The 141,234-nt window shown below is 45.1% G+C and overlaps 5 protein-coding genes, 1 long non-coding RNA gene and 4 pseudogenes across 10 annotated transcripts; 7 read left to right on the top strand and 3 right to left on the bottom strand.

Annotated features, from left to right (window-relative positions):
- Positions 1 to 3,159: 3,159 nt before the first annotated feature.
- On the bottom strand, positions 3,160 to 4,567 carry LOC147977120 (putative F-box protein At5g50220). The gene has a single exon (XM_087519894.1). The coding sequence runs from the start codon at positions 4,565 to 4,567 to the stop codon at positions 3,272 to 3,274; it is 1,296 nt and encodes a 431-aa protein (XP_087376020.1). The 3' UTR covers positions 3,160 to 3,271.
- Positions 4,568 to 77,424: 72,857 nt separating this feature from the next.
- LOC125553138 (Nucleic acid-binding proteins superfamily) lies at positions 77,425 to 81,035 on the top strand. Of its 2 annotated transcripts, XM_048716922.2 has the most exons (10): positions 77,429 to 77,747; positions 77,920 to 78,079; positions 78,230 to 78,291; positions 78,792 to 78,951; positions 79,035 to 79,155; positions 79,490 to 79,571; positions 79,667 to 79,770; positions 79,926 to 80,004; positions 80,100 to 80,150; positions 80,701 to 81,035. In XM_048716922.2, exons 1-10 carry the CDS (start codon positions 77,538 to 77,540, stop codon positions 80,782 to 80,784), a joined length of 1,113 nt encoding a protein of 370 aa, XP_048572879.2. In that variant the 5' UTR covers positions 77,429 to 77,537; the 3' UTR covers positions 80,785 to 81,035. The 2 variants fall into 2 exon arrangements, with proteins under 2 accessions (XP_087375290.1, XP_048572879.2); XM_087519164.1 differs by having other exon boundaries at positions 77,425 to 77,747; positions 79,926 to 80,150.
- Positions 81,036 to 81,837: 802 nt separating this feature from the next.
- On the top strand, positions 81,838 to 82,412 carry LOC147977119 (uncharacterized). Its single transcript, XM_087521070.1, has 2 exons — positions 81,838 to 82,054; positions 82,099 to 82,412. The coding sequence occupies exons 1-2, from the start codon at positions 81,838 to 81,840 to the stop codon at positions 82,410 to 82,412; spliced, it is 531 nt and encodes a 176-aa protein (XP_087377196.1).
- A 1,161-nt stretch (positions 82,413 to 83,573) lies between these two features.
- On the top strand, positions 83,574 to 85,147 carry LOC125553136 (uncharacterized). Its single transcript, XM_048716920.2, has one exon. It carries the CDS (start codon positions 83,889 to 83,891, stop codon positions 84,789 to 84,791), a length of 903 nt encoding a protein of 300 aa, XP_048572877.1. The 5' UTR covers positions 83,574 to 83,888; the 3' UTR covers positions 84,792 to 85,147.
- A 9,414-nt stretch (positions 85,148 to 94,561) lies between these two features.
- LOC147977118 (uncharacterized) lies at positions 94,562 to 95,213 on the top strand (annotated as a pseudogene).
- A 1,306-nt stretch (positions 95,214 to 96,519) lies between these two features.
- On the top strand, positions 96,520 to 101,717 carry LOC125553140 (uncharacterized). The gene is made up of 2 exons (XM_048716925.2): positions 96,520 to 96,811; positions 99,381 to 101,717. The coding sequence occupies exon 2, from the start codon at positions 99,409 to 99,411 to the stop codon at positions 101,596 to 101,598; it is 2,190 nt and encodes a 729-aa protein (XP_048572882.2). The 5' UTR covers positions 96,520 to 96,811; positions 99,381 to 99,408; the 3' UTR covers positions 101,599 to 101,717.
- An 11,487-nt stretch (positions 101,718 to 113,204) lies between these two features.
- Positions 113,205 to 116,765, bottom strand: LOC147977117 (uncharacterized; annotated as a pseudogene).
- Positions 116,766 to 121,927: 5,162 nt separating this feature from the next.
- On the bottom strand, positions 121,928 to 127,535 carry LOC125553141 (uncharacterized). Of its 4 annotated transcripts, none has more exons than XR_015602193.1 (9): positions 127,414 to 127,535; positions 126,027 to 126,844; positions 125,756 to 125,896; positions 125,613 to 125,674; positions 125,022 to 125,152; positions 124,197 to 124,270; positions 123,167 to 123,325; positions 122,978 to 123,064; positions 121,928 to 122,347 (listed from the first exon to the last, which is right to left on the bottom strand). It is a non-coding gene; the product is annotated as an uncharacterized LOC125553141 (long non-coding RNA). The 4 variants fall into 4 exon arrangements; XR_015602195.1 differs by having other exon boundaries at positions 125,808 to 125,896; XR_015602192.1 differs by having other exon boundaries at positions 125,756 to 126,844.
- A 4,008-nt stretch (positions 127,536 to 131,543) lies between these two features.
- LOC147977116 (uncharacterized) lies at positions 131,544 to 132,448 on the top strand (annotated as a pseudogene).
- Positions 132,449 to 133,460: 1,012 nt separating this feature from the next.
- On the top strand, positions 133,461 to 134,501 carry LOC147977115 (uncharacterized; annotated as a pseudogene).
- The last annotated feature ends 6,733 nt before the right edge of the window (positions 134,502 to 141,234 follow it).

Genomic DNA, 141,234 nt, shown 5'->3' with positions numbered 1-141,234 from the left:
TCACTTAGGAAAGTTTATCAAGCAAGTGTTGATTCACGTCCTAGTACGAGAGATATATTTTTTTCTGACAATTGCTCACAAGTCATGCATGGGAACATCGAGGATTAACACTGTGTTAGGGAAACTCCAACACACCGACGTATTTGGTCCACGCGTGATCGGAGCGGACGGAAACGCTGGCCCAACAGGCCGACGCAAACCCAAATCGCGTTTGACTCGTGTCCATGTGGACACATATTTCAGGCCCAAATTTATGCGTGATTTCTGTCCATACGGACACGAGATGGAAGCGCCGCGCGTCCATTTGGTGTCTGCTTCGGGCCTGCCTATGGGTCGCCCATATATCACATCTGCACAGGCAATCCCACTAGTTAGATCCAGAGTTTTCCAGCAGGTAGTCCTGGGTTTGAATCCCAACATCTCAACTTTTTGTGTCTTTTTTTTCTTAATTTCTGTAGGCGTAAGATAGAGTTGTATCGCCTAAGTAGCTTAACAAATGGGCTGTGCAGCTACTTTTTTCGGTCAGGTTCAAGTATTTTTTATAAAATATTCATATCTTTTAGAGGGTAACTTCAAATTTAATATATTATATATGAAAATTGCTCAGAAAAATGTGAAGATTCTAAATATGTTATTATTTTGTATGTTAATCATTTCTAAATATGATATTATTTTTGTATGTTGAAATATTATATATGATATTTATCTGTCCTTCACTTCACCAGAACTATCGATGTTGGATTGTAGATCAACGAATGTCGATGAAAAGTTAGTGTAATTTGTGATTAAAGTTGGTACCTGTTATTCTACCATCTGATGCGACAAGCCAATTTGATGTTTCTATGCTACTGTTCATGCAAGGATAACATCGAAAAGCTCACGACTTTATTTTCTTCGTATATAGAGAACTTACCTTATTCACATCATAAGATGTCTTTCTTTATGCACAAGACAGATTGTGGTCTTTATTTTTTGGTGAGCAGACATCCGCAATTTTTCCCACTGGCGATTTGTGGTGTGCAAATTGTTTTGGCTTCTAACACATATGGTCTTCCCTTTCTCTCTATAATCTAATACAGACAAAGAGGATTATCAATCAAGTTATATTAGTGAATCTTCAACAGACTTCCCATAATAATTATTGATCATGTAGAACCAGGTAGATAAGATGGGTTAGCGTATGTCTACTATGTGTAGCTTTGTCTAGGATAAAGTTGCTTAATTCTCAAACAAAGCTAAGTTACATAGCTCTTTTGGGTATAGCAAATACACATTGGTAGCAAAATCTTAGTTTGATATGCTTCTGTTACATGTCACACATTTAACAAATCTTATGCAAGGGAAGGAAAATACAAGTACGGTGCAGTGGGATTCTATAATTCAAATGACACGATCATAACAATGAATGAACTGAGTAGTTTTATTTCTGTGCATCCATACCTCAAAAATCAGGTAAGTGCCATACAGTGATAATAGCCAAGGAAGATGCTTTCTGAATTGCATCCTGATGGTTTTCAACATACCAGGACATCAAGCTAGCTATTGTATTGCAGTTCTATTTCAGGTCAGTTAGTAATCAGGATTCAGAATATCCATCAATGTATCAGCCGGGTATGTGGGACAGACGGGGTTGCAACCGGGAGTCTAGCGTCTGCACGGCACCGAGATGGACCCGTTGTAGACTGCATCCGCAGCGACACACTGGCCAGGCCGACATTGGGCAGCGACGGAGTCTGCAGAGTTTACCAATTAGATGGTTGTGGCGAGAACTGGATCATGTATCTTAAGCCATTACTTTACATGATGGAGATCGAAGTACCCATTGTTATATTTGTGGTTACAATTTGTTAGAAGTAATACGGATTTGCAACCATGAAAAACAGGTATTTATTCAGCGTAAGCAACACCTCCTAACATTCAAGCTTATACTGGGACCTCATATGGTGAGCCCGGTTGTTTGTTCGTAACTCACTGTGGCATACTTTATGTTAAATGATGCTTCTTCAATCAACAACATGGACGATCTTTTTCTGAATTTGATGGAGCACCATTTAGCCATCAATTTGATCTCTTAATCTAGCCTTTTTTCACTGTCGACATTCTTTAAATTACATGTCTTTCTTCTGGATCTGATTTACATGAACAGAGCAAGGTAAGCAGACCTACTTAAGTTCGTGTTCTTTGATTGCAGATGGAGGAGACCATGTTCGTGGGCTCATGATCATCCATGGTTGGCCTTGGTTTCCTCGTCAACCATCAATGGTTTGGTGTCCGGTCAGCCACCACGTTTTCGAGGCTAAACAAAAGTGCCTCTTTCTAGATGTTTAGAAATTGACAATTCAAAACATGATCCACCATTGTCTAGAAGCCCCCAAACCGGATCAAGGTCGCCAAATTGGAACTGAAAAAATGATGCTAAAGAAATAATGCGTTATTTGTATCCCTTCTTCAGCAGAAGAGCAGTACGAGGAAGAGATGCACGAACAAAGTGACTGATCTAAATGATTAAGTCTCCACATCATATTTAATTTGTTGTGTTTTTCTTCTCACTCTTTTGTTACTTTTTCTATACAACCTTCATGTCTGAAGAGAACTAACCATGTACTTCATTTTCTTTGTGTATTATTGTGCTACGGACGTAAGCATTTTTATTCTCCCGTTGCAATGAGCGGGCATTTTTGCTAGTATAATAAAAATGGCTATGTGCATCGTTGGATGCAGAGACCGGGGGTTTCAACTTCATTTTAAAAAAAAAGATAACAAAAACTAATCCTAAATCAGTAGAAGATCTTAAGGTAACTGCCACTCACAAGAAAATTTTACGAGACTAAAATTTGGTAAATTTCCAGTAGGAATATTGGCATCATTAATGAATCAATCTTAAAAAGAGTGCATGTAGTGAAGATGCAAGAGTGGCAAATTTTATGCACCCAATTGTATTCCCTGGAACTGAAAATTGGAACCAAATTAGTTATCAATTTCAAGTGGTTTTGTCTTCATCTGCTAAATAAAGAACAATATCTTCCAAAAATAGAGAATTAGGAATTCACACACTTATATTACATGAAAAGATCATAGAAAACAACAACCCACAAAGAAAACATACTAGAAAAAAAACCACCGTGTCTCTTGCCGTGCGGACGCTAACCCAGACACCGTTCAAATTACACAAGTTTCTTATTGCTGGATGCACGTATTAGATCTTGAATAATACAGTCACAAAGGATGGTGCCCTAGATCAGTGATGTTTGTCTAATGATTAAGTACACTACTAGCTCTCTAATGCAGGTCGCCTGATCCCTCCTCTTCCTGAATACAATATGCTCCACGTGTGCAAAGTAACATGGCTGCACTTTGCTACCTGCATTCCGTCTGTGAAAGCCCTGGTTCTTGGGTCGTAATACCGCAGCACCGTGTCCAGCGGGATGCTGCAGCCTGTTGGGGTCACCCGCATCCACATGACAATCGTTCCGTCGTCTAGCACCGCTAATGGCTTCCCGAAATACATGCCAGAAGTCGGCACCGGTGACGAGAGCTTAAGAGAGGGCATGACAATCCTGTGCCGCATACACCAGTGTGCCTGGTCAGGGTCGTCCACGAGAAACCATAGCTCCATGGAGGTTTGGCGGTTGTCATGGCACACGACGAGTTTGCCTTCAAGTGTGGCTAAGGCGACATTGTGCTTGCACTCCGGGCCTTGGAGCGCATCCGGCTGCCACACCTCGTCTCCAAGGTCAAACGCCATGATCCAGGCATGCTGCACGTCGGGTGTGTCGTTGGGCTTGACCAGGAAGTAGGCCACCCCCTCGACCACAGCGACCTCCCTGCTGTAAGTCCAGGGCGGTAGTGGCGCTAGCAAACTGTACCCTGGGCTCCCCGTCTCCCTCCAGCGCTGCTCCTCGCCATTATCGTTGAGGGTGAGGATCTTGCATATCTGCTGCCACGTATGCTTAGCTGCGTTCGCGATGGCGAGCACCTTGTACTCTCCCGTCAAGGCGGCGCACCCAAGCGTGCACAAAGTAGACATGTGGTTTGATGCCGGCGGGTCAGGCAAGAGTTTGACTGCGCCGGTGGCAGGGTCGATCAGGTGGAGCCGCCCGTCGTTGCCCACGACACAGACTGCTCGTTCGGGACTCACGTCGGGCGTCTCGTGCGGCGGCGGCGTGCTGTGGCGGCTTGTGACGACGTCAATGCTTACCTGCTTGAGGACGTGGCCAGAATCCATGTCCAGGACGCTGACGACGGCATCGCCAGGGCCGTCATGGCACAGGCCAACTGCGATGCGCGGGCCAGGTTGAGCAGTCGCGATGAAATCCAGGTGGCAGAGCAGGGAGTGCCATGCGGTGCAAACGGCGCGGAAGCGGCAGACCGACTTGGCAGGGAGGCGCAGTAGGATGTCGTGGAGCAGGTCGAGTGGCAGGACGCCGACGTCGTCCTCCGGCGCCGATAGCGAGAGCGCCCCCATCTTCTTCTGGTATGCGTCCACTGCCGTCTTGGTGGCCTTAGGAGCCTCTACGTCGGCCGGGGACTTGTTCTCCATCTCCGGGTTGGCGGCGCCGTCGGCCATCGGAAAGAGACCAAGAAGAATCGATAGCGTGTTCGGTGCCGATAGCGACCTCGAGTCAAAAGCAACGGATTCGCCGTTCGAGGGTTTGTGTTTGTGTTAAACGCGTTGAATATGTTCAGCGCCGTAGACGAGAAGGAGTCGACCACTAACGCGTTGAATATCTCCTCTCACTAACGAACATGGCCGGAATGTCTTAAAAAATATAGAAAAATCAGAGCATCAATGTCAAGTATAGGACTTGAACCCCTATTAGGCAGATGATACCACTGTCCAGCTAACCATCCACCCACAGATTCATTCGTAGAGAGAATTTTTTTCCCCGACAGTTGCTCACAAGCCATGCATGAGAAAATCAAGGATTAACACTGTTATACCCTATGTTCATGGTCCAATGATAGTTTGAACAATTACTAGTAGCTATGATTTCAAACTGCATCTCTTCTATTATGATGATGAATTGCTTGGCTCTTTATTTTGTACTCGCTTCCTCCGGGTTACCCGATTCCCTCGTATCTTGTGTTAAAGTTTCACCATTAATTTAAGTAGGTAAATGATCGTGTCAAGCAACCGGATGAGTTTTGGGCCCGTCACTCCCACGCACGCGTCCTAGGGTGGACCCTCGAACCGTTTTTTGTCTTTTCCCTTGTCTCCTTGTGATGATTCTCGCCCATTGTTCTTCAAGCGCATGATTAGCCTGGATAGTGTCGCCGCCACGCCGTCCAAACCTAACACACTAACCCCCTATGGAAAATCTCAGACAAATTTCTCAGGACGTTGTATGATAAGCCTAGATCTAATATCAGACTCTAGAACCACATAAATGTGTGTCACGCAGAAACCATCCCAAATAAATTTGATTTTTTAACCATACTACATGACAATGTTGTTGGTCTATTGTAATTTAGTAACTCCCCATCATGCATGCAATATGCTAGTCGTGTCTTTTTCTCAAAATCTCTGATTCACGGGTTGTCACGGTAATATAAAGCTTGTATTATTTTAATTTGTGTCTAGAGTTGTGTTGTGATATCTTCTCATGAGTCCTTGATCTTGGTCGTACACATTTGCGTGTATGATTAGTGTACGATTGAATCGAGGGCGTCACAAGTTGGTATCAGAGCCGACTGCATGTAGGAATCCCCCTTCCACACTCCTTGGCCGAAGTCGAGTCTAGACGTTGCAAAACTTTTTAGTAACATGGATGTGTGTCTTACGGGCACACGTCGCCATTGGGTGGTAGTAGGATCTTTTATTCCTCAACCTATACTCTGGGACTCTGACATCTCTTCTATTCGGGTTAAACGATTTTACTAACTCTGACTCTAGGTTCTCGATAATACTTTCTCCCGGAGAGCCCCTTATTACAGATGATCGTCTGCTGCACCAGAAGAATCCAAAGATACTCTCCGGTGTTCTCTTGAGACTTTATGGCGTCGCTTTTGCAATTCCCTTCCATCGATAAACCCCTGTGGATAACCACGTATACTCGCCTTTCATACGATGCTTCCCAGCTGATCTTGTTATTACGAGATACCTCGAAATGCTCTCTGTTGTTCCGAGAATCCTTTGAGCTTACTGCCTTGCTGTTCTCTGTCACCTGAATACCCCTACGGATAATTCTCGCACTTATCGAGTATCCGCTCATTCCGAGTTGTTCATGTGTTTCGCCAAAGACTTCAAAATATCATTTGATCTTTCGAAAATCCCGAGCAGCCTATTGCTCTTGAAATTCTCGCTTGCTTGAATTATGGTTAATCCCATAAGTTTCTTAATCTTATTGGCCTCCCTTGTCTTTATCATTTTAAGTCCGTTGATTCAATATGTTGAGGATGCCCGCATTCCTCAGTCGAATCCTAGGATTCATCCTGCCGGCTCAAACGTCATTTGGATATGAGCTGGTTCTTGACCAATCAATGCCTTGATCGTTTGTGCTTTAAAGTCTATTGAACTTATTCATTTTCGATCAGAACAATTGCTTCTGATCCCTTGATTTGGAAATCATAAAATTTCCTTACATTGAGCTTTGAGTTAGTTAGTTGATCATAAAATTTGTACCGATACTCACAATAGCTCTGTTGTGAATCGTCAGATCCATTATTGGATTTCATCCGACATCGTATTCAATAACCTTGTGAGCCTTTCCACCGTTATATAATACCTTTGGTAAATTGTATCCTCTGCCTTGTCAATCATGCTCTACTTTCGAGCTTGTGTTATTTACTCCTGAAGTTTGTGATATATGTTCCTAAGATACCCGATGGTTTGAACTAATGCCTTCCCTAATCTGTGCAAACCCGGAAGATTTCACAGGTCATACTTATCTGGTATTGCACCAGGTAAAACTTTCAACAACTAATGTCATTTTCAAAATACGAGAGGTGAATGAAAGGTTATGCATTGAAGAAGTGGGAGTCGACCTTGAACTTTGTGTTCATGCCCATGGACACGATGTAGATCTTATCATTAAAGTTTCTCTTAAATTAATTTTTTCCCTTAGTATAAGTTCTTATATCTAGGATCCGGCCTTTTGCAATCGTGGTTTCGACCATATGTTCTTCTTTGACCCCATTTCATGGGCAAGTTTAAGCACTTGTCTTCTGTGGATCAATACACCAGTCCAACCTTTACTTTGATCTTCCGTCGAGTATTACACCATGGTACCTCGATAATATCAAGTACTACATTCTCACTGATTCCAATTTTTCACGGGCTCTCAGTTATTAAACACTCAAAAACCGATAATTGAACCGAGTCCACACTACGGTTCAACAACTATTATAAATCTCTTTGCTTACGAGTTTGTACCCGATCACATCCTTCCTACCCTATTTGGCTATATCATTACTGTGATGATTTTAACTGTGCTACCTGGTCCTTACTCCCGGAGCACAACTTTCAACGATGAGCTAAGCTTACGTCGATCTTCCTCTTCATACGACTTTGCCTTAAACAACGAGTTGGTTTCGAGTTTGTGTCATACCCTTGGTTTCAATAACCTTTCGCTTCATCATTCCTTTGGCTTGATGTCATTGCCGACCAATTACATCTTCATGAAATCTCTCAACAATTGTGTCATGATCATCATCGGCATATGTCTTTTCGTTCTCTAAACCGTCTCTTCCAGGATGTCAATTGAGTTCATTATGAGAAATACCATCCTTGCCATCGATGATCTGTGTTATCATCGACCACTTTATTGACTTCCCTCCAACACAAACTTATTCGTGTTCTGTGTTATACCTTGAGTTCCTTGCTACCCAACATTTGTTCTTCTTTACCTTGGAGTATTACCATCTTTTGTATCCAGGATGTCATGCTTAGCACACCCGGCCTGAGGCCCTATGGTTATAGTTCTTCCTTTTAGCAATATTATCCATTCTTCCATGAGGAAATTTTAAGACTTATTCTATAAGTTGTTCCTGATGGATCCTGTTTGTTTCCAAAGTCTGATCTTCACCTGTTGACCATGTCAATGCTATCTCGAAGCATGTCTATGGTGCTCCGATTTTCAACAGGAACATTTGAAGCCCGGTGCTAAATGTTTCCTGCTCAATTATCGAAATACCGCTGTATGGGTAATGTCATGAAAATTCTCTCCCCTATCTAAAGAGTTTTCTACATTATATCCTGACATGGATATCATGCTCTGCTTGTCCTTGGGAAGGATATACCCTTGAAATATGTGTTTAAACAAATTTTCCTTTCCATTGTTCTGTTTAATCTGATAATCATATTTTCCTTTCCATTGTTTGGTTTAACCTTTCTTGAGGTCTATATAATCTAAGTAGTATTATTCTCCTGCTTATGTAAACACCTCGGTGTACAACTCTGTCAGCAAGACCCTGTTACCATTGTTGATGACATTTCGGTAACACCAATGGACAAGAACTTTGCCTATTGGTCTGCCTCGTTCAACGAGCAGGAATATGGTTCTCTTCGTCCCTCGCCCTTGGTACTGACGTTGTTGCCGACATAATCGACAGGCTACCCTCTGACATGCCTTGCTATCATGACTATGCAAGATGTCACTGCTCCTCCTACTTTTAACCCACATGGTGGGCCCATAACCCACAGTTCCACAGGATCGTAGCCTGACTCTCTTGTACCCCTGTTCCCAAGGTTGTTCCTCGCGCGTGGACTCGTATGTAATTCACGAGACACCTTCCGATAGATCATCAATTTTGGCATCAGACAGAATAATATTTCTGTTGCTTTGAACCGCTTTCACGGCCTGTTACAGGCATCAAACGATTGTCTATCCGCTTGAAACTTCTTATTGTACCATCTTACTTAGCTCTCGATGTGTTTCATTTGTTCAACTCGAGAGATAGTCATGTGTTCATTCATGGGATAACCCCAGATGATTACCCCTTATAGCATCCTATCATTATCGACCTGCCCCTTACCTATTCGTAAGTACGATGGATTTTCCCGAAGAAAGGATGCCAACTTCATCATGATGACCTGGAGAAGATCAAATTAATGGATCGACCTCCTCGAGAAGAGTAACCAAGACCAACAAGACCCGTTAGAAATTCGTAACCTAATCCCTTCCCCGCACTTCCCCTCTTAAATCTCGGGACGAGATTTCTTGTAGTGGAGGAGAATTGTGATGCCCGGATAATTAGACTACAGTAATTCCCTGCTAATGATGCCACGTCACCTCGGTTACTGTTGATAAACCCACGTTAGTTCGAAACCGGTTCGAATTCAAATTCAAAATCAAGAAAACAATAAAAGTTTTCAAACATTAAAACTAAAATGTTCATCATGTGGCATTAGTCCCTAACTAGTTTTGGTGGTCGAACCAATCTTTTACAAAGTGTTTAAATGCCCTAAACTAATTAAAACAGTGGCTAAAATAATAACTTAATTGCTTTTGAAAATATAAAAATATTAAACTAATTTATTTTGTGTCCAAACTAGGTTTGGCAGTGGCCTAATTTGTTGATGCTAATTTAGGTGCTAACTTCATATTTTAAAAGAAACTATTATAACAGAAAGTAAAATAAACAGAAAAGAGTAAATAAAATAAAAAAACTGTTTAACAGGAAAAATAAAACAAAAGAAACAGAAAAGGGAGAACCCCCCCTCTTCCCTGGGCCAGGTGGTCCAACTAGCCACACAGCCGGCCAGCCCAACAACAGGCCGGCCCAAACCCCACTCCTCTCCTTATCCCCTCACTCCCGCAGCCCTAGCCACCACCCACACCCCCACTCGCGCCCCCACTCCCCCTCTCCCCCGATCCAATCGGGACCGTGCTCGACACCTCCACCTCGCCCTCGTCCGCCGCCACGCCGTCCCGGAGCCGCCCCCGACGCCGTCGCTCGCTGCTTCCCCAACTCCCCCCCGCCGGACTCCCCGCCCCTGCCTCTCCATCGCCGGTCGTCCCCGTCCGCCTCGGCCACCACCACCACCGCGTCGGCCCACCTCCCCGACGCCGGCTGCTTCCCTGAACGGCGCCGCCCTCTGCCGCCGCCCATCGCCAGCGACCCTGCCGCCACCTCCCCGAGCCCGTTGCCATGCCCCTCCCGCAACTATGTGAGCCACTGCCTCCCTCTTCCTCCCTCTCCACCTCTATGCGCACGCGCCGCCGTCACCGTGCTCGCCCGCTGCATCCTGTGGCCGCCGTCGCGCCGCACTTGCGCGCCGCGCCACCCGCGACGTGCGCCTCGCCCCCCCAGCGCGCATCGCCGCCCTGGGCGCGTCCTGCCCCGCGTCGCCGCACCCCCGAGCTCCCCTGCCCGCATCGCCGCGGCTGCGTGCCGGAGCTCGCACTCCAGGTAGCACGCGCCCCCCTGCTCCCCGCACTGCCGCTCCCGTCGCCGCCCGCAGGCCCCCACGCGCTGCCCTTCGCTCCGGCCTGCCTCGCCTAGCGCGGCCCCTCTCCCGCCTACTCCCCGGCGCCCCACCGCCAGCGTCGACCTCGCCCCGCTCCAGGCAGCGCCCCCCATTCGCCGCTGCCCCGTAGCGCACTGCCAGGCGGGCTGGCGCTCGTCGCCCACGCCGGCCAAGCACCACCCCACCCCGGTGGCCTCGCCTCGCCTCCCTATCGGGTTCGGCCCTGCAACGCTGGCGCCCACACGGCCACAATGGCCTTGGGCCACTGACCGAACGGGCCCAGCCCCAAAACAAAAAAAGGTTAAAAAAACAAATAAATAAATAATTAACTTAATTAATTAACTTAATTAATTAACTTAGTTAATCTAGGTTAATTAAACTTAATTAACCCGCTAATCAACTGTTAGCGGTTAATTAAATGTACAGTCTATGACTAGTGGGACCCACATGTCAGTTTGACCCGGTCAACGGTCACGATTAAACGATGACGTCATGCTGACGTCATGATGACGTCAGCTGGCACTATTCTGAATATTGTTGAATTAAATAAATTAAATAAATCCTAAAAATGATTTAAATCTTTTAAAAATTAAATAAAATAAATCGTAGCTCGGATGGAAAAACTTTGTACATGAAAGTTGCTCAGAATGACGAGACGAATCTGAATACGCAACCCGTTCGTCTGCCACACGTCCCTAGCATAGCCACGCAACTTTCCCCCTCTGGTTCAACTGTCCGAAAACACGAAACACCGGGGATACTTTCCCGGATGTGTCCCCCCTTCGCCGGTATCACCTCTTACTGCGTTAGGTCACACCCGGCACATCTTATTGCCATGTTATGCTTTGTGGTGCTATATTTGCTTTATATTTACTGTTTCTTCCCCTCTTCTCTCCGGTAGACTCCAAGACCGATGCTGCCCTTGTGATCGACTACGTCGACGAAGACCCCCCTCCTTGCCAGAGCAACCAGGAAAGCAAACCCTCCTTGAGCATTCTGATATCGCCCATTTCTTTCCCTCTCATGCTTGCATTATAACTGCTACTGCTTTCTGTATGATCCTACTCTGATGCATAGCCTATTGTTGTTACCTGCTTTCATACCTTATCTGCTTATCCTAAACTGCTTAGTATAGGTTGGTTAGTGATACATCAGTGACCCCCACCTTGTCCCTGTTGCCCCTGCTTCATCATCGAAGACCAGGCCCCGACACCGCACATCACTTTCCTCTTAGTTGCTCGACACTACTGGGTTACTATCGAGTGCCGAGGGTGAGGCCTCTTCAGCACTTCTGTTGTTAACCTGTAGTGTAGCTATTCGGTCGTGGTCATCGAGGGTGATGTCCTCCTTAACGACTTTCGATACGGCTCTGTCGTGCAACCCCTCAAGTGTGAACCTCGAGGGTGGATCCTCTTACGTTCACCTTGATGATTACATCGAGTGGAATTCATCGGGGGTGATTCCTCGGGTTTTCCCCTTGATGTTTGGACACACGGATACTTGGACTTTACCCCTGTTACTTGGAAAGACGGGTCGAACCTGAGGGGTACCCGCGCGAGCTTAATTGCGAGTGATGTGGAGACGGGTTGACCTGGAAGGTGCCCGCAAGATGCTTACGAGGCGTGGCCGGGCATTCTTAGCCCTTGCCGCAAGTACTCGAGACGGGGCGACGGGGTCACATCGACCGTGAGTCTCTGCTCGTTACCGTGCGTTCATAATCCACTACGATTTGGATATTTGATCCGAGGGGCCTCTGGCCTGATAGCACTAACCATCACGTGGGCATAGTATGGCGTTCTGCGTCGTATACATAAGCCGAAGCTTAATAGACGTCAGCGACTGAGCGGCGCGCGCCGGGTTGGACTGGAAAGCACCTACCTTGTTGAAGGAGGTAGCTAGGTCTGCTCACCGGCCGCGTACACAACGTGCAGGAGTTCCCGGGGAGATGGCCCATGACCCCTGGGGGCATAGGTTTAGTCCGGCGTGCTGGCCTCTCTATTAAGCCTAGGTCGGTTGCGGCGTATTGTTTGGCCGAGGCCGGGCATGACCCAGGAAAGTGTGTCCGGCCGGAGTTAATCGAGCGTGGTGGGTAAGTTGGTGCACCCCTGCAGGGAAGAAAACATCTATCGATAGCCTGTCCTACGGTAACAGACACTTGGAGTTGTATCCCGATCGATACAACTAAAACTGGATACTTGTGATGAAAAATTGGTTGTGATGAGAATTGGATTGTGATGATAACTGGATAGTATGGCTCTGGGATTGCTTTCTCGCAGGGAGTCGAGAAAGGATCTCTGGCCGAGGTTGATAACACTTCTACTACTTTACTTTATGCTACTCTACTCCCTCCTGTTGCTGCAAGATGGTGGTTTCCAAAAGATGCTAGTCTTCGATAGGCTAGGGTTTCCCCTTCCCTTCTGGCATTCTGCAGTTTAGTCCACAGATACAACCCATTCCTTTGATACAGATGCATACTTAGTTTAGATCTGATGTAAGTCTTGCGAGTACTTTGGATGAGTACTCACGGTTGCTTTGCTACTTCTTTTTCCCCCATACCCGATTGTTGCGACCAGATGACGGATCCCAGGAGCCAGACGACACCACTGAAGACTACTGCTATCCGGAGGGTGCCTACTACTACGTGACGGCCGCTGACGACTTGGAGTAGTTAGGAGGCTCCCAGGCAGGAGGCCTTGCCTTTTCGATCGTTGCTACTTTTGTGCTAGCCTTCTTAAGGCAAACTTGTCTAACTTATGTCTGTACTCAGATATTGTTGCTTCCGCTGATTATTGTGTATTCGAGCTTGTGTATGCGAGCCCTCGAGGCCCCTGGCTTGTAATATAAAGCTTGTATTATTTTAATTTGTGTTTAGAATTGTGTTGTGATATCTTCCCGTGAGTCCTTGATCTTGGTCGTACACATTTGCGTGTATGATTAGTGTACGATTGAATCGAGGGCGTCACAGGATCTGGCCGGCGGCAACAAGGGCGCTCACTTCGCCTACCTCATCGCCTTAGCTTTGCGACCAAGCCTCTCATGCAAGAAAATAGTCAAACTTTTTACAAGTCACCACACTGCCAAGAAGACAATCAAGCAGATTAAGCAAACGAGGATCAGACCAGTCTTGATCAACGTGGATGTCCGTCGTTGTGCGCGCCGGTTGCTCCGTTATACTAAGCCTCTTAGCTTGAGTGCACGATAATGGTAGCTCACACGGCATTGAGTCAGGATTTTCCCATGAGTGGGAAGAAGAATATAATCATCAGCGAAGAGACAAAAACTTTATTACGATATGAGCCGGCCGACGTCACGACATGCTACAACGCAACTCGCAGAGCATCATCATGTAATCAACGTTGATTTTCACCGCACATCTATGACAATCGAAAAATGCTACACTCCCTCCGTTTCAGTTTACAAGTCCTGCGTGTATACCTAGGTTGTTAATTTTATCACCCTAATATAAACTATATAACGCAAAAATTATACTGTTTGAAAATAGAACATCTCAAGTTGTTACTTATCAATCAGGCTAGAAGATTTTACCCTAAAAAACATCTGGAAGGTTTTAATGTGGACATCTAGATTAGCTAAGGTCATCAGTTAGTCACATGCCAGATTTTACCCCATATGGGGTGCGGCTCCTTGGGGGGTTTAGCAGCTCGGCCAGAACTTGCTCGGCCCCTGTCTCCGCCCTTGCCTTCAACAGCTTGACGAAACGCGTGCTCTCGATCACGGCGCGCCAGCTCCGGCATACAAACTTGAGATGCATGAGGTCGCGTGGGGGCGGCGGACAGCACGCTAGAGCCACGCAAAGGGCATGTGTCGCCGCCGGCGAGAAGAGGATGTCCTCATACGGCCTGCCGGGGGACACAACGTTTTCCTCGTACAGCGTGGCTGAACACGTGTGGCGGCCGTAGGGCAGGCGCTCCGCGTTGCCGGTTGATGGCGTGTACGCGATGGGGCCGGCTGCCCACCACTTGATGCTCTTTTTCATAAATAGTATGCGGCGGCCGTCGTCCATGAAGGCGACCGGACTGGCTTTGTGAGAGAGTTTGTATCGAGCGACCTCCAGCGACGCCGTGTTTGGGTCTATGCGGCAGCGCAACTCCCATGCACCGGCCTCGTGGTCACGCAGCAACCACAAGTCGTATGGCCGGTGACCGCGGTGGATGCTGCCGACTATGGGGTTGAAGAGGCACAGGCGCCCCTCGAGCTCCGTCAGTCGGTACTCTCCGAGGTAGTCCACGCGGGGAGGCAGCGGGACGACCCCGAACGCCTCGTCGGCGAGGGAGAAGGTGATGATGAGCCCTCGGCGGGTCACCCTCCAGTGCGAGTCCATGTTCGGCTTCTGCTTCTGCGCCATCCAGTGCACGTGGCCCTGCGCGAACACGCTCGGCTCGTACTCGCTCAACCAGCCCTGCGGCTTTGTCGCCTCGGGCTGGCCGGTCGCCGCTGGTGCACGCCAGAACCCCTCGTCGTCCAGAACATAGACCTGTACGAGGACCCGGGCCTTGACTCCACGGTAGTATATGCGCACCACCTTGTGCTTACCGCTGCGCGCGTCGTAGCCGAGGCCAAAGCTCTCGTAGCGCCCCTGTGCCGGAAGAGTACGGCCCGCCCGCCAGTGGCACGGCGGGAGCCGCGCGATGTGGCCGGTGGAGGGGTTGTACACGCAGCGCGACCCCTCGACGTGACCGTCGTCTACGAGGACGAGCCCGCCGCAGTGCTGCGTGATGATGGTGGGGTAGCAAAGCGGCATGGCGATCCGCGGTAGCGGCACGACACCGTCGACGGGCCAGGCAGGCGACCACGCGTGCGCCGTGGTTGTCGTTGTGTTGGCCTTCCACGAGCTCTGAAAAAGAAAGAACCTGGGGCCACCGTGCCGGTTGGCAGCGCGGCGGTGGCGGTCAACGAAGTCGTTGGAGGAGAGCGCGGCCGCCCAGCCCCGTGAGAGGCCGCGGCAACCGAGGACTAAGCTGGCCGCCAGCCGTGTGAAGATGTCCTCGATGACGTCGTCGGGGAGGACTGGGCATTTTTTTTTTTGGAAAAGGGGTAATTCCCAGGCCTCTACATCAGAAAGATGCATACGGTCAAAAAGAACTGGGCATGAAGCCTCCATTGGTTGTTGCGGCGAGAGACCGTGAAACGGCGGCGGCACGCTCAGGGTTTATTCCTGCAATGGAGAAAAGAATTAGTGGCGGTCACGTAACCTTGGTTGGGCCGCCGACATGAACCTTCTGCGCTACTTCAATTTTTTCGGCCCAGATTTTGTATATACATTAACGTTTCGGCCTTATTTCAACTGAAGTTTATTTTTTTGCGAAATTATTTCAACTAAAGTTAACTGATAGACAGCATGGATTCTCAAACAGAAGAGAAAAAAGATAGAGACCAATCATGGATTCACAAATCATACAGACAAGAAAAAGATAGAGAGCAAGCATTACGTCAACCTGCAGCAGGCGCTATCATCGTGCCGTCAAAAAGTTAAGTCACAAAATTGCAGTACTCCACAACAATGATTACCATCGCCTGTGACAGTTGTTCTTCTACTCTCCTTGAGATCATTCTCAACATTCAATAGTATGAATGAAATATTGTCATTCTCTAGTTTGCATTCCTCATATAACTCCCCAAAGCTTCAACGATGCTTCCTTTAGCGCAAATGCGTAGGGGCACGCAGGTGTGGGAGGCACGCACCTGCAGGAACGCCTCCGGCCATCGATCTATGCCCTGATCTGAACACAAGTTCACACCTTAGTTGGTTCACAACTTATGGATTTTGTTATCACTGTGAATACGAGACAGTTTATGTGTTTATTCTGTATAGATATTTTCGTCGGGACCTGATATACATCGTTTTATCTGTTTATACGCCACATACCCTGTTCTATTACATACCTTGCTCGACGCCTTCGCTCTACTGTTCACCTTCTTCTTCTTACGTTCCTTCGCAGTTCCCTTACCGTTCCATGTTGTTCTTTCTCTACTCTTCTCGTGCTCTGGACTCACGAGATATGATTTATACCACGCAGGTACGCTCAACTTCTTAATTTGTACTGCCTTCGTGCTTTGCAAGTTCATGCCGTTGTTCATCAGTTCGTACTGCCATTGTGCTTTGATACTTCTCCAACATATCTATAGTTTTTGAGGTATTCATGCTATATTTATACAAGATCAACATGGTTTTGATGCACTTTTATATTATTTTTATGGACTAACATATTAATCTAGTACTTCTTAATTTGTACTGCCTTCGTGCTTTGCAAGTTCATGCCGTTGTTCATCAGTTCGTACTGCCATTGTGCTTTGATACTTCTCCAACATATCTATAGTTTTTGAGGTATTCATGCTATATTTATACAAGATCAACATGGTTTTGATGCACTTTTATATTATTTTTATGGACTAACATATTAATCTAGTGCCCGGTGCAATTCTTGTTTTTTTGTATGCTTTTCTTTCGTAAAAAAAACCATACCATACGAAGTCCAAACACGATAAAAATTTACGATGTTTTTTTTATGTAAAAGGAGAGACCCATGAAGCTTCGGGATGCAGCCGTAAGGTGCCTGGGGGCCACAAGCTCAAGGGGTGCCTCTTCCCCCTAGGACGCGTCATGCAAGCTTGTGAGCCACTCTAGCACTCCTTTGGCATGATTCCAATGCTGTAAAATCATATATATTCTAAAACACCTGAAAAGAAACCTAAAACTTTTACTCAGCAGCCACAAACCTCTATTCCGAAGCGATCTCATCTGGTGGCCTTTTCCGGCACCCTGCCGGAGGGGAAATCATCACGGAGGCCATCTTCATCATCCTTGCTACCTCCATGGTGATGCGTGAGTGGTTCATCCTTGGGGCGAAGGGTTTGTACCAGTAGTTGTGTGTCTAATCGCTTTCTTTCTCGCGTGCTCTTGATTTGACACGATCTTCATGTACCATGAGCCTTATTAATATAGTTGGATCACATGATGTTCACCTCCCTCTCTTATTTTCTTGGTGAATTGAGTATTGCTCTTTGAGGTTTCTTTATGTTGGATTGAATATATGCATGTATCACTCATGGATACTCGTGGTGCCATTGTGTTGGAAATATGCCCTAGAAGCAACAATATTGTATTATTATATTTCCATATTTATAATTAAGAGTTTATATTATATACTATAACTATATATGATCCTTAGAATATGCCATTCGGTGGAAAACTCATATGTACAAGTGGAATGATAAATAGTAAAATATGCTTCCTAGTCTCTCCTCTAAGACAAGCTGAAGTGTTGTTGGTGATCATATTTTCCGGATCTTAGGATATCGTTAGGTGTAACGATAGTCCTAAAACAACTTGGAGAATATGACGTTAGAAGAACAATCATATTGAATCAACCTAAACTTGTTTCTTATACTTTGAGATACAATCATCAGAAGTCCATTGTTATAACACGGAGAGTTAACGTATGATTTAATTCCTGAGACCATGGGAGTATCATAGTCATTTCTTACCGTACAATGAACTTTGTGGTTGCTCAAACGTCATTTGTAACACCGTGATTATAACGGCAACTTACATGTTCATCGGAAAGTTTGACAAGGGACTAGATAACTCAAGAGTGGGATTTGCTCCTCCGATGATGGGGAGATATTCTTACGGCCCTCTTGGTGTGACGACATCCATATTCATCTGGCCAGACACATGAGACTATGTCACTAGAATGTTGGAACATGTCAACGAGAAAGAAGAACAAAATACGTAACAAAAGGGGTTTTGTTCATGTCTATGTTTACCGAACCTACAGGGTAATAAACTTAAGGTAATCATGATCTGCTGAGTGTTAGTGGAGCAATAGTTATGAGAAAATATATATTAAATAGTTTCATTAATATTCGAAATACTTTCGAGAGGTACCGAAAGCATTTTGGGGTCACCGAAGGGTTTCGGGGTTTACTGGTAATAACGGCAAATAATATATAGGTGCAAAATGTTTCCGAACATGTTCAATTAATGATGGAAGGCTCTAAAAATAGTTTATTATCATGGTTTAGCAAAAATATTGATGTTGAAGTTTGTTATTCCTGAAGTATGCACGTATAGCCTCTAGTTAGTTTTGTGATGAAGTTGGACCATAATTTATCATTGATTGAAATCCTTTGTGTTGTTCAGATCGGGGGTGCGCGATGGTTAACTCCTCCCAACCTCCCCCTAGGGGCATGCGAGTAGTACTTTGCATCGAGGGCTAACAAACATTCACAATAAGTATATGAGTTCTTTATGACTAATGTGAGCTTTTGAACTATAAGAACTTCCACCTATCCATATTTTGCTAGCCTCTTCGGTGTCGTGCATTTCCCGTTCATACATCGAGACTTGGTGCAAACTTCGCTGGTGCATCCATATCCCGTGAAATGACTTGCTCTTTCACACATAAGCCTTATATATCCTTCCTCAAAACAACCACCATACCTACCTATTATGGCATTTCCATAGTCGTTCTGGGATATATTGGCATGCAACTTTCACCGTTACTATTCACATGACTTGAGTGTTCATTGTTGTTGGAAATATGCCCTAGAGTCAATAATATTGTATTATTATATTTTCATTATTCATAATTAAGAGTTTATATTCATGCTATAACTTCTATGATCCTGGAATATGCGATTCAGTGGAAAACTCATATGCACATGTGAAATGATAAATGGTAAACAATAGGCTCCGTTCTCGCCTTTAAGACTGGCTCAAGTGTTGTTGATGATCATGTTTTCCGGATCTTAGGATATCATTAAGTGTAATGATAGTCCTAAAACAACATTGAAGTTATGACATTAGAAGAATGATCATATTAGATTGACCCAAACTTGTCTGTTATACTTTGTGATTTTATTGTCTGAAATCATTTGTTATAACATGCAATGGTAGCATGTGTTTTAGTTCCTCAGACCATGAGAGTGTATCGGTCAGTTCGTACCATAAGGTGGACTTTGAGGTTGCTCAAACGTCATATGTAACAAGGTGATCATAACGACAACTTTCAGGCTCACCGGAATGTTTGACAAGTGACAGAATAGCTCGATAGTGGGATTTTCTCCTCCGACGATGGAGAGATATTCTTAGGGCCCTCTCGGTGTGACGGCATCCACCATCATCTGGTGATGACCCACAAGTACAGGGGATCAATCGTAGTCCTTTCGATAAGTACGAGTTTCGAACCCAACAAGGAGCAGAAGGAAAATGACAAGCGGTTTTCAGCAAGGTAATTTCTGCAAGCACTGAAATTGTCGGTAATAAGTAGTTTGATAGTAAGATAATTTGTAACGAGCAAGTAACGGTAACGGTAAATAAAGTGCAGCAAGGTAGCCCAATCCTCTTTGTAGCAAAGGACGGGCCAAAATGATCTCTTATAGTAAGTGAAGTGTTCTTCAGGGCACACAGGAATTTCATCTAGTCACTTTCATCATGTTGGTTAGATTCGCACTCGCTGCTACATCTTGAGCATGCGTTGGTTTTCCCTTGAAGAGAAAAGGGTGATGCAGCACAGTAGCGTAAGTATTTCCCTCAGTTTTTAAGAACCAAGGTATCAATCCAGTAGGAGGTAACACACAAGTCGCCTAGTACCTGCACAAACAAACAAGAACCTCGCAACCAACGCGATAAAGGGGTTGTCAATACCTTCACGGTCACTTACGAAAGTGAGATATGATAGAAATAATAAGATAAATATATTTGGTATTTTTATGATACTAGAAATGCGCACGTGCAAGGCACGTTAATATTTAGTAAACGCTTTATTTTGACTATACGCGTGAGGAGAATTTAGCACGAATTGCAACAAGGAAATACAATCAATCAAAGAGAAATTTTCATAGTTAAATTCCTTGAAATCCATAATAGTGGGTTTAGCAACATCTAAAGTTTTAATTTCTTCAATCCCACTTTTATCAAATTTAGCATCAAGATCAACAAATTCTGAATTCTTGGAACGCCTTCTAGGTAAAGGTGGATCATATTCAGTCCCATCATTATCAAGATTCATATTGCAAAACAAAGATTTAATAGGGGACACATCAATAACTTTTAGACCTTCATCTTTATTTTCATAGGAACTAGAAGAACGCGCTCTTATAAAGGCATCTTTCTTAGCACGCATCCTAGCGGTTCTTTCTTTGCACTCATCAATGGAAATTATCATGGCTTTGAGAGACTCATTGATATCATGCTTAGGTGGAATAGATCTAAGTTTCAAAGAATCAACATCAAGAGAAATTCTATCAACGTTCCTAGCCTAATCATCAATCTTACGCAATTTTTCTTCAATCATAGCATTAAAATTCTTTTGCAAAGTAATAAATTATTTAATATTAGGTTCAAAATCAGAGGGCATCTTATTATAATTTCCATAAGAATTGTTGTAGGAATTACCATAACTATTAGAGGGATTACTAGGACAGGGCATAGGATTAAAATTTCCTCTATACGCGTTGTTACCAAAATTGTTCCTACCAACAAAATTCACATCCATAGATTCATTATTATTCTCAATCAAAGTAGACAAGGGCATATCATTAGGATCAGAAGAAACACTCTTATTAGCAAATAATTTCATAAGTTCATCCATCTTTCCACTCAAAACATTAATTTCTTCTATCGCATGCACCTTTTTATTAGTAGATCTTTCAGTATGCCATTGAGAATAATTAACCATAATATTATATAGGAGTTTAGTAGCTTCTCCTGAAGTGATTTCCCTAAAAGTGCCTCCCGCGGCCGAATCTAAAAGATTTCTAGAAGAAAAATTCAATCCGGCATAAAAATTCTGAACAATCATCCACAGATTTAAACCATGAGTAGGGCAATTACGTATCATTAATTTCAATCTCTCCCAAGCTTGTGCAACATGTTCATGATCAAGTTGCTTAAAATTCATAATATCGTTTCTAACAGAGATGATCTTAGCGGGAGGAAAATACTTAGAGATAAAAGCATCTTTGCACTTATTCCATGAATCAATATTATTTTTAGGCAAAGACGAAAACCAAGCTTTAGCACGATCTCTAAGCGAAAAAGGAAATAGCTTCAATTTAATAATATCATTATCCACATCTTTCTTCTTTTGCATGTAACACAAATCAACGAAGCTATTTCGATGGGTAGCGGCATCTTCACTAGGAAGGCCGGAAAATGGATCTTTCATGACAAGATTTAGCAAAGCAGCATTAATTTCACAAGATTCAACATCGGTAAGAGGAGCAATCGGAGTGCTAATAAAATCATTGTTGTTGGTATTGGTGAAGTCACACAATTTAGTATTATCTTGAGCCATCGTGACAAGCAAGCATACTAACACACAAGCAAACAAAAAGCAAGCGGGCAAAAAGAGGCAAATTGTGAAAGAGATGGAGGATAGAGAGAAAGAGGGCAAATAAAATGGCAAGGGTGAAGTGGGGGAGAGGAAAACGAGAGGCAAATGGAAAATAATGTAATGTGGGAGATAAGGGTATGTGATGGGTACTTGGTATGTTGACTTTTGCATAGACCTCCCCGGCAACGGCGCCAGAAATCCTTCTTGCTACCTCTTGAGCACTACGTTGGTTTTCCCCGAAGAGGAAGGGATGATGCAGCAAAGTAGCGTAAGTATTTCCCTCAGTTTTTGAGAACCAAGGTATCAATCGAGTAGGAGGCTATGCGCGAGTCCCTCATACCTGCACAAAACAAATAAATCCTCGCAACCAACGCAAATAGGGGTTGTCAATCCCAATAAGGCCACTTACGAGAGTGAGATCTGATAGATATGATAAGATAATATTTTCGGTATTTCTGTGATAAAGATGAAAAGTAAAATAAAGGAAAAGTAAAAGCAAAAGGAAATAACTAAGTAGTAGGAGATTAATATGATAAAGATAAACCCGGGGCCATAGGTTTCACTAGTGGCTTCTCTCGAGAGCATAAGTATTCTACGTGGGTGAACAAATTACTATTGAGCAATTGACAGAATTGAGCATAGTTATGGGAATAATCATGTATATAGGCATCACGTCCGAAACAAGTAGACCGACTCCTGCCTGCATCTACTACTATTACTCCACTCATCGACCGCTATCCAGCATGCATCTAGAGTATTAAGTTAAAAACAGAGTAACGCCTTAAGCAAGATGACATGATGTAGAGGGATAGACTCATGCAATATGAAGAAAACCCCATCTTGTTATCCTCGATGGCAACAATACAATACGTGCCTTGCTGCCCCTACTATCACTGGGAAAGGACACCGCAAGATTGAACCCAAAGCTAAGCACTTCTCCCATTGCAAGAAAGATCAATCTAGTAGGCCAAACCAAACTGATAATTCGAAGAGACTTGCAAAGATAACCAATCATACATAAAAGAATTCAGAGAAGATTCAAATATTATTCATAGATAGACTTGATCATAAACCCACAATTCATCGGTCTCAACAAACACACCGCAAAAAGAAGATTACATCGAATAGATCTCCACAAGAGAGGGGGAGAACATTGTATTGAGATCCAAAAAGATAGAAGAAGCCATCTAGCTACTAACTATGGACCCGTAGGTCTGAGGTAAACTACTCACACTTCATCGGAGGGGCTATGGTGTTGATGTAGAAGCCCTCCGTGATCGATGCCCCCTCCGGCGAAGCTCCGGAACAGGCCCCTAGATGGGGTCTCGTGGATACAGAAAGTTGCGGTGGTGGAATTAGGGTTTTGGCGGTACGTAGGTATATATAGGAGGAAGGAGTACGTCGGTGGAGCAACATGGGGCCCACAAGGTTGGCGGGCGCGCCTGGGGGGGGGGTAGGCGCGCCCCCCTACCTCGTGGCCTCCTCTTTTCTTTCTTGACGTAGGGTCCAAGTCTCTCGAGTCTTGTTCGTTGAGAAAATCACGTTCCCGAAGGTTTCATTCCGTTTGGACTCCGTTTGATACTCCTTTTCTTCGAAACCATAAAACAGGCAAAAAACTGCAATTCTGGGTTGGGCCTCCGGTTAATAGGTTAGTCCCAAAAATAATATAAAAGTGGATAATAAAGCCCAATAATGTCCAAAACAGTAGATAATATAGCATGGAGCAATCAAAAATTATAGATACGTTGGAGACGTATCAAGCATCCCCAAGCTTAATTCCTACTCATCCTCGAGTAGGTAAATGATAAAAAAAGAATTTTTGATGCGGAGTGCTACTTGGAATAATTTTAATTTAATTCTTCTCAATTGTGGTAAGAATATTCAGATCCGAAAGATTCAAGACAAAAGTTCATATTGACATAAAATAATAATACTTCAAGCATACTAACTAAGCAATTACGTCTTCTCAAAATAACATGGCCAAAGAAAGTTCATCCCTACAAAATCATATGGTTTAGTCATTTTTCATTTTCGTCACACAAGAATGTTCTCATCATGCACAACCCCGATGACAAGCCAAGCAATTGTTTCATACTTTAGTAATCTCAAACCTATAAACTTTCACGCAATATATGAGCGTGAGCCATGGACATGGCACTACGGGTGGAATAGAATATAATGAGGGGGATTATGTGGAGAAGACAAAAAAGGAGAAAGTCTCACATCAACGAGGCTAATCAATGGGCTATGGAGATGCCCACCGATTGATGTTAATGCAATGAGTAGGGATTGCCATGCAACGGATGCACTAGAGCTATAAATGTATGAAAGCTCAATAAAAGAAACTAGTGGGTGTGCATCCAACTTGCTTGCTCATGAAGACCTAGGGCACTTGAGGAGGCCCATTGTTGGAATATACAAGCCAAGTTCTATAATGAAAAATTACCACTAGTATATGAAAGTGACAAAACAAGAGACTATCTAACATGAAGATTAAGGTGCTACTTTGAAGCACAAGTGTGGCAAAGGATAGTAACATTGTCCCTTCTCTCTTTTTCTCTCATTATTTTTTTGGACCTTCTCTTTTTTATGGCCTTTCTCTTTTTTATTTATTTTTTGGGCCTTCTCCTTTTTTCCTCACTTGGGACAATGCTCTAGAAAATGATGATCATCACACTTCTATTTATTTACAACTCAATGATCACAACTCGATACTAGAACAAAAGATGACTCTATATGAATGCCTCCGGCGGTGTACCGGGATATGCAATGGACCAAGAGTGACATGTATGAAAGAATTATGAACGGTGGATTTGCCACAAATACTATGTCAACTACATGATCATGCTAAGCAATATGACAATACTGAATGTGTCATGATGGAAAGTTGCATGGCAATATATCTCGGAATGGCTATGGAAATGCCATAATAGGTAGGTATGGTGGCTTTTTTGAGGAAGATATAAGGAGGTTTATGTGTGAAAGAGCGTATCATATCACAGGGTTTGGATGCACCGGCGAAGTTTGCGCCAACTCTCAATGTAAGAAAGGGAAATGCATGGTACCGAAGAGGCTAGCAAGGATGGAAGGATGAGAGTGCGTATAATCCATGGACTCAACATTAGTCATAAAGAACTCACATACTTATTGCAAAAATCTACAAGTCATCAAAAACCTCGGTACTACGCGCATGCTCCTAGGGGAATAGATTGGTAGGAAAAGACCATCGCTCGTCCCCGACCGCCACTCATAAGGAAGACAATCAAATAACGCCTCATGTTTCAAATTTGTTGCATAGCATTTACCATACGTGCATGCTACGGGACTTGCAAACTTTAACACAAGTATTTCTCAATTTCACAACTACTCAACTAGCACGACTTTGATATTATTACCTCCATATCTCAAAACAATCATGAAGCATCAAACTTCTCTTTGTATTCAAAACACTCCTAAGAAAATTTTACTAACTTTGAATACCTAGCATATTAGGATTTTAAGAAAATTACCATGCTATTAAGACTCTCAAAATAATCTAAGTGAAGCATGAGAGATCAATAGTTTCTATAAAACAAATCCACCACTATGCTCTAAAAGATATAAGTGAAGTACTAGAGCAAAAATTATATAACTCAAAAGATATAAGCGAAGCACATAGAGTATTATAACAAATTCCAAATCATGTATGGCTCTCTCAAAAGGTTTGTACAGCAAGGATGATTGTGGTAAACTAACAAGCAAATACTCAAATCATACAAGACGCTCCAAGCAAAACACATATCATGTGGCGAATAAAAATATAGCTCCAATTAAAGTTACCGATAGAAGTAGACGAAAGAGGGGATGCCTTCCGGGGCATCCCCAAGCTTTGGCTTTTAGGTGTCCTTCGATTATCTTGGGGGTGCCATGGGCATCCCCAAGCTTAGGCTCTTGCCACTCCTTGTTCCATAATGCATCAAATCTTTACCCAAAACGTGAAAACTTCACAACACAAAACTTAAAGTAGAAAATCTCGTGAGCTCCGTTAGCGAAGGAAAATAAAAGACCACTTCAAGGTACTGTAATGAACTCATTATTTATTTATATTGGTTTTATACCTACTGTATTCCAACTTCTATGGTTTATAAACTATTTTACTAGCCATAGATTCATCAAAATAAGCAAACAACACACACAAAACAGAATCTGTCAAAAACAAAACAGTCTGTAGTAATCTGTATCTAGCGCAAGATCTGAAACCCCAAAAATTCTAAAATAAATTTCTGGACGTGAGGAATTTATCTATTAATCATATTCAAAAAGAATTAGCTAAATAGAACTTTCCAAATAAAAATGACAGCAGTTCTCGTGAGCGCTAAAGTTTCTGTTTTTTACAGCAAGTGTAACAAGACTTTCCCCAAGTCTTCCCAACGGTTCTACTTGGAACAAACACTAATTAAACACAAAAAACACAACCAAAACAGAGGCTATATAAATTATTTATTACTAAACAGGAGCAAAAAGCAAGGAATAAAAATAAAATTGGGTTGCCTCCCAACAAGCGCTATCGTTTAACGCCCCTAGCTAGGTATAACAAGCAAGAATAGATCTAGGTATTGCCATCTTTGGTAGGCAATCCATAATTGGCTATCATAATAGATTCATAAGGTAATTTAATTTTCTTTCTAGGGAAGTGTTCCATGCCTTTCCTTAATGGAAATTGGAATCTAATATTTCGTTCCTTCATATCAATAATTGCACCAATCGTTCTAAGGAAAGGTCTACCAAGAATAATAGGACATGAATGATTGCAATCTATGTCAAGAACAATAAAATCTACGGGCACATAATTCCTATTTGCAACAATAAGAACATCATTAATTCTTCCCATAGGTTTCTTAATAGTGGAACCAGCAAGATGCAAGTTTAGAGAACAATCATCAAAATCACGGAAACCTAACAAATCACACAAAGTCTTTGGAATCGTGGAAACACTAGCACCCAAATCACATAAAGCATATCATTCATGATCTTTAATTTTAATTTTAATAGTTGGTTCCCACTCATCATAAATTTTTCTAGGGATAGAAACTTCCATTTCAAGTTTTGCTTCATAAGATTGCATCAAGGCATCACTGATATGTTTAGTAAACGCTTTATTTTGACTATAAGCGTGAGGAGAATTTAGCACGGATTGCAACAAGGAAATACAATCAATCAAAGAGAAATTTTCATAGTTCAATTCCTTGAAATCCATAAGAGTGGGTTTAGCAACATCTAAAGTTTTAATTTCTTCAATCCCACTTTTATCAAATTTAGCATCAAGATCAACAAATTCTGAATTCATGGAACGCCTTCTAGGTAAAGGTGGATCATATTCAGTCCCATCATTATCAAGATTCATATTGCAAAACAAATATTTAATAGGGGACACATCAATAACTTTTAGACCTTCATCTTTATTTTCATAGGAACTAGAAGAACACGCTCTTATAAAGGCATCTTTCTTAGCAAGCATCCTAGCGGTTCTTTCTTTGCACTCATCAATGGAAATTCTTATGGCTTTGAGAGAGTCATTGATATCATGCTTATGTCGAATAGATCTAAGTTTCAAAGAATCAACATCAAGAGAAATTCTATCAGCGTTCCTAGCCAAATCATCAATCTTAAGCAATTTTTCTTCAATCATAGCATGAAAATTCTTTTGCGAAGCACTAAATCGTTTCATATTAGATTCAAAATCAGAGGGCATCTTATTATAATTTCCATAAGAATTTTTGTAGGAATTACCATAATTATTAGAGGGATTACTAGGATAGGGCCTAGGGTTAAAATTTCCTCTATACGCGTTGTTACCAAAATTGTTCCTACCAACAAAATTCACATCCATCGATTCATTAGTATTATCAATAAAAGTAGACAAGGGCATATCACTAGGATCAGAAGAAACATTCTTATTAGCAAATAATTTCATAAGTTCATCCATCTTTCCACTCAAAACATTAATTTCTTCTATCGCATGCACCTTTTTATTAGTAGATCTTTCAGTATGCCATTGAGAATAATTAACCATAATATTATCTAGGAGTTTAGTAGCTTCTCCTGAAGTGATTTCCCTAAAAGTGCCTCCCGCGGCCGAATCTAAAAGATTTCTAGAAGAAAAATTCAATCCGGCATAAAAATTCTGAACAATCATCCACAGATTTAAACCATGAGTAGGGCAATTACGTATCATTAATTTCAATCTCTCCCAAGCTTGTGCAACATGTTCATGATCAACTTGCTTAAAATTCATAATATCGTTTCTAAGAGAGATGATCTTAGTGGGAGGAAAATACTTAGGGATAAAAGCATCTTTGCACTTATTCCATGAATCAATACTATTTTTAGGGAAAGACGAAAACCAAGCTTTAGCACGATCTCGAAGCGAAAAAGGAAATAGCTTCAATTTAACAATATCATTATCCACATCTTTCTTCTTTTGCATGTCACACAAATCAACGAAGCTATTTAGATAGGTATTGGCATCTTCACTAGCAAGGCCAGAAAACGGATATTTCATGACAAGATTTAGCAAAGCAGCATTAATTTCACAAGATTCAGCATCGGTAAGAGGAGCAATCGGGGTGCTAATAAAATCATTGTTGTTGGTATTGGTGAAGTCACACAATTTAGTATTATCTTGAGCCATCGTGACAAGCAAGCAAACTAACACACAAGCAAACAAAAAGCAAGCGGGCAAAAGAGGAAAATGGCGAAAGAGAGGGAGGATAGAAAGAGAGAGAGGGCAAATAAAACGGCAAGGGTGAAGTGGGGGAGAGGAAAACGAGAGGCAAATGGCAAATAATATAATGTGGGAGATAAGGGTATGTGATGGGTACTTGGTATGTTGACTTTTGCATAGACCTCCCCGGCAACGGCGCCAGAAATCCTTCTTGCTACCTCTTGAGCACTGCGTTGGTTTTCCCCGAAGAGGAAGGGATGATGCAGCAAAGTAGCGTAAGTATTTCCCTCAGTTTTTGAGAACCAAGGTATAAATCCAGTAGGAGGCTACGTGCGAGTCCCTCGTACCTGCACAAAACAAATAAATCCTCGCAACCAACGCAAATAGGGGTTGGCAATCCCTATAAGGCCACTTACGAGAGTGAGATCTGATAGATATGATAAGATAATATTTTTGGTATTTCTGTGATAAAGATGCAAAGTAAAATAAAGGCAAAGTAAAAGGAAAAGGAAATAACTAAGTAGTAGGAGATTAATATGATAAAGATAGACCCGGGGGCCATAGGTTTCACTAGTGGCTTCTCTTGAGAGCATAAGTATTCTATGGTGGGTGAACAAATTACTGTTGAGCAATTGACAGAATTGAGCATAGTTATGAGAATATCTAGGTATGATCATGTCTATAGGCATCACGTCCGAGACAAGTATACCGAATCCTGCCTGCATGTACTACTATTACTCCACTCGTCGACCGCTATCCAGCATTCATCTAGTGTATTAAGTTAAAAACAGAGTAACGCCTTAAGCAAGATGACATGATGTATAGGGATAGACTCATGCAATATAAACAAAACCCCATCTTGTTATCCTCGATGGCAACAATACAATACGTGCCTTGCTGCCCCTACTATCACTGGGAAAGGACACCGCAAGATTGAAGCCAAAGCTAAGCACTTCTCCAATTGCAAGAAAGATCAATCTAGTAGGCCAAACCAAACTGATAATTCGAAGAGACTCGCAAAGATAACCAATCATACATAAAAGAATTCAGAGAAGATTCAAATATTATTAATAGATAGACTTGATCATAAACCCACAATTCATCGATCTCAACAAACACACCACAAAAAGAAGATTACATCGAATAGATCTCCATAAGAGAGGGGGAGAACATTGTATTGAGATCCAAAAAGAGAGAAGAAGCCATCTAGCTACTAACTATGGACCCGTAGGTCTGAGGTAAACTACTCACACTTCATCGGAGGGGCTATGGTGTTGATGTAGAAGCCCTCCGTGATCGATGCCCCCTCCGGCGGAGCTCCGGAACAGGCCCAAGATGAGATCTCGTGGATACAGAAAGTTGCGGCAGTGGAATTAGGATTTTTGCTCCGTATCTGATCATTTGGGGGTACATAGGTATATATAGGAGGAAGGAGTACGTTGGTGGAGCAACAGGGGGCCCACGAGGGTGGAGGGCGCGTCTGGGGTGGTAGGCGCGCCTCCTACCTCGTGGCCTCCTCTTTTCTTTCTTGACGTAGGGTCCAAGTCTCCCGGGTCTTGTTCGTTGAGAAAATCACGTTCCCGAAGGTTTCATTCCGTTTGGACTCTGTTTGATATTCCTTTTCTCGAAACCCTAAAATAGGCAAAAAAAACAGCAATTCTGGGCTGGGCCTCCGGTTAATAGGTTAGTCCCAAAAATTATATAAAAGTGGATAATAAAGCTCAATAATGTCCAAAACACTAGATAATATAGCATGGAGCAATCAAAAATTATAGATACGTTGGAGACGTATCACCGTGCGTGAGTAATTCCATCGTAGGCTTGCCGGACGGTGATGGGTTGGATGAGATTTATCATGTAATCGAGTTAGTTTTGTTAGGGTTTGATCCCTAGTATCCATTATGTTCTGAGATTGATGTTGCTATGACTTTGCTATGCTTAATGCTTGTCACTAGGGCTCGAGTGCCATGATTTCAGATCTGAACCTATTATGTTTTCATCAATATATGAGAGTTCTTGATCCTATCTTGCAAGTCTATAGTCACCTACTATGTGTTATGATCCGGCAACCCCGAAGTGACAATAGTCGGGACCACTCCCGGTGATGACCGTAGTTTGAGGAGTTCATGTATTCACTATGTGTTAATGCTTTGGTCCGGTACTCTATTAAAAGGAGGCCTTAATATCCCTTAGTTTCCAATAGGACCCCGCTGCCACGGGAGGGTAGGACAAAAGATGTCATGCAAGTTCTTTTCCATAAGCACATATGACTATATTCGGAATACATGCCTACATTACATTGATGAACTGGAGCTAGTTCTGTGTCACCCTAGGTTATGACTGTTACATGATCGATCGCATCCGGCATAATTCTCCATCACCGATCCATTGCCTACGAGGTTTCCATATATTGTTCTTCGCTTATTTACTTTTCCGTTGCTAGTGTTATCACCACTATAAAACACCAAAAATATTACTTTTGCTACCGTTACCTTTTACCACCGTTACCACTACTATCATATTACTTTGCTACTAAATACCTTGCTGCAGATATTAAGTTACCAGGTGTGGTTTAATTGACAACTCAGCTGCTAATACTTGAGAATATTCTTTGGCTCCCCTTGTGTCGAATCAATAAATTTGGGTTGAATACTCTAACCTTGAAAACTGTTGCGATCCCCTACACTTGTGGGTTATCAAGACTATTTTCTGGCGCCGTTGCCGAGGAGCATAGCTCTATTATTTGAGTCACTTGGGATTTATATCTGCTTATCATTATGAAGAACTTGAAAGATCCAAGAACCAAGATTTATCCCTCAACTACGAGGGGAGGTAAGGAACTGCCATGTAGCTCTGCACTTGATTCACCTTCTGTTTTGACTAAACTTGTGACACCTACACCTGCTTCTGCTATTAATTCTGATATGCCGCATGTTATTGATGATGCCACTTCTGCTATGCATGATACTTATGATGAAACTACTTCTATGCTTGATACTACTGTGCCACTTGGTGAATTTCTTGATGAACAACTTCCTAGGGCTAGAGAGAATGAAATTATTGAAACTGATAATATTGATGAAAGTGATGATGAAGATTCACCCCCTAGATATGAATTGCCTGTTGTTCCTGAGGGTTATGTTATGGATGAAGAAACTGCTAGAGACTTTCTTGCTTGCAATGATAGGAGTGACCATAAGAAGCTTTCACCTATCTTTGTTACTGATAAGGATTATGATTTATCTGTTGATCCTGAGATAATTACATTAGTTGAATCTGATCCTTTCTATGGCTATGAATCTGAAACTGTTGTGGCACATCTTACTAAATTAAATGATATAGCCACCCTCTTCCCTAATGATGATAAAACTCGCTATTATTATATCCTTAAATTATTTGCGTTCTCATTAAAGGGTGATGCTAAGATATGGTTTAATTCTCTTGATCCTGGTTGTGTGCGTAGTCCACAGGATATGATTTATTACTTCTCTGCTAAATATTTCCCCGCTCATAAGAAACAAGTTGCTTTAAGGGAAATATATAATTTTGTGCAAATTGAAGAAGAGAGTCTCCCACAAGCTTGGGGGAAGCTTCTCCAATTACTTAATGCTTTGCCTGATCATCCTCTTAAGAAAAATGAGATACTTGATATCTTTTATAATGGACTAACCGATGCTTCCAGAGACCACCTGGATAGTTGTGCTGGTTGTGTTTTCCGGGGAAGAACCGTTGATGAAGCTAAAGTTCTACTGAATAATATGTTGACTAATGAAAATAATTGGACACTTCTTGATCCAATCCCTGATCCAATTCATGAACCAACTCCTGAGCCAACTCCTAAGAAAAGGGGTATTCTATTTCTCAGTCCTGAAGATATGCAAGAGGCAAAGAAATCTATGAAAGAAACAGGTATTAAAGTTGAAGATGTTAAGAATTTACCTCCTATTGAAGAAATACATGGTCTTAATTTACCACATGTTGAAGAAATACATGGTCTTGATAACCCGACACAGGTAGTAAAGGTAAATTCTCTCTATATATATGATAAAGCTGAAATTCCTCCTGCTCATTTTGCTAGCCAATGTTTTAATGAATTTGATAACTTTATGGTTAAGCAAGAAGATTTTAATGCTTATGTTGGTAGACAATTGAAACATAAGGCTTATATGATTGAACACTTGAGTGATTATATGGGTAATGTTAAAGGTGAACTAAAACTTATTAGTAAACATGCTTCTATGGTTACCACTCAAGTAGAACAAGTACTTCAAGCTCAGAATGATTTGCTCAATGAATTAAATAGTAAGGAAAATGATAATGCCATTAGAGTTATGACTAGAGGTGGTAAAATGACTCAGGAACCTTTGTATCATGAGGGCCATCCTAAGAGAATTGAGCAAGATTCTCAGAGAAATAATATTGATGCACCTAGTCCTTCTAAGAGGAAGAAAAAGAAAAATGATAGGACTTTGCATGCTTCTAGTGAACCTATTGTAGACACACCTGAGAATCCCAATGATATTTTTATTTCTGATGCTGAAACACAATCTGGTAATGAACATGAACCTAGTGATAATGTTAATAATGATGTTCATGTTGATGCTCAACCTAGCAATGATAATGATGTAGAGATTGAACCTGTTGTTGATCTTGATAACCCACAATCAAAGAATCAACGTTATGATAAGAGAGACTTTGTTGCTAGGAAGCACGGTAAAGAAAGAGAACCATGGGTTCAGAAACCCATGCCTTTTCCTCCTAAACCATCCAAGAAAAAGGATGATGAGGATTTTGAGCGCTTTACTGAAATGATTAGACCTATCTTTTTGCGTATGCGTTTGACTGATATGCTTAAAATGAATCATTATGCTAAGTACATGAAAGATATTGTTCCTAATAAGAGAAAGATGCCGGAAGCTGAAATTTCCACCATGCTTGCTAATTATACTTTTAAGGGTGGAATACCTAAGAAACTAGGAGATCTCAGAGTACCAACTATACCATGCTCCATTAAAAGAAACTATGTTAAAACTACTTTATGTGGTCTTGGAGCCAGTGTTAGTGTTATGTGATAACCCACAAGTATAGGGGATCACAACAGTTTTCGAGGGTAAAGTATGCAACCCAAATTTATTGATTCGACACAAGGGGAGCCAAAGAATACTCTCAAGTATTAGCAGCTGAGTTGTCAATTCAACCACACTTGGAAACTTAGTATCTGCAGCAAAGTATTTAGTAGCAAAGTAATATGATAGTTGTGGTAACGGTAACAAAAGGTAACAGTAGTAAAAGTGATGTTTTTGGTATTTTGTAGTGATGATAGAAATATCAACGGGAAAGTAAATAAGCGAAGAACAATGAATGGAAAGCTCGTAGGCAATGGATCATTGATGGAGAATTATGCCGGATGCGGTTCATCATGTAACAGTCATAACCTAGGGTGACACGGAACTAGCTCCAGTTCATCAATGTAATGTAGGCATGTATTCCGAATATAGTCATATGTGCTTATGGAAAAGAACTTGCATGGCATCTTTTGTCCTACCCTCCCGTGGCAGCGGGGTCCTATTGGAAACTAAGGGATATTAAGGCCTCCTTTTAATAGAGTATCGGAACAAAGCATTAACACATAGTGAATACATGAACACCTCAAACTACGGTCATCACTGGTAAGTATCCCGATTATTGTCACTTCGGGGTTAACGGATCATAACACATAATAGGTGACTATAGACTTGCAAGATAGGATCAAGAACATTCATATATTGATGAAAACATAATAGGTTCAGATCTGAAATCATGGCACTCGGGCCCTAGTGACAAGCATTAAGCATAGCAAAGTCATAGCAACATCAATCTCAGAACATAGTGGATACTAGGGATCAAACCCTAACAAAACTAACTCGATTACATGATAGATCCCATCCAACCCATCACCGTCCAGCAAGCCTACGATGGAATTACTCGTGCATGGTAGTGAGCATCATGAAATTGGTGATGGAGGATGGTTGATGATGACGATGGCGACGGATTCCCCTCTCCGGAGCCCCGAACGGACTCCAGATCAGCCCTCCCGAGAGGTTTTAGGTCCTGGCGGCGGCTCCGTATCGTAAAACGCGATGAATTCTTCTCGCTCATTTTTTTCTCCCCGAAACACAATATATAGAGTTGGAGTTGGAGTCGGAGAGGCACCAGGGGGCCCACAAGGTAGGGGCGCGCCCCCCACCCTCGTGGACGGGTGGTGGGCCCCCTGGCCTTCATCTTCTGCAGGTATTTTTTATATTTTCCAAAAATTTGCTCCGTGAAGTTTCAGGTCATTCCGAGAACGTTTGTTTCTGCACATAAATAACACCATGGTAATTCTGCTGAAAACAGCTTCAGTCCGGGTTAGTTCCATTCAACTCATGCAAGTTAGAGTCCAAAACAAGGGAAAAAGTGTTTGGAAAAGTAAATACGACGGAGACGTATCAACTCCCCCAAGCTTAAAACTTTGCTTGTCCTCAAGCAATTCAGTTGACAAACTGAAAGTGATAAAGAAAAACTTTTACAAACTCGGTTTGCTCTTGTTGTTGTAAATATGTAAAGCCAGCATTCAAGTTTTCAGCAAAGATTATAACTAACCACATTTGCAATAACGCTTAGGTCTCAATTTTATTCATATCAATGGCATAATCAACTAGCGAGCCATAATAATAAATCTCAGATGACAACACTTTCTCAAAACAATCATAATATGATATAACAAGGTGGTATCTCGCTAGCCCTTTCTGAGACTGCAAAACATAAATGCAGAGCACCTTTCAAGACCAAGGACTGACTAGACATTGTAATTCATGGTAAAAGAGATCCAGTCAAGTCATACTCAATGTAAACTAACAGTAATGAATGCAAATGACAGTGGTGCTCTCCAACTGGTGCTTTTTAATAAGAGGATGGCGACTCAACATAAAAGTAAATAGATAGCCCCTTCGCAGAGGGAAGCAGGGATTTGTAGAGGTGCCAGAGCTCGGTTTTGAAATAGAGGTGAATAATATTTTGAGCGGTATACTTTCATTGTCAACATAACAACCAAGAGATGGCAATATCTTCCATGCTACACACATTATAGGCGGTTCCCAAACAGAATGGTAAAGTTTATACTCCCCCTTCCACCAACAAGCATCAATCCATGGCTTGCTCGAAACAACGAGTGCCTCCAACTAACAAGAGTCCCAGGGGGAGTTTTGTTTGCAATTATTTTGATTTAGTTTGCATAAAGCATGGGACTGGGCATCCCGGTGCCCAGCCATTTATCTCGTGAGTGAGGAGCGGAGTCCACTCCTCTTGAGAATAACATGCCTAACATGGAAGAAACAGACAACCCCAGTTGATACATGAGCTATTCGAGCATACAAAATAGGATATTTATTTGGAGGTTTAGAGTTTGGCACATACAAATTTACTTGGAACGGCAGGTAGATACCATATATAGGTAGGTATAGTGGACTCTTGTGGAATAACTTTGGGTTTTAAGGGATTGGATGCACAAGCAGTATTCCCGCTTAGTACAGGTGAAGGCTAGCAAAAGACTGGGAAGCGACCAGCTAGAGAGCGACTACAGTCATGAACATGCATTAAAATTAATCAACACCGAATGCAAGCATGAGTAGGATATAATCCACCATGAACATAAATATCATGAAGGCTATGTTGATTTTGTTTCAACTACATGCGTGAACATGCGCCAAGTCAAGTCACTTAAATAATTCAGAGGAAGATACCACCCTATCATACCACATCATAACCATTTCAATAGCATGTTGGCACTCAACGTAAACCATTATAACTCATAGCTAATCAAGCATGGCACAAGAACTATGATCTCTAGTTGTCATTGCAAACATGTTTATTCATAATAAGCCAAATCAAGAACGATGAACTAATCATATTTACAAAAACAAAAGAGGTCAAGTTCATACCGGCCTTTCTCGTCTCTGTGAGTCCATCATATATCGTCATAATTGCCTTTCACTTGCATGACCGAACGATGTGAATAATAATAATAGTGCGTGTGCATTGGACTAAGCTGGAATCTGCAAGCAATCAATAAACAGGAGAAGACAAGGCAATATGGGCTCTTTTGTCAGATCAACAATAATGTATATAAGAGCCACTTCAACAAATTAATCATGGTCTTCTCCTATCGACCCCTAAAGAAAAGAAAAGAAATAAAACTATTTACGCGGGAGAGCTCCCAACAAGTAAAAGAAGAACAAGAAATATTTTTGGGTTTCCTTTTTAATTACTACTACAAGCATGGAAAATAAAACTAGCTAAAAGATACAACTATTTTTTTGTTTTTCTTAAGGTTTATTAAACACACAAGAAGAAAGCATAAAAAGGAAAATAAACTAGTATGGATGATACAATGGAAAAGTATGAGCACCGACATCTAGCAATGAGTGTGTGAACATAAATGTAATGTCGGTGAGAAATGCGTACTCCCCCAAGCTTAGGCTTTTGGCCTAAGTTGGTCTATGGCCACGGCTGGCCAGGCGGGTATCCATAATAATAGTTGGGGTCGTACTGAGAAGAAGAAGAAGAAGAGGACTCCGATTGCCACTGGATGGCGATCATCTCCGGATCCCACTGGTAATTAGACTGTCGTGAAGGATCAAATTGTGGTTCCAGCTCTGGCTCCATTGGTGGTGTAGGGTTCCAGTAGGCATGAATAGCCTTCAACGGAACAAGGTACTGGCCTGTAGATAAATCAAACAAAGAAGGAGCAGGCAGGGTAATAGTCTCAGGATGATGTTTATCAAATAACAATTTGTATTTAAGCTCTCCTTCCCTATTCTTAACAACAAAATCATGTGCCACCATACTTTTATTATCTAGATAAACACGAGGCAGCACCTTTTCTTCCTTTTCATAATGCCTAATAGGTATGTTAAAATGTGCAACTAGGCATGAAGCATAGATGCCTCCAAAGATGGGGCCCTTAGTACGGTTCAGACTTAACCGTTTAGCAATAATGCCGCCCATACTAACAGAGTTATCACCATATAAACCGTGGAGCAAAATAATATTATCAGGGATACTAAGGTTTCCATAGTTTCCGTGACCAATTAAACAACGACTAACAAATAATGAAAAATAGCGTAAAACAGGAAAATGTATGCTAGTGATTCGTGCATCGGAAACCTTCCTTGTTTCCCCTACAGTGATAGTATCAATAAACCCATCCACATCCTCGCGATGTGGTTCCTCTGTCTTGCCCACGAAATGGACTAAACAACCCAGACAAAAATCATAAAGTGACATCTCCTTATGCTCATCATATAAATGAAACTCCACCGTAGGTGGTGAGCTTCTAGAATGGAAATGAAAGTTTTGCACAAAGATATTTGTGAGTAAGAGATACTGATCGCATTGGTCGTGGAGGAAAGCGGTGAGGCCTGCATTCCTAGCCAATTCATGAAAATCTTCATAAATCCGGGCTGCTCTCAAGAAATCATCGGAAGGCCATTCACACGCCCGAACCTCCATGGTGCGAGGCAGATTATACTTAGGCTTCGGTGCCTTTTCCTTCGAGATTCGTCTCGATGAGCCCCTCAAAAATCTCTACACCATTTTCTGAAAAATTCTAAAATTTTTAGTAACTTCAAAATAAAAGTAAACCAAACTCAATAATATTGATAGCAACTACTCCTACAAGTGCCTAGGGCCTATATCATGCATCAAAACTACTTTTGACCATATAAATTTGGCATGCAAGCTCAAGAACAGGGTCACCTAAGCAGCAAAATTTTGCAATGAATAAAGCACTAGAACAAAAACTAATTGTACCAATGGAGGAGTCACATACCAAGGAACAATCTCCCCAAGCAGTTTTGTGAGAGGTGCTTTGAGCAAGGAGATCGAAAATGCCAGCAAAACAAGCTTGGACTCGGGTATGAACTGGATATTCGTGTTTGGGGGAGGAAGAAGGTGTGTGTGGGTGAAAGGATAAGTGGAGGAGGGCCAGCGTGGGCCCACGAGGCAGGGGGCGGGCCCTCCACCCTCGTGGGCAGATGGTTGACCCCCCCCCCCCCTATTGTGTTCTCAGTGCCAAATTGTTACGCCCTCGATGCGGCTATATCTCCCACGTGTCGAAGCACGACTTAGAGGCATAACCGCATTGAAAGCAATGTCGCAAGTGAGGTAATCTTCACACAACCCATGTAATACATAAGGGAAAAGATACATAGTTGGCTTACAATCGTCACTTCACACAAATACATGAATAAAGCATTACATCAACCCGATACAATCAAGGTCCGACTACGGAACCAAAATAAAAGAAGAACCCCAAATGCGACACAGATCCCCGATCGTCCTGACTGGGCTCCACTACTGATCAACTGGAAACGGAACAACACAAAGGACAAGGTTTTCAACGAGCTCCTCCTTGAGCTTGGTTGCGTCATCTGCACGGACTCATCGGCACCTACAAGCTGGTTTTGGAAGTATCTGTGAGCCACGGGGACTCAGCAATCTCGCACCCTCGCGATCAAGACTATTTAAGCTTATGGGTAAGGTAAAGGTATGAGGTGGAGCTGCAGCAAGCGACTAGCATATATGGTGGCTAAACATACGCAAATGAGAGCGAGAAGAGAAGGCAAAGCACGGTCGATAAAAGTATGATCAAGAAGTGATTCTATAACAACCTACGTCAAGCATAACTCCAACACCCTGTTCACTTCCCGGACTCTGCCGAGAAGAGACCATCACGGTTACACACGTGGTTGATGTATTTTAATTAAGGCCAACTTCAGGTTTTCTACAACCGGACATTAACAAATTCCCATCTTCCCATAACCGCAGGCACGGCTTTCGAAAGTTCATAACCCTGCAGGGTGTCCCAACTTAGCCCATCACAAACTCTCACGGTCAATGAAGGATATTCCTTCTAGCGGGAAGACCCGATCAGACTCGGAATCCCGGTTACAAGACCAGCAAAGCCGCCCGATGCGCCGACAAATCCCGATAGGAGCTGCACATATCTCGTTCTCAGGGCACACCGGATAGGTCAAGCTACGAGTAAAACCAACCCTCGAGTTGCCCCGAGGTGGCCCCGCAGGCTGCCCGTTTCGGACCAACACTCAGAGGAGCACTGGCCCGGGGGGGTTTAAAATAAAGATGACCCTCGGCCTCGTGAAAACCCAAGGGAAGGTTATAGGTTGTTAGTGAAAATGGTAAAACCAATGTTGGGCCTTGCTGGAGGAGTTTTATTCAAGGCGAACTGTCAAGGGGTTCCCATTATTACCCAACCGCGTAAGGAACGCAAAATCCGGGAACATAACACCGATATGATGGAAACTAGGGCGGCAAGAGTGGAACAAAGCACCAGGCATAAGGCCGAGCCTTCCACCCTTTACCAAGTATATAGATGCATTAATTAAATAAGATATATTGTGATATCCCAACAAGTAAACATGTTCCAACAAGGAACAACATCTCCATGTTCCAACAAGGAACAAACTTCAATCTTCACCTGCAATTAACAACGCTATAAGAGGGGCTGAGCAAAGTGGTAACATAGCCAAAGAACGGTTTGCTAGGACAAGGTGGGTTAGAGGCTTGGTTCAACAATATGGGAGGCATGATAAACAAGTGGTAGGTATCGCAGCATAGGCATAGCAAAAGAGCGAGCATCTAGCAAGCAAAGATAGAAGTGATTTCGAGGGTATGGTCATCTTGCCTGAAATCCTGCAAGGAAGAAGAACGAGTCCACGAAGAAGACAAATGGACGTAGTCGAACAGTTCCTCACATACGCGACGTTATCGGAACCAACCCGAAGAAGCAACACCGGAAAAGAGCAAACAACCTAGTAAACAACCACCACATAGACATGGCATGATGCGCAAACAAGTATGATGCATGTCCGGTTTAAAGAGGGCATGGCATGGCAAAGTGCACAAGCAATCCTACAAATTAAGTGGAGCTCAATATGCAACGAGTTGCATATTGACGAAACACCACGTTCAAGTTATTTAGTTCGATCTCGTTTATGTACCCACCAATACTAAATGTTGTTAAACATGGCAAGAGGGTGAAGCAAATGAAAACGACCAATCTAGTCAAGGTTAAATGAGGCCGGAAACAACAACAACAATTCCGGTAAAACCCCATATGCATATTTTAAGGTTTGGTACTGTTCTGCCCTAAACACAATTTTAGCGTTGTTAAACATGCAAAGTGATGCCACCATGTTAAACTAGACATTTTTCTACCCCATTTACATATAAAGATTATTAAATTCCGAGTTACGGTTATTTAGTTATGAATTAAAACATTTTGGCAAGTTATTTAAACAAACAGCATTTTAGACACTTAAACATGGATGAAAGTTGCATATTATTAAAATAGACAAAATTCTAAGCAACTTCCATATTAAGTTTGTTTTAATCCGATGCACGGTTGTTGAGTTTTAAAATGCATGGAGTTTGAGGGGTTTTCTGCAAAACTGGAAAATCCTGGATAAATACTAAATTCGCAGAGAGGGAAAAAAGACATGGGCTGAAACGGAACCGAGCTAGGCTGGGGAAGCTCCTCACATTGGGCCTCGGCCTGTTCGGAGAGGAGACATACTGGTGGAGAGACTGGGCCTCAACGCCTTGCTGGGCCGCGGTGAAGCACAAGGCGAGGCCGGCCCAGGTACTCGATCGGGACGCAGCAGCGGCTAGTCAACGCGCAGGGCGCGGGACGAGCGGCCTGCTCGTTGTAGAGGAAGCAGAGGCCACGGCATGGAGGAAGCAGAGCAGCTGTAGCTTGCAGGAGGCGATGCGAGATGGCGCTGGACGAATCCAGGCAGGAGGTTGTTCCAGACGACGGCGGCGGAGCTTGGCAGAGCCGTCCCTCCATGGCGGGCCAAGGCATGAAGCAGGGCGGCGGCTCCAGGGTCTTGGCGCACGGCGGAGCGGCTTGAACGGGAGGCGATCGCCGGATCCGGGCTAGGGAGAAGATGGAGCTCCATTCGGAGGTAGATCGCAGTAGATCGGGCGGAGACGAGGCAGGGTCCTGGAAGAAGCAGAGGGCGCAGGCAGCAGCGGGATCGTGCGGGCGAAGTAGTGGGCGGCGCCGAGCTCGTTCCCGAGCAGAGGTGCAGTACGGGCTTGAGCGCTGGGCATGGCTCTCGCACGAGCAACACAGGGGAAGAAGACGCGATGGCATCAGCGGCTGCGGGACTTGGTGATGAGTTCACTCCGGCAAGGGACATGGCGGGGCGACGACTCGTTCGTGGCGACGGAGCTTGGCGAGGCGGCGACCGGGGCGACGAACTGTAGGAGGTACTCGGGCGGCTCGGCGTCTCGGCGGGCGATGCGTGCAACGAGGAGGAGGGAGCTCGTGCTCCTGCATCCAGGAACGAGGCGCGGTCGGGGACTCCGGTGCGAAATCCATGGAGGCCCGCGCATCATGTTCTCCCTGTGAGAGAAAACAGAGAGGTGGAGGGAGTTACGGCATATAAGGAGGAAGGAGGGAACAGAAGGGGAAGGAGGAGATAGGAGGATGGCCTAGCGATGCAGCAGGTGGTCGACGGTGGCGCGACTCCGGTGCGGGGGAGGCCGGTGATGGCAGAGTAGAGGCGCACGGATCGAGCAAAGCGGAGGGCGAGGGGATCTGGAGGCGATAGGTGGCGAGCGATGGTAGGGGATGGGTGGATCCCGAGGGGGATTGAGACCGGGTGGCGGCGGCGACAGGGACAAAAGACCTAGTTTCTAGGGTTTGGTCTAGATTTAGACTAGGGAGTATATATATATAAGGAAAAGAGGGGAGCTTAGGGTAGATTTGGACCCTCCGATCAAAATCGGGCGGTTCAAGAAAAACTAGGTTAGGAAGCTCAATAAACAAAACGGAGACGTTTTGTAGATGTTTGGAGATGATCCGGATACAACGGTGACGACTGCCCGGGACGGGTCCGGGACAGTTTTCGGACGCGCACGTGAGGGGTTCGATGCACTGTGCAGAGAGGGTTAGGCTAGGTCTGGCGGATTGTGAAGAGCGGGTTGGTCTGAGAGAAGAGGGGAGAGATGCAGCCCAGCACGGTTTCCGGAGACCGAAAACGTCCGGCGTTAGACCGGCTACTATTGCCGCTATATTTATCCGTTGGGACGTCAAACGAACTCCGAATGCGATGAAACTTGGCAGGCGGCCTACCTACAACATGAAAACACCGCATACCAACTTTCATCCCATTCCGAGAACATTTTCCGGCCACTTATAAAATAATATTTCGGACATGCTGCGGGCGCGTGCAAGTGTGTCTGGGCTCAGAACGGACAACGGAGAGAACAAGGAGGCCGGAACGGATGCAAGTTTTGAAAACATGATGATGCAATGCACATGATGACATGACAAGATACAACATGCAAGCGAAATGACATGGCAACGCAGCGAATAACTGGAAGACACCTGGCACAACGGTCTCGGGGTGTCACACAAATATTCTCAAATATTCTAAAAAAATCATATTTAAATTTCAGGTCATTTGGAGAACTTTTATTATCGGGGTATTTTTATATTGCACGGATAATCAGATAACAGACAGAAAAATATTTATTTTTATTTTATTTAATATAAATAACAGAAAGTAAAAGTGGGGTACAGAAGGTTGTGCTTTCTAGTTTCATCCATCTCATGCTCATCAAAAGGAATCCACTAACAAGGTTGATCAAGTCTTGTTAAAGAACTCATTTCGAATAACATGGAACTGGCGAAATTTTGAATAACACTATGTTACCTCAACGGGGATATGCATGTCCCCAACAATAAGAATATTATATTTCTTCTTGACAGTAGGAAGAGGAAATTCAAAACCTCCAATAGTAATAGTTGAAAATTTTCCAATAGAATTGATACTATGGACTTGAGGTTGTTTCCTCGGAAAGTGTACTGTATGCTCATTACCATTAACATGAAAAGTGACATTGCCTTTGGTGCAATCAATAACAGCCCCTACAGTATTCAAAAGGGGTGTTCCAAGAATAATAGACACACTATCATCCTCGGGAATATCAAGAATAACAAAGTCCGTTAAAATAGTAACATTTGCAACCACAACAGGCACATCCCCACAAATACCGACAGGTATAGCAGTTGATTTATCAGCCATTTGCAAAGATATTTCAGTAGGTGTCGCAAGCTTACTCAAAACAGAAGGTGAATCAAGTGCAGAGCTAGATGGCAGTTCCTTACCTCCCCTCGTAGTTGATGGATAAATCTTGGTTCTTGGATCTTTCAAGTTCTTCATAATGATAAGACGATATAAATCCCATGTGACTCAAAGAATAGAGCTATGCTCCCCGACAACGGCGCCAGAAAATAGTCTTGATAACCCACAAGTATAGGGGATCGCAACAGCTTTTGAGTGTAAAGTATTCAACCCAAATTTATTGATTCAACACAAGGGGAGCCAAAGAATACTCTCAAGTATTAGCAGCTGAGTTGTCAATTCAACCACACCTGGAAACTTAGTACCTGCATCAAAGTATTTAGTAGCAAAGTAATATGATAGTAGTGGTAACGGTAACAAAAGGTAACAGTAGTAAAAGTGATGTTTTTGGTATTTTGTAGTGATGATAGCAATAGCAACGGGAAAGTAAATAAGCGAAGAACAATGTATGGAAAGCTCGTAGGCAATGGATCAGTGATGGAGAATTATGCCGGATGTGGTTCATCATGTAACAGTCATAACCTAGGGTGACACAGAACTAGCTCCAGTTCATTGATATAATGTAGGCATGTATTCCGAACATAGTCATACGTGCTTATGGAAAAGAACTCGCATGGCATCTTTTGTCCTATCCTCCCGTGGCAGCGGGGTCCTTACGAAAACTAAGGGATATTAAGGCCTCCTTTTAATAGAGTACCGGACAAAGCATTAACACATAGTGAATACATGAACTTATCAAACTACGGTCATCACCGGTAAGTATCCCGATTATTGTCACTTCGGGGTTAACGGATCATAACACATAATAGGTGACTATAGACTTGCAAGATAGGATCAAGAACACTCATATATTGATGAAAACATAATAGGTTCAGATCTGAAATCATGGCACTCGGGCCCTAGTGACAAGCATTAAGCATAGCAAAGTCATAGCAACATCAATCTCAAAACATAGTGGATACTAGGGATCAAACCCTAAAAAAACTAACTCGATTACATGATAGATCCCATCCAACCCATCATCATCCAGCAAGCCTATGATGGAATTACTCACGCACGGCGATGAGCATCATGAAATTGGTGATGGAGGATGGTTGATGATGACGATGGCGACAGATTCCCCTCTCCGGAGCCCCGAACGGACTCCAGATCAGCCCTCCCGAGAGGTTTTAGGGCTTGGCGGTGGCTCCGTATCGTAAAACGCAATGAATTCTTCTCTCTGATTTTTTTTCTCCCCGAAACACAATATATAGAGTTGGAGTTGGAGTCTGGGAGGCACCAGGGGGCCCACGAGGTAGGGTGGCACGCCCTAGGGTGGCAGGCGCGCCCCCACCCTCGTGGACAGGTGGTGGGCTCCCCGGCCTTCATCTTTTGCAGGTATTTTTTATATTTTCCAAAAAGTTGCTCCGTGAAGTTTCAGGTCATTCCGAGAATGTTTGTTTCTGCACATAAATAACACCATGGTAATTCTGCTGAAAACAGCGTCAGTCCGGGTTAGTTCCATTCAAATCATGCAAGTTAGAGTCCAAAACAAGGGCAAAAGTGTTTGGAAAAGTAGATACGATGGATACGTATCATTATGCCTCTCTCTTTATATTGTAGACTTGATTTGAATAAGTTGACACCTAGTGAAATATCTTTGCAAATGGCTGATAAATCAACTGCTATACCTGTCGGTATTTGTGGGGATGTGCCTGTTGTGGTTGCAAATGTTACTATTTTAATGGACTTTGTTATTCTTGATATTCCCGAGGATGATAGTATGTCTATTATTCTTGGAAGACCCCTTTTGAATACTGCAGGGGCTGTTATTGATTGCACCAAAGGCAATGTCACTTTTCATGTTAATGGTAATGAGCATACGGTACACTTTCCGAGGAAACAACCTCAAGTACATAGTATCAATTATATTGGAAAATTTTCAACTATTACTATTGGAGGTTTTGAATTTCCTCTTCCTACTGTCAAGAAGAAATATGATATTCTTATTGTTGGGGACATGCATATCCCCGTTGAGGTAACCTAGTGTTGTTCAAAAATTCTCCGGTTCCATGTTATTCGGAATGAGTTTGTTAACAAGACCTGATCAACCTTGTTAGTGGATTCCTTTTGATGAGCATGAGATGGATGAATTTAGAAAACACAATTGTCTATACCCTCTTTTGCCTTTCTGTTATTTATATTAAATAAAGCAAAAATAGTAATCTTTGTCTGTTTCCTGAATTATCCATGCAATAAAAAATAGCCTGAAAATAAAAGTTCTCCAAATGCCCTGAAATTTAAATATGATTTTTTCTGGAATATTTGAGAATATCTGGCACTGAGAACACATTAGGGGAGCAAGCACCTGGCCACAAGGGTCTAGGGCGCGCCCACCCCCCTGGGCGTGCCCCCTGCCTCGTGGGCCCATGGTGGCTCCCCTACACTTGTGGGTTATCAAGACTGGCCCACGGTGGCTCCCCTCCACTTATTCCAGCTACCACACACTCCTTCCTCCCAAAAACATCACTAGCCAGCTCAAACCCTAGCCCAAGCTCATCTTGCTGCCATTTTCGATCTCCTTGCGCAAAGCTCCATTCACAAAACTGCTTTGGGGGATTGTTCTTTGGTATGTGACTCCTCCAATGGTCCAATTAGTTTTTGTTCTTGTGCTTTATTCATTGCATGTTTTTGCTAATTAGGTGACCCTGTTCTTGAGCTTGCATGTCAAATTTATGTGGTCAAAAGTAGTTTTGATGCATGATATTGTCCCTAGGCACTTGTAGGAGTAGTTACTATCAATTTTGTTGAGTTTGGTTCACTTTTATTTTGAAGTTACTAAAAATTTCAGAAATTTTTCAGAGGAAGAAATATGTTTAGGAAAATGTACCAATGTGGTCCTTCAAGGAAGCAAGGACCCAGGCTCGCAATACGCGATGCTGACGATGAACCACCTAGGGAAGCTCAGGTGCGGGCTAGTGAATGGCCGTCAGAGGACTTTATGGATCGAGCAGGAATCAAGGAAGAATTTAGCGTGTATGTGCGTAATGCCGATCTTGAGAGCTTCGAGGCAGATAAGTGCCGCCAATACCACTATCTCACCGATTCCTTTGTGAGAAGGTTTGAATTTTCATCATCACACAATTCTCAAACTGTCCTATTTGATCTTTATGAAAATTCTTATACTATGGACTTAGAGGATTTTAATACTGCTTGCAAACTTCCACAATGGGGCAGCACTAGTGAGCCTCGCAAATCTGAGTTTAGAGATTTTCTTGCTAGTATAACTGTGGGGGAATCTAGAGATATAACACAAGCTACCATAGGGAGCATTCATTTTCCTGCTATACATTATTTTGCTCTCTTCATAGGTAGGTGCATAAATGGTAAGGATGAAGCATGTCACATGTGTGTCCCTGACCTCAGTGTTCTCAGGAGTGCTGTATTAGGAGATAAACATTATAATTTCGGAGCTATTGTTGCACGTAGGTTGCATAATAATAGATTTAATGGAGATTTCTTTGGTAGAATTTATGCAACCCGTCTAGCTAATTTTCTTGATATACCCATACATGGGTATGATATTGAGTTGCCTCCTGTGTATTTAGATTATGAGGCTATGGTTCATCATCAGTTTGTTGAGAGGAACGATCAGTTCCTCCAGTACCGACTAATATTTGACAGACGACGCACCTATCACGTCGCTCTCCCTGCTCCTACTTTCTGACTTTCAGGAAAAATGGAGATATGTCATAACCAGGGAAGAGGCGAACGAGTATGAGAGGAGGACTGAGACAGCTCGCCTCCACGCTGCAGCCCAAGATGCAATAGCCGTTGCATCTCGGTACGACCCCAACTACAACTTTGGATATCCGCTAGGCCAGCTGTGGCCATAGACCAACTTAGGCCAAAAGCCTAATCTTGGGGGAGTACGTATCTCTCACCGACATTACATTCACGTTCACACACTCATTGCTAGTTGTCGGTGCTCATTCTTTTTCATTGTATCGTCCATGCTAGTTTATTTGTCCTTTTATGCTTTCTTCTTGTGTGTTTGATAAACCTTAAGAAAAACAAAAAAAATAGTTGTAGCTTTCAGCTAGTTTATTTTCCATGCCTGTAGTAGTAATCAAAAAGAAAACCCAAAAAGATTTCTCGTTCTTCTTTTGCTTGTTGGGAGCTTTCCCGTGTAAATAGTGTTATTTCTTTTCTTGTTCTTTGGGGGTCGAGAGGAGAAGACCATATTGAAAATGTTGAGTGGCTCTTATATGCATTATTGTTGATGTAACAAAGAGCCCATATTACCCCGCCTTCTCTCTTGAATTGAATGCTTCCAGATTCCAGCTTAGTCCAATGCACGTGCACTATTATTATTTTCCACACTATTCGGTCGTGCGAGTGAAAGGCAATAATGATGATTATATGATGAACTTATTGAGATGAGAAAAGCTGGTATGAACTCGACCTCTCTTGTTTTTGTAAATATGATTAGTCCATCATTCCTGATTCAGCCTATTATGAATAAACATGTTTGCAATGACAATTAGAGATTATAGTTGCTTATGCCCGATACGTCTCCAACGTATCTATAATTTTTGATTGTTCATATCCTATTTTGGACATTATTGGGCTTTATTATACACTTTTATATTATTTTGGGGTCTCACCTATTAACCGGAGGCCCAGCCCAGAATTGTTGTTTTTTTCCTATTTCATTGTTTCGCAGAAAAAGAATATCAAACGGACTCCAAACGGAATGAAACCTTCGGGAACGTGATTTTCGGAACAAACGTGATCCAGAGGACTTGGAACCTACGTCAAGACATCAAACAGGAAGGCACGAGGTAGGGGGCGCGCCTCCCCCCCCCCCAGGCGCGCCCTCCATCCTTGTGGGGCCCATGTTGATCCACCGACGCACTTCTTCCTCCTATATATACCTACGTACCCCCAAACTACCAGATACGGAGCCAAAACCCTAATTCCACCGCCATAACTTTCTGTATCCATGAGATCCCATCTTGGGGCCTTTTCCAGAGCTCCGCCGGAGGGGGAGCTTCTACATCAACACCATAGCCTCTCCGGTGAAGTGTGAGTAGTTTACTTCAGACCTTCGGGTCCATAGTTATTAGCTAGATGGCTTCTTCTCTCTTTTTGGATCTCAATACAAAGTTCTCCCCCTCTCTTGTGGAGATCTATTCGATGTAATCTTCTTTTGCGGTGTGTTTGTTGAGACCGATGAATTGTGGGTTTATGATCAAGTTTATCTATGAACAATATTTGAATCTTCTCTGAATTCTTTTATGTATGATTGGTTATCTTTGCAAGTCTCTTCGAATTATCAGTTTGGTTTGGCCTAGTAGATAGATATTTCTTGCAATGGGAGAAGTGCTTAGCTTTGGGTTCAATCTTGAGATGTCCTTTCCCAGTGACAGTAGGGGAAGCAAGGCACGTATTGTATTGTTGCCATCGAGGATAACAAGATGGGGTTTATATCATATTGCATGAGTTTATCCCTCTACATCATGTCATCTTGCTTAAAGCGTTACTCTGTTCTCTTGAACTTAACACTCTAGATGCATGCTAGATAGCGGTCGATGTGTGGAGTAATAGTAGTAGATGCGGGTAGGAACCGGTCTACTTGTCTTGGACGTGATGCCTATATACATGCTCATACCTAGATATTCTCATAACTATGCTCAATTCTGTCAATTGCTCAACAATAATTTGTTCACCCACCGTAATACTTATGCTCTCGAGAGAAGCCACTAGTGGAACCTATGGCCCCCGGGTCTATTTTCCATCATATTAATCTTCCAATACTTAGTTATTTCCTTTGCCATTTATTTTACTTGCATCTTTATTTCTCTTTATCATAAAAATACCAAAAATATTATCTTATCATATCTATCAGATCTCACTTTCGTAAGTGACCGTGAAGGGATTGACAACCCCTTTATGGCGTTGGCTGCGAGGAGTTTATTTGTTTGTGTAGGTGCGAGGGACTCGTGCATGGCCTCCTACTGGATTGATACATTGGTTCTCAAAAACTGAGGGAAATACTTACGCTGCTTTGCTGCATCACCCTTTCCTCTTCAAGGGAAAACCAATGCAGTGCTCAAGAGGTAGCAAGAAGGATTCCTGACGCCGTTGCCGGGGAATCTACGCAAAGTCAACATACCAAGTACCCATCACAAACCCTTATCTCCCGCATTACATTATTTTCCATTTGCCTCGCGTTTTCCTCTCCCCCACTTCACCCTTGCCATTTTATTCGCCCTCTCTCTCTCTCCATCCTCCTCCTCCTTCTCTATTCGCCTCTTTTTGCCCGTCTCTTGTTTGCTTGTGTGTTGGATTGCTTGCTTGTCACGATGGCTCTATCTAGATTTGGTGATCTTCACCTTAAAAGGTTAGAAGAGATCGAAAGCAACGTCAGGAGTTTTATGGTCTTACAATTTGAGCATAATAATTTCTTTAGAAATGAGATTAAAGAACAAAAAAGCTTTATGGGTTATATGAATAAAGAGCTCGATGATATGTCTAAAGAATTTGATGGTTTGAAATCTCAGATTGCTCATCTTGAGAAGTTAATAGCTGAAGTTTTGGATAAGCAAGCCACCTTAGTTAATAAGATGGCCGCTAAGCCGGAAATTTTTTTAGAAGACAAAGATGAAGATCTAAAAGCTATTGATGTGTCCCCTATTAAATCTTTGTCTTGTAATATGAATCTTGATAATGATGGGACTGAATATGATCCACCTTTTCCTAGAAGGTGTTCCAAAAATTCGGAGTCTTTAGATCTTGATGCAAAAATTGTTAAATGTGGGATTGAAGAAGTCAAAACATTAAATATCGATGAACCCACTATTTTGGATTTCAAGGAATTTAATTATGATAATTGCTCTTTGATAGATTATATTTCCTTGTTGCAATCCGTGCTAAATTCTTCTCATGCTTATAGTCAAAATAAAGCCTTTGCCAAACATATCGTGGATGCTTTGATGCAAACTTATGAAGAAAAACTTGAGTTGGAAGTTTCTATCCCTAGAAAACTTTCTGATGAGTGGTAACCTACTATTAAAAATAAAATTAAAGATCATGAGTTCTATGCTTTGTGTGATTTGGGTGCTAGTGTTTCCACGATTCCTAAGACTTTGTGTGATTTGCTAGGTTTCCGTGATTTTGATGATTGCTCTTTAAACTTGCACCTTGCGGATTCCACTATCAAGAAACCTATGGGAAGACTTAATGATGTTCTTATTGTCGCAAATAGGAATTATGTGCCCGTATATTTTATTGTTCTTGACATAGATTGCAATCCTTCATGTCCTATTATTCTTGGTAGACCTTTCCTTAGAATGATTGGTGCAATTATTGATATGAAGGAAGGGAATATTAGATTCCAATTTCCGTTAAGGAAAGGCATGGAACACTTCCCTAGAAAGAAAATTAAATTACCATATGAATCTATTATGAGATCCACTTATGGATTGCCTACCAAAGATGGCAATACCTAGATCTATCTTCGCTTTTATGCCTAGCTAGGGGCGTTAAACGATAGCGCTTGTTGGGAGGCAACCCAATTTTATTTTTATTCCTTGATTTTTGCTCCTGTTTAGTAATAAATAATTTATCTAGCCTCTGTTTTGGTTGTGTTTTTTGTGTTTAATTAGTGTTTGTGCCAAGTAGAACCGTTGGGAAGACTTGGGGAAAGTCTTTTTAATCTTGCTGTAAAAAACAGAAACTTTAGCGCTCACGAGAATTGCTGTCATTTTTATTTGGAAAGTGCTATTTAGTTAATTCGTTTTGAAGATGATTAATAGATAAATTCATAACCTCCAGCAATTTATTTTATAATTTTTGGGGTTCCATATCTTGCATTAGCTACAGATTACTACGGACTGTTCTGTTTTTGACAGATTCTGTTTTTCGTGTGTTGTTTGCTTATTTTAATGAATCTATGGCTATGAAAATAGTTTATAAACCATAGAGAAGTTGGAATACAGTAGGTTTAACACCAATATAAATAAATAATGAGTTCATTACAGTACCTTGAAGTGGTGGTTTGTTTTCTTTCGCTAACGGAGCTCACGAGATTTTCTACTTTAAGTTTTGTGTTGTGAAGTTTTCAAGTTTTGGGTAAAGATTTGATGGATTATGGAACAAGGAGTGGCAAGAGCCTAAGCTTGGGGATTCCCATGGCACCCCCAAGATAATATAAGGACACCTAAAAGCCAAAGCTTGGGGATGCCCCGGAAGGCATCCCCTCTTTCGTCTACTTCCATCGGTAACTTTACTTGGAGCTATATTTTTATTTACCACATGATATGTGTTTTGCTTGGAGCGTCTTGTATTATTTGAGTCTTTATTTTTTAGTTTTCCACAATCATATCCTTGCTGTACACACCTTTTGAGAGAGACACACATGATTCAGAAATTGTTAGAATACTCTATGTGCTTCACTTATATCTTTTGATTTATATAGTTTTTGCTCTATAGTGCTTCACTTATATCTTTTAGAGCACGTTGGTGGATTTTTTTTATAGAAACCATTGTTCTCTCATGCTTCACTTAGATTATTTTGAGAGTCCTACAAAATAGTGTGGTAAATTGCTTTAATTATGTTAGGCATTCAAGATTAATAATAAAATTTTCTTATGAGTGTGTTGAATACTATGAGAAGTTTGATACTTGATAATTGTTTTGAGATATGGAGATGGTGATATTAGAGTCATGCTGGTTGAGTAGTTGTGAATTTGAGAAATACTTGTGTTACAGTTTGTGATTCCCGTAGCATGCATGTATGGTGAACCGTTATGTGATGAAGTCGGAGCATGATTCATTTATTGATTGTCTACCTTATGAGTGGTGGTCGGAGACGAGCGATGGTCTTTTCCTACCAATCTATCCCCCTAGGAGCATGCGCATAGTACTTTGTTTCGATAACTAATAGATTTTTGCAATAAGTATGTGAGTTCTTATGACTAATGTTGAGTCCATGGATTATACGCACTCTCACCCTTCCACCATTGCTAGCCTCTCTAGTACCGTGCAACTTTCGCCGGTACCATAAACCCACCATATATCTTCCTCAAAACAGCCACCATACCTACCTATTATGGCATTTCCATAGCCATTCCGAGATATATTGCCATGCAACTTTCCACCGTTCCGTTTATTATGACACGCTTCATCATTGTCATATTGCTTTGCATGATCATGTAGTTGACATCGTATTTGTGGCAAAGCCACCGTTCATAATTCTTTCATACATGTCACTCATGAGTCATTGCACATCCTGGTACACCGCCAGAGGCATTCATATAGAGTCATATTTTGTTCTAAGAATCGAGTTGTAATTCTTGAGTTGTAAGTAAATAAAAGTGTGATGATCATCATTATTAGAGCATTGTCCCAGTGAGGAAAGGATGATGGAGACTATGATTCCCCCACAAGTCGGGATGAGACTCCGGACAAAAATAAATAAATAAAAGAGGCCAAAGAAGCCCAAATAAAAAAAGGAGAAAAGAGGCCATAAAAAAGAGAAGGCCCAAATAAAAAATAAAAAAAATGAGAGAAAAAGCGAGAAGGGGCAATGCTACTATCCTTTTACCACACTTGTGCTTCAAAGTAGCACCATGATCTTCATGATAGAGAGTCTCCTATGTTGTCACTTTCATATACTAGTGGGAATCTTTCATTATAGAACTTGGCTTGTATATACCAATGATGGGCTTCCTCAAAATGCCCTAGGTCTTCGTGAGCAAGCGAGTTGGATGCACACCCACTAGTTTCTTTTGTTGAGCTTTCATACATTTATAGCTCTAGTGCATCCGTTGCATGGCAATCCCTACTCACTCACATTGATATCTATTGATGGGCATCTCCATAGCCCATTGATACGCCTAGTTGATGTGAGACTATCTTCTCCCTTTTTGTCTTCTCCACAACCACCATTCTATTCCACCTATAGTGCTATGTCCATGGCTCACGCTCATGTATTGCGTGAAGATTGAAAAAGTTTGAGAACATCAAAAGTATGAAACAATTGCTTGGCTTGTCATTGGGGTTGTGCATGATTTAAATACTTTGTGTGGTGAAGATGGAGCATAACCAGACTATATGATTTTGTAGGGATAGCTTTTTTGGCCATGTTATTTTGAGAAGACATGATTTCTTAGTTAGTATGCTTGAAGTATTATTATTTTTATGTCAATATTAAAGTTTTGTCTTGAATCTTATGGATCTGAATATTCTTGCCACAATAAAGAGAATTACTTAGAGAAATATGTTAGGTAGCATTCCACATCAAAAATTCTGTTTTTGTCATTTACCTACTCGAGGACGAGCAGGAATTAAGCTTGGGGATGCTGATACGTCTCCAACATATCTATAATTTTTGATTGTTCCATGATATTATATTATCAACTTTGGATGTTTATGGGCTTTATTATGCACTTTTATATTATTTTTGGGACTAACCTATTAACCTAGAGCCCAGTGCCAGTTTCTGTTTTTTTTGCCTATTTTAGGGTTTCGAAGAAAAGGAAAATCAAACGGAGTCCAATTGACCTGAAACTTCATGGAACTTATTTTTGGATGGAAAGCAACCCGGGAGACTTGGAGTCTACGTCAAGGAAGTTTCGAGGAGGCCACGAGGTAGGGGGCGCGCCCACCCCCCTGGGCGCGCCCTCCACCCTCGTGGGCCCCTCGTGGCTCCCCTGACGTACTTCTTCTACCTATATATCTCCATATACCCTAAAAACATCCGAAAGCACAATAGATCGGGAGTTCCGCCGCCAGAAGCCTCCGTAGCCACTGAAAGCTAATCTAGACCCGTTCCGGCACCCTACCGGAGGGGGAATCCCTCTTCGGTGGCCATCTTCATCATCCCGGTGCTCTCCATGACGAGGAGGGAGTAGTTCTCCCTCGGGGCTGAGGGTATGTACCAGTAGCTATGTGTTTGATCTCTCTCTCTCTCTCGTGTTCTTGAGGTGGTACGATCTTGATGTATCGCAAGCTTTGCTATTATAGTTGGATCTTATGATGTTTTCTTCCCCCTCTACTCTCTTGTAATGAATTGAGTTTTCCCTTTGAAGTTATCTTATCGGATTGAGTCTTTAAAGATTTGAGAACACTTGATGTATGTATTGCCGTGCGTATCTGTGGTGACAATGGGATACCACGTGATTCACTTGATGTATGTTTTGGTGATCAACTTGCGGGTTCCGCCCATGAACCTATGCATAGGGGTTGGTACACGTTTTCGTCGTGATTCTCCGGTAGAAACTTTGGGGCACTCTTTGAGGTTCTATGTGTTGGTTGAATAGATGAATCTGAGATTGTGTGATGCTTATCGTATAATCATACTCACGGATACTTGAGGTGACATTGGAGTATCTAGGTGACATTAGGGTTTTGGTTGATTTGTGTCTTAAGGTGTTATTCTAGTACAAACTCTAGGGCTGTTTGTGACACTTATAGGAATAGCCTAACGGATTGATTGGAAAGAATAACTTTGAGGTGGTTTCGTACCCTACCATAATCTCTTCGTTTGTTCTCCGCTATTAGTGACTTTGGAGTGACTCTTTGTTGCATGTTGAGGGATAGTTATGTGATCCAATTATGTTATTATTGTTGAGAGGACTTACACTAGTGAAAGTATGAACCCTAGGCCTTGTTTCAACGCATTGCAATACCGTTTACGCTCACTTTTATCATTAGTTACCTTGCTATTTTTATATTTTCAGATTACAAAAACTATTATCTACTATCCATATACCACTTGTATCACCATCTCTTCGCCGAACTAGTGCACCTATACAATTTACCATTGTATTGGGTGTGTTGGGGACACAAGAGACTCTTTGTTATTTGGTTGTAGGGTTGCTTAAGAGAGACCATCTTCATCCTACGCCTCCTATGGATTGATAAACCTTAGGTCATCCACTTGAGGGAAATTTGCTACTGTCCTACAAACCTCTGCACTTGGAGGCCCAACAACGTCTACAAGAAGAAGGTTGGGTAGTAAACATCAAGTATCACGAAGCAAAGGGAACACCGCATGATAACTAAAGGTTCACTCGAATATTATTCATGTAATCATAGGGACTTATATGGATGTCGATGGTTCCGCTATCGGCCATTGAACGAAGGTGTTTTCGTTCATGTCTATAATTTACCGAACATACGGGGTCACAAGATTAAGGTAATCACGATATGTTGAGTGTTAGCGTGACAAGAGTGATGAGAATATATTTGTGCAATTATTTTATTAATATCCGGAATAGTTCTGAGAGGTTCCGGAAGTGTTTCGGGGTCACCGGAAGGGTTTCGGCGAATATCAAGTAATACCGGGTATTACCGATTAATATATATATATGTGTGTGCACAATGTTTCGGGGGATGTTAAATTATATATATAATGCTCTAAAAATGTTTAGAACAAATATATATTTAATTTAATATCAATGGGCCTAATAAGGCCAAGAGGTGGAGAAGGAATTGGGCCACAAGGGCCCAATAGGGGAGGCGCCCCCTTTCCCCTATGGGGAGGCCGAATCCTAGTGGGGGAAGAACTCCTCCTAATGCCTTGGACAGCGCAAGGGGAGGGGAGTCCTTCCCCCCTTTGTGGCGTCACCTCCTCTCCTCTAAACCTATATATACTAGAGGATTTCCACCCTATGCAACACAAGTTTCGGGGTCTCCTCTAGTTGATCTAGTTCTAGTTCTAGTTGGTCATAGTTGACTAATTATAGCTAGCCCTAGACACCTCTAATACTCATAATTAGGAGCCCCATGTGGTTCTAATCTCCTCCCTCTAATTCTACGGCGACGATTAGCTCTGGACGGCGAAGCGCTGCCGGATCATGAAGAACATATGCTTGCAACCAAGTAGAGAGCTCGTGCATTCGGTCTTTTGTTCAAGGGATCGTTCGAGGGCGGTTCGCAGGATCGTCATCGACGTTCGAGGGACTCCAAGTATGATCTACACCAACTCGTCTACTTCCCCTGCACTTTGGAGTCGGTAACGATTGTTGATCCAAACCCGATATGCACCTTCATATTGTTCCTGAGTGTTCGTAGGGCAAATTTTTTTTGTTTTTCAACTACGTTTCCCAACAATTGTCATATTACTTTGCATGATCATATAGAGTTGATATGATATTTGTGGCAAAGCCATCATTCATCAATGTTATACATGTTACGCAAGATCATTGTACATCATAGTACACTACCAGAGGCATTCATATAGAGTTGTATTATTTTAGTTTATCGAGTTGTAAGTAAATAAAAGTGTGATGATCATCATTATAAGAGCATTGTCCCAGTGAGGAATGGTCAAGTGGGATGTGAGTTTGGGATGGTCAAGTGGAGATTATAAAAAATAATAATTCTTTGAGACAAATTTCTAGAAAAAAATAGTTGGAGACAAATTTGTAATTAAAATTTAACAATACCACATATGGATTGCAATCTATTGCAGACTAAAATGCCATACATCTGGGACATTAACTGATTTTTTTGCCTGGGAAACATATCTTCCTCCAAGATCTAAGGGCCATTTCCCGCACAAAAGTATACAATTGTATAACTAGTCTTATAATCAAATAAAGTTCATTTCTCCACAATCAAAACAATTTTGACTTTATGAACGTTTAGATATGGAAAACATATGAGTATCAAGTGGGCTTATAGATTCATGAAGCAAACAAAATTAAACTTAGTTACATACACGCCAATTTTCTATTACTAAGCCGTCCATATTATTATGGCTAGCCTGTTTTGATGGTTTAGTGCGAGTTGAATGACCTCACTTTTTATACTGAACCTTTTTACTTCATGATAACTCATCTTATTGTCAAATATATATTGTTTCGAGTGATGTAAATCATGCTATATACTATCAATAAAAATATTTTTAGGTGTAGAAAGAAAAACCAATAATGTAAACATGTTCTTAATATATTATGCATATATGTCATATCGCTCCATTATTTATCGTTAGAAAGATATTGTCCAACACTAATCTATATTTTATTTTGGTCACACAAAAACTCACATAGTTCAAAATGTGTAAGAATATGCATTGTTGCAATAGATTTCACTTTAAATCACAATAAACCCAAAATAGACACATTATATTTTTGTATGCATCCATTTTGCTAGGACCGTTAGATACCTGCATAACATAGTAGAGTGTTTTAGAGTGTATATATATCATAGATAAAAATGCCAGAGATTACAAGAGTACACAATTGTCGAGCTTAGGTGTGAATAAATAGATACTTCTAGATTATATTAATATTAATTGAACTAGCAACCTAGCTATTTCTTGTTTCTGTGTGGGAGGGTGCGGTTGTAGCATGCGACTGGCATTGGTGATTGTCGTACAAGTTGGGGGCGTTGACCCCACATCATTTTTGGAAAGGGGTGATGGGCTAAAGTTATTATACACTATATATGAAATAATCAACAAGATTATCAGTGACCCCATATGTTTTCTCGGTTGGCTTTGCCGCACGCGACTGGCACATGTAATTTTTGAATGAAAATAATGAATCGTGTAATGCACATGATTATCTAGAATTCAAATTTCTACCAATTATGATGTTCTTCCTTTTTCTGAAAAGGGGATTACCCCGGCCTCTGCATCACATAATGCACACACCCATATTATTAAACATAAATCAAGGTCCAGTCACCGAGTTCTATAAAAAAGAAAATAAAAGAAGACCATGACCACAACCGGTCAAACTCGAGATTACATAGCTCATTCACATAATCTACGAGTGGCTCCCCAACCAAACTGTTGAATAAACCATGCGCAACCGTTTCGAGCCAACTACACCGAGAGGTCATAAGTCCACACACGTCCACATGTTGCAGTGATGACGACATATGGATTGAAGTTGTAGATCTGTAAATAACCTGCAACAAATTAGGTGTAGATGATCTGTTAAAAACGCAGTCATTCCGACAATTCCATATTGCCCAAAGAATGACACAAACTCCCACATGGATTTGGCCCTTTCAACTTATAATGAATACCACCTAACTAGTTTCCAAACAAAGTTGGAATACTCATTGGTGGTGCTAAATAGTATGTAACATTAAATATGTGCCAGATCAAGATAGTAATGGACATGACAGAAATAAATGATGGATTGTCTCCTTCTAATAACAAAAACAACATTTTTATGTTCTAATGTATACTTTACATTTATTATATTAGAGAAACTAAGCAAAGTCCTAAACTCTATAGGTATTGCAGAGATATCGACCTCTCCATGTCCTCATTTCGCATGATACCAATCCTATGAAGACTAACCCAACCATTCACTAACTACTTGTAAAATTCACATGATGCACACAAATAATTGAATTCCATTTTAGTAAAATGACCCGACTTTATTAAATAAGCAAGCAAATTACACTGGATCGAACAAACTGATATAAAAATGAAACAACAAACAAATGTGATAAAACCAAAATTTACATCAAGGTTATTCAAAATTACCATCTCAAGCTTTGGCTTCTGCATCTTGACATTCCACCATGACTATGTTGAAGAAATTAATAGCATGGGACCAAACATGCATAAGCTTTACTAACCTGGCATTGGTAGGCCACATGAACCTCTCACCCTAATACATGAGAACCTAGTATCGTTGAACACATTCTGGCAGAAGAATTGCTCCTTTCAAGGCATTGTTGAACACGGTCTGGCAGGAGAACTGCCCCTTTCAAGGTAGGTTGTTGAACCGTTACTTTGACCCCATATTTTCAAGGTATAAGACCATGACACAAAGGATCAAAACTGGATAACAGTTGGCCAGCACACACTTGACACAAATCATGTCGGCACAATTGCTAATAATGACTGAAGCATTGGATGACAAATCATATGGTCAAGAATAGTTGACCACGAGAGAAAAATGCCACATGCTATGGGTTATGGGTCTTGTCGACCACAGTGGCCGCGTTGTGAAGATTTCATTCAAGCAACATCATTTCCATCGTTTGAGGCTTCATGGCCATATCTTCTTTTGTCTAATAATATATCCACTTGCAAGCTCCATGCAATGCGTTTTGGCATAGTCTGTATTAGACACTCTCCACTTTAACTTTATTCTTCTCTTACTGAGCTCAAACTAACACTGCAAGAAATATGTTAATCCATGATGGTTCCAGTCCGTCATCGAGCAGTGAAAAACCGTCAAGGATGATTAATCATGACGGATTTCAAATCCGTCATGTATATCGCGTCATAATTTAACACCACACCTTCCATGATGGTTCTTGACTATCACGGGTTTTCCCCCAAGCCTGCCCAGCCCAAACTAGACCCAAGCCTCTGTGACGGAACATACGTCATGGCATAACGCCACGTATGATTTTGGATCTGACCAATTGGAATGACATGTCTGCCTATGTGGGCACTATTTTCATCACGTAAACCGTCATGGATTTTGGCACAATATAATTTAGTCTAGCCCAGTATCACATTTCTTTCAACCGATTTTGACAAAGTACATTTTTGAGCATCAAACTTTACATAGATAATTCCAATTTTGGCCCAAAACAAAGTATTTACAGTGCCATACAATACACAGATCACATATTTTTTTAGGCAGCCACCCACCGATAAGTACATCATAGCAGATTACAAAATCATCCATTTGATAATTTACAACATGGATTAACAAAATACAGCACAAAGCATGGTTAGGAACTAGCACAATAGTGCACGTCATCAGAACATATATTTTGGTTCTTGCCCTCAGCCCTCCTGATAGGAACTATCATGTCATAGCAGATTGTGATGGGCAGCACCAAGTAGCCCACTCCCCTATCATACCTAGCATATTTACAACAACATTAGTTTTTTTATATGAATAGATAGTAGAAATAAGATAATTAGAAAAACGTAAAAAAAATGAATTATAAGTTGTCCTAAGTTCTGAAATCTTATAGTGCCTACAAATGATAATAACAAAGTATATATGCCAAAAAAATGGGCCGGCATAAGCTTCAAAAGTTCAAGTGTGAATAAGATTGTGATGGGCTGCAAATTCATATTAAAACGTGTTGACACACAACACTTCCTTGCGAAGTAAAATTCAAATGACATTCAAAATATCAACAAAGAACATTATATAGCCGCCTTGACAGACCTCCCACTGTTATAGTTTTATTAGATGAAAAATGAAAATATGTAATGTACTGGGCTATGAAACACAAAATTACTTTGATAAATAAAGAAATAGTATATAGGAAAGTGCAGCTTGAATTGGTCATGCTTCATTTATATTCAAGGACAGATAGAAATTAAAAGCTTGTTTATCAGAAACCTATATTGATTTAACTATTCGTATTACTTTTCTGCATAACGATTCTATATGCTCAGGGCTAGGGGTTGACAACTTCTACATTTATAACATGAAACAATAACCAAATGAACGAGTATATTTGTAAACAAGGCTTGAGCATGTGTAGCAAACTTTCATCATCTTGCGCAAGAACCACATATTTAATTTATTACATGGCTTAAGCAACTTGGAAAACATTTGATTAGATGCATGTACAAAGCATAGCCTCCTTAAAGTAGAAACGCCACTTAAAGAAAACTCACTAACGCATTTACACAAAAGGCTTATAAATCTCACACTACATTTTAATTATCTTCCTTCTTACCTGTAAACATTTTTAAACACATGGCTGGCAGGCAATATTTGACAACATATGTAAAGTTCGTCACATGACCATGCAGCGTGTGAATGAAAGCAAGCATCAAATGAAAATAAATCACATGGCCATCCAGTGTGTGTGAATGCAAGCAAGCATCAAATGAAAAGGCACGATTTTTCTGACTCTACTTCACAACTAATATGGTCCAACTTGTGGGATCAAAAGAGATCGATGAATTGAATGGATCTGCTCATGTTTATTTAAATTGGCTCATGATTGTCCTAGCTCATTAACAGAACAGAGAGAGAGAGAGAGAGACTTTCTGTGGCGTCGGGGTCGGCCCTCCTCTCCCCTCTTCCCTACCCTTACACAACCCAACGAGATGAGATGGAAACAAAGTTCCTGCAGACACAAAAAGAACATAGTTTTGCTTCAGACTGTTGCAGTAACAAAAAAATCAAACACTAGAGAAACTGATGATATTACCATAAAAATGTCAACATTATATCAGCTACTCTTTGGGCAGCACAAACTCTATTTGGAGTACACAACTTAGGGTATTGCAGCAGCAAGATAGGGTCGGGAACAAAACAGAATTTGTGCCGCCAGTCAAACGCGCCCGAGCACATCGAGCTAGGGGCCACCATCTAGGAGGCGGAGAAGGTGCACGGGGGCGCTGCGTGCGACAAAGAGGAGCCGACGGAGACGCGCCAGCAATGGACGCGACGCTGAAGCCAAAACCCTAGCCACGGGCTAGGGGTCGCGGGCAAGCACCGGAGAGCGGGAGCGGCGGTTCTAGCCGGACTGGCGGACGGAGGGGGTCAGAAAAGAGCTCGTCAGTGTGTTGCGCGGTGGCGGAGGTGGCCGAAATCGCCGGGCGCTATTCGCGGTTTGAGGGGCCTCACAAGAGAGAGATAGAGAGGTGGGTTGCAAGAGGGATGGATGGGTGGGGGATTTGGCAGATCTGGCAGCTCCCAGTCCTGCGAGGTGAGAGGATGAGAGGTGGAGGACCGGCGTCGGGCTGTTGGAGGAGGGAGGCGAAGGGCGGGTGGGTGGCGGCGATGTGAGACGATTATAAATGGGAGGGGGCTGCGGAGGGAGAGAGGGTGCTGAGGAGGAGGGTCTTAGGGTTAGGTTTGTATACGGGGAACAGTTAGTCGAACATTTGCGGGCTTGCGGGGCTGTACCAACCCATCCATGACAGATTCCGAAAATGTCATCGCAAATCCGTCATGGATTAATATGTTTCTTACCCAAAAAATAGGTTTCTTGTAGTGTAACATATTTTTGGATGAGTCTTGTATGTTCACACTACATCCAACAATGTGTGTACAAATATTTTTTAGAAATTGCGAAAACTTACTGTAAGGGCATATTTATCCATAAGGTGTTTTGGTGATTGATGACAATGCATTTGCGGACTAATCGTGTGCCTTGAGTATCCCAGACGTTTCATCGCTAGGCACAAGACGGTTGGGTGCCCCTCGAAGACTATTGAAGACGGTGTCTTTTCTATGTTTCTTTTTGGTGGATTTGAGTCGTAGGAAAGCCGTACTATTAAGAGGGGGTCCGCGTCGGAAAGGTTTGGGTGGAATCATCACGTACACGTTTCTTCCTTGTCCCCTCCTTTCCCTTGCACCTTGGAGCTTCCTCCGTCCTTGTTTCTGGCTGCTGTGGTGGCTCGCGGTAGTACTGCTCCTAGGTGAGCGGTAGTACCGTAGGCACCAGCGGTAGTACCGTGGTGCGGCGCGGTAGTACCGCAGGTGCCCACGGTTGTACCGCTCCCCTGGAGCTGCACTACCGTGGCCCACCAGGCTAGTACCGCTCCCCCGCGGTAGTAGGGGCGGATGTAATTTTTTACATCCGCGCCCACCACGGTAGTACCGCTTTCCTTCCGCGGTAGTACCGTGCTCGGCTGTCAGGCGGTAGTACCGCCCCTCTACGGTAGTACTGTGTCAGGTTTTTGCTTCTTCCGTTTTTCAACGGAAGTAGGCACGGATGTTTCCTTATCCACACTCTTCCCAGGCTAAGGGGTTCCTGCCTTGCGGTAGTACCGCAAGGGGGAGCGGTAGTACCGCGCCCGCGGAAGTACCGCCCTCAGCACTTGTGCTACAGGTCCTCCCTAGCTATTGCTGGTGCAGCGGTAGTACCGCAGGCCTGCACGGTTGTACCGCGTGACCTTGCGGTAGTACCGCTTGGCACCAAGCGGAAGTACCGCGTGGCCCCACGGTAGTACCGCTGGCCTGGCGCGGTAGTGCCGCTGGCTGCGGGCTGGTAGGTGGATAACGGTTGGATCTTTGTCCCTCACTATAAAAGGGGTCCCCTTCTTCCCCGTTGACTTATCTCTTCCAACCCTAAGCTCCATTGTTGCTCTAAGCTCCATTTTTGCCTGATCTCACTCCCCAGCCAATCAAACTTGTTGATTTGCTCGGGAGTGGTTGAGAAGGCCTCGATCCACACTTCCACCAAGAGAAATTTGATTCCCCCCACTAATCCCTTCCGGATCTTGTTACTCTTGAGTGTTTGAGCATTCTAGACGGTTGAGGTCACCGCGGAGCCATAGTCCATTGTGGTGAAGCTTCATGGTGTCGTTGGGAGCCTCCAATTGAGTTGTGGAGATTGCCCCAACCTTGTTTGTAAAGGTTCGGTCGCCGCCTCCAAGGGCACCAATAGTGGAATCACGGCATCTCACATTGTGTGAGGGCGTGAGGAGAATACGGTGGCCCTAGTGGCTTCTTGGGGAGCATTGTGCCTCCACACCGCTCCAACGGAGACGTACTTCCCCTCAAAGGGAAGGAACTTCGGTAACACATCCTCGTCTCCACCATCTCCACTCTTGGTTATCTCATGCCTTTACTTGTGCAAGCTTATTTGTTTTATATCTCTTGCTTGCGTGTGTTCCTATCTTTGTTGCATCATATAGGTTGCTCACCTAGTTGCATATCTAGACAACCTACTTTGATGCAAAGTTTAAATTGTTAAAGAAAATCTAAAATTGTTAGTTGCCTATTCACCCCCCCCCCTCTAGTCAACCATGTCAATCCTTTCAATTGGTATCAGAGCCTCGTCTCTTTATTAAGGACTTTACCGTCCGAAGAGTATGGTTGATACCGTAGACGGTGTGGAGGAACACTCCGGTGTGAATCCGATCTCGTCTAAGGGCGATGGGGGAACCTCGGTCTCTCGTGAGGAGTTCAATGTGGCCTTGGAGACATTGAAAACCTCCATGACGACCGAGGTTGAAAGCATGTTTACTAAATTCCTTGAAGGGCTTAAACTATCCACCGCACCGTTGAAAGTGGGTAATCCCACCGACAAGGTGACGGATGCTACCTCCGATAAGGGGGGAAGCTAGTAGTGAAAAGGCTCCTTCTTCTAGTGGTAAAAATGGCACCGGCATCTTTGCTCATGTGGAACCACCACTTGTTTATGGTGGACCGGTTCCTTCCACTCATTTGAATCATGCCGGTCCTCCCCCTAAGATTGTGAAAATGAGGACTTTGATTCTTGGGTTTACTGCTTTAAATGTCATTTAAATCATGTGAACACTAATCTTTGGAGAATCATTGAAGAAGGTTTCTATCCACATGATCCAAGCAACTTCACTCCTCAAGAAGCCGCGGATATTCAATTCAATGAGAATGCTCTCTTCATCATTCAAGATGCAATCCCACCCGAAGACCTACCTCATCTTCGGCCCTTCGCCTTGGACAAAGACGCATGGCTTTGTGTTGTCTCTCTCTACCGGGGAAGCGCAAGCATTCAACGCTCCAACTATGAAGTGGTGTAAGATGAGGCCGATGAGTTTGCAATGAAAGAAGATGAAGAACCTCGTGAGCTTTATCGGAGAGTAACCAAACTCGCGGTCTAACTCCGAGATCACGGGAGCAAGGACACGGATGACAATTGGATCAAGCGCAAATTCCTCAAGGCAATGATGCCCTACCACAAGGCCATGTCCTCCTTCATTCGTCAAAGACCAGACTTCCACACTTTGACCTCAAGCGAAGTATTGGATGAGTTTGTGGCCATGAACATTTTGGACAAGACCACCGACAATGCGGTGCTTCGTTCTCAAAGGGCAAAGAAGCCCAACCTTGCATTGAAGGCCAATCTCTCCGTTGAAGAAGAAGAAGAGGAAGAAGAGGATAGCAACCCCGAAGATACAAAGTATGCATATCATGAACACATGGCACTCGCTTCAAGGCAATTTTGGAGCAAGAAAAACTCAAGGCCAAACTTTAACAAAAACAACTCAAGTGGCACGAAGAGCAAGCAACGTGTAAGGACTTGCTACAATTGTGGCAATGTGAGTCATTTTGTTGTGGAGTGCCCGTATGAGAAGAGGGAAGACAATGGTGGCAAGCTCATCCGAAAGGACAAGGCCAAGTCGTTCCCCAACAAGAGCAACTTCACCAAGAATACTCCTCCCAAGGCATTGGTGGTACAAGAAGAGTACAATGAGGATGATGACGATGATGAAGATGGTGAGTTGGCTGCCATGGCCTCAGTTGCCATTGCGACGACTCCACGGGTGTCTCTCTTCGACTCACCCAATGAGAGCATCACCGCCAACTGCCTCATGGCTAAAGCCACCAACAAGGTAACCCCCAACATCAAAACTACCATCATTAATCATCCTTCTTCAACGGATAGCATTGATGAACATGAGGGAGCTAATGTGGAGGCAAATGAGTTTGAGGCCTTTATGGGCAAACTTAAGGGTAAATCCAAGAAGCACTTTGTTGCTCTCTTGGAACAACTTGGTGAAGCCAATGACATGATGGAGGCTCACGAAGATACCATCACTAAGATGGAAGGGCATAGTCGTGACTATGCCGATGAGATTTCGGATCTTTCGAATGCTCTTGAGGAAGAGCATGGTCTTCGTTTGGCTCTTGAGGAGTCACACAACGTTGATCATGCTAAATTAAAGAAAGATTATGATCATGTTCTCATTGTTTCTCATGTGCTAAACTCCGAGAAGGCCGAACTTGAGGTTGATCTTGCTAGACTGAAAGAGGAGTTTGATCTACTTGACAAGGCTCACAAGGTCTTGAAGGGTGCTCATGCTAGCCTCAAAGAGTCTCATGATCAACTTCAAGTAAATCTAACCAAGGAAAAAGCCACTTTTCCTCGTATGATGTTAATTGATAATGCAAATGCTACTAACCCGTGTTGTGAGCATGTGCATCTTGTTGAGGAGAACGCTAAGCTAAAAGTGCAACTTGAGAGAGGTCTTGCGACTTGCATACAAGGCAAGAAGAACCTCAACGACCTCTTGATCAACCAAAAGGGAGTTGTGGCCAAGGAAGGGGTTGGGTACGTGCCCGAGCAGTCCAAGAACAAGAAGAAGAATGACAAGACCAAACGACCTCCTCCTCTCATGTAAACCTTTGTGAAGGAGGGAAAGAGTGCTTCCAAGGAGAAGAAGAACAATGCGAAGGGTGGCGCTGTCAAAAAGGGCAACACCACTCCTCTCATTAAAGCCAGCGACTTTAATCCTTCTTATATGTTATGTCGTGCTAGTGATGGTCATGTCTATGCCAAATTCATTGGTTCTCCTCATGAATACATTGAATGGTCTATTTGGGTTCCAAAGACCCTTGTTACTAACATCAAAGGACCCACTACAAAATGGGTACCTAAAACCAAGTATTAATCTCTTGTAGGTGTTTGCTTCCGGTGGGGGATCATGGTTGCTTGATAGCAGAGCTACAAATCATATGACCGGAAGCAAGGACTTGGTGGTGGACGTGCACAAGATTCCATCTCTGCCGACCAATGTTGAGTGGGGTGACGCCTCATCTTCTAAGGTATTGGGACTTGGCAAGGTGGTCATCTCTCATGATCTCACGATCGAGAAGGTCATGCTTGTTGAGTCCCTTGCATACAATTTACTTTCCGTTCGTCAACTTGCAATCATGGGCTTTGCCACTTTCTTTGATATCGATAACGTGGCCCTCTTGTGGAGCAAGACTCTTAAAGTAGCCTTTGTTGGGCATGTCGAGAACGCTCTATATGTGATTAACTTTTCGGAGCGACCCACTAAGACCGCGACATGCCTAATGGCTAAAGTTGATGTGGGATGGCTTTCGCATCGCCGTCTAGCCCTGTAAATATGAGATCTTTGCAAAGTATTCTCAAGGGGGACCATGTCCGTGGACTAACGAATGTTAGTTTTGGTAAAGATCGTGCTTGCAGTGCTTGTATCGAAGGAAAGCTACATGAGAAGGCTCACCCTCCCACGACTATCATTTACTCAAAGAGGCCTTTGGAGCTCCTTCACTTGGATCTCTTTGGGCCTCCATCCTTCGATAGTATTGGGGGTAGGAAGTATTGCTTGGTGATTGTGGATGACTACTCAAGATACACTTGGGTGTATTTCTTCATGAGGGAGAGCGAGACCCAACAAACCGTCATTGACTTTGCAAATGAAGCACAACGTCAACACAATGCAAAGATCTTGACAATAAGAAGTGACAACGGCACCGAGTTCAAGAACTACACCTTGGATGAGTTTCTTAGTGATGAGGGGATCAAGCATCAATATTCTGCACCTTACACCCCTCAACAAAACGGTGTTGTGGAGAGGAAGAACCGGACGTTGATGGATGCGGCAAGGACCATGATGGCGGAGTTCAAGTCTCCATACAACTTTTGGGCTGAAGCCATCAACACCGCGTGTCATGCATCCAATCGGCTCTACCTTCGCAAGGGCTTGAACAAGACTCCATATGAGATACTCACCGGTAACAAGCCCAACCTCAAGTACTTTCGGGTGTTCAGGTGTAAGTGTTTCATTCTCAAGAAAGGCGTTCGGTTGTCTAAATTTGAGGCTAGAGCTTATGAGGGCATATTTGTTGGTTATGCTACAAACTCTCATGCTTACCGTGTCCTCAATAAATCCACAGGACTTATTGAGGAGACGTGTAACGTGGAGTTTGATGAGAATAACGGCTCCCAAGTGGAGCAAAGTGGCACTTGTGATGTAGGTGATGAAATTCCTCCTCAAGCCATAAGAAGAATGGGTGTTGGCTTTATCCTACCCATTGAGGAACACCTTGTGGCCGAAGGAGAAAGACAATGCTCCACTCAAGTGGAGCCATCACCAACCCAAGGCCCACACGCTTCCGAAGAACAACATGAAGGCCCTCATCCTCAAGAACAAGACCAAGGGCAAGATCATGCTCAATACGGTGTTGACACATCAAGTGATGCCCAAGGTCAAGTTCTCTCCTCCGAGCAAGTTCAAGAACAAGAACAAGCTCAAGACGACGCTCAAGATGATCAAGTGACCACTCCTCATCTCACCCCCGAGGAGGAATTGGAGCGTCGTGCCGCCAAGGTTGCTTCCGAGCTCTCCACCAAGGATCATCTCATGACGAATGTGCTTGGAAGCTTAAGAAAGGGGGTAAGCACTCGTATACAATTAGCAAACTATTGTGAGCATCACGCGTTTGTCTCTTGTGTCGAACCCCACAAGGTCTATGAGGCGCTCGAAGATCCGGATTGGCTCAATGCCATGCATGAAGAACTCAACAACTTTGAGCGCAACAAAGTGTGGAGATTGGTGCCAAGACCGACGGGGAACCACAATGTCATTGGAACCAAGTGGATATTTAAGAACAAGCAAGATGCCCATGGGATTATCATTCGCAACAAGGCTCGTTTGGTAGCACAAGGCTACTCCCAACTCGAGGGTATCGACTACGGTGAAACCTTTGCTCTCGTTGCTCGTCTTGAATCTATTCGCATGTTGATTGCATATGCTTCTCATCATAACTTTAAGTTACAACAAATGGATGTGAAGAGTGCTTTTCTTAATGGTCCCATTAATGAATTGTTTTATGTCAAGCAACCCCCCGGGTTCGAGGATCCCTACTTTCCCGATCATGTGTATCAACTCGATAAGGCACTCTATGGCCTTAAACAAGCCCCACGTGCGTGGTATGACCACCTTACCAAGTTGTTACAAGACCGTGATTTTGAAATTGGGCTAATAGACCCCACTCTTTTTACTAAGAAGGTTAAAGGGGAGTTGTTTGTGTGCCAATTATATGTTGATGATATTATCTTTGGTTCCCCTCACAAAGCTTTCAATGAGGAATTTGCCGCTCTCATGACCTCAAAGTTCGAGATGTCTTCCATGGGAGAGTTGAAGTTCTTTCTAGGGTTCGAAGTGAAGCAAAGAAGAGAAGGAACCTTCATCAACCAAGCCAAATACACTCAAGACATGCTCAAGAGATTCAAGCTAAGTGATGTCAAGCCGGCTTCCACTCCAATGCCCACCAAGTGCCAACTTGACATAGATCCCAATGGTAAAGCGGTGGATCAAAAGGTATATCATTCCATGATAGGCTCCTTGCTTTACCTTTGTGCATATAGACCGGATATCATGTTGAGTGTGGGAATTTGTGCACGGTTTCAAGCCGCACCTAAGGAAAGTCACTATGTGGCGGTCAAACGAATCTTTCGATATTTGGCTCATACCCTAAACTTTGGCTTATGGTACCCAAGAGGAGCAAACTTCAAGCTTGTAGGGTATTCGGATTCTGATTGGGCGGGAGACAAAGTGGATAGGAAGTCCACTTCCGGAGGGTGCCAATTCCTTGGTTGCTCTTTGGTAAGTTGGTCTTCCAAAAAGCAAAGTTGTGTGACTCTCTCGTCCACCGAGGCAGAGTATGTGGCGGCCGGTAGTTGTTGTGCACAACTCTTATGGATGAGGCAAACTTTAAAGGATTACGGTGTCATTTGTGACAAAGTGCCTCTTTGATGTGACAATGAAAGTGCCATCAAGATCTCTCTCAACCCGGTGCAACACTTCAAGACGAAGCATATTGAGATACGGTATCACTTCATCCGGGATCACATTAGACGAGGAGAGATCGAGCTCAACTATGTCAACACTCATGATAACCTTGTAGATATTTTCACGAAGCCCTTGGATGAAGCAAGATTTCGCGAGTTAAGGCATGAGCTAAATATCATTGATTCGAACAATGTTGCTTGAACCCTTGCACACCCCACCATACTCAACCTGTTGTCTTGTTTAGATGTAGGCATAGACATAGGGGGGTGTTGTTCTCTCAATGAACTCTCCTTCCCCCCATTATGCATAAATTGATCAAGTCTTTCACATTAGCCATTTTTTATGGTACTTGTGCCTCAAAGACGAGTTTTGGTCATGGGCCCAAGGATAATTCTTCGCGGTGCCATACCAATTGACTCAAACATAGGTGGCTCCGGCCACCGCCCTCTCTTTGGAGAGGTGGTGTCTCGTGGTTGTTTCATGTTGTCTTTTGCCTTTCTGCCTTCGTGTGTCGCGTGGTCTTGTGGTGTCGTGTTGCCTCGAAGTTTTCATGCAAAGACCTGCTTGAAACTTGCAACTTTTGAGCCCACGATACTACCGCGGCTTGCCGCGGTACTACCACGTTGAGAGGGCATGATACTACCGCTCAGGAGAGCGGTACTACCACTCAGGTGCGGTACTTCCGCCGAGTGGTACTACCGCGATGACGCACGGTACTACCGCGCCGTCGAGTGGACATGGGGGTTATGACTCGGGCAGGGGAGTTCCAACTCCCCATACCCATTCATTTGTCTCTCTCCCCACGTCTCTCTCTCTCTCTCTCGCTCAAGAACGGCGCCGGAGGTCCTCGTCGGATCTCTATCTTCGGCCACTCTCCTCAGATTTCGACCGGTGGGATCGTTCCCCACCACTTCCTCTTGCCATGGAACAAGGTTTTTCCCCAAATCCCTCTCTTTCTTGGTTGTTCTCTCGCTTCTAGGTTTTTGGGGAGATGCATGTTGTTCTTGAGATTTTAGGCCAAATCTATGCAAGAGTAGGATGTAGGAGAATCGTGTTGCGTAGGAATTATACTTGATATATTTTCCTGTGATAGATTTGTCCAACCGTAATACCGCCGTGGTTTTGTAGGCTTTCTCAGATTTGAACCTGTTCAGATCTGACGCGGTGCGGTACTACTGCGCCTCACGTGCGGTACTACCGCTCGTGCGGTACTACCGCCCATCAGGTGCGGTACTACCGCGCTAGCTCGTGCGGTACTACCGCCCATCAGGTGCGGTACTACCGCGCTAGCTGTGGCACTAAGATCCTACTACCGCTCCCAGACCCGGTACTACCGTGACCTTACACGGTACTACCGCGACTAGGAGCGGTAGTATAATCTTAGTACCGCAGCACTTGGCTGTTCTACCGTAGGGGTCAAATCTCTCTCATGGCAATTATCTTGTGTGCTTCCTACATGTTTCTTTTGCTGTGTTGTGGTCTTTGCATTGATCATTCTTGCTTGTCGTGTGTGTTTTTCCTTTTGTGTCTCAGGTGGTGGCTCTCGCCACTCCAATCCCAGTCGTGACACTGGCTCCAAGCGTCTGCGCAATCCCCAAGATGAAGCACCAGAGGGCTCCAATGCCCCCAAGCGCAATGTCAAGACCACTGCCAGCAAGCAAAAGGAACCTGCTAAGGGTATGGATGAGATTTCCCTCAGTGAGTATGTCGAACGCCGGAAGATCAACCCCTATGTGAATCCTCGTGCTGTCCTCAGAGGCTCTGAGTTGTTTTGGACCAAGCAGCAGGCTCTTATCTATCTGGATGTGATTAAGAACAAGCAGAATACCTTTGCGGATGTCAAGTGGATAGACATGAGTCACATGAGGAAGGACAAGTTTCGTGACTATTTTGGAGAGGCTCTGGACTTGGTGGAGCAGTTTGCTATTGAGCCTGTGATCTCCTTTCACCTTGACTATGACCCTGAGCTTGTTTGTCATTTCTTTGCATCAGTCTACTTTCACCCCGGGGATGAGCGGAGGATGACCTGGATGACCAACGGCCGTCAGCTGTCTGCTACATGGAAGGAGTTCATCGATATGCTTCACATTCCTGATGACGGGCTTCACACACCCATTGGTGTTCGCCCCCACGCCAACTCTGAGTCTGCTAACAAGAACTTGCTTCAGCCATTCCTTGTTGAGAAGGTGCTCCCCAATGGCAAGTCGACTTGGGTACTGAACTCCTTTCTGGACATCATGTATCGCATCTTCCGCAACACTCTGTTCCCACGCATTGGCGACAAGGACAAGGTTCATTCCTATCTAGTGGATATGTTGCTCCTGTGTGCGGAGGCACGTTCATCTCAGACTCAGCCACTTGATGTCTCACACATCATGTGGTGTGAGCTTCGGTTTGTGGTGTTCACCCGCAAGGTACCTATCTATGGACCGTACCTATTTCTGCTGCTCTCCACAACTTGGGAGAAAATGTACCCTGGTGATGAGTTTCTTGCTCCAGGCCGGATTCGGCATGAGTCCATCAATCTCCGCGCCAAGCCCAACTGGGCCAACACTACTACCAGTGCTGAGGCTTCTACTGCTAGGAGGGCTGGTGGTGAGGAGGAGGCTGGTGCAGAGAATGTTGCTGAGGACCATGCTGCTAGGTCTACCACACCTTCCTCTGAGCCGTCGTGGGCCAAGAAGTTAAAGAAGAAGATGAAGACTCTCTTCTGCATGCAGGCAAAGGGACAGTACAGGACTCACGTGGCAGACAAGGAGAGTCGCCGCCATGACAAGAAGGTTATGAGGCTCTTTGGAGAGGATGTCTCTGGCGGTTCTGAGGTTGTCATCATGCCAGAGGCTGCCTGGATGGCGAAGCAGGGGTACAAGTGGACCAGTTCAGAGGAGGACATCGAGGAGTCCATCCCCGCCGTTGAGTCAGACGAGGAGCATGAGGAGCAGTGGGATGACTTCTCTGCCCGAGCCACCCTGTGTGTTTAGGTGTCCTCTCTGCCTTTTTGGTGTCTCGATGCCAAAGGGGGAGAGAGTGTAGGGATTTGCGTTGTGTCGTGCTTGGTGTGTTTGCTTTGTCGTTTGAACCTCGTTTGTCTTTGTGTGGTTTGTGCCTTCGAAACTTTTCCTACATATGGTGTAAGTCATATGCACTCTAGTCTATTTTAGTTAACTTGTTTGTACTATCTTGTCTAGTGTTAGCCTTTCTATTGCAAGATATGTCTTGTCTCTATAATATAGAGGGAGCTTTGATCCTAGTATGTGTGTCGTGCAGTCCAAAGAAACCATCTAGTTGGCACACATGTAGGGGAGCCCGTCTATATTCTAGAGAGGAGGGGTTTGCGTTTGCTTAATATTATTTCCATTGTGCAAATCCCGTGTTATCATCAATCCACCAAAAAGGAGGAGATTGTAAGGGCATATTTTTTTCCTAAGGTGCTTTGGTGATTGATGACAATGCGTTTGCGGACTAATCGTGTGCCTTGAGTATCCCAGACGTTTCATCGCTAGGCACAAGATGGTTGGGTGCCCCTCGAAGACTGTTGAAGATGGCGTCTTTTCTACGTTTCTTTTTGGTGGATTTGAGTCGTAGGAAAGCCGTACTATTAAGAAGGGGTCCACGTCAGAAAGGTTTGGGTGGAATCATCACGTACACGTTTCTTCCTTGTCCCCTCCTTTCCCTTGCACCTTGGAGCTTCCTCCGTCCTTGTTTCTGGCTATTGTGGTGGCTCGCGGTAGTACTGCTCCCATGTGAGCGGTAGTACCGTAGGAACAAGCGGTAGTACTGTGCTGCGGCGCGCTAGTACCACAGGTGCCCACGGTAGTACCGCTCCCCTGGAACTGCACTACCGTGGCCCACCAGGCTAGTGCCGCTCCCCCCGGTAGTAGGGGAGGATGTAATTTTTTACATCCGCGCCCACCACGGTAGTACCGCTTTCCTTTCACGGTACTACCGTGCTCGACTGTCAGGCGGTAGTACCGCCCCTCTGCGGTAGTACTATGTCGGGTTTTTGCTTCTTCCGTTTTTCAGCGGACCAGCGGTAGTACCGTGCTGCGGCGCGGTAGTACCGCAGGTGCCCACGGTAGTATCGCTCCCCTGGAGCTGCACTGGCGTGGCCCACCGGGCTAGTACCGCTCCCCCGTGGTAGTAGGGGAGGATGTAACTTTTTACATCCGCGCCCACCACGGTAGTACCGCTTTCCTTCCGCGGTAGTACCGTGCTCGGCTGTCAAGCGGTAGTACCGCCCCTCTGCGGTAGTACTGTGTCAGGTTTTTGCTTCTTCCGTTTTTCAGCGGAAGTAGGCATGGATGTTTCTTTATCCACACTCTTCCCAGGCTAAGGGGTTCCTGCCTTGCGGTAGTACCGCCCTCGGCACTTGTGCTACAGGTCCTCCTTAGCTGTTGCTAGTGCAGCGGTAGTACCGCAGGCCTGCACGGTTGTACCGCGTGACCTTGCGGTAGTACCGCTTGGCAGCAAGCGGAAGTACCGCGTGGACCCACGGTAGTACCGCTGGCCTGGCGCGGTAGTACCGCTGGCCGCGGGCTGGTAGGTGGATAACGGTTGGATCTTTGTCCCTCACTATAAAAGGGGTCCCCTTCTTCCCCGTTGACTTATCTCTTCCAACCCTAAGCTCCATTGTTGCTCTAAGCTCCATTTTTGCCCGATCTCACTCCCTAGCCAATCAAACTTGTTGATTTGCTCGGGAGTGGTTGAGAAGGCCTCGATCCACACTTCCACCAAGAGAAATTTGATTCCCCCCACTAATCCCTTGCGGATCTTGTTACTCTTGGGTGTTTGAGCATTCTAGACGGTTGAGGTCACCGCGGAGCCATAGTCCATTGTGATGAAGCTTCATGGTGTCGTTGGGAGCCTCCAATTGAGTTGTGGAGATTGCCCCAACCTTATTTGTAAAGATTCGGTCGCCGCCTCCAAGGACACCAATAGTGGAATCACGGCATCTCGCATTGTGTGAGGGCGTAAGGAGAATACGGTGGCCCTAGTGGCTTCTTGGGGAGCATTGTGCCTCCACACCGCTCCAACGGAGACGTACTTCCCCTCAAAGGGAAGGAACTTCGATAACACATCCTCGTCTCCACCGTCTCCACTCTTGGTTATCTTGTGCCTTTACTTGTGCAAGCTTATTTGTGTTATATCTCTTGCTTGCATGTGTTCCTATCCTTGTTGCATCATATAGGTTGCTCACCTAGTTGCATATCTAGACAACCTACTTTGATGCAAAGTTTAAATTGTTAAAGAAAAGCTAAAAATTATTAGTTGCCTATTCACCCCCCCCCCTCTAGTCAACCATATCGATTCTTTCACTTACGCTTGTGCGTTCTGATTATTTCGAATAACTGGATGCACGTGCACCCATTTGCATAAAAATCCACTATCATCAAACATGCCATTATATTTTATATCCATCTCTTAAAAAAATCGAAGGAGGCATGATTGATTCAGTCCCTAGCCGATGACATGATTCTTTTACTTCATCTTCCCGCTCTTCTCCCCATCCAAACCTTCAATTTTCCTCTCCAAAATGTATAACATTCCACGCCTCATCGCTCCACAAACCACATACGCCTTCACACTTGTACTCTCTTCTTTCTCGCGCTTCTTCTTTTCTCTCATCCCATGCATGGAGAAGTGCATCGCTAGACGCAGTGGCAGCTGCACACACGGCATCGACGGTGCGCGTTCTTTCACGATTCGCATCGGCACGGCGTGCTACTTAGAGTATAGCGGGACGTTGGATTTTGGTTTGCATGGTATACGCGTATTCAAAGCACCAATCTGACAGCACTGTCTGACATAAGGCTGCTACACGCTCCAGACGCCCCATGCACCCTGATCAATCACGCTCACACGTCGTAGGACAACATTGACCGGTTCCACTAGCTGTTTCAACTACACACAAGCACACAAGCGGCCCATTTGTCTAATCCACCGTGATTGAGCCATGATGCCTCAAAGTTCGTCTTCTGCTCGCCGTCTCCGGACAGCTCTACCACGGCTGCCATTGATCTTCTGCCCAAGGTGCCCCGGGACCAGGAGAAGGTGGTTTCTGTCCGGGACAGACCGGAACCCAGACATCCGGTTTTACAAATACCCGAACCAGGCAGTATGTTGCACTGAACAAGTATCCGATTCTACAAATGTCCAAGCTAGGCAAAAGGTTTTAGTAAAAAAAATGAGAATGGTGTGCACTTTTTTTTGAGAAAACAAGAATGGTGTGCACTCAATAGGCAGTGAATAGCTTGTTGTATCTTTGGGCAAGAGAATGAATATAATACCATTCTGAAATTAGCTTTTCAATCAATAAATCTGTCCACATATAGTCATACATCAGTCACCGATGAGCTCCGAGACATGCACTGGCGCCTGGATGCACGGTAAAAAGCCTCACGACAATGTGCCAGAACGGCAATTTTCACATGCGAGCGTGGACACCATATTCGTAAGTACAGCGCCTAAGCTAGGTACACACAACCATTTTAGTACTAAAACCAGAGTCGGGCCCGCGATGTAATAGAAGTCATGCCCTGCAGGCCTTTCCCTGCATGCTCTGAGCGGACCGGCCCCTGCGTACGTCAAAACCGTACCAGGCGACCCCACCGAAAGCGACGTCTGCTGCGTATTTGCGTGTATCGATCAAATGTATGCCCGCTTTGCTTACTTTCACGTTTTCTTTTGCACACATCACCTCGCGCGTCGCGGCCGTCGATGCGCTGCGTGCATCTGCCGCTGCGTGCAGGAAGGCCGCTCTCCCCATGCATGTCGTCTTTTTTATTGAACACATTACACACGCTTTGAATTATGATCAGGGAGACAGAGAACAATCCTACCTGGATAACCAGGAATGACTTTATTTTCAAGGAGACTAAACTCTTTGCACTTGTATGATGCCACGTTTTCAGCCATTAAAACCCTATTTTATCAAAATAATAAGCATGTGGCCGTATGCATCGTCCAGATGCAGAGGCCGGGGTCATCCTCCTTTTTTAAAAAAAATATATCGCAATCGACTGAGATTTAACCAAGTCTTAGTCAAGTGGCATAACATACAAAGAAGAAAATAAAAAGGAAAATTTTGCACGGGTCTCAATGTAAGATCTTACAATTATAGCATCAATGAGACTTAATTCTCAAAGTTGAATATAAAAGAAAATCAGTAAAGAAAATGCAGGGGAGGATTTGGACACGCGCGCGAGCGGCCACCACGGGACGGGGATGGACTGCTCGCTCCCACCCAATCAAACGCGCCGATCAAATCCATCCGTCCATCCGAACCGAACGCAAACGGATCCCCACTCCTGGCGTCCCGCGCTCCCCGTCCACGGCCACTCGTTCCTCACCACCACCACCAGCCACCGCCCACCGCTCACCGCCGGCGTACGAAATGCTGTCCGCGTCCCTGAAGCCGCCGCCCTCCCTCGCGGCGATCTCCCCGTCCTCCCGCGCCCCCGCGCCGCCCGCCGCCTCATTCCCTTCCCTTCTTCCCAGCCGCGGCCGGGTCCGCCTCTCGGCGGCCGCGTCCGAGGGCGCCACCGTCAGCCAGGAGGACGCCGCGTCCGTCTCCGCCGCGTTCGAGGAGGCGCGCCTGGCCCAGGTACGCACGCACAGCCTCGCCTCAGCTGTTTCCTTGCTGCCTACTGCCAGCCCACGCTTCCCCGGTGGCCGTTCTTGGCAGTTGCTGTGGTGCGCGGGAGCTGTTCGATGCAATGCCGGCTGGGGGTATCATTCATCACAGGACACTATTGAGACTGCCGTGATGCTTGCAGTTCGCGGCGGACTGGAAGGCTGTGCGCGCAGACAAGGAACAGGGGAAGATCCTCACGCTGCCGGTGCTGCGCTCAAACACCGGCGGGCTCATCCTGAAATACAACTCCATGCAGGGCTTCGTGCCCAATCCTCTCCTCAGCCCCGCCCATTGGTGTAAAGGTACCCTTTCCTCCTCCTTCCAGTTGATTATCTACTCAATCTGCCCGCCCCACTACTTTGAGCCGACCGTAGTTACAAATGGAAACAATTCAAGAGTGGATTGCAGCTGCTGTGACTTAATTTATGGTCCATGTCTGTTTTGGTTTGCAGATCCCAAAAGGCCCATTCAAGATGTTACAAAGGACCTAGTAGGTTCCTCTGTTTCTGTCAAGGTAACTGATTTTTTTGTTCCTTTCTCCATGCTTTTTTTTAATCGTATCCTTCCGGCATGCTAGCAACTGTATTTACTAATTAAGTGGATGGTAGACTCACTTTTTTGACTATGTGTGTTCTACATAGTAGGGCAAATGGCATGCTGGTTTAAGTTTGTAGCAATTAGAATATGCTCCATAAAGTTGACCTTATACCGTGACATGAACTATTGCCATGTTTTGGTTTTACTTACTGCATTTGGCAGTAGAGATAGACTACAGCAATAGTAAACTGGGTTTATAGCTCCAAGAAACTGTCCTTCAATTTTCTTCAATTCTAGTAAACTTCGTTCTGATAGTAGCCTGGCCCTATCAATTACAGCCTATTTCCCATGATCAGACACATATTTGGTAGTTACACCGACAGTTTTGGTTGTGCCTTAAAATATTATATACTTCGGTATTTCTACCAAATGAGCACCAGATTTCAGGGTTCCACTTGCTGTTGCTAATTGCTATAGGTAGTTGAAGCAAATGAGGCAGAAAAGAAGCTTGTATTCTCTGAGAAGGATGCCAGTTGGTCAATGTACTCTTCTCAAGTAAAGATTGGCGGTACCTATGATGGAATTGTTGGTTCTGTCTTCCACTATGGTGCATTTGTTCACCTGCGATTTCCTGATGGTACTATTTGGCAGTAGCCTTGGTCACTTCTGTTCTAAATATTTTATTTCACATAGAGATTGACGGCAACTATGCTCAAACAGGAAAGTATCATCTCACTGGTCTCGTACATATCTCTGAGGTCTCTTGGGATCTTGTCCAAGATGTCCAAGATTTTCTAACTGAAGGCGATATCGTCAAGGTCATAGTGGTGAATGTTGATGCGTAAGTATCCTAGTGGTGTGTTTTTTTCTCAGTAAAATCGCCTGCATCCTAGTGCAATCTAGTTGGTTTGTGGTAATAAACCTAATATATTGGATAATGGCATTCATGGATGCTAGAATTGATAAAAAAAATGCACATCAGGAATATGATCTTAATGCCGTGCAACTATAATGCACAGTGTTTTAGGGGTAGATGAACAGAATTAAATGAATCTGTTTCAGGCATGCTTTCCTTTTGTTTCTTACAAGTGAGATCAAAAAACAATGGGCGTCTTATCTTGAATCAGAAAATCATGTTAAATGATCTGACATACTTGCATTCCCTACACAAACAGGGAGAAGTCAAGGATTGGTTTATCAATCAGGCAATTGGAGGAAGATCCTCTGCTGGAGACATTGGACAAAATTATTCCTTTGGTCAGTTGCTGAATACACAGTGTCTCAGGATGTTTTACTACTCAACTTCGTTCATTTAGGAGTGGACTCATGCAGTTAACAATCATGTTTTGTAGGAACCCGACCTATCACCTGATTCTGAGACCGCATCATCTCCTCCAGAAATTGAACTTCTTCCAGGACTTGACGGTATATGTAATGAACTTCTACAAGAGGATGGGTATGTGTTCTGTTTGAATGTGTTATCCAGTTGTTTATTGTTGGTGTACCACTTTAAGAGCAGTGTCCTTTTCTTCTTGACTAGAACCATGGTATACATGTATGTATAGGTTCTGCCGTGATCTTGTGTGTTAATATATTGTATTTTCTTCACAGTATAACAGATGTGCGGTTCGGGCGGCAGGCTTTGGAGAAACGTGTGGTTTCACAAGATCTAGAGCTCTGGCTTTCTAGCGTATGTATCGTCCTAAAGCACACTAATTTTATTACTCATCGAAGTTGCCACGTGACGAGTATGGTGATGTATTGGGTCTCTCGTTCGTTATGCAGGTGCCAGCTAAGGACAACCAGTACAAGCTTCTTGCTCGAGCTGGGAGACAGGTTGGCTTTCTTATTTGATACATAGTATGTATTATTATTTTCTTTCGGTAGGCAGTTCCATTGTACTACTGGACTGCAAGTATGTGGATAGGTTTTCGGTCCCTGGTCAACAGAACAAATACTACATTCCATAGAACAACATAATCTATGTTTCGAGAAGAGCCATTGATCACAACTTATCTATTGATATGTCATGCGAGTCGTAAACACTGCCATCTGTTGAGAGCGAGCAGCAGAAGGGAAGGGCTCTTTTTATGCAGCTGTACATGTGTGAAGCCATGGAATGAGAAGCCAGTGTTTACAGCCGTGCCAAAAACATGCCACACAGCTGCATAACCAACCTGTTTATACATTGCTTGATATGCCTGCAATGCGCAAGCTGCCAAAACAAGTGCACCTCACGACGAGCCATATATCACTGCCAAAACCCTGGAGTTTGAGAAACTATATATTGTCCATATATCACACGCATAAGCACCTTGTCTTGTCGCTTTCAAACTGTAGGCCAAATCTTCATAGATGATCTTTCTTCAACTCGGCATATATGCAGGTCCAGGAAGTGTACCTGACGACGAGCCTAGACCAGGAGGGCGTGAAGAAGGCGGTGCAAAGAGTGCTAGGACGCGTTCCCTGAGCTTTCCTGCCTGAAGGTTCCCAGCCAGTTCCCTAACTAAGCGACCACACTATACACACTGAAGCCTAAACGACAGTTCGTCGACACGCATGGTGCTGAAACTCCATTCCTCCCAGGTGGAGACCGAGAGTTGTACATTTTTGCAGCACTGCAATGAGTAGGTAGGCGCGGCAATCACCTGGCTGAACCAACTGAACCCTCTGGGAGTTCCCGTGTATATGTAAATAAATATAAATACGTACGTTTGCTAATGGCCCGGAGCAGAAACTGTGTCTCCCTCTCGTGGTTTCGATGTTGTTGTGTAGGACTACCATACCAGCGGTGGCATATGGCTCACTTTGTGTTTGCCGAAATAGCAACTAGGAGCGTTTGGTTGGTCGCCACACCATGACATGAGTCTCGATAAGCAATGCAAAACAGTCAAATTGGATGGCAAGTTCATCATTTATTTCCCTTTTTTTTTGCATCTTGGACAAAGATAGTCTACAATCAATCTGGGTCAGCAACGTGCACCACAGCCCAGCAAATGATTAAGCGAGATGCTAATTAGTTTACGGAGTTTGGAGTACCGATTAATTAAAGCGGGCCGGCTACGGCTAGGCTAGTGAAAAAGTGACATGAGATGATGCAGACGTACGGATAGCGGAGTGGATTGGATTGGACCGGGACGATCGATACCATCTAGGTTCGTTCAGTCGACGTTGTACGACGCCCATCAAACAAGGCGCACCGCGGCGCTCCCGCGTGCGCCCACCATCCCGCCAAATTTAAAAGGGCAACACTACGTGTGGGCCCGCGGATCTGCCTTGTGAGCTATTGGATTCAATGTAAGAGCATCTCCAACAGCCGCGCCAAAAGACGCGCGCGAGACATTTTCGCGCGCTTCAGCGGTGGCGGGAAACTAGCGCGCGTGGGAAACGATTGCGCGTGGGGGAAAAGGCGGCAGCTCGCGCGCTACATTTGGCGCGCCGCGTCTGGCGCGCCTATAAATTGCAGCGCCCTCTCCGCTCTCTCCATCGCCCTCTGTCGTCGACACGCCATCACCGCGCTACCATGCCGCCTCGCCGCCGGGGAGGTACGGGCTACCGCGGCGTCCGCGTGCGTCCGTCCGGCACCTACTCCGTCGAGATTCGGTCGGGCGACGGCATGCGGCTCCGTCTCGGAACCTTCGACACCGCCCAGGAAGGCGCCCGCGCGTATGACGCTGCGGCGTGGCACCTCCTGCGGTCCCGTCAGGACATGAACTTCGCCGATGTGGCGATGCGGGAGCGTGCACAGGAGTTGGCGCCTTTCCTGCGGCTTCTCACCGACGAGGATCGTCGCAAGCACCGGAGCGGGAGCATTGTCTCAGGCTGGCCGAGATGGACGAGCAAGCCATGGCGCTGTGGAGCCATCACTTCCCGGAAGACACCAACGAGGAACAGTTCTTCGTCCAGAGGAGGGTGAAGAGGAGGAAGGAGCGAGCCAACTATCGCGAGGACAAGCGAACGCGGAAGGAGATCGCTAAATACAACCAAGCGATAGGAGATGCGTCCTCCTGGAACTCCGGCGACGAGCGGTTCCTTGACGCCTACGCTCCGACGTCGGAGGAGGATATCACCGAGACAGAGTCTGAGTCGGACGAGTAGTTTAGTAATAGAAGAACTATCTACGAAACCAAATATGTATCGAATCGTAGTAGGAAAAAAACTGAAATATAGTGCGCCTGCTGAAGCGGCGTGGGCGCGCTTTAATTTGCAGCGGCCGCTGGAGCCAGCGCCCCGCCACGCGCAAAAGCTGGCTAAGCCGGCGCTGTATCGTGACTTTTAGCGTGCGGCGCGTTGCGCGGCTGTTGGAGATGCTCTAAGATGGCCGTTAGATTCAACTGTCTGCTTTGCAACAATGATGATGTTGCGTTTGAACGTTTGCAATAGATTTCATGTTGCAGAACTTATGCGATGAAGGTATTATTGCAATTTTTTTTACAAGAGAGCTATTGTTGCAGAATTTTTTTGTCTTGTAAACGTCGTGTTTCTTCTAAGGAAGGCCGTTAAATTCTCGGTGAAATTCATTCTGGTGATTGCGCGCATCATGTCGGCTCATGGTCCTTGGTGGCAAAAGCTTTCCAGCATGGTTTCTATTGGCTTACAACTCACGCAGACATCATTCGCAAGTGTGATGGTTGCCAAAAATTTGCACGACAAGCTCATGTGCCGGCTCAGGAATCACGGATAATCCCAATCACTTGGCCGTTTGCCTTTATATAGGTGTTTACAGAAGAATGTTTTGCAACATTAGTGATGTTGCAGAATCTTTCTTGCAGCAGGGAGGATGTTGCAAGAAAAAAATCACCACCGGTGAGGGAGGAGCAGCACCACCCATCCCACAGCCGGCGAGCACCAGATCACCGACCAGGTCGCTCACCACATCCTCCTCTCCAGCGAGGTGGGTGTACCGTGCTTGGCCGATAGTTGTGGTGGAGGCGAGCGGCAACACCGACCAATGCGCCGACCCCGGCTGCAACCTCGTCGCCTTATCCTCCTCTGCGGGGAGGTGAGTGGTTGCCGGTGCCAAAGCGTCGGGCGACGCACATCTCTCATTCAGCGTTGCAGGGATTTGGATGTCGCTACCTTGTCTTCATCTTTCCCGGTCCGTAAGAGACCCGTTGTTGCGGTGATAAGAATGCAACAACGGGTCAGTTGCAAATCTAATAGTAGTGGCCCGTGGGGCACGTGGCGTGCAGGGAAGATGGCGGAGGCGGGAGCTGCAATCCGCCGGGTGATTATAAGCCTTTTCCAATTTTAAAATACCTTACAACTCCCACTCGACTCCAGCCAATCGTTGGCCGCCGTGCGTGTGCGCGTGCGTGCACCACCCGCCGACGTGCAGGCGTGCAGCCTGCACCCATCGGTCGACGCTTCCGATGGCCAGCGAACAAGAAGAGCGCATAGCGTTGATGATCGCGAGGAGCGCCGCATCGACAAGAGCAAGCCGACAACAACACCAAGGAGCCATGGCAAGACCCTCCCTGCCTCTGCTATATCTACCCACGCACGCCGCGCCGAGCAAAGCTCCCCACCTGATCGATCCATCCGTCTCTCCTCTCCCCCACGTACCCAGCAACCATGGCTCGTCATGGCGGCGGCGGCGGTAGCGGCAGCTGCACGTCGAAGGCGTCTCTGGCCAGGTACATCCCGCGGGCCCTGCGGGGCCGGAAGAAGCAGCAGCCGTACCTCATGGGGGGCCGGCGGCGGGCGCCCGACGGCTACGCGGCGTCGGTGGAGCTCAGCGCGAGCGCCGGCTCCACGTGGCCCGCCGACTCGGTGGTGCGGGTGGTGCTCTGGAGCGGCATCGTGGAGGTGTACGCGGGCGTGGTGCTCGCCTGCGCCGTCGTCGGCAACCACCCGCCGGGCCTCTGCCTCGCGCACCCGGACGTCTTCCGCAACCCGCACGGCGCCACCGTGCGGCCCCTCGAGCCGCTCTTCCCCGGCCAGAAGGTGCTGCTGCTGCCCGAGACCACCGTGCGCCGGCTCCAGCGCGACATCCCCGAGGGCTCCGTCGGGGCCAACCCCGACCACGACGACCGCGAGGACGAGGACGCGGCGGCGTCGTCCACGGACGACGCGGACACGGACGCTGACATGTCCTCGTCGTCGTGGTCGGGGGAGGAGCGGGAGGCGACGCCGGAGGGGTGCTGCGCGAGGGACTTCTTCGTGAACCGGGAATTCTGGGCCGAGTGGCAGTTCAAGAGGATGGTGGACCGCGGGCTCGCCGTCAAAAAGGAGGGCGCCGCCAGGCCGGCGAAGAAGGACAAGAAGAGGCGGAGGAAGACGAAGCAGACGGACGGCACGCCGGACGCGGCGGCGGGCACGGGGTGCCGTAACTCCGGCAGGATAAGCCAGGCGCAGAAGTGGACGAGGCCGTGGGAGCCGAGCCTGCCGTCCGTGGACGAGGACGAGGAGGACGCGACGCCGCCGTCGACCCCTTCATCGGAGGCGGCGGCGAGGACCGACCACGAGACGGCATGAGCTCATCGACGCGATCTTGTCCATGGTCGAACGTGCACATAGTGGCTTTCCGGGCAGCTTAATCTGCATGCACGGCGTGGATCCTGGTATATAACCATGGATTTGTGTCCATATATACCAGGAGAGGTTTAGAATGGTTATTGTGAATTATTACAATTACTCGTGGTTGTAGATGCATATAAAACTGTAAACTGGTAACATGTCGTGGAATTTGTAAATCGCCGGTTTGCTTTGGTGGTTGTCTTCTTGTATAATTTTTCAAATTTATCTTTTTTTTAGACAAACAGGCAGGAGCTCCCTGGCTCCATTATACTAAATGAAACCATCAGATGTCAATACAAGCAACAAAGCTGTTCAGAAAGCAACTAAACGAAGTTCTCCAAGTACTTATTACATCTTCCACCCACAAAGAGATACTAGCTATTTCATAGCATTTCTCTCTCTTTTTTGGGGGGCCACATCATATTTCTCATTAAGTGACTAGTCGAAGCAATTTGTGTTTTTTGTTATTGATTAGTCCTAGAGTTGTGGCTTTTTGTTAAAATCCCCTAAAGTTAAACCTTTTTGTGGTACTCAACAATGATGTTTAATGCCAATTTATGAAAAATTAGCCAGGGAAGCTATACTGATACAGGGAGACTATAATCAAAAAGTTATACTAAAGTTGGTGTCACTTATTTTGGGCGGAGAGAGTATAATGGCTGAAGCTTAGTTTTAGTGAGTTGTCCCTTTTTAATTAACATTTCTTACATCAAACAAGTTTCCAGGAAACTACCATGACAAGCAGCTGAACATTACGCTGACCAAGATTTAGAACCAGAAATCCGGTGACTTTACCACTAGTGTCCGTAACATCGGGCTTTTATCATCACATGGCACATGTGGTAAGCAATCAAAACATGAGACTATCATCGAATGGCCCAAAGAAATTAATACATTTAACACTTTTTTATTTCTATCTATGTATACTTTCTGCCCGAGGCAGAGCATCAACGTGATTTGAGAAAGGGTTAAATAAGAATTAAACAAAGTTGATGGGGCTAATTTAGTATATTATATTAAATTTGGCATAAATTGTTGGGTTCAACCCTCTCTTCGAGCAAGGGCGCCCCTAGCACAGACTGCGCATAAGGTTCTTGATGGGCCCATGTTGTTAGAATAAATTCGAGGCACTTTGTTGATTATCCGAGGACCAAGCAATCACATAAGCATGACACCGAGATTTGTTAACAAGGTTCATTATCATGACTACATCCCCGGGGCATGACTACGGACAATCCTTCCCATGACACCGCTACTATACCGCACTCCGGCCGCCCGGGCGCCGGCACACGCCGCCGGCTCCCCCGCGTGCCCGTGCTATTATGTTGGCATAGGTTACATCGTGTGTCTACCCCCGCTATATATGAAAGGCCTAGAATACAAGTGTCCTACTTGAACACGACTCTGTATCCTGTCTACACACCGTACGACTCCAAGTCCAATTGTAACCTAACTTGTACAATAATATTCGACACAATTCTAAAAAACTCCACCTTGGCGAATATTCTCCACCACCTTGAATTCGTTCGTGCGTCGAACCTCCATGTACATTGGACTTGAGATACGCCATGAGCCCCACTGCTACTCCCAGACTCCCATGTGACTCCATCTGCAACTGTAGTCCATTCTCGTCTTCTTTACAGTCAACACTTGAGAAAAATTAAGTTCCTCATTACTCTACCTTGTGCTTCCAACTTCCGGAGTATCCGTTCAACGACATCACACACCGATCACTGTCTGCGTGAAAAAAATGAACAACTCACATATTGGACGCCACATATAAGAGTTACGTGAACTCAACGTCACCACTTTTTATGTACTCCTTGTCTTAAACTTGAAGGAATTTCACCGTCGCCCTGTGTCACCCTGAGTCAAATTCGCAGTTGTCTCACCCTTCTTCCGGATAGTCTCTGACATGTCCCACCGCTATAGCACTGCGCCTCCTTCTGCCTTGTCATCCGCACTTTGCCATGTGCACTGAACACCACAAAATATACGGCCATGTACTCTCTCAGCTTTTGACAATTTTAGACTTCCCGCCACTTTCTCAGATTCTCCATGGTCAACTCCTGTCCATCTTCTGACACCGATAGATCCAGTCACCAACTTGAATCCAATACTTGTCAACACCGCTTCAGCATCCCCTGCATAATTTGTCTGACCACACGTCTGACCGCTAGTGCCTTGGCCTGTCGATGTGTCCCGTGCTTACCGCACGCCTCGCCGCTATCACCGCGTCGAGCCTCTGCTGTCCTGGTCGCGTCTCCCGGGTAGCTAGCCCACACTGCCTCAACCCCCACTGCAGAGAACCACCGATCTTCACCGACCGATACCGAGTATCACGTCTCCATCAGACCACTGGTACCTAGTCCGACCCACGTGTCTCTCGCCTTCCCGCTGAAATAGGATACGACTCTCCGGATCCTTATGCCGTAGCCCCTCCATCAGCACAGAGTGAAGTCTTTCGCTAGACTCCAGCTCCACCTTCAACATGACTCCATGTAGCTGCGCTATGCTACCCCGCGCCCTGTCGACTTCAAGCTATCATGTGTACACAATCTTGAATTAACCCTGCGCCATAGTCTGTCGAAGCCGCACAAGCCCTCGAGTCTGCACCACGTGTTTCCACGCCCCAGAAGTTGGCCACCATCAGCATCACGCTCCTATGTCGTCGTCGCTGAAATCACCACCGTCTTCTACTTTGACCGACATCCCCATCGATCCGTCAGACAGTCCAGTCCGACCCAGCTGAATTATCCGACTGCACCATGCTCCACCCTGCATCGTGTCCGCCTCGCACATCTGTGCATTGCCTTGACGCCCTGTGTATGCATGATCCCCGCACGAAGCGCTCCAGGCTTCCAAATCATCTCCCGCGAATTGTCATACATCATATAATTTCCATCTTAGTTGTATGGGCTTCTGCAACACCGTCAAACATCACTGCTATGCCGACCGAGCTACTCCACTCCTACCGTAAAATCCAATCACGAGACAATATCCTTTGGTCCATACGTGGTGGTGCTTCTCTTGGCACAAACTACAATGCTTGAGGTTGATTTGTTTTCTCAGCCAACGTCATGGCTACCAGATGAAAGATATCCATATGATTAGTTTCCTTCGCTGATTGATTTCCTCCTGCCTTACGCACGTGCATTATTTTTCACAAACCTCAATCTGCCTCTACGTATTCAGCAGTAGTCTTGCACGCACTAATGCACGGCTGGGCAACGCCCGCTTTGCCCGCACAACTTGCACGCTCCATGGGTTGCTCCCGTGCCGGCGCCCTTGCACGCCCCGCGTGGGCGTCCACCTGGACCTGGGCTTGACCCCGCCACGCACCCAACAGGGCCCACGGCTGGCTTGTCAGATCCCCTGATGCTGGCCTATCTGCCCCTTGCCACCTTGCGGTGCCCGGTCTCCTGCTGCTCCATGTCAACGCGTACGGCGCTGTTTCCCGATCTCGCTGAGAAGCACCATCCGATCCAATCTGCCGAAATTGCCTCTCTCAATGGATCTACCGAAAACCTCTGGACGCTTCTCCGGATCGCTATATGAGCAGGCGTCTCGCTGCAACGTCGAATTTTCCTGTCGCCGTCTGCGACCAACTCGACAGATTCCACGAATTTTTCCGCTCCTTCCTCTAAATCAATGAATATCCGCGGCCTCTTCGTAACCTTGCTCATGATACCACTTGTTAGAATAAATCCGAGGCACTCCGTTGATCATTCGAGAACCAAGCAATCACATAAGCACGACACCGAGATTTGTTAAGAGGTTCATCATCATGGCTACATCCCCGGGGCATGACTACGGGCGCTCCTCCCCATGACACCGCTACTATACCGCACTCCGGCCGCCCGGGCGCCGGCACACGCCGCCGGCTCCCCCGCGTGCCCATGCTATTATGTTGGCATAGGTTACATCGTGTGTCTACCCCCGCTATATATGAGAGGTCTAGGATACAAGTGTCCTCCTTGGACACACTCCGTATCCTGTCTACACACCATACGACTCCAAGTCCAACTGTAACCTAACTTGTACAATAATATTCGACACAATTCTAACACATGTGTTGACTGCACATGGGGCGGCCTTTATCATAGGCCTATGTCAAAATCATGACATAGGTTGCATGACAGTGTATAATGGTAACGAACCACTCTCATGTTGTGTCATGGAGTGTTGATAGTCTAGGTACTTCTAGACACTCGATGTAATATTTTTGAAGTGCTCTGTACAACTTATAAGGAATGGAACATTCACTGTGTGAATAGCGAAGCAGGCGGAAGCTCCCCGTTCACTTTGTCTCACTCCTCTATGCTCTTTCCTCCTCCCGTCGATACTCTTCCCTTCCCGGGAAGAACTCCGGCCACCGGCGCAAAATCGGGTATTGTGTTAGTGTCAAATATTATGTGTTTATGCAAAGAAAAAGGGGGTGGGAGCCTCACTAACCTCCACCACTCAGCTATAGGGTTCCATGGCCGTCACCGCCCTGCCCCCAGACGGACACTTGCTCCGCCCCTGTAGTCCTCAACTCTTCGCCTCTCTTGCTCCGTTCGCCGCCCTGTAGACCTCCGAAGGTGTATCTCTCTTATACTGACGACAATGGTTGCATGTGTGCAAGGCAACCGCGAGCATCTCCTCTCTCATGTGTTTCTGCTTTCCTTCATCTTCTCTCTCTCTCTATATATATATATCTCTCTCTCTCCCCCTGCCTGTGGCCCATCTCTTCTCTTCTCTCTCTGCGCTTTTTACTGATTGTTACTTTATACTTTATTTATGCTCCAGCAGCATATCCGCAACGTACCCAGAGGCGGAGCTAGTGTTATGCCGTTCGGTTCAAGCTATACTTCATTTTTTTTGTCACCGCGTATATGTACATGGGTATTGATTAGCTATGAACACAATAATAAAATCTCATCTGAACCCATTAAATCACAATGCATACGTGAATAGCCCAATCAAAGCTCACACGTACATGCCCATCATGGCTTGCCGATAAGGTTGGTCGTAATGTAAGTATCATAGCTAGTATCATGCATGCCAAATAGGCAATTTTGATGATGTGGCATAGAATTAAATGAAGAAAGAGATGATTGAGTATCATACAATGATACCGTATCATAATAAATGCAATGCTACTATGTGTCATGCATGACAATAAATAAAGTCATCTATGATACTAGTAGATGATACTATGCATTAGGGAGGTAGTATCACACACTAGTACCATATGCATGATACTAATTTATGATACTACCCATTACAAGCAGCCTAACACAAGACTCTCGACACACGATCACTCCCCCGATTCTCCCGTCTTCGACCCTCTCTTTGCCACAAGACACCAGTTGCATACGGACAACGACAGCTCGGGAACGGCAACCGACACATCACACATCTCCTCCCTCTTATTTCTATCGGTTATTCTTTCTTTGAGAGTTTGAGTGCTATATTATTATTGGTGGTATAAATTATAATTTACACATAATTAGTTTATACCAAATCCTCACAATAAGTCAATGAGTAAACCCATTGATTTTCTCGTTCTGCCCCCCAGCTCAGGGCGTAGTTAATGTACATGTTTTGGGCGTAGATGACACCAACAACTTGTCTCGACCAAGGGGAGTTACACAAGTAATCAACTTCCTTATCCTAAGAAAAAGTCACCTTTTAACCCATATTCAGTGCAAATAGTGAAGGTTAGCCTAGGTGATAACCCCCAAGTAAAATGAAGCAATCCTATACACAACACATCTTCGGTGCGAGATTCATATTATCGTACTCATGATATTTTTTTTTGAGCAACCGGCAGGAGCACTGCCTTTTCACTAAAGAGGAAATATGTACATGTTGGCATGTTTTAAGAGGGACATGCGAGAAACCACTAGGTAGACCAAAACCACATATGAACTACTCTTGGATTTCAATAACTCTAGGCCTAAATCAAAATCTCGTCACGCAATCTCCTCGAAGGTGAGATGGGCCTTGATTGATCTAGATCATCTCAAGCACATCAAAGGCACACCAATAACAAAAGCAATCAAAACCCTAGTACTAGTCTACAAAGCCTTCTATTTAGAGAAACTTCGATTTAGATAAGCCGCCTTCTGATCCAACTGGTCAAAAGGGAATTTCAGAGTGCACCAATAATCTCAAAAAACAAGATGAGATTCAAATAAAACCAGAAAAGTAAACTTTGGAATGTGAGGGGCTTTACAAGTTTTGCTTAATGTACTTGTTAAAAGCTTGTGAAATTTACATGTTAATTTTGTTTAATCTTTCCAGGAAGAACCAAGCTCCCTATAAAGCTACAAAGTTATTATTTACTACTTTATTTGGAATATGCAAACAAGTGGAGTGAGGATCGCATTCACTTGGTATGTATCTTTGTTAGTTTGTTTTAATGTAACAGTTAAACGTGATTTGATATTTTGGTTGTTTATACTATCTTTGAATGTTATATATAGTCACTGGTGAAGCTAGATAGAAACTTTAGTGGAGCCAAATAGTAAAATATGCAGATATGTGGGAGCAAATAATTAAAAATTCCATCAAAGCCCTCCAAAATTTCTGAACTTTGCATTATTTTGAAGGTTGGGGGCAATGCCCTCCCCGGCGCCCGTACACATAGATTTGCTACTATTGATCAGAGATTGTACAATGGCTAGTTCATACTCAAACCATGAGTGCACCCATTGGAAAAAAATCTGACTCCGCCCCTAAACATGCCCTCTGTTCCGCTCCTACCCGGGTAGCTCCCTGTGGGAGCAGGCTACCCCGGGAAGATAGCCGCGATGCGATCTTGTTCATGGTCGAACGTGCACATAATGATTTCTCGGGCAGCTTAAGCTGCATGCATGGTGTTGATCCTGGTATATATAAACATGGATTTGTGTCCATATGCCAGGAGGTTTAGAATGGTTATTGTGAATTACTCGTGCCTGTAGATGCATAAAATTGTAAACCGGTAACATGTCGAGGAATTTATAAATCACCAGTTTGCTTTGGTGATTGTCTTATACAATTTTTCAAATTTATCACTCAAAACTAGTGTATTTGTATAAAGATTAAATTTCATAGGCTAGTGCATCACAATTTTTAGTTGGCATTTATACTTTTTGTCAAAAAGGAGGAATACTGCCGACCTCTGCATCTCCTGATGCACACAACCATCTTATTAAAAATCCAGGTCTAGAACAAAGTCTCAAAGTCTTAAGCAGTAGTAGGAAGCTTAAAAGTAAATAAATTTGCCACAACCGCTGAAAATATGGTAAGATGACTAAACGCCTATCATATTATTGAACCGTCATCCAAATCGGTTGTAAGTATCCCATGCAACTGTCTTTCATAGGTTGCACCCAGTAGTCATATGCTTCCTGTGTGGTCCGCATGGCTGAGATATGAACTCGTAAAGATAGACGCCATGGTTCTCAGGTCTTGTCCGGCCATCATCTACAACCCCGGCACTTTACACCGGACGCTAGGACGTTTCCTTGGCCGTTACGTGCGATTCCTGGCCGAGTCGAGTAAATTGGCTAGCGGCCATGCCAAAGGACCCCGCGGGCGCCACTGCTTTTTCCTCTCAACATTTTCATTCTTTTTTAACCCGTGTAGTGCCTGTTAGCATTGCTAGCGTTTGGAAGGAGGGACTCTAATACAGATGTTAAGCAAAAAAATCTTTTATTTATTTTCTTTTAAGCGCCTATGGAAGTGCTGGGTGTAAGAAAAACTGTGATGCGGAAACTTTATTCCAGGATCATGTATGCACTGGTTGATTCAACCTTTTGATATCTTTAATTTACATACCTTGATGTCTCCATAATATATGTCAAACCATCAAAATTGTCAGTGAAATGGCTCCATAAATAATGCATAATCACCAATGCATTAGTCGTAAACTATCCACGGACCATACAGTAGTAGAGAGTGTTTTCTCTCCCCTCTTCCTTCATCTTTTAGTATCCCCTCAGATGATCAGAGAACGGTCTGTTATGTACCACGTACACGCTATCTATTATTTGCACTTTCATGTGTATGTGTACATCAACACTCTCGTAATATATTTCTTTACCCTCTAACGTGCATATGTGCTGCTACTTAATCCTAGTGCCAAATGACGTTCGAAGGTACTGCTATTTACTAATTTACAGGACACGAAGAGATGCTTACCGAGGACACTGATTGTTGTATCCAACACGAATGTTTGTTCTCAATCGTCGTGTCCTCTAAGACTACCACGTATCCAACCGCCTAACTATTGCCTAATCAGATGCCTTCTAGACTACCTATAGTAAGAAGTAACTTAAACTAGTAACATGCATATGTGTGATGTCATGTAACATTTTGTTTATTAAAGATCAAGCTTGGCGTGTAGTGGAACCACTCATCAAGAAATATCTTGAAACTCATTTTTAAAAAAAATCCGAGAACCATGTTTATCTTGATACTTATACTAAAATAGTCGTATGCATCCCTAGTTGGTGCATAGGCCGAGAAGTGAAAAATCTCTCTCATTTAAAAGTGGTTGCATGCATCACCCAAATGTAGAGGCCGAGGTCATCCTCCTTTTTTAAAATAATGCAACTCTTCATTTATTACGTTATAGACTCATCTTATCTTGGTATGTGTGATGTTACTCATATTGTGAGTAAGTAGCTATGTTACTTAATTTATCTCTCTATTTATTAATTAACTGCCACAACATCTTTCTTTGCTTAGGTATCATATATGTTACTACTCTCTATGCTACTCCCACTATGGATGGTCTTACAAGGGATGCAATTGTTCGAAGCAGCCCTTTGCCTCACACGTGATTGCATGGAACCGGCTAATTACCTACGGCCAATTAGCAGTACTATAATTATTTTCCGTAAACGTACACAGCCTCGAGGCATCCAATGGACGTGTGTTTTCCATAGGCCATGACTTCACGACGTGATGCGTATCTTCTAGTAAGAGCAACAGTAACCTTTCACTAACACATCCATGCATTCACCACGTACGTGCTGCTAACTGAACCAAGAGGCTGGCTATTAGCATGTGATAGTTAGCAATGTATATGCATTGCACTCTGATATACCTTTATACATACACATCTACCACATATTTAATTATTTATGAAGGGAGAGAAGAGTGTATTTAAGCCCACAATTCTATTTCCTTTATGTCTAGTAATCATCACACTAGACAACATAATATTAGAATTATTTCTCTAAATTACATGGGTCACACTGAATATTCAAAATATTCTTACACGGGGGCGTTGGAGATGTCCTCATGGTCAAAATCTCCGCCTGATAGCTGAACCGTGAACCCAAATTTCACTATGATTCAATCTGGGAAGGGGTGGTTTGTTTTGGACCATTTCGTGCTGTTCCTCCTTCGGTTTCACTTTGGGTTAGAGCATCTCCAATAAACGATCCGTATGTAAAAATAACTAATTTTTGAATATTTGAGAGCAAAAAGCGTTACTCCAACAGACGGTCCATATAAAAAAAAATTAGACCACCGTCTCTTGAAGTTGTAAAATTTAAAACTTCGTGATGCAAATTTACATCACGAGATACAACTGATGTAAAACTGCGGCCGGCCGCCAAATGACCAACCGCCACTTCATTCCCCTTCCACCTCGCGACAGCCCACCCGCGACCCGCCCCGCCGCAGCTCCCCGCTCGGCCGCGGCCCCGCCGTAGATCCAGCCCCCGCCGCCGATTCCACCCCGCATGGGCCGTCGCCAGCCGCCGCGCCGCCCCATCGCGTCCGCCTCCGCTCCGGCCGCCTTCGCCCCGCCCCGACCCCGTCCGCCTCCTCTTCGGCCGCCTCCGCCTCCTGTCCGTCCTTCGCTTGGCCCCGCTCCGTCCGCCTCCACCCGGCCCCGCTCCATCTGCCTCCGCCTCTGGTCCATCCACCGCCCCGTCCCGTCCGCCTCCGTCCCGCTCCACACGCCGTCGCCCTGCTTCGTCCGCCTCCGCCCCGCGCCGCACGCCGCCGCCCCGCTCCCCGCTCGGCCGCCGCCCGCTCCCCGATGGCGCCGAAGAAGACGCTGAAGGGCAAGTCCGGTTTCTTCAGCATGAGGGCGAAGCCCTTCTGGAACTTCGGAGTGCAGTTCTCCGACGCCGGGCGCGTTGGTGGCTCAGCACGTATCCCACCGCTGGTGAGGCCGCGCGTGCCCACGATGTGGCGGTGTGGCGTGCCGGACGGCCGAAGACGGACCTCAACTTCCCGGAAGTCGAGTCCCAGGCGGTGGCGGAGTGGCCCGTGCCACAGGGCATCTGTATGGAGGAGATGCCGGTGAAGAAGGCGAAGAAGAGACCAGCGGTTGTTGTCGCTCCCGGCGAGAGCGACGAGGCGACGATGACTCGGTTTGCACGATAGCATCCGCAGTACGTCCAGGCCGAGCTGGAGCACTACTGGAAGCGCGACGTCGAGGCGAAAAAGAAGGGGGTGAAGAAGGAGGACGAGGCCAGCCCCTCGACTGTGATCCCTATCGAGTCGTCGGATGAGGACTGGGGTGACTCCGAGGAGGGGGACGAGGGGTGCGATGACCCGACCAAGGACGAGTTCTGGGAGTAGTTCCGCAGCTCCAACGACGAGTAGTTTCATCTAGTAGTTCGAATAAGTAGTAGTTGAATTTGTGTATGAAACTATGCTGAATTTCATGTTTGAACTATGTTGAGATGAAGTAGTAGTTGGTCATTTTAATCTTGGTTTTGAACCATCTGTTGAAGTTGCTCTTTTATTTACATCTCCGTTTTGGACCATCTGTTGGAGTTGAGCATTTTTCGGAGATGTAGAAAGCACTTTTTGGTGCTCCAAATTTGGACCATCACCGGTTTGGACCACCAAAATAACATCATCTATTGGAGATGCTCTTAGGTTGTAACGGACAGAAGAATTAAATGGTCTGGAGCGGTGTGGGTTGAGCTAAGAGATGGGCTTTTTTTCCTGAAGTGAAAGAGATGGGCTGGTGTGGGTAGAAAGCAGAAAGAACGAAATGGATTGAACCCATTTGTCATCCACGGGTTCAACCCATGACTCTAGCCACACCACTCTCAGAGGCTCCAACTCTAGCGTGTTCAACATGATTTGAAAGGGGGTTAAATGAGTGTTAAACAGAGATTTTTGTGTGGAAAGAACCTCAAATTATAACATAACAGAAGGCATTGTAGGTTGCAGTCGTCTTCATATCGTTCCAGCTGCTCCGGGGGAAACCATAGATCTAGGATTCCCGGAATGGACGATGACGGGGCCTTCGGGGCCATTCCCCCTCTTGAGGGCATCGTCTTGGAGCAGGGATAATGGGTTGGAGCAGGTATATACTCATCCCAATGAACATAGGAATAATGTGAGCACGAGGACTTGAACTCTGTTAGGTTAGGAATACCACTATTCACGTAACCATTCAACCAGAGACTGATTCGCTACTGATATTTGATTTGACTAGCTTTGATCTGATGCCAGGGTCGGATTTTGTCCAAGAAGGAAACTGGCCGTTCGCCCATCGTCTCGCTCGGGGCGTGCGGTTTAGTAAGGCAACTCGCAGAATGTTTAAAGGGTGCGTCCTCTCCGGCAGTGTCGGTGGCAAGTAGAAAAGCAAAGGGATTGATTCCTGCCGGACGCAAGACGCAACGAGCATTGTTTCTTTTCCTGCCGTAGCCATCGTCCTTTGCATCACCCGAAAAAGCAAAGGAAAATGGGTTGGATTGGATTCCTCAAGGACGACTCTTTGCATCCAGTACTATACTACTATACTGTGTAGTGCGATCCAACCACCCGGCAATTGCCATCTCCCCGAGCTCGTCCGAATCTTTCTTCGAACACAACGTAGTACCAGGGCAAGCTCAGCTCATTCGGTAGCGGACGCATTTCCATCGATTTGGTAATCAGTCTAATCCTCCCCCTGCTACTTCCAAGGCTTGAGCGATTTTCTTAGCATCGGCGGCCGGTCTCAACTCACGCCAAGCCTTGAAAAGGTGTGTTTGCTTCCTACTCCCTCCGTTGCTTATTATAGTGGTGTTCTAACCTTCTTCTAGCTAAAACGAATGTGTATAGACGTGTTTCTGTGTGTTTGTTCACTCATTTTAGTCTATATGTAGTCCCCGTTAAAATATCCAAAACATCTTTATAATAATGAATGAAGAGAGTATCTTGCTTACTGGCGTACTACCGCTTTTCTTTCTATAAGAAAAAGGTGTTTTTTGAAGGATTGATCTTGCTGAGCAAATCAACACCCCCATTCAATATGTATTCTTGGTCAAATAGTATCTTAAATTCTTAATTACAACACCGTCAGTTCACTTCCACATTCAATACTCTCTCTATTGCTGTTTATAAAACCAACCTACACGTGCTGCCTCCCTTTCGGTTTAGAGGGCTTATTATGTCAAAAAAAAATTCATTTTGTAAGTCCCATTTTCATTGCTCTTCATCACCTGTTCTGATTTAGAGGCACATCAAATTGTTCAATGTAATAATTACAAGAAAATTCATCAATGCATGTAAAAGTTCTAGGGTCATTTAGTGGTCACACATTCATCCATGGCAATTAATATATTGGTAAACACAATTTGAGGATACCAACTGCATTAATTAATTACTTTTGCAAGCTATGAAATTGATTCCACCACGCATCATTTGTCTCGGTTGGGGAGATTTTGGAATTGGGCTCTCTAAACCGAAAGGGAGGGAGTACTTATATTGTAAAATTGAATTAACGAAATATGCATGGGTTATAACCACAAGAAAAATAGGGTGTGCTACGTTTTCGCTGGCTGATCTATTTAAAAGATCGGCCGGCTCATGAGCTCTCGGATCTGACGCATCAAGCACCCGAGGTGCCCTCTACCATTGCAACACAGTTCTTGTTACATTTTTTTATTGCAACATAGGTCTTGTTGTAGAAACTTTTTCCAACTGAGGTCTTGTTGCAGATTTTTTTTGTCTTCACCTTTTTTGCAACATAACTGTTGTTAGGGAGATACTTCTGCAACATTGGTGATGTTGCCCTTCGCAAAAAAACATTGGTGATGTTGCAGAAAGAATTGTAATGGAGACTCCGCTAGAAAAAAAAGTGAGTTAGGGGCTCACGTCACGTGGACATGTGTCGTACGAGCGAGGTGGCAAACGAGAGGCAACAAATCAGTCGGCTGAAGAGAATCGTCCATTGAAAGAAGTTTCTATTGACATATATTATATGACATTTAACTTGCCTTTTATTGTTTGAATTGGTAATCTAGAAATATGTACGGGCCTTATAAAAATGTACCGGCCTTATTCTGATGGTGTATATTGCTCTAGCACTACGCACTAGCAGTAACTATTGTATTGAGTTTTGAGAGTTTGGTGTAGTGGCAGTACTTTATTTCAGTACTAGTATTGGCCACGCCCTGCTTTATAAATTAATAAAGCAAACAGAAGTCGCAAGCATACGAGGTATTACAGACCGGGATAAATTTTAAAGCATACGAGTTATTAGGCTGTTCATAGTGGGAGTAACTTAGACTAGTGTCATGCATATGACACTAGTCTTTGTTACTACCTTCATAGTGCAAAGTAATATACAAGTAGTATCATAGATGATTGCATTTATTACATTATAGACTCATTTTGCTTTGGTTTGCGTTATGTTACAATAACATATTATGTTACTCCAAACACATCTCTCCTCATTAACTAGATGCCACATAAGCAAACTTGTCTTGGAATGCGCTATGTTACTTGCTAAGTTACTCCCACTATGACCAGCCTTGTAATTTATACTAGTGTCATGCATATGACACTAGTCTAAGTTACTACCTCCATAATGCAAATTAACATAATAGTAGTGTCATAGATGACTACATTTATTACCTTATAGACTCATACTTTTTCGGAAAGCGCTATGTTACAGTAACATATTATGTTACTCTAAACACCTCTCTCCTCATTAACTATGTGCCACATGAGCAAAAAATTCTTGAAGTGCGTTATCTTACTACCTAAGTTACTCCCACTATGACTAGCCTTACAGTTCGGGATAATTTAAAGTTGCAGCGCAAAAGTGGATACAAGTTGCAGCTCAAGCTAATCCCCCTCTACTCTCTACTTTGACCAGAATTTATCCTGTGGCTGATGGTGCGTGCGGTGTAAAGTTTTAAACTACATAATGTCATGTATAATGGTTGATAAGATAGTCTTATTTCAAATCTTGCATGTAATTTAGAGATGACAAAAAAATATGTCTACAATGGGTCATCTCTTAGCCTTATCTCCAATAACTAGCTATTCCTAAAAATGTGCTGAGACATATTGTGCTAAGAGATCATCTCTCGCCTTCTCTTAAATAAGAGAAGACAAGCCTTTTCTTATGATTTTTCTCTCCTTCACCTCATCATTTATCCTACGTGTCATTTCTAAATAGAACCATTGCACATGCCCTAAGCGGCCTGTCTAATGTAAGTTGTCCTATTTACTCGTCATGCATGCACATTTCTTGCATGTTATGGGTGTCGAAAACACATTGTCTAGTTGCTAATGACACTTCTTTTTATCTTGTTCTTATAGCTGCACAAAGTTAACTTCCGGTGGAGCAATGGCCAGAGGGCCGATTTACATCTGGAATGAGTGGGCAACACAAATCCTCGTCCTGCTTAGCTTTGCACTGCAGATCTTCCTCTTTGTCTTCGCTAGGACCCGTCGATGTGGATCTTCCCCCTTGCTGAGGTTCCTCCTTTGGCTGGTGTACCTCATGGCCGATTCGACTGCTATCTACACACTCGGGCATCTTTCCATCAATGGCATATTGCACGAGCACGAGCTGGTGGTGTTCTGGGCGCCATTCCTGGTCGTGCATCTTGGTAGCCAAGACACCATCACCGCCTACGCCCTCGAGGACAACCAGCTTTGGCCGCGCCACCTACTAAATCTTGGCGTCCAAGCCTTTGGGGTTGCTTATATCCTATACAAGCATATTGGACATATCTCCACCTCATTGGGATTGGCTACTTGCTTGATGTTTGTCATTGGTCTCATCAAGTATGGGGAGAGAATATGGGCTCTAAAGTGCGCCACCATGGACGACATCCGAAGCTCTATCAAGAAGTGTGGGCTTCTCCCTACTTACTACGGTGATCTTCCGCCGCCCTCGGGAGCGAGCGCAGAAGAGCGGGACGAAGAAGAGCTTTTGTTGTTTGCCCAAGCCATGCTCCCTCTTTGCAAGGGTGGGATTATTAATTTTCCTGTGGTTTTAATTTCTCATCCACATAATTCTCCTTCCAACTTGAGCTGGTGCTGGAACTGGAACTGGAAGGCCACCTTTAAGGTGGTGGAGATGGAGCTCTCCCTCATGTATGACATCCTCTACACCAAGGCTGCAATCATCCACAGCTGGTATGGCTACTGCATCCGTGTCTTCTTGCCGTTTGGGACCGTTGCGGCATTTCTATTGTTTCAAGTAAGTGGTGATAAAGACGGTTGCAGCAGAATCGATGTTGCTATCACTTACATCTTGTTGGTAGGTGCCTTCCTCCTAGACATGTCGTCAATGTTGAGTGCTTTGGTGTCGACCTGGACATGTGGTTTCTTTTGGACTAGAAATTGGAGGAGGCTTGGTTGTGTCATCATGTCTCTCCGTCGGTATGTCAAGGCTGCTACAGGAAATAGAGGGTGGTCAGGCTCCATTGGGCAGTTTAACTTGATGCATTTCTGCTCTCGTGACAAGAGCAAGCTAAGCATTAGAGTGTCCAAGATGGTGAGACTCGAGGATCTATGGAACAAAAGGCATTATTCTAAGACCCTAGTGATCTCAGAGGATGTCGAGGAGTTGGTGTTCAAGCATGTATGGCAACTAGTGAAGAAGATTCAGCATCCAAGAGCAGAAGATGAGACTCAGTGCAAGATTGGTGTGGAGGAGCCCAAGGCAATGATGCCAACGATTTCCGAACGGCTGGGCTTTCGCCCTGAATTATACGATGACACTGCCAGGAGGCGTAAGAAATTTGATGATGCTCTCAGCTTGAGCGATGAACTCCAAGAGGTGGTCCTTACATGGCACGTCTTTACAAATGTTTTCATCTTGTGCAGCGTTGCCCCTAAGGATGCATCATTATTTGCATATCTAAAGGCGGTCAAGGCGTTGTCAGATTATATGGTGTTCCTCATCGTTGTGCGCCCTGATACCATACCTGGTATCGAGCTACGAAGCCTGTATGAAGCAACCCGAGATGCTCTCGAGGAAATATGGCGTACCAATACTTATGCAATAAAAGAGAAGAATCTTGCCAGCATCCTGCAAAACAGTAAACATGAGGATCTTGGGAAGGCGAGCGTCATTATCTCGCACGGAACTTTATACGCCAAGCTACTGATGGATTTGGTAGATACAAGCAATCACGACAACTCCGGTGTCATATCGTCGTATGAAGATATTGACCATGTCGCCATGGGTAAACTGAAGCACCTAATGCCAGACCTGGAATCCTCATGCAGAGTTGGTGTTGTGTTTGATATGGCCAAAGCGTTGGCGCTTATCCTGGATACATGGGTGCGTCTACTCGTCTTGGCTTCCGTACGATCCAGCGGCGATGCCCATGCGAGACAGATCAACCGTGGAGGCGAGCTCACGACCGTGGTCTGGCTCATGGAGGAACACGCCAGCGTGTTTTTCAACCCACCCACCGCGGCCGGCTACGAGCGATATCGGTCTGAAGGTCGGTTCCAATGGTACCGATGCAGTGATATATGCCGTCTCAAGGCCGGTTCCAATGGTGACACGGAACAGTAATGTAATTAATGTATATATAGAGATATTGTATTTTAGCAGCAAATTCTGTGTACCTACCAGTGGCTACTGCATAGTGTGTTATCGTTTAACAGTACGAGCGGCGATGTAATACTAACAGAAGGAAGTTGCAACTGTTGGTATTGATCTAAAGGCCCAATGGGCCAAAACGAAAAAGAAATAAAACAGAAGATAACTTAACGTGAGGGAGAGGGGTATGAACCAACGATCGTTCCCCTTGACCCCAACTCACGCGCCCTGATCGGGGGCACCCTAACCAACTATGGTTTTGGTCCCCTGTCGCCAGCGCACATATAAACAGATGGGGGAGCAGCCGGCACCAACGTCAGACTAGTTCTCGTACGGTTTACTCTTGCTCCCCACATCCCTAAACCCTAACCGATCTGGGGGAGCGCTGCACGACGGGAAGATCATCTCCAAGCTCTGCCCCTGTCCCAGGGCAGTGCCGGTGGCACCCCGAGGGACGCCGCTACCTGCAGCGAGCATCTTCACCGAGGCTGCATCAAGCCTGCATCGAGCAGGCACGGGACTTCAGCAGGCACGGGACTTCGCACCGTCGACACCAATGGCTGCTTCCATTGGTGGTAAGAACTCAACCCCTCTCTGATCTGTGCCATTGGTGATCTAATGCCTGGCTTATGATCTGTTAAGTAGATCCTACGGGATTATAAATCTATCAATGGTATCTTGAGCATGGTTAAGCCTAGATTAGATCCCTAAGATGATCTGCTTAAGTTTGATGATCCTGATTACGTACTGATGATTAAGGTTTAAGTCTAATGGTTCATGAATAAAGTTCAGATTGCCCTCTGTTCAAGTCGATGTTTGATCTCTAGGGTTATGTGTTTCGGTCAAAGTCTAATTGGCTATGGGTTAGTGCTAATTATACAATGATTATGATAAATGATGTTCTGCTAGTTTGTTTTGCCACGTTTCTGCATCTAGATTGTTAATTAGCACTGTTTAGTTCCTGAGAAAGATCAATTGGCAAGATTAAAGAAGCTACTTTTGCCAATTCAGTCGAACCCAACTCTAGAAATCCCCTAACCGAAACCCTAGAAAAGTTAAATCCCAAATCAGAGCCCAAAATGAATGAAGTTCAACACAAGAAGAGGTTTTGGGGCTCACCAAGATGATGCCGGCCTTCGGGGTCCGCACGGCCGCCGCCGTGCGCGCACGCCATGGCCGGGACGCCGCCGCCCCTCAGGACGGCGAGCGGAATGAAGCAGCAGCCGCCGCTGCTGCGCTCACGCACGCGCGCGTCGCCTGGCCTCCATGCCTTGCACGCCGCCGTCGCCGTCGAACGCCTGCGCCGGCAGCAGCCGGCGAAATGACCTCCCTTCCGCCGCACAAGTCGCCGTGCGCGCGACGCTGGAGCTATGCTCGCCGGAGGAGCGCGCAGAACTCGGTCCGTCGCACGCTGCTCTGGCGAGGGCAGCCACCGCGCCGCCATGGCTGGCGAGCCTCGAGCCGCCGCGCGGTCGCCGCTCGTCTGGAGTGAGCGAGGAAATCGGGAGGAGATGGGGAAATGAGGGCTAGGGTTTGACCCTCGCTCGTTTTGCTCCGTGCGGGATGATCGCGGCCATCGGCCCGATCGGACGGCCGAGAGCGACGGGTGGCTCAGGGCAGGCCTTCAGGCATTATACGGGCCGTTTTTGCGGCTGGGCTTCGGCCCGAGTTGTCTTAGCCCACAGAAAAGGTGTTTACTGGGCTAGGATTTAAAGAGCTGCCGTGGGTTTTGGGCTAAAATTGAAGTTTCTGTGCGTTTTCTATTTATTCAGTGTATTTCCGTATTATGATTATTCTCAAAATGTTCTTGCACTGTTATAAATAGAAAATTGCCAGAAAAATGATTTTGAAATTATGGTTTAGTTTTCTGAATGAAATGGAACCAACGAGAAATTTTATTTAGAAAACTTTTATAAATTAATGTTTGTGTCATTTTATGGCACATTTATGTTCATCCCATGGTAATATCAATAAATGGAGAATTATTAATGTTGGAAAATTGATATTACACATGAGATTAATGTGATCATTTTTGTAATACAGACCAACGTTGTTTTACATTTTTGAATCACTCCGTTAATTCCTTATTATTTTCTGCCCAACCGTGATATAATTTGGAGTTAATTTTTTTTGCATGAAAATTGATCAAACCAACATACGTTAATTTTTTGTGCAATTTTAATTATGATGTTCTTTTCCTTTACTTACGATACTTTGAAATCATGACAGCTTCCGGTTCTCGTGGCCTCGAGATCGAGCCACTTACTGGGAATAACTTCCAATCATGGAAGGACTCGTTGCTTTTGCACCTCGGATCGCATGAGGTTGACCTCGCACTGAGGGAAAGTAAACCAGTGGAACCTGCAAAGGGTGCCACTGGGTATGCTGAGCTTAAGAAAGACTATGATGCTAAAGTTGAGAAGTGGGAGAGGTCAAACAGAATGGCACTCCTAATTATGAACTTCTCCATCTCGACCGAGATCAAAGGGGCTATTCCTGCCAATGAAAGTGCCGCCGAATATTTGAAATCGGTGGAAGAACAATTTAAGGGCTCAGAGAAAGTGTATGCAGATGAGCTTTTGCACAAGCTGCTTGCAAAATATGACGGGCATGGAAATGTGAGGGAGCACATCTTAAGCATGAGCAATGCCGCGGCAAAGCTTAAAACCATGAAGTGTGACTTGAACGAAGAGCTTCTTGTGCTCCTAGTTTTTAGGTCACTACCCTCACAATTCAATCCATTCAAGATAAACTATAACTCTCTTGAAACCAAATGGAAACTATCTGAACTCATTGCACATTGCGTTCAAGAGGAAGAGAGAATGAAGAGTGAGCAGAAAGATCAAGCTCTCCATGTTAACTCTGCAAAGAGGAAGCACATGAGAACCATGCTCATAACAATAATGTGCCCAACAAAAAGCAGTATTCCAAAAAGAATCCTCCAAAGCCTAAGCAATGCAACGAGGCAAGTTGTTCACGTCCCGCACCTTCAGCGGCCACTTCAGTTAATCTTACAAATGCTGCTGGAGAAAGACTTTGCAATTTTTGCAAGCAGCCAAATCATTTCAAGGCGGACTGTCCAGGTTTTCTCAAGTGGCTGAACAAAAAGGGTAAGGATGAGATCACTCTTGTAGATGAATCTCTATATGTTGATTTTTCTGAATCTACATGGTGGATTGACTCAGGTGCGACTGTTCATGTCGCGAATTCTTTGCAGGGATTCCATATAAGCCACACCCCAAGGGGTACAAGAAGACTTAATGTCACGAATGGGAAGGAGGCTGAAGTTGAAGCCGTGGGCTCCCTCACCTTGAAGTTGCACACTGGTTTCCTACTTCAGCTCAAGGACGTTCTTTATGTGCCTACTTTGAGTAGGAATTTGATTTCAGTTTCATGTTTAGACGATTTTGGATTTCATTGTACCTTCGGGGAGAAACAATGTTTTTTAAAGTATTGTAATAAGGATGTTGGTCTCGCCGTCCGACGAGGCAAACTTTATATGTTAAATCTTTCCGGTTATCCTATGTGTGTGAATCTCTGCGAGATGAATATGAATGAATGCAATCATAAAAAGAATGGGAGAAGTATCAATCCTTCTTCGAAATTGTGGCATCGTCGCTTGGGCCACATTTCGAGGGGGAGAATGGAACGATTGATTAAAGAAGAAATACTTCATCCGCTAGATTTCTCTGATGCAGGCAATTGTATTGACTGTATTAAGGGAAAATATGTGAAAACAATTAAGAAAGGAGCAGTAAGAGCCACATCGGTCCTTGAACTTATTCATACTGACATATGCGGACCTTTTAACGTAAAGTCTATGGATGGTTTTGATTCCTTCATTACCTTCACAGACGATTTCTCTCGCTATGGCTACATTTACCCCATACGTGATCGATCCGAAGCTTTGGACAAATTTAAGATTTATAAAGCCGAGGTTGAAAATCAACTCAACCTAAAGATCAAAGTAGTACGGTCTGATCGCGGGGGAGAATATTATGGTAGGCATGCTCCTTATGGGCAAATTCTAGGACCGTTCGCAAAATATCTTGCTGAAAATGGAATAATTGCCCAATACTCAATGCCTGGTGAACCTCAGCAAAATGGCGTAGCTGAGCGTCACAATCGCACTCTTATGGATATGGTACGTAGCATGCTTAGTCATGCGAACTTACCAGTAAGCCTTTGGATAGAGGCATTGAAAACAGCTGCACACATCCTAAATCTTGCTCCAACTAAGTCAGCACCGAGCACACCTTACGAGATGTGGGCGGGAAAGAAACCGAGCTTGAATTACTTACGAGTGTGGGGCTGCCCGGCTGAAGCTAAAGTATTCAATCCACATATTAAGAAATTGGACCCAAAGACAGTCAGTTGTTTTTTCATTGGGTATCCTCATAGAGGAAAAGGATATCGCTTTTATTGCCCAGGTCATGCCACCAAGTTTGTGGAAACTAGGCAAGCGGTGTTTTTTGAGGATAATGAAGTCACTGAGGTTAGGGCGATTGATCTTGAGGAGAAGCGGGTGTACGTGCCATTCCCGACTATCCAACAGAACTTTATCCCTATGCCTAATATGCACGAGACACCTACTGGTGATCCTGAACCTGAAGTGGATCCTCAATCCGACGAGGAGCCTCAGCATAATGAAGATCCTCAGCATGATGAGGATCCTCAGCCAAATGATGATCCTCAACCCAATGTTAATCCTCAGCCTTCTCGGGCAAGAGAAAATGCACATACTAATGAGCCTATGAGAAGATCACAACGGGAAAAGAAAAAGGCCATCTCTAGTGATTATGTCACTTTCATGTGTGAGGATGAAAATGACATAGGGAAGGCACAAGATCCGACCTCATATAAAGAAGCCACTAAAAGTGAAGACTCGTCCAAATGGTTGGTAGCCATGGAAGACGAATTGAAATCTATGAGCTCGAATGATGTTTGGGACTTAGTAGAAGTTCCTGATGGAGCCAAAAGGGTAGGCTGCAAGTGGGTCTACAAAACCAAATATGATTCCAATTGGAACGTCGAAAGGTTCAAAGCGAGACTTGTAGCAAAAGGTTTTACACAGAGAGAAGGAATCGATTATAAGGAGACCTTCTCGCCTGTGTCATCCAAAGATTCTTTCAGAATTGTCATGGCACTTGTAGCTCATTATGATTTGGAGCTGCATCAAATGGATGTCAAGACAGCATTTTTGAATGGTGACTTAAAAGAAGAAGTTTACATGACTCAACCTGAAGGTTTTGTCGTGGAAGGAAAAGAACACATGGCATGTCGTTTAAAGAAATCCATATATGGCTTGAGACAAGCTTCAAGGCAGTGGTACCTAAAGTTCGACGAGATTATTAGAACTTTTGGTTTTAAAGAGAATGAAGTGGACAACTGCATATATGTTAAATTTAAAGGCAGTAGGTTCACAATTTTAGTCCTATATGTGGATGATATTCTATTGGCTTGCAGTGATAAAGATATGCTGCATGAGACCAAGAGATTTCTGTCCTCAAAATTTGACATGAAGGATCTCGGTGAAGCCTCGTATGTCCTTGGCATCGAGATTCATCGAGATAGGTCCAAAGGAACATTAGGACTATTGCAAAAGGCATACTTTGAGAGAGTACTAAAGAAATTCAATATGCATAAGTGCTCTTCCTCACCTGCCCCCATAGTTAAGGGCGATAAGTTTGGGACATTCCAATGTCCGAGGAACCAAAATGAAACTGATCAGATGAAGTCGATTCCTTATGCTTCAGCTGTCGGAAGCATCATGTATGCTCAAGTATGTACACGCCCTGACTTAGCTTTTGTAACCGGGATGCTTGGCAGATTTCAATCTAATCCAGGACCGGACCACTGGAAGGCCGCAAAGAAAGTCTTGCGTTATATGCAAGGTACTAAAAATTTCATGCTTACATATAGAAAGTCCGATAACCTGGAAGTTATTGGTTATTCAGACTCTGATCTTGCCGGGTGTGTGGATAGTATGAAATCCACGTCAGGTTATATATTCACACTCGCTGGAGGAGCCATATCGTGGAAAAGCTCCAAGCAAAAGATAGTTGCCTCATCTACGATGATGGCAGAATATCTAGCATGTTTTGAGGCCACCGGGCAGGCTGTATTCCTAAAGAATTTCCTTCCCGGACTTAAAGTGGTTGACAGCATTTCCAAACCACTGACATTGTACTGCGATAATGAACCCGCAGTTTTCTATGCGAATAACAACAAGTCAAGTGCTGCTGCCAGGCACATTGACCTAAAGTACCATGTTGTTCAACATAGAATCCAAGATCAAACTATTAATGTTAAGCATATCAGTACGACACGTATGCTTGCGGATCCGCTTACTAAAGGCTTACCACCCAATATATTTCGTGAGCATGTAGCCGGCATGGGATTATTGGAAGCCTCTTGATTCTGGAATTATGGGACCGCTAATATAAACCACTCCCAATAAGTAAAATGCTTCCTTTTCGAAATAGGATGTGTGCTATGAGTATTGAGGTTCAATGGCTTTTCATCGGCTGTTGTAACACCTTACTCTGGTATATTATTCCTATGGAGAATGGACAAAAGTTATTGAGCCTAACGATCAAGGGGGAGAATGTTGGTATTGATCTAAAGGCCCAATGGGCCAAAACGAAAAAGATATAAAACAGAAGATAACTTAACGTGAGGGAGAGGGGTACGAACCAACGATCGTTCCCCTTAACCCCAACTCACGCGCCCTGATCGGGGGCACCCTAACCAACTATGGTTTTGGTCCCCTGTCGCCAGCGCACATATAAACAGATGGGGGAGCAGCCGGCACCAACGTCAGACTAGTTCTTGTACGGTTTACTCCTGCTCCCCACATCCCTAAACCCTAACCGATCTGGGGGAGCGCTGCACGACGGGAAGATCATCTCCAAGCTCTGCCCCTGTCCCAGGGCAGTGCCGGTGGCGCCCCGAGGGACGCCGCTACCTGCAGCGAGCATCTTCACCGAGCCTGCATCAAGCCTGCATCGAGCAGGCACGGGACTTCGCACCGTCGACACCAATGGCTGCTTCCATTGGTGGTAAGAACTCAACCCCTCTCTGATCTGTGCCATTGGTGATCTAATGTCTGGCTTATGATCTGTTAAGTAGATCCTACGGGATTATAAATCTATCAGCAACAAGACATGCCAGCTAGACAGTCGAATCTTCTTTGCTGTGCTGAGGTGAAGACAGTTTTGATGCCTCCCTCTGCTGTTTCTTTCACTTGCATTGTATGTGCTGGAATTAGGACTGGACGTACGAGCGAGCTTTTCGGCTCAGCCCGAAGCTCGCTCCAGCTCGGCCCGTTACAGCTAGGCTCGATAGGATTATCGAGCGGGCCGAGGTCTGAAAACAGGCCCGTTTTGCGACCGAGCCGAGCCGAGTTTCGGCCGGTCCAGCTCGGTGGCTCGCTTGCGGCGCAGCCCAATTCCATCATCGATCACAATAGCTAGCGCATTAGGGCACGAGCAACCACAGCCAGTCTCTCGTCTCTCACTTTCTCTGCTCTGCGCCGCCTCGCCTCTCTCTCGCCACGCCGCAAATCTGGATCGATGGCGACGAGCGACGCCGCGCTTCCTCACCAATTCGGCACCGACGGCGACGGGCGGCGCGACCGTTCCTCACCACACCGGACGTAGACGGACGCGCCTCCCCTGGTTTCTCGCGGAACGTGACGAGCCGGAGCAGGTACTTCCTTCCTTCCCAAATCCCAATCCCTAGCAGCAGCTCTTTTTGAACTTAGTACGCATGTGATGGATCAATGGATGGATGGATCGATGGATGTAGTCATGTAGTTCGAACTTCCCAAACCCTAGCCGTAGGTGTCTGCACTAGTACACATCTGGTGGATGGATGGATGGATGGATCGATGGACGTAGTCAGGTAGATGTAGGGCTAGATGGGTGGATCATGGATGGATGTATTGTAGTCTGTCCGGCTAGATGTAGCAGCAACGGATGTATGGATGGACTTGTAGTGCAGAATGGATGGATAGATCAAAATTTTCATTGATTCCATGTGTAATTAGTTTTCTGTTGTTGATGATCTACTTGTTGTAGCATAGCAGCTTGAAAAAAAATCTACTTGCTAGAAAATTACATAGACTCCATGTCTAATTAGATTACTGTTGTTGATGATTGACCGTTTGTTGTTTGCTGATGTGTGCAGACGCCTATCGTCGCAACAATGGACAAGCAAAAGGGGAAGGCGAGTGGGAAGGGAGAAGGAGAAAGAGAGGACGTTGGACTCCATTATGAAGAGAAAGTTGCCGGTCTCGGGGATACAGAAGGGGAATGGGAAGGGCAATGCAGCAACTACTACACGGCTGCCGAGGAAGCTGACAAATGATTCCAGCAATGTCCCAATCGTTGAGTTGTTGTATAAGGTAGAAAAGAAACCTCCGCCTCGACGTCTCCCTGACCCCACCGGCGCTGGCGTGCGTGTCGGAATCGCCGTTGCCTCCGGCTCCGCAAACTACTATGAGAGGGAGGCCACATCTTTGCAGGTATGTACGTGCAAAATATATATTTATGCAAGCTTGTGTATGTGCTGTTTTTGCTTTTTGAAAGTCAAATTTATGTGTGCCCAAGCTCATATATGCTGTTTTTGGTACCCAAATGTCAAATATATGTTTGTGCAAGCTCATGTGTGTGCTGTTTTTGATATCCAAATGTCAAATATATGTTTGTCCAAGCTCATGTGTGTGCTCTTTTTGGTATCCAAATGTTAAATATATGTTTGTGCAAGCTCATGTGTGTTGCTGTTTTTGCTATCCAAAAGTCAAATATATGTGTGTCCAAGCTCATGCGTGCTGTTTTTGCTATCCATAAGTCAAATATATGTGTGTCCAAGCTCATGCGTGTTGTTTTTGTGTGCTAGGCAATGGAGAATGATAAGCAAGCGGAGGAGGATCATGAAGAGGTGGAAGAGGATGAGGAGGAGGACGAGGAAGAGCAAGATACTTTGTTTGAGGTGCCGCCTGGGGTTGGTGACAAATCAAATTCAGATGGGTTTGTGGATAGTGAAGAAGAAGCCTTCGAAGGTGATGACATGTTCGAGGATGGTCTAGGCCTTGGTCATACGCCTCAAGAGTAAGAAACCGTACTTCTTAATTCGTGTGAGGATGAAGCAAAAAAAGTGCAACGAAAGAGTGCCAAGAAGCGAAGAGGTCAAGCTCCTTCGAGGTCGAGGTCGGCGGTTTGGACCTTCTTTAATAAGGTAAAGGTGCCATCAAAAGAAGGTTTGATGGAGTTGAAGGCACAATGTAATTATTGTGACAATCAATATGCATATGTCCAAGGTGGAAGCACCTCATCCATGGAAGACATATGGACACATGCAAGAATTACAAGGACAAGGTTAATAGGGATCTCATCCAAGCTACTCTATTTTTTAGAAAAACCAATGCAACAACAAGTGGTCCAGCAGTCCAGTGCATTGAGTATGATAAGGACCTCATCAAGGAGGTCATGGCAAAGATGATTTGTGTCCATGAGTACTCATTTAGAATGGTTGAACATAAATGGTTCAACATTCTCATGAAGTGCTTGAATCCAAACTATCAACCCATTGGAAGGAAGGCAATAAGAGCTGAATGCATGAGGGTTTTCAAGAAAGAAAGGGAGTTGCTTCAAGTTGCCTTAAAGGATGTGGACTTCATTAGTCTGACAACCGATTTGTGGACTAGCAACCAAACCATATCGTATATTTGTGAACTATGAACTTTGTATTATGTGGTTTTCACTAGTCATTGTTTGGCTGTCAATATTTTCTCAGTTTTATGTCAAAGTGGTAAGTGTTATGCTATGCAAAATCTCCTTGTTTGGGTGTCAATATTTGATGTTTTCCTGTGTAAAGTTCAATTGAAGTGTTGTCCAAAATTCAATAGAAATGCTGCCAATTCTTTCTCTCATATGTGTTCCATTGTTACAATTTTTGTAGAAGAATTCATATAAGAACATTATTTTTCATTACTATGACCATTTCTTAAAGCAATAGACTGCTGGATTGTTCATTTTTAGTAGTATAAACTGTTTGTTTTCCAAAATATAGGTTTAATTGCCGCAAAAAATCAAGTATATGCACTATATACAGAGGTCTGTACTATTAAATTGTTCTGGGAAAAACTGGCTTACGAGCCGCCTCGGTCTGAGCCGAGCCATAGCCAAAGCGAGCCGAGCCGGTTGAAGTAGGCTCGTTGGCTGAGCGAGCCGAGCCGCTCCAGAGCAAGCCAAAGCCAGACTCGGATCAAGCTCGGCTCGGCTCGGCTCGTGTCCAGCCCTAGCTGGAATGTGAAGTGGAGCCGTTAGATCTCTTCTTTGATCTCCTCAACTTAACATAGTTTCAATTTGTATTGTAATCTAGAACTCGATCGATAAAAATAAATAAACATTGATGAAGTATACTTCATATCACGGTTTTACAAAATTGCGACATCTATAGCAACATAGGTGGAATACACATGGATGAAGATCTCGACGGAATGTCTTTGAAAAGTATAATCTTACCTGCTAGCCATTGCTGGTGGCCTGGCATCTATGGAAGGAAAGGAACGAAGAATATTCAAAAACCCAGGCCTGCACTGTTGATTAGGTGGTGTCATTGGACAAATTAAAACTGATCTTCAAACTTCAGATCAGGCCTTCAGGGGGTAGTAGTCCCTTGTACAGGGCTTTTTCTCTTTATTCTCCTTTCTTTCTCTTGACTGACTTTGTTTTTTTTTTGTCACTTGGAATTCGATAAACAAATGATGAAGTATAAAGTGGTTCATATTACAATTTTACAAAAATTTAGGAACAAATATCCAGGGAGGTCAGATATGACTTCATTTTGCCATACTCATCAATCCCTCCCTCATTTCTTGTTCAGTTAACACAATCTAACTTGCAAGTGATCAAGCAGAATCAAGTACAATACAAATGGTCTCTCGTGCGAGTGAATGATCACATACTTTGTGAAACATGAGCTGATTAAAAAAACAACAGACTCGTACAGAAACAAGTGGAACATTCAGAGATTCAGTAAAGTTGTTGCCTCGCAAGTCAAACATTCAGACATGTCCTTCTGTCTGAAGAGCTTATAGCTTGTATCAGCAGTACACCATTTTCTCATCCAACAGCCTCCATCAGTTTATAGGCATACCTTCTTCCATCGCACATGAATAAACTTCAACATGGTACCATAGGGCCTACCAGTAGGGCGGCAAAAAGAACTATAGGTCACAGTTACGGGCACATGACAAGCAATGAGATACTAACAATTTCCTACCAATGCAAGGAGGATACAACTCATAAACCTCATATGGTGCATACTTGTAACAAAAATGTTAACATCCTGTTAAAGATATCTTCAGAAAAGAAAGACCCCCGAGATTTCTTGTCGCCGTACATCTAGTTAGTAATCCAGGACGAACAAGCATGGCTAAAACAACATTTCTTCTTCAACAACATTACCATCGATAAATACAAGTTTCTCCAAGAGTAAAAGGCATGACAGCATATCATAAATGCCAAGATGGAAACTTCAGCACTACATCATATTTTCCAAATACAAGTTTCTCCAAGAGTAAAAGGCATGACAGCATATCATAAATACAAGTTTCTCCAAGAGTACAGTTTACACTAGAAACTTCAGCACTACATCATATTTTCCCCATATACAGTAGAGGAACTATATATGCCAAGATGGAATGGAGATATAGAAATTAAACTACTTTATGAGGGATGCCATGACTCCATGACTGCATCACATGACTAACAAACCTACCTAGCTACATATGCAAGTGGTAATCAACAGCATGCTACTACTTCTACTGGTTTAGCAGTAGCAGCGTGCTGTTGCAGAATTAATCTTCACATCAGTTGTAGCTTGTCAAATTGTTGCGCACAATAGAGGATGCAGACACCTCCCACAAAATCGTAGTAGCACATATTGCTAATCGCAGACAACAGAGGGAAAGATTACAAACTGATCACAGGATGGCCGGGACTAATGACATCCTTCAAATTTGTCTACAGAAACAAATTTGTCCGATGGCAGGCAATATTAGCAGAGGAACAGATGTAAAGGAGATACAGTAATCCATAATTTATTGGACAAAACTAAAGCAGCAGCACTTTTTACTACTGTATTATTTTTCTCATGAACTATGACATGCGAGATTGCTGTCCGAGTTGAATTTCCTCACTCTCTGGATCTTCCGACGAACAGGATACATCCTAGACCATGTGAGGTCCGTCTCCAAGTTCAATTTCCTCATTTTCTGAATCTTCTGGTGAACGGATATGCTCCTCTTCTGCAGATGGCTTGAAAAACATGGCAGCGTGTTGCTCCATGAGCCAGACGACAGTGGTGAGCTCACCACCACAGTTCATCTGTCTGGCATGGGCGTCTCTGTTGTATCGGACAGACGCAAAGATGAGCAGACGCACCCATGCATCCAGGATGAGCGCCAATGCTTTGGTCATATCAAGCACACCACCTTGGCACGAGGATTCCAGATCTGGGCATCAACCGCCCCTTCAGTTTTTCCATGCCAGCACGATCAATACCTTCATGACGAGATATGATGCCCGACTTGTCAGGATTCCGTGTATCTACCAGCTCTAGAAGCAGATTGGCATATTTTACTCCACGCCGGAGAATGATGCCTGGCTTTCCATCTATCCTACAGCCCAGATCTCCTTGCAGGACGTGGGCAAGCTTCCCCTCTCTTCTTTTTTTCTGGGGGAGGGGTAAATCTGGGTTCAAAAACATAAGCACACGTATTCCAGCTTCATATAGGCTGCGTAGCTCGAGACCAGGTATCGCCTTCCCATATGCTGCATCCTTGTTCTTGGGGGTGCCGCTGCACAAGAGGAAAACATCTGTAAAGACATGCCAAGTAAGGATAATTTCTTGGAGTTCTGCACCGAAGCCCAGAGCTTCGGATAATTGCATACGCCTCCTGTTAGTATCTTCGAATGATTCGGGATGAAAGCTCAAATCGTATATCTCGCCGCATGGCATCATATGGCCCCCCGCGTAGCATGGGGACTGAATCTCATCCTTTACTCCGGGGTCATGAATCTCCTTCACAACTTACCACACACTTTGGAACACCAACTCCTTGACATCCTCTGAAATCACTAAGGTCTCAGAGTAGTGAATTTTGTTCCACCAATCCTCGAGCCCTATCATCTTGGTCACTCTGCTGGTTAGCTTTGTTGTGTCACGGGAGCAGAAATGCAGCAAGTTAAACTGCCCAATGGAGCCTGACCACCCTCTATTGCCTGCCGCAGCCTTGACATAATGACATTACCAAGCTTGGTCCACCCTCTTCTCCACAAGAAATTACATGTCCAGGTCGACCCCAAAGTACTGAACACTGAGGCCATATCCAACAGGAAGGCACCAACCAACAAGATGTAAGTGATGGCAACATCAAGTCTGCTGTAACCAATTTTATTGCCACTTAACTGAAATAGTACGGATGCACCAACAGTGGCCAGGGGCGAAACCAGACGGAACAGGTAGCCATACCAAGTGTGGATCACCACTGCCTTGGTGTAGATAATGTCATACATCAGGGACAATTCCATCTCCACCACCCTGAGCGTAGTTTTCCATTCCCAACTCCGTACATAAAATTTGGACAAGATCACACCAGTTGCAATACGGAACCTAAACAAAGCCACAGGAGAATCAGCCATAGCGCCCTTGCAAAGGGGGAGCATGTCATGAGAAAACAGAAGGAGCTCTTCTTCATCGCGCTCTTTTGCCCTTCTTGGCCCCCGGGGATGAAGCTCATCGGAGTAAGTAGGGAGAGCATGAGGTTTTCTGATGGAGCTCCGGATGCTGTCCAGGATGGCGCACTTGAGTGCCCATATCCTCTCCCCGTACTTGCTGAGACCGACGCCAAACATCAAGCTGGTAGCCAATCCCAACAAGGTGGGGATCTCGGCGATATGCTTATAGAGGACATAAGCAACCCCAAAGGCTTGGACACTGAGATTTAGCAGGTGGCGTGGCCAAAGCTTGTTGTCCTCAAGGGCGTAGGCGGTGATGGTGTCCTGGCTACCAAGATGCACCAGGAGGAAGGGCGCCCAGAATACCGCAAGCTTTTGCTCACGCAGCGAACCGCTGATGGAGAGATGGCCGAGGGTGTAGGCAGCGGTGGAGTCGGCCATGAGGTACGCTAGCCAGAGGAGGATCTTCAGCACGGCAGAAGCTCCTCCCCCGCGTCGCTCCGCTCGGGGTGACTCGAGCGGCGACGAAATCCTAGCGCGCGCCGCCGCCCCCTGCTAGCTCCCCCCTCGCCGCCACCAGAGTAGGTCTCCGGGCAAGCCTGTGCGGCCGACGAGGACGGTGGCGGCGAGGATCTGCTGCTCCGCCTCCGTGCGGAGAGCCACGGACGCCGAGGCGGCGGCCTCGGAAGGAGAGGCGACGGCTGGCTCTCCGGCGAGCAGTGGTCGCGGGTGCTGCTCTGCCCCCTCGGCCGCGCGAGCGGCGTGGTGGCGGCGGTCGTTTGACGGCTGGTCTTCGCGTGCGGTCTTCCCCGGCCGGACGGCGCCAGATCTGCAGGTCTTTCCCTCCCCCTCTCATAGCTCCTTCCACCTCGGCGTTGCTGGTCCTTGGCGGTCCCTAGTCGCCGGATCTGGTGCGCTTGGGGTGTGAGAGTGGCGGCAGTCCGGGAGAAATCCTTGGCCGGTGTGGGCCGGCAACGACGGTGACGACATCAATTGTTGTCGTGCCCCTCCCTGGAGGCTCCGTCGAGGTTCTGTTCCCCTCTCCCCCCCCCCCCCTCTCGCCCCGGGTGAAAACCTCATCCTTTTGGATGGGGCGGCAGTGGCGCTCTCCGCCCTCACCTTCCTGGAGGTGCCGCTCTGGTGGTTTGAGAGATGCAAGGGCGTTCTGATTTGGGGATTGGGGGATCGACGGTCGCGTGGTCCGATTTTATCGTTCTGCGCTTCCTTCCTCAGCACCTTCGATCTTGATAGCTTCATCCCTTCGTGTGTGGCTCTATGTGTGTGGGCGAGGATCTTCCAAGGCGAGCTCGACTCAGCTGGGGGTGGGGCTGAGTATCTCTCAAGGTTGTTCGTGGCTGCCATCTCATCTGGCTCTAGGGTGAGCTTCCCCATCTTCCGATGGAACGGCGTCCTTCGAGCCAGGACGAGGGGCAGGGGTCCTCTTCGGAGATGGTTTTGGGTAGGTTGTTGCAGCTCACCACTCCTGGTGCATATGAGGGCATGCTCCCTGCCTATGATGGGTCTCATCTTGTTAGTGCTTCCGCTCCACCTATGGTGCTCATTCTGCGGTTGGGGACATCATCGACATCAAGCGAAGCTTTGTTGTTCATTATGTTGTAGTGTTTGGTGTTGTTGAGGTTTGCAAGTTGTCTAGTAGCACCATGTATCTGCCGTCTTTTTCTTTTTCCTCTTGTAAGGTGTTGTCCGATGTAACTCCTGGCCGGTTGATGGCTTTGTTAATTCAAAGCCGGGCTCTCTCTCGAGCCTTTGTTCTAAAAAAAGATACAACACAGGGTTTACTTTACAATGGGTGCCCAAATTGTTGTTTGTTACCAAACACTAACAAACGTTGGGTGGTTTATGTTATTAATTATCATACGCGGGTTCTCGTGCAACTTACTTGTATCTTGTCATGCCATATTTTATTTCTAAGTCAGACTCATCCCTTTATAGTTATTAGGTCCATTTTGAATTTTGGAATACTATGACATGCTAGATTAATTTAGCAGAAATCCTCAGTGACCATTGTTACTACATTTTCTATTCTTTTTTGAAATTCGATTTGTTCTCCATCCAACAGTACTTTCATGTGTGTATTTTTCATCGTGAATTTATAGTGGCACCAGAAATCCTCATGGCCAATCAACCTTAATTGAGCGGTTTGTGGAAGTGCATATTACTCATATTCACTAGCCAAACCAAGTTTGTCAAGTTCTCTGTTCACACTGATTCATTCAATTCTGATTTCACATAGCAAGTATTTTTCTTGTCATGATTGCAGGAGAATGACACAAGGATTTTCATAAGTCAACAATTCTGATTTCACATAGTAGGTATTTTTTTGTCAAGATTGGATGAGAAGGACGGGGATTTACATAAGTCAAGAAGGTTGAAAGGAGGATACAGAACGTATAAAGTTATCTTCATGACTAGGGATCAAGATTTATTATCTCCATATCTTTATGAAGCACATGCGAGCTGGAATCTTTTTACCCCCATCACATGGTGTATCCCATGTTCATGACTTGGGCAAAGCACCCAAGTCCATGGTGCATAACTACAACTTGATGCAATAATTAGTAGTACTCCCTTCATCCAGAAATACTTGTCATCAAAATGGATAAAAGGTGATGTATCTAGATGTATTTTAGTTCTAGATACATCTTTTTTTATCCATTTTAATGACAAATATTTTCGGACGAAGGGAGTATATATTTAATAATGAACTTCGAAATCGATAGTTAATTAATTATCCCAGTCCTGAAAATATTATACCCTTGTGGCTATAGCAGGTGAGTCCAGCTGCATTCAAAGTCAAACTCTCACAGCCCCCCACCCCCCTCCCCCAATCGAAAAGAACATATATGCCAATTATTTGTTATCGAAGTGAAGCTCGCGCCGAAATCTATTCAATGAGTCAACATTTCTCATTATTCCTCGGTCTTGTTAGAGTTGTGTCGAATATTATTGTATAAGGTAGGTTACAGTTGGGCTTGGTTTTGGACTGTGTGTAGACAGGGTAGGAGTTGTGTCCTAATAAGACACTTATATCCTAGGCCTCTCATATATATCGAGGGTAGACACACGATGTGACCTATGCCAACATAATAGCACGGGCACGCGGGGGGAGCCGGCGACGTGTGCCGGCGCCCGGGCGGCCGGGGTGCGGTATTGTAGCGGTGTCATGGGGAGGAGCGCCCATAGTCATGCCCTGAGGATGTAGCCATATCGGTGAACCTCGTTAACAAATCTCGGTGTTGTGCTGGTGTGATTGCTTGATCCTCGTTAGATCGACGGAGCGCCTCGGATTTATTCTATCAAGTGGTATCATGAGCAAGGTTTTGAAGTCATCGGATTTGTTGGATCAAAAGATCTTGGCGGCAGCAGGTTACTAGCGGTGGCGGCTCTCGATGGAATCGTGCAGCAGCAAGAGTTGTCGGTGTCTCGGAGTCGACAAGATCGATCGAGATGCGGCGAGGCAGCACAGACGAGGCCCTGGCAGAGGGACGTATTCACGGGTGGTGCCCTAGGCAGTCCAGCGCGATCGGGACAACGGGCGCGCGCATGGGCGGCGGCCCGAAGTGCGTTCCAGCGCACTGATTGGCCAAGTCTACTAAGTCGGGCGTGCAGGAGGCCATGCAGATGGCTGGTCAATGTATGGACGGGCTAGTTTGTGGAGCTGCAGATGCACAAGGTCGAGGCATGCAAGTGGAGACGTACACACAAGATTTGTTTGAAGAAAGGGCGTCACATGTGGTGTGCTTGCCATCGGGTGCTTGAGAGAAAAAGGAAAAAGGGAAATTTGGGTCAGCTTGTGCCATGTTTGGGCACGGGAGGCTGCCACTGATATGTCGTTTTTGGGGTTTTCTCTGTGTTACATGATGGCAGCGGTCAATGCACTGCAGGAAATAAGGACGCGGAGTCGCAATATTCATGGAATATCAATGTCAATTGGTAGTTGGATCAATGTTTATTTTGGTCTGAAGGCTGCGTGTTTTCAAGTGTTGCATCAAGGTGGATGTTTAATCTGTTGGTGTGACGGGTTGCTTGATTGTGTAGCGGAATGCCAAGTTGATCAAGATGGAGCACATGCGACGAGGATGGCGGCATGCATATATGGCTCGGAGGAGTCTGGAGCTCGTCGTGGCAGGTATCATGCATGCACAGGGCGTCAAGGCAATGCACAGATGTGTGAGGCGGACACGACGCAGGGTGGAGCATGATTACAGTCGGATAACTTTGGCTGGGTCGGACTGGACAGTCTGGCGGACCGACATGGATGTTGGTTAAAGCAGAAGACGGCGGTGATTTCAGCGACGACGACATAGGAGCGTGATGCTGATGGTGGCCGACTTCTGGGGCGTGTAAACACGTGATGCGGGCTTGAGGGCTTGTGCGGCTTCGACAGACTATGACGCGGGGTTGATTCAAGATGGTGCGCACAGGAGAGTTTGGAGTCGACAGGGCGCGGGAGGGTGGCACGTACAACCATCATGGAGTCATGTTGAAGGTGGAGATGGAGTTTAATAGAAGACTTCACTCTGTACTGATGGAGGGGCTACGACGTAAGAATTCGGAGAATCGAAGCCTATTTCAGCAGGTAAAGCGAGAGACACGTGGATCGGACTGGGCGCCAGTGGTCTGATGGAGACGTGATACTCGGCATCGGTCGGTAATGATCGATGGTTCTCTGCAGTGGGGGTTGAGGGAGTGTGGGCTAGCTACCCGGGAGACTTGACCAGGACAGCAGAGGCTCGGCGCGGTGATAGCGGCGAGGCGTGCGGTAAGCACGGGACACAGCGACAGGCCAGGGCACCGGTGGTCAGATATGTTGTTAGACAAAGTGTGCAAGGGGGTGCTGAAGCAGTGTTGACGAGTACCGGATTCAAGTTGGTGACTAGGTCTATCGGTGCCGATTGATGAACTGGAGTTGACCATGAAGAATCTGAGAAAGTGGCGGAAAGTCTGAAATTGTCAAAAGCTGAGAGAATACATGGCCGTATATTTTGTGGTGTTCAGTGCATATGGCAAAGTGCGGATGACAAATACAGAAGGAGGCGGAGTGTTATAGCCGTGGGACATGTCAGAGACTATCCGGGAAAAAGAATGAGACAACTGTGAATTTGACTCAGGGTGACACAGGGCGACGGTGAAATTCCATCAAGTTTCAGACAGATGGTCAAGAAAAAGCGGTGATGTTGAGTTCAGGTAACTCTTGTATGTGACGTCCAATATGTGAGTTGTTCATTTTTTCACGCAGACAATGGTTGGTGTGTGATATTGTTGAATGGATACTCCGGAAGTTGGAAACACAAGGTAGAGTAATGAGGAACTTAATTTTGCTCGAGTATTGACTGTGAAGAAGACGAGAAGGGACTACAGTTGCAGGTGGAGTCATATGGAGTCTGGGAGTAGCAGCGGTGCTCATGGCGTATCTCAAGTCCAATGTACATGGAGGTTTGACGCACGGACGAATTCAAGATGGTGGAGAATAGTCGCCAAGGTGGAGTTTGTTAGAGTTGTGTCGAATATTATTGTACAAGGTAGGTTACAGTTGGACTTGGTTTTGGACTGTGTGTAAACAGGATAAGAGTTGTGTCCTAATAGAACACTTGTATCCTAGGCCTCTCATATATATCGGGGGTAGACACACGATGTAACCTATGCCAACATAATAGCACAGGCACGCGGGGGGAGCCGGCGGCGTGTGCCGGCGCCCGGGCGGCCGGGGTGCGGTATTGTAGCGGTGTCATGGGGAGGAGCGCCCATAGTCATGCCCCGATGATATAGCCATATCGGTGAACCTTGTTAACAAATCTCGGTGTTGTGCTGGTGTGATTGCTTGATCCTCATTAGATCGACGGAGCACCTCGGATTTATTCTAACAGGTCTGAACTAACCAGGCCGACTGGTTGCAAACTTGATTGATTACTGATCTGAGTGAAGATGAAGGGCCCAATAGTGATATCCTCGCCAGTCTTCTCTAAAATGGTGTACATTTTACAAATAAGATGTACTAAAATGATGATGCCACGAAATAGTAAACCAAATGATGATGCCTCTCACAACATAACGCAATAGTTAGTGCTACAGAGTAGAGTACTGAATTCAGTTTTCATGTCTTTAGGGGTCAAGACTTATAATCTTCATATCTTATCAAGCACATGCTAGACGAAATCTTTTTACCTCATCTCATGGCATACTAGATCGGCATCGCGCCCTGGCGCGAGGGTGCCGGTCCAAACACCAGGTTTAGCATATGCATTCACACTGTATACACCATACAAAGAATAATGGCCAAGGTAACAGTATTCACAATTCACTCAGTATATACCGTAAAGGAAAATCCAAGGACAATCTATGTACAGTTGTACTCAGCCATCAACCGTAGTATCTTGAACTTTAACAATAGGCTTATCAAAATTAAAATGGCCTAAGTAAGCATTGGCCCTAATCCAATACATAAAATCCATAGCATAGAAAGCATCACAAGCATAGAAAGCATATCTTTGTCAGCCAAGCAACCAGATTTAAGCAAAATAATTTTTGCACTCATTATTCTGTCAACCATGATAAAAATAAAAAACTAACAAAGAATCATTCAGAAGTAAGGTTTGTTTGTATGCACACAATAAGGAGCCACCTAACAATGTATGAACATAGAAAGCACGTAGCACAATAGGTTTAGTAGCAAATATCACAGGCATAGGACGTACAAAAGCACATGGTAGCTTACAGACAATCCACAACTTTGCATGTCTTGGGCATAATGTAGACCAGGAGGAATGACGACACGACGCGTTCATACTGATTGGTCCTCCAAGATCCAATGTTGAGGTGTTGAAAAAGATGGTCACACAATCTTGCCGTCGTCATGTACAACACGATCATACTAAGCCGGTGATTAGCGTAAGGTGTGCTAGGAGCATGTCAAGAAATGCCCGGTGTGGGATCCTAAACACTCGCTTGGTATCCTGCAGTGCCCGAGAACATAAAACATAAGGCCACGAGGAGCTGCTTACACTAATTGCATCACAGCACGGGAGAGATATCAGAGAAATCAGTCACGGATAAAAGCAGACATAGTGTTAAAAAAAAGATACGTTAAGTCTATCGGTTAATCAGATTGTCTGCATGTGATGAGCATTTTTAAGAACAATGGGGCTATTAATCAGTTGAAAATACAACTTGTTTTAGTAAGAGCAGTCGATAAGGTAAGATCAATATGATCACCTTCAAAGACAGAAATCTAATTAGCACGTAGAATGCTTGCGCTTTATAAACAAAATACATCTACATAGAAGGCCTAGACAACATCTAATCAATCGAGGAAACACCTACAGAGCTATTAACTACATGAAGAGCACGTCAAAGAAATAGAGTTAAAATCATCACACTGCCTGGATCTAAATATCACTATTTCTTTACTACTATCTGCGAGCATCAATAATCCCTAGATCAGATGCGTGTTTCTTTGCAGAGTTAGCAATGTTTACATCTATGAGTACTTCTTTTGATTATAAAAATTCCCGAGTCACACACTCATCATATTTTTGCAACCGTCCAGTAAAATCAGAGAGGGGACAGGATGGGTTTCACCTGACCTGTGCAAGCGCCCGTAGACGGTTGTTAGTGGAGCCAGCGGAACCTGACGAGCCATGGACATCGAGCTCTTTGTCAGCCATCGCCATCTGAACAGAACACGTGGATCCAAGAAATTACTCAAAGGCGGGCACACATTTAGAGTTCAAAAAGAAAACAAACCATGTAACCGTCCATTAATGAGGACTGACCTGGTCGGTGGAGCTGAGCTGCGAAGGGAGAATCGAGATAGAGGGCTTGTCCGGGCACCAAGAGCTCTAACAATGGGGAAACTCCGTAGTTCGGTCTTTTTCCTCTGGTGAATTCTGCGCCATCCTTACATGATTCATTAGCAGCCACCAAGAAACGATCTGTAGAAAACAAAATCAAAGTGAAACCAAATGGAATCACATGCAGGAAGCAGTGAAGTACTATACATGCAAAAAAAAAAAAGACACAATGAAGGAAGGGAGCCCAATGGATTATCATTTTATTCCGATAATTAATTAAATAACATCATCTGCCCCATCATAGGAGCACAAGATGTGTACAGGGCAACAAGAATGCCTCTCATCAGACGGCACTAAGGAAAGATAATCAGATAGAATATACAGACGCTAAATGATGGTATGAAGCAGCTCGCTGCATATCGTTATACAGTTCTTGCAATAATAGATCCATAGAGCAGTAGGATATTCAGAACTACATCTCCTAGGAAGGCCATCATGACATTCAGTATTATTTAATAGATCCATATTCAGTATGCTATTCTTGAAATTGGAGGATCACTTCAATCCAGATTTTGCTACATGTGAACTTATCAATGCAGTTCATTTGTGCTGCTCTCTCTTCCTAAGCTAACCACGGCCATAACCAGGCAAAAAGGGAGGAAACTGGATGGCATAACTGAAAGACCAAGTATACTGGTGGGGCGTAGATGCATATGGAAACGCAACTGTAGAACTGCATGTCATAGGAGAAGAAATAAATCTAATATATAAATAAGACATAAAACTCTAATAGAAAGAGGAATCAAAATTCCATGAGGGGAATACATCGTAGAATCGGTACTGAAAATTTAACTTGACTAATTTAATGCAGAGACAAATGCAATGAGAAGATAGGAGCATCAATATATATTCGAGGTCAGTATTCAGTCCCAATCTCTCCAATTCATGCAACATCCTTGCAAGCAAGCATGAGAATTGCAACAATCATCCAGGAACTCATGGTACAACCTACCCAATCTCAACCATCGCCAAAAATTGGTGATCCCATGAATGCATTAAGTTTGGACCAACTCCCAAAAGCTGTCCCTGAAAAAATTGGACAAAGTGAAACTAGTAATACTTTCCACTTACACAAAACAGAAAGCTATGCACGACTCGGCACATACTTAAAATTGCAAGGTTCAACTGAGTTCACTAAAGAAACTGAATTTTCCATACACTTGTCTCGCTGCCGAGGATCGTCGTCAGCTTATTTCAAAATGTCAATTTAATACAAAATACAAAATAGTGGCAACTAAAAAATGGAAGTATAAAAGGAATCATACTTGGACAAAGGAAATTCACTAAACCAAACGATTTTTAAATTTTCACAAGCTATATATTGAAGTCTATACTTGGACAAGCACGTAGATATAACTATGTAAAATCCAGTTCTACTTCATATGCCATGCTTTCAAAAAGATCTACAATAAAAGTTGGTTCTTAAGAAAAGAAGATCCACGTTGGAAGAAAAACATCTAGTAAGTTGTCGGCATGGCCGCTAGGGACATACAAAGATCTTCGTAGCAGCATCTCTTCTGAAAGACCATCATATGATTCGTATCTCTCTTACCTATCCCAGGTTGTTGCCCATGAAATTTTTCTACTTACACATTTATATAAACAATCGAGGCACGCATCTGCAACCTCAAATTCAGAACACAAATTGAGAAAAAAAAAAGTGCAGCCACCTAATGAGAATAACCATGAAAGAACACGTACATCTCACCAAACAAAGAACTGGTTGTGAACTTGAGGCCAAGACATAAAACGACATCATAAGAGACACTAAGCTCACCTGCGTCAACTTGTCGTTCCTATCGCCGATAAGTGTTATTACTTGAGTAAATGATGAGAGTGGTCAGGGCCTTCTTTCCTTCAGTTTCACATCCCTATCTCATGGTGTTTGCACTCTGGGAGCTTGAAGGGCTAGCAGAACAATATCGTTAGAAGCTATTTTCAGGAGTAAAACATAAGGATAGGAAAATCCAATGATCTCCTCTGACATATGGCCAAAACACCTTACAGATAAATTCATCATGCATTTTACCTCGAAAACACGCACTCCCCCCCCCCCCCCCCCCCCCCCCAAGCCGCTGAAGGAAGAACACGACCCGTGAGACTAAATAATGGAACTATTCTCATAAATCAGTTAAACTTTTAACAATATCATTACCTAATTATGCTACCAAAACAACTATAAGTTGTTTATCGTCACAAGAAACAACAATATTTTTTACTGTTTAGCCCTAAATGGAGACACCAAATTATGATGTAGATCTTTTCCAAGATGAACACTGAACCCATAACGTTGAAATCAAATAAGCCAATGCAAAAGGAAATACAAAAGCGAAACTGATTCGTCACCAGCTCGTCCATATGCACTCACCTTGGTCGTGCAAGCATCCACGAAGCACTTTCGCTTGCCGATGATCAACCTTACTAACAGTCCTACAAATCAAAAGAACATATTGATTTAAGGAGGATAAACAAACACAAAAAACTTTCAGATATTGACATAGGCTACCTTACACTGATTTACGAAATGAGATAAAAATGGGAGCCACCAACTATTTGTTCTTACACTGAGCAGACCGCCTCCACACATCATCAAGGCTACTTTACACCAAGTTAGCATAGAGATAAATGCTTATTGACAGAAAGTGAAATGTTCTGCGAGTAATAGAAATGGCAGGCTGGTTATGTTAGAAAAGACCAACATGCCTATTTAAGAATAGACCAGAGAGTAGACAGCTTGTCCAGCCAAAAGCGGAACTGTGTAACGGGAAGTTGTCAGACATACAAAATATGAAGAGAAATATTTGGTGAGCTTAAGAAAAAACCATGACGCTTCCGGTGACATCTGTGAGTAAGCAATACAAAGTGAAAACACAATTAGTACATGATATTTGAATACTAAGAAAGGGCATGCCCCTATGCAACCCGGCACCGTAGTGTGCACTGCCACAACACAACAATCTCTACCTCAACCACCTCCCGAAAAGCAAAATTTGGAGCAAGAGTTATCACTGAAAAACAATTGGGGGCATTGTAGCGTAACTGTCCACATATGCTAATTACAATGTTGGTCGTTTAAGACTCTTGGATGGCCTAAAAGGAGCAGTTTTGGTTTATCTACACCAAGAACAGGAGCAAAGGAGCTCCAGGACAAATATTTTAAACAACATTACACCTAAGGAGCTAGCAATATGTGAAAAGAAATATTCCAATAGAGAGCAAATAAGTCATATTTACTACAAGAGGATCATGGTCAAATTCAGTATCAGACATGGCTCGAGGCAATGAACAATGCCAAGAAATCAAGTACCACTTAGATCAAAACAACCTAGAACTAAATACACGAAGTAGACTATAATCTAGTGAATGAACATGTGTCAAATCAATCAAATGAGGGAAATCATGGATAACAAAGCAAGGCTACGTAATAGAATGGATTGAACTAAGATCAATACCGCAATCTCCACATCTCAGTTTTCAGAGTAACCACGGCTCTAAAAATTAAACATACAAAACTGAGAAGGAAATGTCAAGTGGAAGGATACTCCCCTGCCTAGCTATGCCAGTGCAGGTTGGGGCCTCATGTTCATCTTCTCCAAAGCACTGAGAAAACAAAACTGAATGTTAAACAGTGTTGTATTCCCGATCCAAATTGTGTGAGTAATAGCAGCACCAGAGAAGAGTAAACACGGGAGCGATGCACGGCTAAGGTTAGCTAATCTAGTTGCCTTGGACCTGATGGTGCCAGGTAAACAGGCTAAATATCAATTTATCAACACTGGACAGGAGTGGCACTAATATTGCTGCTTATTGTGAGCCTCATGTGACTCTGGTAGTTCGCATTGACACCGTACACAGTATGACAAAGACTTTAGCTGAAAAGAAACGGTGGACGTAGTAATTAAACAGCCTATGTATAAGAATCCATGTGGATTATTAAGTCATATACCATCAAAGGTTTTTTGCTTCCAGCAATGGACATGAATATTTACAATATTGAAGGAAATAATTTGGCATAGCTACATAACTGATTTTCTACCCGACTGTGAGCTACAACCACGATGCCCAAATGCTGGAAACGGCATATGCCAATCAGGATACCTCACAAAATATTCTCAGAATGCATTGACCAATATTTATGCAAACCAACCACTGTTGCGTCACCTTCTCACCTGCAGCTTGGGAGCAGGCCACCACCGTTGACCGCCGCTCTGCCTCTTGTCGGCTGGATCCACCCCTGCTGTGGTTGTCAGCGTTGATGGAAAGCGGAGTGGCTTGGAGCGGCATGCCACTGTCGACCATAAAGAGCACTAAAACTTTTGCTAACAATATCATAAGACCAGTAACATATATGCATACATCCTAAATAGTAAATATCGATAATCCTTCATATCATCTAAGAATAAAATTCAGCTGGTAAGCTTCTCACTATTAATTCAGTAGGAGATGGCTACCTCATCTTTTACTATTTTTTACACCTAAAAGTAAAATATATGGCTTCTCACTATTAATTCAGGAGGTAGGCTGCTCACTGAGAGTTTTTACAATGTCAATCATAGGATTCAATGATTCATACCTCTGTATCGATGGAAAATGCATCGTAAACATGATCCTAGTCTTGTTCAGCTACTACATCTTTCAATTTAAGCTGCCGAAGAGTAGGATCTATCACATTTGGGTAGCTTCCTTTGTATTCTTGAGTACAGTGTGATGAACATTATTCAATGAGAAACCAATTTTGGCTAGCAAGAACAGAGGGTAAGCCTCAAACTCACCATGGCTAAGAAAGGTCGCCGCTCGCATGAGAGACAATTTCAATTTCCAAGAACAGAGGGTAAACTCCAAACTCATCATGGAATCCTGCCTTTGCTTCGCTCCTGCTTCTTCTGACAAAATTAACAAAGTTCAGAAAAGATTAGTAGGAGCCCAAGATCCTGGAGGCACAAACTCTAGACATCAGAAATTACTTTTTGAAAAGAAGAAGCAATTTGACCTTTGCTAGGCTAAACAAAAAAATAAAGATCGTGATAATATTTAGATGACAATCGAGGTGGTTTGCACAATCTGACATATAAGTTCTAACTACACATGGATAAAGACAGATGGCCAATTACCTGATAGACCTATTGTTGTGGTTATGTTGTTGTCCATCCAATAGAAAAGAAAATGTATCCTTTCTTCTGTAGGAATCTGAGAGGGACACACAAGTTGTTCCAAGTTGTCCTGACCAAAGACAGGGTCAGTATAAGACCAAAAGAAGTAGACCAACAATCTTGAGACATCTCATATTCAAATGCATATGCAGAAAGACCTACCCCGGCTACCCTGCAACCAATTTGTCTGCTAGTATCAGATAGGAACAAAAAATTCCTTGAGAAAGGACACAGCCTCAGGACAAATCGGTCCTCCTAAACAGAAAATAAGCAGGTACCCAACAAGCTAAGGAAGGCAACAAAAACTACTGTGCAGATACCTAGGACACATCTAGTTCTACCCACCCCCTCAATTCGAACCTATTCACACAATGCAAAATTGAAGAACACAACATCATGAGAAAAAAAATGCAAAGCTGGATCTGCCTCTCTATGAACACCACACCAAATTGCTAGGGTTTTCTATTCCACGTTGAGCAGTCTGAAATCTCCAGGTCCAGATTCTCTGGGGAGGGAGAGGGGAGGGGGGAGAGATGCACCTGGAGGTCTAGCAGGCGCAGCAAGAAGGAGTGGTGAGCTCGTCGTTGCCGTTGCTCTCACGATGAGCTTGCAGCCGCGTCGCATCAGCCCGACCGCCGCCGCTACTGATGGCATCGGCATGGAGAAGGCAGTGACGGAGGAAGCATCCCTCCATCCAGGGAACCACGCCGGGGAGCTCCTGGTCGCCAGGCTGTGCGGCTTCCTGCCGTCGGATCAGGCGCGCGAGCTCGTAGGGGGAGCTACAGCGCAAGCGGCAGCTGCACCCCTCCGGGTGACGTAGGAGAAGGAGGACCGGCGGAGGAGGGGCAAGAAGGAGCCAACGGGGAGGAGGCGCCGGAGGAGAAGGAAGGAAGAGGCGAGGCCGGGAGGTGGTTTGGAAGGAGAGAGAGGTGAGGCGAGAGGAAGAGGAAGGGGGCGGTGCGAGTGCGGCTGTGCGGGAGGAGCGACGGCTAGGTGCAGCTGGGGGCGGAGGATGGGGGCGGCGGCGGCGGATGGGGAAGAACGCAGGCGGCGGCGGCTCGTGTGCGAGAGAGAGAGATGTGCGGGAGAGAGAGGGAGTAAGACATGAAATGACGAAAATACCCTCGCGGGGGCACCCTAATATCGGCGGTGGCATGAGATCTTTACAGTGGGGTGAAACAGCGGGGGAGGGGGGTGAAACTGTTCATTGCAATAGTGCCTCCAGGTGGATCCGACGGCGTAGGTCGTTTCAGGGGTCGATCCGACGGCCGAGATCCAATCAAGCAACCAGATCCGACGGCCAAGGATCCAAACGGCTGAGGAGCCGGGAGGATGACTGTCATCCTTATTTCTCGATTCCTTGCCCATGACTTGGACAAAGCAGCCAAGTCCATGCTTCATACTACATAAACTTAACGCAACAATGAGCTAGACAGTAGTGTATACTTAATAATGGACTCCAAACTCGATAAATAATTAGCTATCGCAGTCCTAAAAATAAAGTGTACCCCATCTGGCAATAATAGGTGTGTCCAGCTGCAATCAAAGTCAGCTCTCGCATCCCTCAACCCCAAAGACACTCACATGCACACAAGCTGTGTATTTATCCATGTGCATCTCGCACCAAAGTCTGTTTAATGAGTAGATTTTCCTTACTACTCCCTCCGTTCCTAAATACTTGTCTTTCTCGGCATTTCAACAAGTGACTACATACGAAGCAAAATGAGTGAATCTACACTTTAAAATATGTCTACATACATCCGTATGTAGTAGTCATCGAAAATGTCTAGAAAGACAAATATTCAGAAACGGAGGGAGTATTCCCTAGTCTGAAGGAAGCAGGCCAATGACTGCAAACCTGGTTGATTACTGATGCGAATGAAGACGAGGTGGCTATAGCACCCTCGTCAGTCTTCTCTGAATAGTAATGTACATTTGAGGTGTATGGAAATGGTGCAGACAGTGTTAAGCAGGCTGTCAAACATATGCATCATTCTGTCAGAATACTATCATCTCATCAGAGTCGGGGTATTAGACTACCAAATCTAAAGTGTTCGGCGCAGCACGGAGGCTTTGAATTTGGGGGCAAATGCGGGTGCCACCCAACACCAACAGAGAGGCCACGAGCTTACCCTGACCTGGCTGTGGACCAAGATGCGAAGAAGCGATTAGTGGCGAGCGCGGCGCGGATGATGCCCCTCAGGCGGGCCGCATCAGCGCCTGGAGGCGCGCGTGTCAGGTCGGTCGGCCGCGCCCACCCGGCGTCCTCGGCCGCCAGGACTGAGCTCCGGGCCTGCTCCTAGACTGAGGATCTCGATTGCCCTGGCTGGCCGTCGCGGGTCGACGGAGACCAGCCCGGCCAGGCGATGCGGACAGGGCCGAGCTCCACGTCGACCCGGAGGCCGGCGCCTTGCGCTCACGCCGCCGCCGCAGCCTGGCCCAACTTTTGTCGGGGGCAATGCGGGCACCTGGACAGAACTGTACTATATTTTGTTTTCTGAAAATAATAATAATATAGAGCCCTTTCTGAAAGTTCAGAAAAAAGAAATGTGCCCCCATCCAAAGTTTTAACCAAATCTAAGCCGTATATTCAACCTTAGAGCAACTTCAAACGATTCCCCATAATTTAGAGGAGCGGAGTAACGACTGAGTATTTACTATTGCTCCTTTAAAAAAATGCTCGTTTCTAACTGATCCTTAAAATTAACGGAGTAAAAAATAAGGACGTGACTAGCCGGCGCACGGGCGCCCGATGGCAGGAGCGAGCGCTCTTTTAGAAAAGGAAAGAACAACCTCACACGCGATCAGGATGGTTAGGAATAGAGTTAGAGTATTTGTTAATTTACTAATTAACAAATGTTAATTAAGGAACCGACATAGGAACCGACCTTGTACTCTCTAACTGCTATGAGCAGTTGTACTTCCTCTCTCATCTTAACAACTGCTATGTGCAGTTGCTGTTTTGTCTCACGCATTGGCAACCGCATGTTGCGGTTAGAAATGCTCTCACAGAATTGTAACCGCTCACTGTATATATAGTGCTCAATCAATGAGAATCATCTACTTCTGGCAAATCACTTTTTCACTTTACAGGTTATCAGTACTCGCTCTGCCGAGAGCGACAGAGAGCCATCACAGGAAAGGTAAGAATGGCAGGGAGAGACCTGTCGTCGCTTGCTTTCGCCATTGCATGCTTCCTCCAGAGAAAAAACTGTCGCTTTCCACGCACCCATCGTCACCGTGCTGCAAGTCGCCGTCGCCGTCAGGGACTTGGTGCAAGGAGTGGCCCTCGCCGCCGCTTTTTCGCCTGGAACCACCGCCAGAACCGCCGCCGTGGGTACGCACGCCAAGGCAACCGCCCGCTCCGTGGGCGAGCACCAATGGTGCACCAGGTTGGACCCTCGGCTCCGACCACCGCTGCAAACCATGCTGGGCCTTCGGCTCCGGCTCCGGCCATCGCCGACGACTACATCGTACCAACGACTCCGCCGCCATCTGTCTTCACCATCCCTCCGATGGATTGGCTCCTTGGAGGTCCATCGGCGCCATTCCTCGGAGAAGAAGAGATGTTCCCTTGCGAACTCGCGCCACCGCCTCTGCCCCCGTACTGCGTACGGCACGGGTTCGAATCGTGCCCAGCGCATACGGGCGCACCACCCCGGAAGTTGTCTCCGACGCCATCAGACGAACTGCCGGAGCACTTCATCCCTCCTGGATACGGCCCCGTCCCGGATCTCCCATCCTCGACGCCTGCGACAGCGGGAACCGGCGGCTACTCCTCCATCCCCGACTTGAACATCAAGATCAAGGTTGAAGAAGAGGAGATAGAGGATCACCGGCGACACCACCTCCTCCTCCGGCACCGCCTCTTCCTCTGACGCCTCCGCCGAAAGCCCGCCGGATCCTGCGCCAATTCGCCGCGGCCATGGCGCAGAACCGCGCAGCCCTTCGTGGCGCGTGGTCGCCGGATGCCCTTGGCCTCAGCGACGCCCCTGGGGCGAGCAACAGCGGAGCAGGCCGTGCTGCGAAGCGGGGCCCACCTCGCTTCCATTGAAGACGGCGAGACGGGGCAGGGGAGAGCTGACGAGCAGCGGTGCTGAGTCCAGGTACGAACAGAGAAGGGGAATTGGAAGTGGCGGAGACGTGGGGAAACTCTCGATCCTGCTCTCCTTATCCTCTCTCTGTCGGTGCATGGGCCAGGCCAACTCTCCCCGCTCCTCACCTAAATAGGCCTACAGGCCAATAAATCCAATAAGTGCTGCTGGTGCTGTGGCGTTTTCAAAAGAGAATGGCCATAGTATTAATATATTGCATAGCAGCCAGTCATGTTCATTTGAGAGTGCTATTTTATTGTAGTAAGAACATCTGTTTATTATATTCAGTATGTGTTGTTCTGTAAGTTTGAATAGTTCGACCAAGTATTGTCTACTAAATAAAGTCTCAGACTACTACGTGTACATATTCTATTTGATTGCTTCAGCATTTTTCTTTTAGAATATGTAATTCTTAAGTACAACAATTTTATTTACAATTCATATTTCGGGATCATAGGGTAGATGAGGCATCTACTGTATTTTGCAGATTATCCTCATTGCTGAAAGATCTACATTTTTGCCTCTTTTATTCTGGCAAAATGACTATCTTCGAGTGCTCTCCCAAATATGCGAATTGATGTGATTACCTCGAATATTATACTTGCAAAACACAAGGTAACTGTGTGATCTACTGCATCGAATTGCAGACTATCCACTCTTACTGTGAGGTCTACATCTAGTCATTTGATAGATGACTACCTTCAAAGTGTTTTTGTAAAATTTAGTATGGCACAAGGTAATGGATATATAAACATCTACTGGTCAAAACCAGATTATGTTCTCCATTGCTGCGAGATCTACACCACAACGGTGACTATCTTCAAAGTGTCATTCACATAAAATGAGGTCTACAGATATAAGTATAAAGCATCAGCTATACTTCAGAACTTTGCTCCTTTGAAGCATTTGTTATTACTTAAATTTCACTCTCGTAGTAAAACTAATTTATGCATGATCACAACATGCAGGAAAATGGCTGGTGTCATGAATAGAGAATTTCATGAACTTGAGCTAGATGGTAGTAATTATTTATCATGGGCTATGGATACCAAGATAGCATTAGAATGTCGTAAACTTGGTTCCACAATTATCACACCTGTTGAAGGCGCTGCGGAAATACCAAGATAGCAGTCAAATATGGAGCGTTAAGTTTTATAAGGCATCACCTCCATCCTGATTTAAAAACAGAATATTTAATGGAGGAGGATCCACTTGCTTTATGGAACTCTCTCAAGGAGAGATATGACCAACAAAGAGCAGTTATGCTACCAGAAGCCCAAAGAGAATGGTCCCTCATAAGGTTCCAAGATTTCAAATATGTGGCAGCATACAACTCTGCAGTTCACAAGGTTAATTCTAAACTAAGATTTTGCAACCAAGCAATTTCAGAAGAAGATCTTATTGAGAAGACCTTGTGCACTTTCCACCCCTCGATGAGAGTACTACAACAGCAGTACCGTCAACAAAAATACAAAAAGTATTCTGAGCTCATATACACTTTACTTCAGGCTGAGAAACATGATGAACTTCTCATGAAGAATCATCAGACACGCCCAACGGGCTCCATGCCACTCCCTGAAGCACATGCTAACACTCGGTCTACTAAAAAGTATGGGGGAAATAAAAAGAATTTTAAGAAATTCAATGGAAAGTGGAAAAGGAACAACAAGCAGAAAACATTTGGTCAATCTAAAGGTAAAGGTCATTTTAAGAAAGATGACTGAAACACCAAATCCGAGATTTGTCAAAGGTGTGGATGTACTAACCATCGTACTAGCAAATGCCGAACTCCTAAGCATCTAGCGGATTTATATCTCAAATCCACTGGGAAAGGCAAACAAGTTCATGGAAAAGGCAGAAGCTCACTTCAACGCTTTACAACAAGAAGAGAACCTTGAAGCTAGCACTTCTCAAAGCGCTCCTCAGGAAACAAGGAAGAAGGATGAAGATCTTCTTGATATCGACAACATGATGGTGGAATACACCCAAGACGCATACAGAGATCTCATATAATCTCCACATCACTCAATTGATGTTATCAGCTATTTTATTGTAATAATGGAAGTTATAATTTGTATAACTCTAAGTAGAATAAAGTCCTACGGACCAATTGTCGTGGTTCTAAGTCTGACAGTAGTGTAGGGGGGTAAGTATGGAGAGGCAAGATCTTAACTATGGAGAAGCTGTAAGCACGCAAGGTTTACGAGTTCAGGCCCTTCTCGGAGGAAGTAATAGCCCTACGTCTCGGAGCCCGGAGGCGGTCGACTGGATTATGTGAGTATGAATTACAGAGGTGCGAACCCTTGTCTCGGAGGAGGGGGGTGTCTTATATAGAGTGCTCCAGGACCCCGGCCAGCCCACGTTACAAAGGGTTCAATGTACATTAAGGCAGGGCATTACTGGTAACGCTAGTAATAAGGTGCTATGATGACCATAAAAGCTACTTAATGACCGACCGTTAGCATGCGGAGTGACTTTAGGTCTCCTGGCCGTCGAGTGGTTGGATCTTGGTCGAGTGATTGCTTCTTGGTCGAGTGTCTTCGAGTCTGTCGAGTGGAACACCTCCAAGTCGATTGAAAGGTGATTTCTTCTAGAGATGTCCTTGGGTAGGGCAGTTAGGACAGGTCCATGACCCTACCATAGGTACATAGCTTCATCATTAGCCCCCGAATGGATCGAGGTTTGAGTGGGGAAGGAGTTGAGAACTTCCCCGACTCGTTTTTCATGCCGTGAGCATATCTTGTTTCGGATCAACGGACCTGAGTGATGACAGCAACATCCTTTTCAGTCGCCTTGATCCATTCTTAATTCTTCGTCGAGTGAGTTTCTTTACTTGTAAGGCTCCAAGTGATGGTGCGGAGGAGATCTTTGGTCTGACAAGTTGTTTGTTGCCCGCAGATTTCGTGGATCCGAATTTTGGGAAGCGCGCGGGACGGGGGAGGCCGCAGTAATCGGATGGGATAGAGCGGAGCCGCCTCGATCCCCGCGCCGCCTTTTTCGCCACGTATCGCGCGCGCGATCGTTACGGGATTTGACAGAGCCACCTGGGCCTACCCGTCAGCCACTCGGAAGCGGCCTCATATAAGGCGTTGGACCGGAGTCTCCCGAATAGTGTGTTCCCATTTCCTCTTCTCCTCTTCACGCCCCTCCGTTGCGCTCGCTCTCGCCCCAGCATCACCGCTCCGTACGCGTCTCGCCGGTGACAATGGGGAAGGAGAAGACGGCGGCTCTGGAGCGGGCAAAGAAGGCGACGGCGAGGTCGAAGGGGAAGGCGACCAGCCGGGGCGGATCTTCCTCGCGGACTGGCCTGCCGAACGCTCTGGATCCACTCGAGGATCACCCAACAAGACCTCGACGACCTGGCCGAAGGGGGGCTGATCCCCTATGACTCGGCGCGGCTTCCGGGGAAGGAATCTGAGCCGCAACCTTGGGAGGGTGAGCGTGTTCTTCTTGCCACCCACGTCGACCGTGGATTTTCCTTGCCTCCTCACCCTTTCTTTCGAGGGTTTCTGAAATTCTTTGGGGCACAATCCACCATTTTACCCCCAACTCAATCGTTTATCTCGCCGCTTTCATTTCTTTGTGTGAGAATTTCATGGGTTGCCGGCCTCACTGGGGTCTTTTCAAGCATATTTTCACTTGTCGCTCCCAGACAGTGAAAAAGGCTAATCCGAGTGACGAGAGGACCCAAGTGATCCAGATGTGTGGGGGTCTTGGCATCCAGACGAGAGGGAAAAGCTCCTTTCCGGCCATGATTCTTCCTGACTCAGTTCGCGGATGGCAGTCGACCTGGTTTTACTGTAAAGACCAGTCGACGCTAGGGCAATCGACTGGCCTCCCTCCCTTTACCATGGATAGAGTGGAGAAACCCTCCCCTTTGAAGGTGCTCCTGGAGGAGAAGGTGCACGTGACGGTGTTGGTCAATCGAGTGGTCCAGCTTATTCGTGACGGGGTCACTGGTATGGATCTCTTGGAGGTCTTCCTTCAGCGGCGCATCCAACCTCTTCAAGCTCGAGACCATCTGATGTGGATGTATTCGGGTCTTGAAGACTCCACTCGGATCCACCCGGAGGAGGTCGACGACGACACACTGGAGAAGTGGCTGTCGGGCATTGCCGGGAACAAGGATAATCCCAGGGGAGCCAGGAGAGTTCCCCCATTCGACCAGTCTCATGCACCAGAGCAGGTCTGATTCTGAGTTTTTGCTTGTAATCTGAATTCACTCGCGCAGCTGCCTATATTGCGTCGACTGACTTTGTTCTTCCTGCTTTCTTTCAGGCCATTATTGAAATGTATTTAATGCCCAACGGGGAGCAAGAGCAAGCACTGGAAGGCGAGGCGAGTGGCGGCGACAGTGGTGAGTGGACTTCCGATGGTGAAGGGGATGGAGGAAGCGACGGCTCAAGTGATGGAGAAGAAGTCGAGTCACCCCCTCGCAGGGAGAGGCGATCCAAGCTCGACCAAGAACGGCCGAGTGCCCGCAACAAGGCAACTACTCAGGCTGGTCAGTCTTTGAAGCGTCCTCGGATCTCTTCACTAACCCCGACTGAGAAGGCGCCAAAGCACCCCAAAGTTGCAGAGCCGAGGACTCGGAAGGCGTTGCTGAAGATCAAGATTGATATCCCCGTCGCCTCTGCGTGAGTGTCTCTCTTTGTATTCACTCGACGGTCCGCGCCGTTTGTTTTTCTTGTTTTAACTGGACGAACTTTGGAATTGTTAACGCTGCCACTTCCAGGACCTCAGCTTACAGGGATGATGATGAGGTGATGGAGGATGCGGTCACTTCTAATCCGGGTATGATTTCTGCCATACTATCTTTATTCGGTCGATTCAACTGCAATGTGCATCATTGGGTGACGTGATTTTGGCAATTGAACTTTTGCACAGCTCCCAACATTATTGACCTCCCTGATGATGATGAAGAGCCCGAGAGGCCTTTGACGAGGAAGAATAGGCGAGCTCCAGTAAGTGAAGCGCTACAGTCGACGTCGAGGGCGGAACCAGTCGTTCAGGACACTGGCGACGTCAATCGGGGTTCTGTTACCTTCGCCGAGCCACTGTCGAGTGCCTTGCCTTCTTCGTCGACTGCTCAGGCCCCTGTCGACCCGCCTTCAGTTTTTGCGACCCATCATGTCCCAGAGGACGAGGTGAATGCTGCTAGGGAAGCCATACGCCAGGCGGGCATTATGATGGAGAAGATGAAGACGGTGCGGGACGCCAGCCAAGCCGCCTATGATGCCAGCTCAGCTCTCCAAAGCAACGTTCAGGTTAGTTGGTCGCCGCTTGTTCTGTTAGGATATGCTATCTGAAGACTCTTTCCGAAAATCTTTTCATTTGTACACCCACTAGGTGTGTCGATTGAATTTTTTGGACTAGTGGGGGCATGCTGAGTGCACCCACTAGGTGTAGTCCCCGAGACTACGGTGGACTGCTGGCAGTCGACTGTAGTCTTTGTATTTTGTCGAATGTATAAATAGTTTGTCTCTTCCACTCGGTCTGGTTGAGTGGGATCAGAACCGGTGGGGGCACGCAAAGTGCACCCACTGGGTGTAGTCCCCGAGACTACGGTGGACTGCTGGCAGTCGACTATAGTCTGAGTTCTACTTTCTCTCTTTCTGCCTTTTTTTGGACTCGACTTCGGCGGGCCGGTCGAGTGGGATCAGAACCGGTGGGGGCACGCAAAGTGCACCCACTGGGTGTAGTCCCCGAGACTATGGTGGACTGTGGGCAGTCGACCGTAGTCTTAGTATTTATTGCCTTTGTTGTTTTTTGCTGTAAAATAACTTCTCCCCTTTGATTTCAGAAATCTTGTGATCTTGGAGCTCGCTTTGCTGACTTGGAGAGGCAGCAGATTCAACTGAACCTTGACTTGGAGCTGGCCAGGACAGAGCTGCAAAAGGTCAGAGACGGCGCCGCTGGTAAGACGAGTTTGTTGACTGGTCAGTTTTAGGCTCGAGTACCCTTCTGCTATTTCTGAATCAATCGTCATTTCTTTACAGAAAAACTGAGAGAAGCTCTGGCGAAGAAGGATGAGGATTTGGCTGCTTCTCGTAAGGAGGCTGACGACAGGACAGCTCTGGCCGAACAGAAGCTGGCTTCGGTCGACCAGTTGGAAGAAGAGAATACCAGGCTGAAGATCGCTCTGAATGACTCCAACAAGGAGTGCTCGCGCTGGAAGAAGGCGAATCTCGTCCAGGGCGAGAAAATGGAAAGCATTGCTCGCAGGAGGGATGATCTGGAGAGCTATCTGAGAAGTCTTGCCAAGAAGTTGTTCATCAAGCTTGAAGGTGCACATTCTGTTCCGGCTGATTTTTTTGTGTCGACTCAATGTACGAAAATTGACTTATCCTTGGATCCTGAATGCAGAGTTTTGCCAGAACTTTGAAGAGGAGACTGGGCGGATCGAACCAGGTTTGGATCCAATCAACTCTCCCGTGAAAGATGAAACTGCCATGAATCTGCTCCGTCTGGAATCTCGCATCGACAGTGTCGTGGACTACTTGGCTCGACTGAAGGTCGCCATGTCACGGATCGACACGGCACTTTGGCCAGAGGCCACACTCCAAAACGATCTTGAGTCTCTGATGACTCGACTCAACGGAATCCCTAACCGAGTGCTGGAGTGGAAGAAGTCTTCTGCTCGGTGTGGCGCTGATGTGGCTCTGTCTTTGGTTCGTGTCCACTGCAAGGAGGTGCGACAAGATAAGCTGGCTGCAATCAAGGTCGCCAACACCCAGAAGCACGACTTCCGAACTTTTATGGAGACTTTCATTGTTGCCGCCACTCGGATTGCCGATGGCGTCGACCTGGACGAGTTCGTCGAGCCTGCCAGCCCTCCTCCCGCGGAGTGAACAAACTCTTATGTCCCACCTTAAATTTGCCTCGGAATGCCGAGTGGTTTTTGTAACCGTTAAACTTTTTCGGGCTGCATGCCCGAGTACTTCAATCTGTGATCCGGAACCTTTAGAATTTATCTGAACTTGGTTTACCGTTGAATATCTTTATGAATCTCCTGCTGAGTGAACCCATTCTTCATTTGAGACAACTTTCGTATTCGCAGCGCAGCTCCGAAGGAGAGGGAAGCAGTCGACCCATGTCTTGTCGCCCTTGCGGGTCGGCGACGGAGTGCGCATCGTATTTGTGGCGAAGCTCTCCAGGGGAAGGCGGCGGTCGACCCACACCTTGTTACTGCAGAGCGGGACGGAGCGCACATTGTATTTGTGGCGAAGCTCTGCAAGAGAAGGTGGCAGTCGACCCGCACTTCGTTACTATAGAGCGGGATGAATCGCGCATTGTATTTGTGGCGAAGCTCCCCAGGAGAAGGTGGCAGTCGACCTGCCCCTCGTCGTCCTTAAGGATTGAGATGTGTTTCGTACTTAGGCGAGTTCTGGACTGCAGCTAAGCCCCCGAGTGGGAGGATTGCTCTCCCCTCGGTAGGATTTTTTCAAACTTAGGCGAGTGCCGGACTGTAGCTAAGTCTCTAAGTGAGAGAACTTAGGCAAGTACTGGACTGCAGCTAAGTCCCCGAGTGGGAGGATTGCTCTCCACTCGGTAGGATTTTTTCAAACTTAGGCGAGTGCCGGACTACAGCTAAGTCTTCAAGTGAGAGAACTTAGGCGAGTACTGGACTGCAGCTAAGCCCCCAAGTGGGAGGATTGCTCTCCACTCGGTAGGATTTTTTTCAAACTTGGGCGAGTGCTGGACTACAGCTAAGTCTCCAAGTGAGAGAACTTAGGCGAGTACTGGACTGCAGTTAAGCCCCCGAGTGGGAGGATTGCTCTCCAATCGGTAGGATTTTTAAATACTTAGGAGAAATGGATTCGCAGCTAAGCCTCCGAGTGGGAGGCTGGCTCGCCACTCGGTAGGATTTTTTCAAACTTAGGCGAGTGCCGGACTGCAGCTAAGTCTCCAAGTGAGAGAACTTAGGTGAGTACTGGACTGCAGCTAAGCCTCCGAGTGGGAGGATTGCTCTCCACTCGATAGGATTTTTTCAAACTTAGGCGAGTGCCGGACTACAGCTAAGTCTCCAAGTGAGAGAACTTAGGCGAGTACTGGACTGCAGCTAAGCCCCCGAGTGGGAGGATTGCTCTCCACTCGGTAGGATTTTTTCAAACTTAGGCGAGTGCCGGACTGCAGCTAAGTCTCCAAGTGAGAGAACTTAGGCGAGTACTGGACTGCAGCTAAGCCCCCGAGTGAGAGGATTGCTCTCCACTCAGTATGATTTTTTCAAACTTAGGCGAGTGCCGGACTGCAGCTAAGTCTCCAAGTGAGAGAACTTAGGCGAGTACTGGACTGCAGCTAAGCCCCGGAGTGGGAGGATTGCTCTCCACTCGGTAGGATTTTTTCAAACTTAGGCAAGTGCCGGACCGCAGCTAAGTCTCCAAGTGAGAGAACTTAGGCGAGTACTGGAGTGCAGCTAAGCCCCCGAGTGGGAGGATTGCTCTCCACTCGGTAGGATTTTTTCAAACTTAGGCGAGTGCCGGACTGCAGCTAAGTCTCCAAGTGAGGGAACTTAGGCGAGTACTGGACTGCAGCTAAGCCCCCGAGTGGGAGGATTGCTCTCCACTCGGTAGGATTTTTTAAATACTTAGGCGAAACGGATTCGCAGCTAAGCCTCCGAGTGGGAGGCTGGCTCGCCACTCGGTAGGAAACTGTTTTTACAAACTTAGGTGAAGCGGATCCGCAGCTAAGCCACCCACTGGGGGATTTCTTACACAAACAAAAACAATAATAATCACTGGGAAAA

Source organism: Triticum urartu, chromosome 4A (genome assembly GCF_056163025.1).
Source record: "Triticum urartu cultivar PI428250 chromosome 4A, HENAU_Tu73, whole genome shotgun sequence".
Lineage (NCBI taxonomy): Eukaryota > Viridiplantae > Streptophyta > Magnoliopsida > Poales > Poaceae > Triticum > Triticum urartu.
This window is presented reverse-complemented; position numbering and strand designations above follow the sequence as displayed.

What these genes read in the sequence shown, in the direction of transcription:
- LOC125553140 (XM_048716925.2), top strand. Translation starts at nt 99,409, where the DNA reads ATGGCCAGAGGGCCGATTTACATCTGGAATGAGTGGGCAACACAAATC.
- LOC147977120 (XM_087519894.1), bottom strand. Translation starts at nt 4,567, where the DNA reads ATGGCCGACGGCGCCGCCAACCCGGAGATGGAGAACAAGTCCCCGGCC.
- LOC125553136 (XM_048716920.2), top strand. Translation starts at nt 83,889, where the DNA reads ATGGCTCGTCATGGCGGCGGCGGCGGTAGCGGCAGCTGCACGTCGAAG.
- LOC125553138 (XM_087519164.1), top strand. Translation starts at nt 77,538, where the DNA reads ATGCTGTCCGCGTCCCTGAAGCCGCCGCCCTCCCTCGCGGCGATCTCC. An exon ending in GTTCCTCTGTTTCTGTCAAG is followed by an intron (nt 78,292 to 78,791) that starts GTAACTGATTTT and finishes TAATTGCTATAG; the next exon opens with GTAGTTGAAGCAAATGAGGC. An exon ending in GAACTTCTACAAGAGGATGG is followed by an intron (nt 79,771 to 79,925) that starts GTATGTGTTCTG and finishes TTTTCTTCACAG; the next exon opens with TATAACAGATGTGCGGTTCG.
- LOC147977119 (XM_087521070.1), top strand. Translation starts at nt 81,838, where the DNA reads ATGCCGCCTCGCCGCCGGGGAGGTACGGGCTACCGCGGCGTCCGCGTG. An exon ending in CGATGTGGCGATGCGGGAGC is followed by an intron (nt 82,055 to 82,098) that starts GTGCACAGGAGT and finishes CTCACCGACGAG; the next exon opens with GATCGTCGCAAGCACCGGAG.